Consider the following 141,043-nt stretch of genomic DNA (forward strand, 5'->3'; position numbering starts at 1 on the left):
ATATTCTCCAAAACAAAATCAAGTGAAGTCTGTGTATCTACTCTACTTCCTAAACACATCCCAGAGTATTTTCAAGTATTATTAGACTATTCACCTGTTCTATAGAAATTTACATACAGCACCTCCTAGCCTCTAAGGCTGAGATCAGAGACAACTTTTCTTCTTCCGGTTCTCTAATCATACTTATACAAGGCATTGAGTACCCCAGTCGTTCCATCTATAAAATAGGTTTGTTGATCACCACAGACCAATCTAGATGATGTTTTCATTAAACCAGGGAGGCTGTCTTTTAGGACTAGGCTATTAGTAATATGGACAGTGGCATAAGTTTCTGGGTAATGGAGGAAAAATACACTCTGGGCAAAGTATCTGGAACCTCTAAAAATCTTACTCTGTACCTAATAGTTGCTTGAGAATAGTGTTATCGATAGACTGTAAACAAGAAAATATGCTGCTTTAATCAACTGTGGCTCACCTAAACTATGATTTATCTCTGGTCTTATGAAAGGAGAATGTTTATTTAACAAGAGCAGTTGCCATAGTTTGTCAAAATCACATCTTTTTTTTCTTTCCTGAAATTATTTCTGTGCTCACAACATTTTTGCATCCCCCTGGTAGCGGTGTTTATGAAACGAGTTTATTTTTATTTCTCTGTTAGCTGGATCAGTAATCAGAAAACTTGCTTTGAGGGGATTATTTCAAGATCTTGTCAAATAACACAAGGATCCTGTGGGAGGCATTTGCATAAGCTTCCTGAAACCTAACTTGTAAACAGCAGCAACAGCTCATCACGGCAGAGGCAGGGGGACCCTTCTCGTTACAGCCACTCGAATGGGTTGTCTACGGGAAGTTCAGTTCTCCCTGCTTTCACTGAGACATGTCCTGGTGAAGACTTGTACCCAGCCACTCTGCAAAACAGATGTGTCCTAAGCATGATTTAAATATGACCTTCTAGGGGCACCTGGGCGGCTCAGTCAGTTAAGCGTCCAACTTTGGCTCAGGTCATGATCTCGTGGTTCATAAGTTCAAGCCCCGCATCGGGCTCTGTGCTGACAGCCCAGAGCCTGGAGCCTGCTTCGGATTCTGTGTCTCCCTCTCTCTCTGCCCCTCCCCTGCTTTCGCTGTCTCTCTCTCTCTCTCTGTCTCTCTCTCTCAAAAATAAATTAACATTAAAAAATGTTTAAAAATAAAATAAATATAACCTTCTAAACACACTATAGTCATTATCTTCAATTTGTGAGAGAATTGAAGTTGTTCCCACTCTTCGGAAGTGAGAGCAACCTGAAAACATGGCAGCTATTAGAACAGCTGGACGCTGAGCTTCCTGGGCATGATGGCTCTCTCTCAACAGCTGAGGATTTCCCACCCTTAGAGAAGCGGGGCCTTAAGTGTGCGCAACCCAGCATCTCAGCTGCCTCACCTTAGCCCTCCCTCAGACCCTTCCTTTCCAAGAATGACTCCTCTCACCCGACTCTAGCCTCCATCTCCTCCTTTGCGGCCCACCCTGGTCCCGAAGCCCACCCCTCTGGGCTCATCACCTTTCCATTTCCATCAACACTTGGTGAAGGCTTTGTGTCGAGTTATGTGACATTCATCCAATGAACCTAGGAGCACCCAAATTTGTCTGCCACTTAGCCAACCTTTCCTTGTGGTGTCCTGAGAAATACAGTCAGCAGAAAATATGTACTGGACACGTTTTCTTACTATTTCAGCATTGTCCGCAACTAGGGTGACCAATTGTCACCAGGTTTGTCCCGGACTGAGGACGCTTCTGGGACAAGGAACTTTCAGCTTTGAAACCAGGAGAGTCTCCGACAAATTGAGGCAAATTGGTGATTGTTATCGATTCAGTTGCACCCCACCCCCCAAAAAAATGTTGGAGCCCTAACTCTCAGTACCTGAGAAAGTGACTTTATTTGGAAACAGGGCCATTGCAACCGTAATTAATTAATAATTAGATGACATCATTCTGGAGTATGTTGAGCCCCGAACCCAATGTGACTGATGTCCTTATAAAAGGGGGAAATTTGGACAGGAATGCACACCAGAAGAGTACCATGTAAAGATGAAAGCAGAGACCAGGGTGATAACAGCAGAAGCCAAGGACCTAAACATCACCAGCAATCCACCAGAAGCAAGAAGAGAGTCCTGGAAGATTCTCCCTCACAGACCTCAGAAGGAACTGACACTGCCAGCATGTTGCTCTTTTACAAAAGTCTGGGCTCACAGAGAAATCATGCTAGATGGTTGCAGGCAAGGGAAGGGGTGGGTGAAATTTAAGCAGTTGGGGGACGGTGAAGCCACAGAGGGAATGAAGTCACTTAGAGCTTCACCGGGCTCTACGAGGAGCTGGGGGCTTTTGAGGATTGCATGGGTAAGAGCAACCCAAGTCCTGTTCCCAGCTGGAGCACTGGGATTGGGGCTGTGGGTGGGGCTTTGGCAGAACTTCCCATGGGATTGAGTCAGGAATGAGCCTCCACACCCCAGCAAATGTTTACATGCGATGTCTGTCGAGGAAGCTACCAATTTCAAGAGCATCCCATTGCACTCTTTGAATGAGGAATATGAGCCAAAGACCAGAGGAGCGTTTGCTGAATGTTCTGGACTCTGCCGTATCTTCAAGGCCTGGGTACAACTCAGAGGAAGGGAAAAGGGGTTCCTATTCCATAACCAAGACTGAATTTCCTGCCACTTTGGCTGGGGGGAACTCAGAGCCGATTAAAGTTGATTTAGAAAAATAAGAACACTGTGACATTTCTTATGTGCACAGATGTAGAGGAATATTCATATCGAACGCACATTCATGGTGCCTGTGATAGGATGTGCTTTCAATTTCTGCTAGCTGAGGCCCGACTGGCTGATGTCCCAGGGCCCGTTCCTTCTCTCAGCTTCCTTGCCTCAGCTGAGCAGCGGGTCCTGTGGAGACAGACACTTCTCCCCATAAACCCCAAACAGAAGTCAGTTTAGAGGGACTCCTGCAGTGCTACAGCTGCGCTCTGAACTTGAAGGAGAGGGTAGCCTGCGATGAGGGAGAGGGGCGGCGGGTAAAAAGGAGACAAGAGTCGCCTGGGGAATGGGAGGCTAGAGGAAGAAGACTGATTTGCAAGCCCGCCCTCCAGAATCCTCCGGGGCCTCTCTAGCGCCCCTAGAGGCCACCTCAACTCCAAGGTTCTCATTTCCGCCCCAGCTATTTCTGGCCTCCACTCACAGACCAGGGTGCCCATCAGATTGGATTACAGCCCACAGCTCACTGCACTGTCACATCTGCCATCTGCAAACAGAAGGGAGTGTATTTCGTTGGCGGGGGCGGGGCGGGGGTGGGTGGGAAGGAAGGACTTAGGGTCTGTGGCAAGGAAAAATGGAACGGGGTGAAGGAGAAAACTCTGTTACAAACTCTCCAAGGAGCCAGGATCATCCACCTTCCTCTTCTGGTTGTCTTTAATCTCTTATTTTTGGGGGAGAGCTCACGTCTTTTCATAAGACCTCACCCCCAAGTTGTAGCCTCTGTATGTTTCACTAGTATGTTCTGTCTGCCAGGCCACCCTGCCGGCATTAGTCTCTGCACGGCCAGACGCCTTAGACCTCTCTACTGTCCGAGTATCTCCTAAAACCCATGAGCTTTAGCCAGGGATTTAATTTTGAGTTCGGAAGAGAAATCAAGAAAAACCATCCTAAGAACAAAACTAGTGATGGTGTTTTGGTGTCTCTGTTCATTTCCCCAGAGACGGGGCACTGTGGACGGGAGCCCCTCTCTCAGGCAGGATGCCCAGCACACGGTGAGTCGTGGTGGACTGTGAGATGGCTCACAGGCTACTACCGCTACTAACTAACGTCTCAGGATGCACGTCTTTCTAAGAGAATAGGGCGTATCCAAGGTTATTCGTATAATGAAATTACTTTCACTCACTCACACTCTGATAAAGTCTCGTGAGTGCAAGAAAGGGGGGTAAAGTGCAGACGGCACACCCAGAAGATTTTGACCACCTTGGATTCTTCCGCGGCTCAGGATGCACCTTTATTGATATCCCGTTAACAATTATGGTGGCTTGACAGGGGTGAAGTCTAGTTATACCCATGGGGGTATATTAAGAATGTGACATCACGTGACTCCTGTCTTATGACAGAAACAGTCCCTGGGCTTGAATGCCTTAGAAACACAGACCCTAGATCTACCAACCTGCTTTGCTCCCCAGAGGCACCAGCTTCTCCATGTCTCGGTTGATACTTCTTAACGATGAGGGGCAACCGGGTGGCTCAGTTGGTTAAGTGTCCGACGTCTGCTCAGGTCACGATTTTACAGTTCTTGAGTTCGAGCCCCACATCGGGCTCTGTGCTGACAGCTCAGAGCCTGGAGCCTGCTTCGGATTCTGTGTCTCCCTCTCTCTCTGCCCCTCCCCCCCTTGCACCCTGTGTGTGTCTCTCTCTCTCAAAAATAAATAAATAAATAAATAAATAAACATTAAAAATTTTTAAAAAAGTAAAGAGAAAAACTGACCATGACACATGACCTCCCTCACGGGTTGCTTGCCAAGGTAAAATGAACTACAGGAGATCCTCAACTTGCCAAAGTTCCAATGATGAGCTCTTAGAAATAGCATGAAAACTAGCTGTCGAGAGAGTCTTTTCAGCTCTGCCTGATACCAACAGATGGAGCTAGCTAGGTATCACTCGCGTGGAGGACAGAGGAACCCAGGAACAGCCTTTGGGAATTGAAGGTGTCCATATGGCTCTCGCAAGAAAAACGTGCCTTGAAGTTGGAAGGGTTTGAAGTCATTGCCAAGATTTACATGGCAGGCTTTCATCTTTACCACTGCACTAGCCTCTGCCCTGAGCATGTGTTTGCCAGTGAACTCAACAGCACCGGGGTTGTTCATCCAGGTTTAGGCTTGTTCTCGTGGAATCATGTCTCCGTTTGCAGTCAGCGTCTGGTTTGTATGATAAAATATCTGGTCTCCCTACCCAGTGGGACCCTTGAGAAGCCATTCATTTCAGAGTTGGCATCCAGGGGCTGGTACTAAGACTGTACTTTGCATCCCTGGCAAATAACACACTGCATCAAGAGGGAGAAAATGGTATGATTTTTTTTCCCGTTTTGACTTAGAATCCAGTGGTAGCTTATGTAGCACAGGGGTTCTCAGCCTCGGCACTGTTGATATTTGGGGCTGGATAATTCTTTGTTGTGGGGCTGTCCTGTGTGCCGTGAGATGTTTAGCAGCATCCCTGGCCTCTACCTGATAGATGTGATAGATGCTGGTAGACTTCCTCCTCTTCCCCGCCCCCGTTTGTGACAGCCAAACGTATCTCTGGACATTGTTGGATATCTTCTGGAAGGTAAAACCGACCCTCTTTGAGGAGCACCAAGGTAGTACGTCTTACAGTAAAATTTGATGTACAAATCTGAGTGGGTTCAGCCTCAGACAGGCATGGTACCTGAAATAGCACCTGAAGTCAGGAAATTTGAAGCCTTTCCCTATGGGTCTGGAAGAATATACTGGTGGTCATGAGCTCCAGATTTACAGTCAGACTGATCTGAATGTGGCTTTGCCACATACTAACTATGTAGCCTTATAAGTTATTCAACCTTTCTGAGCTTGTGTTCTCATGTGTAAGTGGGTAAAAAATATCCCTCTCTCCCAAGGCAGTTACAAAGACTAGAAGGGACATGACATGTAAAGCATTTAATGCATTTGAGGCATGCAATAAACGGCAGTAATAGGGCATCAATAATGATGAGCGATGCTATTGTTACTAAACCTTGGACAGAGGCATGTGATGATTGAATAGGCGGCTGTATTTGGAAGGCACTGAAGGCAAGTCAGGTTTCTTGGGAATGGACCCTTTAAAAGAAAAATACATAGACTTTGCCTATAAATATTTAGAGGTGCCGTGTAGTTCTACTAGAAGCTTTCCTCTTTGGTACCTGATTTGATAATCAAAAAGGTACATGTTGATCATATTAAAAGATTCTTGAAACTCATGACATAGGGAGTTTCCAAATTAACACATAGCTTGACCTCTCTGGCACAACCCCAACTCTCCCCAAATCTAACCTAAGCCCCAACCGGGGACATGGGTACTGCATAGCCCATGAGCCCAGGACTAGAATGTGTGAACCCTTAGTCAGACGTGATGGCCCATGCTCCAGCTGATGGCCCCTCTGTGTCAAAATCTTCTCCAGACAGTGATATGCTAAGAGAACATGAGCCATTCCTGGTCCTGGAATGTTCCCTGAGACTCAGTCCTGGGCTTTGCCTCTACCCCTGACTGTGCTTATAAATCTTTACTTCACTCTTTCTGAACGTCAACATCCTCACCTGTAAGATAGAAACAAAAATAATGCCTACTTCTTATTGACTACAAATATTGAATAAGCTAATTGGTGTGCTCAGTATAGTTCCAGGGCACCGTGAAAGGCCCTACACATATTTATGTCTGACCACCTTTCAGACACTCATGCAAATTAATTGAAGCCATGCTTGGCGGCTTGCCCGCCACGTCCCAATAAGCTCACACACCCCCTCCCGCGCCTTCCCACTTCTGCCGTAATTTGGTCCTCCTTCCTCTGATAACCTCAGCGAGGACTTTGCTGGGGAGTGCAGGGTGCCTGCACTGAGCTTTCTAATGGTTTCCTCCATCAGCACAGGGGAGCCAGACCCTGTACTGTCTCCTTGCTGGGAACAGAAGAGGCACGGCAGACGGAGACTCCCCATGGCCCCAGCCTGCATGTATGCGGGCACTGGGCACCAAGAAGTCACTTTGTGAGGGAGGTCTCAGTATTGGGAGCCCCTCTTCACTGATGGGAGATCCGACCTCACTCGGACACGAAGCAGGATGAAAAGAACATATTGTTTTAACAGCAGGGTCAACTTAGGCAGCAGGAACCACAGGACTGGCACCCAGGGCCCAGGATACTTTTTAGGGACCCATGAACAAGTTTTATTTCTCTTCAGATCAGATTTTTTTTTAATTAATAGAACCCAGCTGGAATTATATTTTTCTTATACCAATGCGGTCATAAATATAACCTTTTATATATTTATATTTATATTTATATTTATATTTATATTTATATTTATATTTATATTTATGGAGGAAGTGGCCCAGGAAGATAAAGTGCACGGGGCCCACCAAAGTCATGATGTGACCCTGCCCAACAGCTATGCGGTGTGTGGGTCTTTGGAAGGGAACTGCTGTTGGGGCAAACAGGAAGATGCTCTTCGGGGAAGAACATGGGACCCTGAGGTCAGGTGCCTGAGGAACAAAATGGGAGGTAAGCTTTTCTTCAAGAGCAGCTGAATTAGTCTCTTTGGGCTCTGTGGGGAGGGGGAGGGGATGCCGAGGAAGGCGGAGAGAGAGACAGGGAGAGGAGTGTGCATAGGGAGAGTAGTCAGCGGGTGGCATGGGGCTGCCCCAAGTGAAAGGAAAACCTGAGGAGTCTCTGAGAATGGTGGCTGTGGTGAGAGCAGGGAAGGTTGTTGTTCATTTTGGAGCTGTGTGTATCTTCCCTCCCTTATCTCCCCCAACTCAGCTTCTCAGTCAAGTCGATTCTACTAGTAAATTTTGTGCAAATGGAGTTTAAGCAGAAACAAAAGTCAAAGAGGAGGCAAGTTCTATGTCGATGCAAACGGTATGCAATCTGTACGCCCAGAAGCAGGAGCCTCGTCACAGGGGTGGCAACCGGGGGACGCTGAGCCCATCAGTGATTTCCCTTTTTGTGGGAAAGGCTTTGAATTGGGGGGATTCAATGACAATCTTGCATAGACCACAGGGGGTGGCAATGTCCCAGTCATCGGGGGAGCCCACAGGTCACAGCCACTCAGTCGCCTTCCACCTCTTGGAAAGTGTCACTTCTGTTTTAAACCTGGGGCAGCCAGGGCCCCAATGCCGGCTGCAGAGTCTGGTGGGCACAGAGCACAGGGAGTGACGGCTAGTGAGTTTCTTTTCGGGACGGCGAACACTTTCTGGAATTGGTGGCAATGGTTATGCAACCTTGCAATGATCTTTGAAAACAAAAGTGAAGTAAAAAACAAAAACAAGAGTGAGAAGAATCCAGCACAGGCCTTGGGAGTGGCTGGATGCAGGGCCTCACAGATCATCTGGCCCATCTCTCTCCACCTGCAGTTCTGCTTGGCTTTGGGTGGCCCCAGCCTCCAGTCGCCTCCTGCGGCTCCCCGCTTACCTCCTCCCGGCTTTGGGGAGTGCAGAGGGAAGTTCTCCTTTCTTAACATTGCATGGAAGTTTCCAGTTGGACTGTCCGTGGTCATCCCTGAACCGGACATTGTGGTCAGGGGCGTGGAATGTGCTGATTGGCCTAGGCCCGAGTCCCTTGGTGGGGGGATGGGGCACAGGGAGTTAGCAAACCTCGAGCAAATTGTGGGCTCGAGAGTGGGGGGACGGGGAGGTGGCTCCCCAAGGATAAATGGAGTCCTGTGGCCAGAAGCAGGTGTGGGTATTGACTGGGCAAAAATAACAGAGGTTGAGTAACTGACTCTGTTTTGTTTTTTTTTTAAGTCTCTGTGCCTTAGTTTCCTCATCTGTAAAAATGAGAATGATGGTAATACCTGTCTACCCAGGTGGTTGTAAGGATTAAATGAGTTAATCATTTCTATCGTTTCAACTTCTTTTTCATCTAATCATTTCAACTTCTACAATCAGGTTGTGTACTTCCTCCATAGACTGGGTCTTTCTTTAGTTATCAGCGATTTTTGAATGTGCTTTAGCAATACTCAGTCTGCTCTTGTTTTTCTGCATAAAATAACTATAAACAGTTGGCAAATTTCTACCGAAGATTACAGTAATAATAATAACAGCCCCAGGAATCGCAGTAAGATTGGTAGGGGAGAGCTCTAATCCTGGCCAGCCTTTCTCCTAAATCTCCATTCCAGACATTCTTCGTTTTCAAGCGGCCCTACAATCAGAATCCGGAACCACACCGAAGAGAATGTTCTAGATCAGGAATCTAAGTGCCTTGACAAAGAGAATGCACAGCCTGGCCATTCCTGCAGTTCCCTGGAGAGTCACGCAGTCTGTCTGAGAAAAGTGGCCCTTCGTGATTCTCAGTGATACCAGAGCCTCTCTCCCCCACTGGGTGCTCATGCCCGAGGGACGAGGCAGAGCTCCAGGGCTGTACGTGTCACATCGCATTACTGCTTATTTCTGGAGACAAACGGCTCCCTTAAAGACTAGGAAAGCCTTCTTATACTTGGACAACCAGCTGAAAACATAGAAATTGAATTCCACACTCACAGCACTAACCCATCTTTATAATGCAGTCCCCGAAAGTACTTCAAATGACTTTGTGCGAAGAGTTCCTGAGATATGATTATAAGATATGATTGCTTTGGGGGAGGGGGAAGGACGGAGGATAATTTCATTAGCTTTGTCAGCTTTGGCACAAGGTGACGTTATGAAGGGAATTAGCAACCCTGGAGACTATTCAGGGAATAAATAAATATTTTAATATAATTTGTAAGCCACTGCAATGAGGCCCAGCATGGACAACCCACTACTGTCATTGTGATGTGCTTGTGGTTGAAAGTCAAATATCTAAAAAAATAATAATAGTCCCAGGGCGCCTGGGTGGCTCAGTTGGTTAAGCATCCGACTTTGGCTCAGGTCATGATCTCGCAGTCTGTAAGTTCGAGCCCCGCGTGGGCTCTGTGCTGCCAGCTCAGAGCCTGGAGCCTGCTTCACATTCTGTGTCTCCCTCTCTGTCTCTGCCCCTCCCTCGGCCATGCTCTGTCTCTGTCTCTCTCTGTGTGTCTCTCTCTGTCTCTCTCTCTGAAAAAATATGTCCTGGTTATTATCAAAGAGAAAAAAAATACATATAACTTTCCAAACTATGGTTTGTATAGGTACTGCTGACCTCAAGGCCCAGGCAATGTGGTGGGCTTGGTTAGAGTCGTCTCAGGCCGATTCCGTGGTCTAGGGCTGATGGTAGCTTCCAGATTCCTGGGCAAGGGATGAGGAAATCTGAGTTTTTATCTCCTGGACAAGCCTGCTGTCTTTCCTGGTGGGGCAGGTAGGAAAGACGGGGGGCAATTACTCCTAATCTGTAAACATCCCCCAGAGATAAAGTAGGAATCTATCCCAGGGGTGGCAGAAAGGAGTCTGTTTTCGCCACATCGGGGCCGAGACGATTCTCAGTCAGCTCCATCCATTCCCACACTTTACACACAGCGGGGTCCACAGAGAGGGTCTCTAACCTGGTGTCTGCCAGCGAGCACTATCCCTTCCCCGCTGGGAGACCTTAGGCAAGTTACCTTGTTTTACCGATCCTCACTTTCCGCATCTGTAAAACGGGGAGGCCTAGGCATGGTGTGTGTGCTCTGAAGATCCAATGACACGAGGCACCTGAAGCACGGAGAACAGTGCATGCCTCCTGACAGTTGTCCCCCGGCCCTCTCCTGCCTTCTAACATAGACGAAGGAGGGAATTCTCAATTCCTTTTTAAACAGCACCAACAATCTACCGCACACTGTTGCGGGTTTATGAGAAGCTGACAAGTATGATTCTTTTGAAGAGAACCACACTCAATGCTTCTTGCCTCTGATTTTCTCTGTGACTTTTGAGAAGGCTCCTGGTTGGTCTGACCCCTGGTTACCCGGACGACTTCGTCCTCACAGTGACTTCCAGCTCTGTTGTTGGAAGATTCCGATCCTCTTAGGTGGCTGGGGCCCTATAGAGTGGTGGACCTTTCAGGGATTTTTGACGGAATGCCTTCTATTTCCAGAAATGCGTCCCAGGGGTGCCTGGGTGGCTCAGTAGGTTGAGTGTCCAACTCTCGGTTCCGGCTCAAGTCATGATCTCGCGGTCGCGGGATCGAGCCCCGTGTTGGGCTCGGCACTGAGCATGGAGCCCGCTTGATTCTCGTTCTCCCTCTCCTTCTCCCTCTGCCCTTTCCCTGCTTGCTCTCTTTATTTCAAAATAAATAAACTTTTTTAAAAAAATGTGCCCTCCTCTACACAGCTATACAGCATTTTTTGTTATTACGCGGCCTAGCTTCCCTGGGCCCGAAGTAGCTCTAACAGGCACCTGACCAAAGTGGGTGAATCAGTGTTCTTCTCCATGAGTTGTTCTGGAATTGGGGAAGAGCAATGAGAAGCAATGAAATACAGCTCAAAATCTGTTGACAGCCATCTTGTCAGCCATTTGGTGGAAAACAGGCCACAATGAGAGAAAAAAGCCAACACACAGAGAGAAGCAGAGTACAAAGACCCAGGGAGAGTCCAGTCTAGTCAGTACCTGACTTTCTTATTCCAATGTCGTAGATGCCCCCTGCACCCCTCTCCTTCCTACCATTTGGATATTTCCTTCCTTGGATCCTTTCAGCCAAAGAATTCTCTTGTTGTCACTTACAACTAAAAACCCTCACTTGGAGCATTTTTTTAATTTGATCCAAATACTCTTCATGCTTATTTGGGATGGCATGGTCGTCTTTATTTTGTTTAATTATTGTAAGAACATCTAACATGAGATCTACCTTGTTAGAAAATCTTCACGCATGCAGTACAGTATTGTTAACTACGGGCACAGTGTTGTACAGGAGAACTTTTGAACTATTCATCTTGTACAACTAAAATGTATGCCCATTGACTGGCAGCTCCCCATTTCCCCATACCGAGGCCCCAGCAACCACCATTTTATTCTTTGACTACTTTGGTTTGACTGCTTTAGATACTTCGTATAAGTGGACTCATGAAGGATTTGTCCTCCTGTGGATTCTATAGTTGCAGGATACAAAAGCAGCACATAAAAATTACTTCTGTTTCTCTATAGTAACAATGAACAACCTGAAAAGGAAATTAGGAAAATATTTCTGTTTAAAATAGCACCAAAAAGAATACAATACTCAGGAATAAATTTAACTGAAGACATGAAAGGTGTGTATACTGCAGACTACAAAACATTGCTGAAAGAAATTAAAGACACAAACGAAGGGAAAGGCATCCTCTGTTCGTGGATGGGGAGAATTAATATCGTTGAAATGTCCATACCACTCAAAGTGATTTATAGACTCAGTGCAATCCCTTTTAAAATCCCTATGGCTTTTTTTTTTTCAGAAATAGAAATTCTAAAATCCATATGAAACCACAAGACCCCGAAAAGCCAAATCTGTCTCGAGAAAGAAGAACAAAGTTGGAGGTATCACCTTTCCTGATTTCAAAGTATATTACAAATCTACAGTAAGTAAAAACAGTATGATGCTGGCATAAAGACAGACACATCTGCCAGTGGAACAGAACAAAGAGCCCAGAAATCAATCCATGCATGAATGACCAACCGATCTTTGACGAGGGTGCTAAGAATACACAACGGGGAAAAGAGTCTCTTCAATAAATAGTTTCGGGAAAACTGGATATTCTCTTGCAAAGAATGAAGCTGGACACTTATCCTACACCATACATAAAACTCAATTCAAAATTGGTTAAAGACTTGAGACAACAGGAAGGGGCTAAGATGACAGAACAGCATGGAAGTTTTTTTGCGTCTCTCGTCCCTAAAATGCAGCCAGATCAACACCAAACCATCTTGCACACCAAAATTCATTAAAGACTTAAACATAAGGCCTGAAACTATAAAATTCCTAGAAGAAAACAGGGTATAATCTTCATGACACTGGTCTTGTCAACGATCTCATGGATATGACACCAAAGCAAAAATAGTCTCACTTGGGACTACATTGAACTAAAAAGCTTCTGCACAGCAAAGGAAACAACCAACAGAGTGGAAAGTCTACCAACAGGATGGTAGGAAATATTTGTAAACCAACCATCTGGTAAGTGTTTAGTTCCCAAAATATGAGGAACTCCTACAACTCAGTAACAACAACAACAACAACAACAACAAAAAAAACCCTAATAACTCAATTTTTAAAATGGGCTAAGGACTTGAACAGACATTTCTCCAAACAGGACTTAGAAATGGCCAGCAAGTACATGAAAAGATGCTCAGTGTCACTAATCATCAGGGAATTGCAAATCAAAACCACAATGAGTTATCATTCTCACACTTGTTACGATGGCTATTCTCAAAAGAAAAAAAAGACAGCAAATATTGGTGAAAAGGTAGAGAATTAGAATCCTTGTACACTGTTGGGTGGCATGGTTTTTAGCATTTTATTAAACCTACTGTTATGTTACCCTTGGAATTCACTTTTGTTGCAATATGCGGTTACCCTCAGAAAAAACTGGGAGTCCCTCAGGGGTACATAATCCTAACATCTCTGGGTGAAAAGACACCCTCTCTGTGCGGGTCTGAAAAAGAAGAATATTAGAGAGAAAGTCACCAACAGCCCAGCAGGCGGAGAGTCCCAACTGTCTGGAATTTCTCAGAATTTGCTGCTTTCAGTTATTGTCTGTAAGTGCAGAATTTATTACAAAGTGGACCTAACTTTGTAAGAAAAGAGTATGAATTTCTCCTTCAGCTAGTTTGAAAACATTTGGGCAGAGTTCAAAGTCAACAATGACTCTTGGCTCTGGAGTTCTGCATTCTAGCATGGGTGGGCAGGGTTTCCCTGGTTGCTCAGCTCTTAGATTAGATTGAGTGTTTTGTGAAGCATCAAAGACCCAACGTTTCTCAAAAAATGCCAAGAAGACTCTTGTTTCCCAGGCAACAGCTATTGCTGTCCTTTAGCTGGTTCCCCACAAATTAATCATGAATATAAATGAAAGTGTTTCTCAAGGTAAGTGACTGCCACCCCGCTCTGCCTGTTGAGATAGCACTGGAAAAAGAAAAAAATAGAACAAGGTCTTAAAAAATATCAATGGTGCAACTCAAAGCTAAGTGTCCACAGTATAGCTGAGTGGCTATAACACTGGTCAGAAGAGGGTCTGCCAAACCCAAATACTATAGAAGCACACACTGCCTTCACAGGAGCCGGATGCTTCCAGGTAGGAGGCAGTGTGCTTTCTGCATTTCATGCCATTCTAGCAGAGAGTGTGGACTGCTCATTGGCTCTTTTCAAAGAATGCTTTCAGGAGCTGCTTGTACCAGTATTTTATGCTATAGTTTAACTTTTGAAGTGTGTCTTCTTTCCAAGGTCAAAACATGTCAATTTGAGTGCATTAGGCTGCAGTAACAGAAAATCAACTCAAACTGGATTAAACTAGAGATCTATTGTTTACGTGAGAGGAAATCCAAAGACGGGTGGGCTTTGGGTGGGTTGACGTAATCAGGCTCATAATATAATTGAGACCCAGGCTCTCTCTGTGATTCTGCTCTGTTGTTTATAGTCAACTGCATCCTAAAGCTGGCTTTCCTCCTCATGATAAGGTGGCTTCTAGCAACAACCAGGCTATGTTCTCCCTGTTCATATCCACAGGACAAAGAGAGAGCAGCTTCTGGAAGCCTTTCAGAGGAGCTCCTTTCAGAGGAGCAAGGAAGAATGTTACCAGAAATTTCCAGCAAAAAAATTATCATATTTTGTTAACCAGAAGCATATCACATGCTCCTTCCTAACTACCTCCTGGTGAGGAGGAAGGAACCCCACTTGGACCAATCAGGCACATGCCTAGACCCAAAGGTGGTAAAGGCAGTTTATCCTGACTTATTAGGATTATTTGGGAAGGGGTAGATAACTGAATCAAGTCTGAGTGCTATTAGAAAAGAACACAGGAAAAATACATAGCTAGGCATTCATATATTTAGCTAATGATAACCAGCCAGAAGTTCGAATAACTCATTTTCCTTTCTAGGTTGGCATTTCATTACAAATATCTTTCTTTTTCAATTCTTCAAGTCCCACCTCTCTATCTGTTGTGGATGGAATGTTTGTGCTTCTCCAAAATTCTTATATTGAAATCTTAACCTCCAGTGTGATGGTATTAGGGGGCGGAACCTTTGGGAGGTGCTTAGGTCATGAGGGTGGAATGCTCTAGAAGACACATGGGAGAGTTTGCCCTTTCTCTCTCTTATTACTTCTAAAGATTTTTTTTTCATACAGGTATCAGAAAGTATGCAGGATAATACAACAAGCACTCACATACCACCATTTAGAATTTTCTAAGTACTAGTTCAGATCTTTTCCTTTGATCAGAAAAATAGATGGTGATGCATAACATTGAGGCTTCCTTTCCCATTCCTTCTTCCCAGACTGAGTACGACTGTGAATTTGGTGAGTATAATTCCAGTCCATTGTTTGGGATCCATATACAGAGTTGGGTTTTTTTTTTTTTTTTAAATCATTTTTTGAAGCCCACTTAAGTTTGTGTCTTGTTTCCTCAGCCAGGCTTTAAGGCCTTTGAGCAGTGGGAAAACAACATTTATTGAAAGCTTACAACATGCCCGACACCATCCTAAATACTTCACATACATCATCCCCTTTAATCTTCATGGTAGCCCTATTCTTTGGGTACTCTCATTATTTCATTTCTATAGATGAGGAATCAGAGGCGCAGATGGGCCCAAGGTCACGTACCTAATCAGTGACTGAGGAAGCCCATGCGCATGCTCACTGTGTGGACTGCCTCCCCTCCCTTTTACTTCCTGCCTGTTGACACAGCTGTAACAAAATACCAGAGACCAGGTGGCTTATAAACAACAGGATTTATTCCTCCAGTTCTGGGTGGGAACTCTGAGGTCAGGGTGCCAGCTTGGTGGGGTGAGTTGAAGGCCTTCTTCTGAGTTGTAGATTTCTTGCTGTGTGTTCAACATGGCAGAGGGGGGAGCTAGCTCTCTGAGGTCTTTTTTATAAGGTACAATCCCATTGATGAAGCGTCCACCCTCATGACCAGATCACCTCCCAAGGGACCCACCTACTACTAATACCATCACATTGGGGGTTAAGTTTCCAACATATGAATGAGGGGGGCACATAAGCAAACAGACCATAGCACTGCCCCTCACCTTGAGCCCTTGCACCAGTATCCTGTCATGCTAACCTCAGGCTGTAATGTTATCCCGGCTCATCCTCTCGGCCTCAGAGGTCTTGACACACTAGGTTGATTCTTTTTTCCTCAGACGGAGTGAACTAGAAAAGAAAATCTGAAGGGGATGCTTGTTACTTAGAGCGTCCTTTGTGGAATCTTCCTCATCAACAAGGACCACACAGTGGGGATCCCATGCTAGGCTTTGAGGGTGAGGGGTCCTAGAGGCCCTATAGGTCCTCCTGACTCCTGGCTCCACACCAGGCTGGCCGTCATTGGGTGCTTCTATCTACGTGTCAAAATGCGCAAGGCAGAAAATGGATTAATTTTAGGTATATCCCATGAGAGTAACATCAATTAACATGTCATTTTGATAATGTTGAAACCGTATTATAATTAATATATACAGTATGTGTAATAAGTAGAACATCTAACACTTTTATGGAGCTTTCCATATGCCACATGTTCTAAGCAGGTATGAACCCATTCAGTCTTCACAACAATCTTAAGAGGAAGCTGATCCCTATTTACAGATAAGAGAACGGAAGTGCAGGGCAATTAAGAAATATATGTTTATAAAGGTACTCACGTAATGAGTTCAACAAATCATGGGTGCCCACTGGAGGCTGAAGATCGAAAGATGCATGAGGCTGGTTTCTGTCCTTACAATTTTATTCATTCATCCACCCGCAAAGACTTATGCATTATGTCTGTCACTGATCTAGTCCTTGAATAAATTAAGAGATAGATTCCCTTACAACTGGGTGGGAAGGCACTCGGTAAAGATAGGAACAATAAAAATGATGAACATGCGCTATGGTGTCAGTAGTGATGGGAGCTCTGGAGGGAACATGGCAGGTAGGGGAGTCAAACATGAAGGGCTCATCTTCTCGGTGCTGGGAGGGGCCTCTGAGGAGCAGAACTTTCTAGGTAGCTAGAGCAGACTGTCAAACCTAGGTCTTCCAGGCTCTAAAACCCACATCCTTAACCGCTCCACCGTACTCCTGTTTACAGCAAAGTATAAAGCATATTGCATTAAATCTTCCACATCTCATATTCTCTCTCGCCACCCCCCTCCTCTCCCTCTCCTACACTACTGTGGAAGTGTTTAGTTATGCCCTATGCCCAGGCTTTGTTGGTCAGCATTATTAAGGGCCAGAGTGATTTACTAGGCACAGCCTTTACGTAAAAAATGCTCAGAAGTTATCTCTGAGGGACTGCGAGTTGGTGTCAGTGCAGGTAGAGGGGGGTTGAATTGTGTCGAATTTTCTGAAAGCTGACTTGAATTTTGTGGGCTGTGCCTACCATATGCTGCAAATGAGCACCATGAGGTCGGCAGTGTCCTCCAACCAGGCTGGTAGAGACAATTCTATTTTAGATTCAGAGTGACCGAGAGCAAACTTGACAGGTGCCCTCCGCCTTATATTCCTAGTTGTTCTGAACTGTGCAAAGATTAGTCAAGAAATAACTGAGTGGTACACATTTGAACAACTTTGTGTGTCTGCCACTTGCTGGTTTGGGTTGAGGTTTTAGGGTAGAGATTATACACATCTCTTTGGGAAGGAAGGCTTTTTTCAAAAACTAGGGATCATGTTCATAAAACCCTAGTATCACGGCCTCCGCCTGTGACTGCAGCTCAGCAGAAACCCTGTGTGCTTTCTCTTCCTGAGCCCCAGGCTTTGCAACTTGCTACTCTGTTTTGCCCTGTGGAATCTCCGAAACCTGGGGACAGCCCACATCTCCTCCCTCTGGGAAGAAACTGTCTTTTCTTGGAGTCGGGCTACTTCTTAAACGTCTGTTCAGCCCTGGAAGGGATCTGAGATGTTGGGCAACCTATGGGCCTCGGACTAGGTCACTGTTGGGTCTCCAGCACAGCTCAACATCGGCCTCATCCTGCTTCTGCTCACCCCTTTACACAGGTGTTGATCTCTGATAAATATCTCGTTGGCCAAACTCTGTCACGGTGTCTGCTTTAGGAAGACCCGATGTGCAGCAGACATCAATGAAGGCTTCCAGGAGAAGTGTCTCTTCTGGTTAAGTGCGGAAGGACTGATAGAACTAGGCAGAAGAATGAGGGAAGGAGGCAACAGCATGTGAGAGTTCATACAAGTTCAGTTCTGGTATCATCTAGGCCTCCTCTTGCTCTGTGTTGAAGGCTGTATTGCTAGCATATGGGAGAAAATGCAGTTGATTCAATCAGTTAATGAATATTGAGATGGCGTCACAGGAGTATTGGGGAGAGATATATGGGTAGACATCTATGACTGGACCCGGAATATGAGAATATTTGTGCCTCATCAAAAGTTACCCTCTGTGACAGAGGCTCTTGGAGGTAGAGGGAGGTAATGGGGAAAGGGCCCTAAGGATGTCAGCTGACTTCCTTCCTCAGCCAGCCCAGAGCCTGCTCGTGAAGCAGAGGCTCTGTTTGGGCTCAATAACGTGAACTTCCTCTCTCTGGTGTTGACCGTGACACCGCTGGTGCCGCCGGCACAATCTGATATCAGCAGTAACCAAACCTAAAAAGCCACTAGGGGATAACAAGCCGGCAGTAGGTTAACTATGCCAGGTTCGTTCCATCATGGAAGAGCAGAGCTTTTCCCTCCCTAGAACAGGCCTCTTGCTGAACTTGGAGTTGCTCTCCTGGCCCAGCAGGCTTCTGCCAGGGCCAAACTCCATGTCTTACCAGATGCATTTTGGCAGCCCACGCGGCATAACTTGTGTTCAAGGAGCTTCCTTCTTGGTGAGAGAAGTGCCCTTGGGAGATACCAGTCTTAGGGGCCATTGTCCCATCTGCAACCCAGGGTTCTGCTAGTTTGGAGAAACGGGAGCTGAGTATAATGTCAGTGTGAACCACAAGAAAATGATCAGATGCGACCATTTGTTGATCAAGAAGAATGGCACTTTCATATGATTCAGTCCAGAAACTGGTGGGATTTGGATGAACCCTCCCTGTGGGTGGGCACTGTTCTACTTGGAGTTATGACAGGGAGTGGACCTACTTGCCAGCAGCCATTATTCGTAAGCATAAGTAGAAGAGGAAGTGTGCATGGGCACCCAGCATAACCAAGCAGGGTGCGTCAGTCAGAGAATGTTCTTCGTGGTGGTTGCTGTGGACCAGAGTCCACCGTGCGGAGGGAGTCTTGTGGCAGAGAGAGAGATGTCTAGAGCTGGTGGCACCAGCAGTGGCGTGGGGCCAGCTGGGGAGCAGTGCAGTCCTGGGCAGGTTGCTGGCATGCTTTGGGGTAAGCTGCTCCTCCTTCACATTCCTAGTCAAACCTGGTTTTCCTGTTTTCTAGCGAGTGTACTAGTTTTCCGATACTCTTGGAACAGTCTCTTTTCTGGTAAGCCACGCGGTTGGTTTTGTTCCTTGCAAGTCACCATGTTAACAAATCTACGTCTTGGGCCATATGTTTTACAAATGGCTTCTAGATAATGGATTTTATCAATGTCTTGACAGTATAAGAACTCACCTGTCAAGTAGCCCAGGTCAGCAGTGAGCTCTAAAGAAGAGGCCTCACTTCTTTGATTCATTTCTTCTTATTTATCTTTTCTGATCTAGAAAAGAAATTTACTATGGTATCAATGTGTGTTTTTCAGAACTATCCATTTAATTTAGCCTTTCAAGTTATATATACATATATATATATATGGTACTTAAATTTTTTTTAATATTTCCATACCTACAATTCAGTCCTGTTCTTCTATTATTTGTATTTTTTCTTCACTGTTTTGTCTTCAAGATTTGCTAAAGAGTAATCCATATACTTTTTTTTCAAAAGAATATTGTTTTGATTTATTAATTATACGCTTTTTCTACTCTATTTCTCTTTTGTCTTTATCATATCCTTCTGTTTGGTGGAAAGAATTTATGTTTCTTTCCTAATGCCCCAAATAGGATGCTTAATGTGCTCATTTCTCTCTCTCTCTCTCTCTCTCTCTCTCTCTCTCTCTCTCTCTCTGTAGCAATAAGAGGTGAATGAATTTGGATCCACTCAATAAGCATGTATTGAGAGCTGCTATGTGACGGGCAGAGAGCTAGGTAGAAAAAGGCATAATATGAATAAGACATGAATATGTGTCCCCAAGAGGTCAGGGGAAGGGAACAGGCATATTAAAAGAAACTTTTAAAATGATATGAATATTATCATTAGATGCGATTAATAGAAACTTTTGTCTCTTGTATACGTGTTTGTATTTACCAGTATTTCAATGATACATTTTAAAAATTTACCAATATTTCACTCATGAACACATGCTACTTATATAATGAGAAGAACATAGGAAGTACCCTTTTTTAAAAGAAAAAATACGACAGTGTGAAAATGGTGAATCTGGAGATTCCAGAAAGACCTCCCCGAGAGGAAGATACCAGATCTGATTTTTCAAGAGAGGAGGAAGAGCCAGTCAAAGAAAGACGACTCGGTGTCTCAGACAGAAGGAACAGGGTAAGCGAAGACCCAGCAGTGGGAGACAAGAGACATGACCTTGGTTGACAGTGAGGTCCACGAAGCACCTCACTGCTGTAGCCCCAGCAATGATGGACAAGTAAGATGGCCACCAGCTGGCCCCGTAGCACCAGCCCTGGCAAATGCTTTGCGAACACGTGTGACATTGAATGAGGATGGATGAGGGAGGGAAGGGGGAGAAGGGCAGTGGTCAAGGGAGAGCATTGCCCTGGAGGACAGACTTGATGGAGGTGAGCATCGGGATACAGTTTTCAGAGCATAAGGGAAATGTTTTACACTACCTGAAACACTGTTTTAGAAGAAAAGGTACTGTTCCGGGATGGAGAATTTCCCCTACAGTTTAAAAACTGATGTTGTGTTATTATCACTTCCTTGAATCATTAAATTTCATAGTAAAGCACCTACTACCTCCTGTTGTAGATTAATGAGCCCTAATGCAAATTCTGCAATGGCAGTATAACCCCGACACGAACATATTACCATGTAAAGACTGTTCTTATGGGCTAACTAAAGCAGGGAAGCGATGGATTCCTCAATCATAGACACCATAAACGTCTTCGATAACGGTTGCTCTATTCACCCTCTCTGTTCGGGCTCTCAGCAGTAACTCACATCCCCCACTTCCAGAGCCCCCAGAGAGCGCTCAGCTAGGAAAGGCAAGACTTAAAATGAGAACATTTTAATATCACTGCCATTTACCACATGGCAAGTTATGGTCGGAGCTAAAACATTTTATATATATTTTTTATATTTGTGATTTTATACATATATATATATATATATATATATATATATATATATAACATATCTAATCAGAAGCACGAATTTCCATTTACCAAACTGCTTCTCAATAAACTGCATTATTTAGCTCATCAAGCTTTATAGAATGCTCCTTTCTACAATTATCCAAGAATCCTAGTGGTTCTCCCTTTTAAAAATGTTTTAAGTGAAATTTCAGCCTGATCCTGCAGACAATTGACTTTTATAACTGCTACATTCTGCCATGAGAAGATTAATGACCGTCTTCCTTCTCTACTGTCTGTTGAAACCCTTCATGCAAATGAGACAGATGTGACACATAGCGAAGTCAGATGTGACTTTCCTTGGCTGGAAACCCCTGAGCATTAACTTGGCCCTCAAGAGAGCATCCTTCAGAGGAAGGCGCCAAGTTGTCATTAATTGGCTTGTTTGGCAAGCACCCAGCTAGGTGCGTCTTGAGGCAGATGCGTGGGTCTGGTGGCCGTCCCTGGCTACCTGAACCAGTCTCCCAGCTGTGGGGCTGAATGACTGACATCTAGGTGAGGCTGTGAAGCCCAGGCTCCCTGCAGGGTCCGTGTAGACAGTGAGTGCAGACTCTGGGATTCAGCTCCTACTATACCAAAGCCCTCTTGGGAACTTGAGCAGACCACTGAGAGAAGCAGGGTGAGAGGGGAGGAGGGCTGGCACCTCCCAGGGCTGGCACCTGGCTCATCACCTGAGGACTTCAAAAATGGCTCCTTTTCATTAGCTTCTGTGACTGACATCAGGCCTAGACGCAGCGATGCCGCGACCGATCTAGAACACCACGTTGTCAAATGGAAATGGGGCGGTCGAGCAATGAAAGACATGCTTTTATCATATGAAAAGGGCATACAGTGGGCAGCGCGTTCTATTCCATTAAAAACTGTTAAATTTCTGTATTACAAAAAAAAATCACAAAATAAAGGGCAGATTAAATTAGGAAAATATTTGCAAATGATCATATCTGGTTATTGAGTGGGAAAGAGAAGAGTAAAAATATCACCTATAGTATGATCTCAATTTTCTGAAAAATAAAACGTATGCATTTTAAAAGGAAGACATAGTCACGAGAGGCCAATCCTACCAGTGACCATATACTTAATTTTTTTTGTCTTTATGCTTTTCTGAAACTTCCATACTTTCTACAATAAGCATTTATTTGTTTTATGATTTAGAAATTTTTAGTAAAATGAAGATAGTTATACTCACTCCTGCGAATAATAGAATTAAAACCAACTATAAGCATAAAGATATTTACTGTAGTTTTTTTATCTTCGTTATTTAAAAAATTGGAAATAGGGGGCTCAGTCAGTTGAACATCCGACTTCGGCTCAGGTCATGATCTTGCAGTTCGTGAGTTCGAGCTCCGCGTTGGGCTCTGTGCTGTCGGTGCAGAGCCTGCTTCAGATTCTCTGTCCCCCTCTCTCTCTGCCCCTCCCTCCTCTCAAAAACATTTAACAAAATGGAAATAACTTATGTATCAGGCAAAGAAGGGTAGACTAGCTAAATAAATCCACTCTACCAAATATTGTGAAATCATTCAAATGATAATGATGACTACATAAATATTATAAATATAATTTTGATAGAATATTCAAAGGAAAAGATTGACAAGATGTATGTGTATTACACAACTATGTAAAATACATCTTCATTTGAACAACCGGGAGAAAATATGTAAATAAAAATAAAAACATTAGCAAATGAAAGTTACAGATACATTTCTAAAAATTATATTGTTCTTCATATTTCAAAAGAGTAAAACAAGATAGTTCTGAACAAACACTTTTAGTACAGGTCTGAGTGCTGTGAGCCCCCTTGGTAGATTTGAATTATAAGTCGTTCATCTGCCCTGGGCAGAAACACAAGTATAACACTCAGATTCAAAGTTCACAGAAGAAAACTGGCATTTATTTTTAATTGCAACAATTAGTGGATTCTGTGAAAGACCAGACGACATCAAAAAGTCCTTAAACCTGTCAGAGCATCTCACACTCCACTTCCGCCAAAGTTCAAGCTCGTTAAGAGAAGAAATCAATAGAATCATTTCTCCCCCCAGAAATCATGGTCGTATACCAGATACAATCTTGTTAGGTTAATCTAGTTTATGAAATGCTGTTCTATGACCACATTGTTAAAGGCACTGTTTACTTGGACTAATAAAATTGATGAAGAAATCAAGTAAGAAAGCCCTCTCTACTTTATTCTTCCTTTCAAAAAACAGCCAATAACTGGATGAACACACACTGACAGAACCCAAGCAGCCTCAGAATGAGATATGCTGGCAGGTCAATTACGGAGACCAGCTGGAAAGAGATAAAGGGCCAGAACGGGCCACTGAGAGGCAAAGGGCGACAAGGGTCCTCATCCTTAATAGCCAGGACAGCCATTATTACATTGGAGAATCTTACATGCAGTATTTTTATGCCCTAAAATCACCCACAGTCACAGGGCTCAGGGTGGCAGGGCCAGACCAGAGCTCTTGCCTGCCTGACTGTCTAACTGTAAAGCACTCCTGATCTGAGCATCCAACCACCCCTCCTGTGCTAATGGTATGAGAGAAGCACATCCCTCACATGACCTACCTGGAAGAAATCCATTTCATCAGGACTGCGCTTCTCAGAAACATCCTTTAGTCAAGTAAACCTCAAATACACTGTCAGCGTGGAGCCCGGCGTGGGGCTTGAACTCAGGAACCATGAGATCATGACCTGAGCTGAAACCAAGAGTCAGAAGCTTAACCAACTGAGCCACCCAAGCTCCCCATACCTGTAGTATGTATACATGAAAGGAGATCAGTAAGGACAGTAGCCAAATAATAAATCAGGTTGATGATCCTTCTCAACAAAGTAAGGGGTGGGCAGAAGGTGTTTAAGGAAAAATCCGAGGAAAGTTGAATAGATACCAAGTCTAGGCTATCAGCCCGGAATTCCCTCCCATTTGGCCAGTCACCCACTCCCCTTCTGACTTTGCCCACATAACTGGGTGCCTTTCTTTTAGAATGTTTTGACTGTGCTAAGTGTGCACTCCCAGGCCTCATTTCATCCCCTGGAGAATTTCACAACCATCCCTACATTTGATGTGGAGCAGCTCTGTATCCTGGAAGATCCCGGGGTTTGGAGTGAGAAAACCTAGTGGAGGTTCCCCTATGCCACTGGCTGGAAGTGTGATCTTGGGTAGGTCACTGATCCTGTTTGAGGCCAAGTTCCTTCGTCTAGAACATGGGTTTGGTGATACCCACCACTAACAAAACAGGTTTAGTTTGGAATTCAAGTGCTTTTGTTTAAATAATAAAGAAATGATCAAGTTAGAATATCAATGTTCTAGGGGCACCTGGTTGGCTCTGTTGGTTAAGCATCCAACTTTGGCTCAGGTAATGATCTCATGGTTCATGAGTTTGAGCCCCACATCGAGCTTCGTGTTGACAGTGTGGAACCTGCTTGGAATTCTCTCTCTCTCTCTCTCTCTCTCTCTCTCTCTCTCGCTCTCTCTTGCTTTCTGTCTCGCTCTTGCTCTCTGCCCCTCCCCCAACTCTCTGTCTCTCAAAATAAATACACTTTAAAATACCAATGTTATAAGGAAAATAACAAGTGCAGTAAAAGTCATGGCACATATTGGTGCCATGGTTGGTGGGGGGCTGAGCCACCAATGTCCAGAGAAGGTTTTGAGTGAGGACACAGCCTGAGAACGGCACTCAAGGGATCTAGGCCTGGAAGAGACACTAGGTAACATCATTCTGAAAGGCATTCAGGCTGTAGACCCCCCTCATTTAGAAGCCAATCCCTGGTGGGGCGGGGGGCTGGGTGGTTCAGTGGGCTAAGTGTCTGACTCTTGATTTTGGCTCAGGTCATGATCTCACGGTTCATGGATCCAAGTCCTTCATCAGGCTCTGCACTGACAGCTCAGAGCCTGCTTGGGATTCTGTCTCCCTCTCTCTCTGCCCCTCCCCTGCTCTCTCTCTCTCAAAATAAGTAAATAGGTGTTAAGAAAAAATAAATAATAAAGCCAATACCTGTGACCACCAGAGGTGAGACCCAAGCAGCATTTGGTGCAGTAGGCAGGATGTGGTTTACAGGACTGCTGTCCCTACCTATGGCTCCTGGTGGGGAGCACAGGTCGGGGCTTGCCTGACAGCTCCAACAGCCTATGTCTTTGGCTGTGTCAGGACACCCTCACCTTTTAGAAAGTGTTGATTTGGCCCCTCTAGCCAACTTCAGTATGGTCTGCCCAGAGCTGTGATTTCCAAACACTGTCTGATGTATTCACTGTGGGGACCCGGTAAAGCTTTGTTTAAAGCTGGCCACTGTGGTTTTGGTGTCCTGATGACTGACAGCAAATTCAACTCCACTTTCATCCAAATTCTTATTGCTACTTCTCTTGCCAGGTGCGCCTTAAAGAGGGAAGAGCTTTCTTCAAATGCAAGGTGTTACAGCTTCGATGGGCCAGTGCCGTCAATGAAAACAGGAGGCCTAGATTTATTCCTCAAACTCTGTGAGGTGCTTAGGAATCTAAGTGTTATGTTGGGCTTTTAAAATATGTTGTCTAAGGTAATGCTTTTAATCATCTAAGAACAGTTACTCCTCTCCCTGTAAATAATAGAAGAAAAAAAAAGGAAGTTTAATGAGTTCAAGTAATCTGTCCAGGGTCACAACAAAGGCCCTTCTATTACTGATGATAACTGTCCATGACTCTCCCAGGAGAGGAGGGCCAGGAGAAGAAAATCCAGCATGAGAATTAAAGAATGGAAAAGGCTTAGCTAACATGGAAAGTCCTTAGCTCACTGTCTAACACGTGGTCCAAACCTCAACAAATGGGACCCGGTATTAGTAATAGAAAGGCATTAAAAAAGATCTGCAAAGGATTACATACAGGGCATGGTTTCCACAGACTTGTGCACACAGAAGTGCTAGAAGACATTTGGTCAAGTGTGAAGGTCAGGAATTGAGCAGGACTGCCAACAGTGTTCCTGAAGTTGTCCATTGTCCTGCCATTTTGAGTGGAATAAGTAAAAACAAAAACACAAGTTAAAGCTGCACAAATGGTGAAATATAAAAGGAAAAAAAAAGGAAATAAAAAACGATCCACAAATTTTCCCTTCAGTAAATTTCATTATTCCTGGAAGTGTATCGTGTTCTTATACACATTGTCTTAGCACCAGAATTATGTTCCTTTCCCTTTCCACAATTACGCCAGAACCAGGCCACCACTATCTTTCTTAGTTTTGAAAATAAGATCTTGGCGACAGTCCTTAAACTTATTGGCAATATTTGCTCAACCAAGTGGCTCAGAGTCTTTGTTGTCACCTACAGAACAGGGGAATTTTTTTCAAGTCTAATAAGAGACTGTGTCTAGTGTATATAAGAACTTTTATAACTCAGTAGTAAAAAGACAAATAACCAAATTTAAAACTGAGCAAAGGATGGGAATAGGCATTTCTCCAAAGACCATGCATAAACAGCCAATAAGCACATAAGAAGATGCTCAACAGCATTAACCATTAGGGAAATACAAATCAAAACCACTTCACATCTACTAGAATGACTATAATAATTAAAAAAAAAAAAGACAGAGATAACTAACGTTGGTAAAGATGATGAGAAATTGGAATTTTTATACTGCTGATGAGAATGTTTCCTCTTTGGGAAACAGTCATTCAGTTCCTCAAGAAGTTAAACATAGAGTTACGACATGAGTCAGCAACTCCACTCCTCAGTATACACACGAGAGAAATGAAGACACGTTCACACAAAAAAGCGTACAGGAATGTTCACAGCAGCTGGAAAGTGGAAACAACACAACTGGTCATCAACAGATGAATGGATAAATAAAAAGTGGTACATTGGAACTATGAAATGTTTTTCGACAATGCAAAGGAATAAAGTACTGACACATGCTTCAACCTAAACAAATCCTGGAAACATGATGCCAAGAGGAAGAAGTCAGGTACAAATGGCCACGTGGTATATGATCCCATTTATATGAAATGTCCAGAAGAGACATGTTTATGGAGACATGTGGTGGCCTAGGGATGGGAAGGGGGGCAGGCAGGTTGGGGAAATATGGGGAGTGACTGTTAGTGGGTACAAGTTTCCTTTATGAGGCGATGAAAACATCCTGAAACTAATTGTGGTGATGGTTGCAAAGCTCTGGGAACATCGGCAAATTGTGCAAGTTAAAGAAATGAATTGTAGGGTATATGCATTCTATCTGTATAAATCTGTGTTGTTGTTGCTTAATCCGGTGCTTCCCAAGCAGCTAGAATTCGTTGCACCTGTGCTGTGGAGTGGGTTGTGGCATGGGGGCGGGGGGGGGGGGCAGCATGGTACCACCAGTAGTCAGAAGCATGAGTTTTGGAATCAGACTCACCTGGGTTCCAATGCTGGCTCTGCTTTCTGTTGGCCGTGTAACTTCAAATAACTCTGTGAGTCTTAATTTTGTCATCCATAGGACGCTGGTGATCATAATCTTGTGACTTTGAGATGCTTAAGTGAGATGATACAGGTAAAAGGTAGATCATCATATCTGACACGTTATGAGTGTCAGCAGTAAGGTATTGGCTTCAACTTCATTGTCAACATCTCCATCCGTGCTCAGATCTATTTACCCAGTGCTCTTTCTTTTTCTTTTTCTTTTTTTCAAAAAAGTTACTTTAAAAGTTTATTTATTTATTTTGAAAGGGGGGCAGAGGGAGGAGAGAGAGAGAGAGAATCCCAAGCAGGCCCCTCACTGTTAGCGTGGAGCCCAATGCGGGGCTTGAACTCGCGAACCGTGAGATCATGACCTGAGCCCAAGTCACAAGTTGGATGCTTACCTGACTGAGGCACCCAGGTGCCACCGCAGTGCTCTTTCTGATGTGACTTTGGAAAGTTTATGAGGTAAGTGTTCAGTTATGTATGATTTCCATCTTCATCACTTTTCTCTGCTTCCCCCGACCTGAGGGGAATAGCTATCAGAGATATCAGCAATATACACTTGACCCTTGAACAATGAGGGGCTTGGGGGCCAACCCCCTGTGCAGTTGAAAAGCTGCATATAAGTTTTGGATCCCCCAAACTTCACTGCTAATTGCCCACTGTTGACCAGAAGCCTTACCAATAACATAAACAGTTGATTAATACAAATGTGTGTATTTGTATGAATTCTATACTGTATTCTTACAATAAAGTAAGCCAGAGAAAAGAAAATAATTAAAAAATAATAGTTATTATTATTATTATTATTATTGTTATTATTTTGAGAGCAAGAGAGCATGAGTAGGGGAGGGGGGCAGAGGGAGAGAGAGACAATCTTTTTTTTAATTTTTTTTGACATTTCATGTATTTTTGAGAGAGAGACACACACACACACAGAGCACAAGTGGGGGAGGGGCAGAAAAAGAGGGAGACACAGAATCCGAAGCAGGCTCCAGGCTCTGAGCTGTCAGCACAGAGCCCGATGCAGGGCTTGAACCCACGAACCATGAGATCATGACCTGAGCCGAAGTCAGTTGCTTAACCGACTGAGCCACTTAGGTGCCCTGAGAGAGACAATCTTAAGCAGGCTCCATGCTCAGCCTGGAGCCTGACATGGGGCTCGATCCCAGGACCCTTGGATCATGACCTGAGCTGAAATCAAGAGTAGGACACTCAACCGACTGAACCACTCAGGTGCCCCAAGAAAAGAAAATATTAAGAAAATCATGAGGAAGAGAAAATACATTTATAGTACTATATCTGCTGGAAAAAAAAATCTGCATCAAACTTGTGTTGTTCAAGGGTCATCTGTACTCTTATCTCCACCAGCTTTAAAAGAAAGAGAGAAAAATTGTTCTAGTTCAGGGATGCAAATGATATAGCAGTGGAAGGATGCTCTGGGCCCTATTACCACGCTTTGGAGCTGATGTCTTCTGGCATGGGCATGGGGTGAAATAAGTAGTTTTTCAGGCATGGGAGAGGAGCACAGGTTCTGTCCTATTGAAGAGATCAATAGTCCAGTGTGTCCAATATTCTGTCGCCACACTGGCCAAGACAGATGCTTCAGAGAAGGCCGTAGAAACCCATTAACATATTTAATTCACACTTTGTACCATGGGAGACGTATTGCTATCCCAGCCCCGGCTGGTCATCCATCCTTGCCCTGAATATTCAACATTCATGTCCTCAAGGTAGCTTACAGATTTAAACTAGTGAATCCCTCTTCCTCCAAGAGGGTCACTTGCTGCACCTCTCTGTCTGTGAGTGCCATCACTGACTCCTCATTGTCACCTGAAACCTGATTGGCCTTATGCTTATGGCCATTTAAAGCTCCTGCTCCCTTAGTCATTTATTGAGGACCAACTGCATGCCTGAGAAGTGTTTGGCATTGGAGAGAAAGAAAGATTGGAATTTGGTCCCTTTCTCAAAGGAGTTCTAAGTCTGCGAGGACGAATTTATTCCCCTGTATTACAGTTGCCTAAAAACGTGTTACTTTCCCTGCTAGACAGAAGTGTACAGGGATAAAAATCACGTGGAGTATATATATTGAAATAACACAGAAGAGTGGTTTCTCAGAGGTCACTACACAATACGTCGACTTCCATCACATTGGCCAGAATTTAGCCTCATGGCTGGATCTAGTTGTCAGGGAAGCTGGGATATATATTCATTGAATGGAGTGAAAATGTGCTCAGATGCAAATTGTGGTTCTGCTTCTATGAAAGAACAGGAGAATGAATTTTGGGAGCCAAGTAGCAATCTCTGTCATAGGAAACATCAAAGATGTGCAATAAGGGGGTGATAAATGTAGACCTCTGGGTATTGGCACCTCTGGATGCCCCCAAAAGCATCAGTAGGGAAGGATGTGGGGCGGGAAGGGAAGCAGCAACACTTGCCAGAGAGCAACTAGAAGGAAAAAGGAGTTCATTGGCTTTAACAGCTGAGATGGCATTGGAGGTGATCTTTGAGAACATTGTTTTCTAAGAGCGATAAGATGGACACAAAAATTACCAATGGTTTTGTACCTTGTGTTGAATGCATTGGGGAAAAAAGAGACATCTACAAAAATTATTCCTGGAAAGAAATCATGTCGAATCTTACAGTAAAGGGCATGGCAAAGACTCAAAATAAAATCAGGGCTGTTAAGAGAGTCGCTCTGAACAGAGTGGAAAAGGTCATGGAATGGAAGTGGTAAGACCTGGGCACCTCTCCTGTTTGAATCCTCAGAATACCAGGAAATTTTGACTTTTGTCAGTTGCAACTTCACCACCTCCGGGAATACATCCTTCTATTTTGAGCCAAAATAAAAAGAATGCAACACTTGTTAGCTACATAGCCGATCGTGTATCAGATGATCAGCGTAAACTCTGCCAGCACCAAGTTTAATTCTTTCAAAACAAGCTATGGAACCTTGCTGTTTTCCCCTTTATAAGAGTGCACTCCGGCTCCCTGGCAATTTAGAGCATATTTTTGATTTGAGTGGATCCTATGTCCCATGGATTACAATCCCTAAAACCCCAAATAAATGCTTTAGTTGCTTTACAAACCTCTTCTTACTGATGACCAGTGCAGATGATGTGCTGAGCACAGAGGAGAGAGAGAGAGAGAGATGGAGTTTGATTTAAAGGAGAGCCGCAGAGGAAAAACTGCACAATGAAAGCCACCCCAACAAGCCCGCAAATTGACAGGTGGCCTCAGGGGTAATGTATTGTTTCAAATATTTTCAAGACCAGACACGCGGTGTTCTCCATATTTAGAAATTGTGTATATTAGAGCCATTCATCTCATCCATTCTTTTTTTATTTTTATTAAAAAAAAAATTTTTTTAACGTTTATTCATTTTTGAGAGAGAGAGTCAGAGCATGACTAGGGAAGGGGCAGAGAGAGAAGGAGACACAGAATCCGAAGCAGGCTCCAGGCTCTGTCAGGACAGAGCCGGACGCAGAGCTCGAACTCACAAACCGCGAGGTCATGACCTGAGCCGACTGAGCCACCCAGGCGCCCCTCATCTCTTCCATTCTATCCATTTTATATTCCTGTATCCCAGTCCTATTCCTATGTTTGTCCTATAAATTTCTTGAGAGCGGGGACGGTTTTTTCTTGGCTACACTGCAGATGCCTAGGACAGGGCTTGGCATTTGGTAGCTGTCCTAAATCAACAGATCAAAGTCAGAAAGGCTAAGTGGGGCTTTCAGCCCTTGCTTTTCACGATTTCCAGCAGGGCACAGAGGCCAATGCTGCCCCCACGGTAAAGCAAATCGACGTGATGGAAAGCAGCCCCGCCCCCACAGGGATAGGCAGCCCGGACCTGGGCGGCCGGACCCTGAAGGAGGCTGAACCGCGGAATCCAAGGTGGTGGGACCTTGCATCCGACGGAACCAAACGGCCGCGCTCAAGGAGCCACCCGGACTCTGCTTGGAACGGAAGCGCAGCGGCCGCCGCTTCCGGGTTGCCGGTGGGCGCCGAGGGCCAGGGTTTAGCCGAGGCGATGTTGCCCTTCACGGTGAACTTCAAGGTGTCTGCCCGCACCCTCACCGGGGCCCTCAATGCTCACAACAAGGCGGCGGTGGACTGGTGAGGGCGCCGCGCTCCGAGGCGGCCGGGCTCGGCCAGGAGTGTGTAGGGGAAGGGGAAAGAACGAGAGATTTCACCCCCCTGGTTAATTTGGCCTCGCCAAGCCGGGGGGGCTGCCTTCACGCTAGAGACTTTCTTTTCATGCTGGGTTTTTGTTGTTCCTATAAAAGGAGTAAATGCCCCACGGGCGAAGCCTCCCTGTGCAAACAGAGTTGCCCCGTTTCTCCCAAATTCTTGCTTTTTGCTCTTTCGCCCCGCACCTTCGCCCCCATTCCCTTCTCGTTTCTTTCCCTCCCGCCGAACTCCAGCTGGTCTCCCTCCGCCATCAAGTCCCCTGCCCATTTTCTCTTCCCCAATTTGTGCCTTCCTTCTGTGTCTTACACCTTTTTCTTACCTGTAGCTATTCAACAGCTTTGCCAGACGAGGCGCCTGTTTCCTTACCTGTCATCTCACCTTTACCTTTTCACTGTAAACCACCGCAACTCCGACCGTGAACCCTGAGGCATAAAGCAAAATTCTGTACGGCACGTTAGCCAGAGGACTGAAACCTCCTGTCTGTCCAGTGTTGCCTTATACATGCTTACGGCTGTATACGCATGTCTCTTAGAAACTTTTTTTTATCCAAGTGAAAAACAAATGTCAACATTTTCAAGTTAGCTAGACGTTTTATTTAAATGAGATAAGGTAAAATACTGACCTTTATGCTTAAATAATAATTTTGTTAATGGTAGTATATTTGCGATTTATTTTAGCATGTCTCTTGGCAAGAGAGAACTTAAGTCTTTGTTTTGTACTTAAGTTTTCATGTCACTGTTTTGTTAGGGGCTGGCAAGGTTTAATTGCTTATGGATGTCACTCGCTTGTAGTAGTGATCGATTCCAATACTGCTCAAACTCTTCAAGTTTTAGAAAAACATAAAGCTGATGTGGTCAAGGTAAGTCAAATTCCGCTTTCACCCTATAATGTATTGTCTATTCAGAAGTTTTAAATACCACTAGATTCTCATCAAGTCATGTGTAAATGTTGAATAGCTTTTAAATATGATAATTTATCGGGGTATAAATGGCAATCCTAGATGAGCTTTTAGATACTAGCTCTTAGGTGATTTTGAAGCTAATAGTCAACACTAATTCTACCATTTACCAGAATACTTAGTGTATGCCAAGATTTGAGCACTTAGCATATGCTAAGCATTTACAGATGAAAGCCCTCAAGCAATTCATTGTCTAATGAGAAACAACGAAAACACAAATACAGTTTGATAAGTGAACTCTGGAAAGACAAAGGAGCTACCTATCACCTAGTTTTGGGATCTGGGGAGAGTCACAGAAGTCTTTCCAGTTTAGGGACTGGTCAGCCATGGTTAGCAAGTGAGGAATTGGGGAAGAGGCACCCCAGGAAAAAGGAAGGATAGGCACAAAGGTAAGTAGGTGTGTAAAGATGGCTAAAAGTGGGGATATGCTTAAAGGGGTGATCGAAGAGGAAGCAGCCAGAGAAATTCATCCTTCCTGCAAGTGTTTCAAGGTTCTCAAGGAATTAGGATTTTTAAGTAGGCAGTTGATAAGGTCCTATTGGCATCTTGGGAAAACTTACTCTGGCAGCAGTGCAGGATTTCTTGGAGAAAAGGCAAGATGGGGCAGGGAGATCGTTTAGGAGAGTTCTGCCATAATTTTAGCAGGAAATTCGAAGGGCCTAAAATTAAGCCAAGGCATGAAGGAGTCCTATTCAGGAGCTGCTTAAGAAGTAAACTTGATAGGGGTGCCTGGGTGGCTCAGTCGGTTTAAGTGTCTGACTCTTGATTTCAGCTCAGGTTATGATCTCAGGGTTGTGGGATTGAGCCCCGCGTGGGACTCTGCATGAACGTGGAGCCTGCTTGGGATTTTCTTTCTCAAAAAAAAAAAAACAAAAACAAAACAAAACAAAACTTGATAGCCTTTATAGTAGTCAGTTTAAGGAGAGTCAAAGCTATAGAGTGATTCCAAGTTCTCTTTGAATAAGTGAATGATGTTGCTATGACAAGGTGAGTAGGTATGAAATCAGTGAGTTAAATTTTCAACATGCAAAGTCTCAGATGCCTGGTGCACTTGACTTTTGAATTCTAGTGACCTGAAATTTTGGGGGAGAGGATTAGAGCTAGAGGTTTGGGGGTTTTGGTTTGTTTGTTTTTGGTAATAGCTTTATTGAGATACTCCTACCATAAAATTCACCCACTTATGGTGTACAATATCCATGGTCTTTAATATGTTCATAGAATTGTGTAGCCATCGCTGCAGTTTCATCACTGAATAGAAGCCCAGTACCTATTAGTAGCTGCCTCTAATCTTTCCTTTCCTCATCCCTAGGCATCCAGTAAAATAGTTTCTGTAGATTTGCCTATTCTAGACATTTCATGTAAATGAAGTAATAACAATATGTGGACTTTTGTGCCTAGCTTCTTTCACCTCTCACTCAAGGTTCATCCATGTTTTAGCACGTTTCAGTACTCCGTTCCTTTTTATTGCTAAAGAATATTCCACTCTGAGTATACCACATGTATTGATGGACATATGGGTATTTCCACTTTTTAGGTATTAGGAATAAGGCTGCTATGAACATGTATGTACAAGTTTTCATGTAAACATGTGTTTTCATTTCTCTTGGGTGCATTCTGGGGAGTGGAATTGCTGACTCATATGGTAGCTCTGTGTTTAACTTGTTTAGGAACTTCCAGACTATTTCCAAAGAGGCTGCACCATTTTACATTCCTATTAGCAGTATATGAGGATTCCAGTTTCTCTACATCCTCAGCGATGTTGGTTTTTCTCTGTCCTTTTGATTGTAGCCATCCTCCTGGGTATGAAATGGTTCTCATTGTGGTTTTGGCGTGCATTTCCCTAGTGACTAATGATGTTGGACAACTTTTCATCTTTTCGTGTGTTAATTGGCCATTTGTATATCTTCTTTGAGAAGTGTCTATTTTAGTCCTTTGCCCATTTTAAAATTGTATTATCTTCTTATGGAGTTATTAGAATTCTTTATATATTCTACAGGTGTGTTCATCAACTGATGTCTCTTAGGAGACATATGGTTAGTAAATATTTTCTCTCGTTCTGTAAGTTGTCATTCACTCTCTTGATGGTGTCCCATAAAACATGAAAGTTTTTTTTTTATTATTATTTTAACGTTTATTCATTTTTGAGAGACAGAGAATGAGCAGGGAAGGGGCAGAGAGAGGAAGACACAGAATCTGAAGCAGGCTCTAGGCTCTAAGCTGTCAGCACAGAGCCCAGTGCAGGGCTTGAACTCACGAACAAACTGGATCATGACCTGAACCGAAGTTGGACACTCAACCGATTGAGCCACCCAGGTGCCCCAAACATGAAAGTTTTTAATTTTGATGTCCAATATGTCCATTTTTTCTTGTTTTTTCTGTTATTAAAATTTACACCTTTGTTTTCCTCTAAGAAATTCTAAAGTTTTAGCTCTTAGATTTAGATTCATAATCCATTTTGAATTAATTTTTATATATAATGTGAAGTAGGGAAAATTCAGATGCCTTGTATCCTGCGATCTTGTTATTAAACTCATTAGACCTAGTAGCTCTGGGGACACTTTTTACATCGTCATGTTATCTGCAGATAACAGTTTAGTTTTTTCATTGATAATCTATTATGTCTTCTATTTTTTTTCTCGTCATATTCATATTGCATTGGCTAGGACCTCTACTATAATGAATAGGAATGGTGAGAAAATACTCTTGTTCCTGAGCCCAGGGGGAGGGCATTCAGTCTTTCACTGTTAAGTCTGAGGTTAGGTACAGGGTTTTATTTTGAGAAAAATAGGTTCTCTCTCTCACCTACTCCCCAGTCTTTTTGGCATTTCTGGAGTTTTCACTTCTTTGTGTGGATCCGTGTTTCAGTCTGGTATTATACTCCCTTTGCTTGAAGAAATTCCTTCAAGTTCTTGAGGTATATGTCTAATATAGGATGATTCTCTTGGCTTTTATTTGTCTATAAAGGTATTTCATCAGTTTTTTTCTCTTATAATGCTTTAAAGATATTCCACTGTATGTGCAAACTCAAACACACAGCATTGCATAACTTCTGAGAGAAATTCTTATCTTTATTTCTCTACATGCAATGTATGTTTTCTCATTTGGCTGCCTTCAAGATTTTCTCCTTATCCTTAGTTTTAGCAGTTAGATTAGGATATATCTAGGTGATTTTAAACACACACACACACACACACTGCTTGGCATTTACATAAATGGAATTCAAATACTTAAATACATGCATACAGTCAATTCTTATCAACGTTTATTTATTATTGGGACAGAGAGAGACAGAGCATGAACGGGGGAGGGGCAGAGAGAGAGGGAGACACAGAATCGGAAACAGGCTCCAGGCTCTGAGCCATCAGCCCAGAGCCCGACGCGGGGCTTGAACCCCCGGACCGCGAGATCGTGACCTGGCTGAAGTCGGAAGCTTAACCGACTGTGCCACCCTGGCGCCCCTAGTCAATTCTTATCTATGATAGTTTTATTCTGTAAAGTTGATGCAAACGCTGAAATTGGTGAATACTGAAATGTTGATTACTTCTAGAGGAAATACAGGTTAGGTTCCTGTGAGCCTCCTGTCATAACATTTTCATCAACTGATCAGGATATAACCTTGTTTCATATGTGTTTTTGTTGATTCATTAACATTGAGCTCACAGCCAGCAGCACTAAAGCTCATGCCTGAACAGAGCTTATCTCGTGTTTTTTCCAGAAGGCACATCACAGCTTCTTGGGCTTGGGACCACTAGATAGCACTTGGGCACTGTGCTTGGGGACCATTTTGCATTTGAACAATGAAATCCTCAAGAAAAAGCACAAAACGTAAAAGACTCTTACCTATAGAGAACAAACAGAGGGTTGAAGGAGGGGTGGTGGGAGGGGGGATGGGCTAAATGGGTAAGGGGCATTAGGGAAGACACTTGTTGGGATGAGCACTGGGTGTTATACAGAGGGGATGAATCCCTGGAATCTACTCCTGAAATCATTATATCACATATGCTAACTAACTTGGATGTAAATTAAAAAGTAAATAAATTAAAAAAAAAAATGCTTGTTTGCGTTATGAGAGCTGAGACAAGCACATTTTGTTTTATGTGGGAATTTTCACCCCTGTGCATGTGTCTGTGAATGACAGTGAAAGCCCTGTAAATACTGATTTTTTTAAATAAAAGCATCAATTTCAGTGAGGAGGCAAACTCACACAGCATCTGCAAATAATGAGTCCTGACTGTATACACACAAAAATATACACATAAATGCACATTCAAACTTGTATGCTCGTACACATTTATACAGATATGTTTTATTAAAAAAAATTCTGGCCTGAGGAAAAGATGTGTTACAATAGAATTTTAAGCCTTCTCAACAGTAAAGTTCAGGAAATGTTTTGTTGCTATCTTTTTCGTGAATGCTGTAGGAATTGGTTTCATACTTCCCTGCCTTAGCATTAGGCGTAAACGTGTGTTTACGTATATATACGCACAAGTATCTATATGCATATGTTTATGTATGTATATATTGGAAGATTCTGTGGCATTTGGGTTCATTTATTAAACACATACTTGCTGAGCACTAGCTTTGGCACTGTGTTAAGGTCTGGGGATAGCAATATGACTGAGCCCTGTGTGATCCTGCCCCGTGGAGCTTACAATTCATGGGTTGGTGATATAGGTCAGAACAGGGTAAATAAAGCAATTACCAATTGTTGTTTGGAAAATCCTTTGAAGAAAACAAGCTGGATGCTGAGCTAGGACAGTGGAGAGATTGTGGCCTTGGAAGGCCATGGCTTCGGGCAAAATGAAGACCATATGTTTTATTCCTGTCTCTAACCATCGGTATTTAATGCTCAGGATTAACCTGATTTGTGCCAGAACTCTTGTGGTTTTTATTTTAAAAATTCCTCTCTTAAGATGTTGCTTGAGGTATGAAGCATTTCTTTTTTTTTTTTTTTAAAGAGGAAAAATTAACATTTTTTTCCCCAATTTTAGGAAAAGGACAGTTAGAGGTTTTTTGCTTGCTTTTATTTTTTCCTATTTTTTTCTCTGCAAGGCTTTGGTCTTTCTAAGTTTTCTCCTTTTAATTAGGAGAGGAGAATATGGAAAACCATTCTGCTTAGCAGTTTAGGATTTTAGATGTCTTGTCATGATTAGATCTTATGATTGCAGTGCAACTTAAAAAACATCACAAATAATAAGTCTGATTTTTGAGACAGAAACCAGTTTCCTGTTTATTCTTTCTAAATATTTTTGTAACCTAAGTGCAGACTGTAGTTGGGGTTCTGGTTGATGTTCTATGAAAATTGTGTTTAGTTTCATCCAGTACAAGTATTTACTTGATTTGATTTCTTCTTGATACTAGGTTAAATGGGCCAGGGAAAACTATCACCATAACATTGGCTCACCATATTCCTTGCGCTTAGCTTCTGCTGATGTCAATGGAAAGATCATCGTTTGGGATGTAGCAGCGGGAGTAGCTCAGTGTGAGATCCAAGAGCATGCCAAACCTATTCAGGGTGAGGAAAGTCTGTGCTCTGCTAAGTGTTTGTGTTAATACACTTACTCTTAGAATGGTTTTTCCCCCTTTAATTTCATCACTTCCCAGTTAACGCTTGATTGTGTTTAGCCTGTTCTATTGACCTGAATCTAGCTTTCTTTTCCTTATCAGTGTATTTCTGTACGTTTCCTCAAATCTCAGCTGATCTGTGCTTCTGTAAATTGTGCTGATTTTAACATTGACTTCAGTCAAGCATGATGAGAAAAATGAAGCTGCTATAAACAATATTGTAATCTAAGCTATAACAGACGTAAACTTGGCTGAACTGCTATTTTGAATTAGCCCTCAGTGCTTACTTTCTATTAATAGAGATGATCCACATTTTATTTTCATTTGCCTATAGATCATTTGTTTGTTTATGTTACTGACTTAAAACCAATATGGTATTCTTTAGATTCCAGGCTTTGACTGAGTGGCTTTCCTGACTGAATGAATTTTTTAAAAATTCATTTAAAAATGTTTTGTCGAGTGTTTTGTACTAGGTGCTGAACTAGATGTTTATTGTTTATTATTGTGAGAATAAACCTGAAACTCTGCAAAGTTCTATTAAGTAATTCCACAAAAATGTTAGAATATGACCTTGATCATGGCCAGCACAGTCTAAGACACAAAGTTTTAAGTAATGACTAGTGAAAACCGTCTTGTATTTTCTTTGAAGTAATTTGAAAATGTTGACCTTGAGGTTCTACTGTCCAGACAGCTCATTTTTATAGAAAATTGCACTTTTTCTGTTCATTCTTCGCATAAATACCCATATATGCAACATAGGGAGAAGGGAAGTTGGGATTTTAAGGATTATGAAAAACAAAACAAAACAAAGTAAATGTCAAGAATACATTAGCCAAGAGTTCTGAAGTGATTTCTGAATTTTGCCTTTATCTGGTCTTTACAGATGTTCAGTGGTTGTGGAATCAAGATGCTTCCCGAGATTTACTACTTGCTATCCATCCACCAAATTATATTGTGCTTTGGAACGCAGATACTGGCACCAAACTGTGGAAGAAGAGCTATGCAGATAACATTCTTTCTTTTTCTTTTGACCCTTTTGATCCCTCACATTTAACTTGTGAGTAGTAGTCTCTGGTGGAAAATGAGTTCTTCATAATATAGTTAATACTATATACATAAAATATGCACAACCCGCATCATACATCTATAAAGTGAAAACAAGTGAGCAAAGCGGAGAAGTCCATATATCTGCAGCTCCTAATACAGACACTAAATCATAATCCCGTATCATTTGCAAGTATTTTGATGGTTAGAAATTTAAATCAGCAAGCTGTACCTTCACTGTGTTGAATTCGTAAATAGAATTAGATTAGCCAGGGAGAGGGAGTTGCTGGGCTGTGCTAATTCGGGCTTAATTAAATTTGTTTTTCTAGGAACATTTAAAGAACCTGAGTCAAGAGTTTCATTTAGTATGTGGCCAAATTCAGTTCCTCTTTTAAAAAAACCGTTTAAATTCATGCCATGTGTCTTGAGTGCCGTAAATAGACGCATGTGAGGAACAGAATAAGCCCAAGGGGATTTTTTCTTGCAGAGGTGGTTTTTGCCAGTGCGCTTTTGATAATTCACTGAGCTGCTGATCTAAAAACTAGAGTTGTTGTCAGACATGTATTTTTGTAACTAAATGATTTAGGAGAGATTCCTTATTCAGTATCTGACAGGTATTTCTTGAGCTATCACTACATGCCAGGCATAAAGGAAATGAAGGGGAAGGGGGGTGGGATGGGCAGGTTGTCAGATTAGACAAAGTGGTCAGAATAGACTTCATTTTGATATTTGATCAAAAACTGGAGAGGTAAGGGAATTAGCTGCGGTAAAGAATGTTTTCCCTGAATTTGAATGACTCGGAGTTCTGACTTTTATCTACCGGCGTGTGTTCTTACTGAGTGTATATTTGTGTGTTGGAGAAGGAAGAGAAGGGTGTACAAACAGAAACTAAAATGGGCAGTGTGGCCATGGAGCTCCAGTAGTGTGTGGTTAGGCTTTGCGTGTTTCTATCTGTGTATACGATCATGTGCCTACACGAACACTCTGCCTAGTTTGTGTGGTGCCGTGGGGACGCAGGGGAGGGCTGCATTAGCTGGTCGACTCGGGGAGGGAGGGCATCATAAAAATGGGGAATGAATGAGACCTTGGAAAGTGAGTTCTGTCATCTGAAAAGGAGATAAGGCCTCAGGCTAACTTACTGCATCTCTGTAATTTGGTTGATAAAAGCAGTGTATATTTCAAAGCTTCAGTTCACCCAACATCTTTGATTTACTCCTATTGAATGTGCTAAGGCTGTCATAACTCTTGAATACTTCTTTGCTCTCTGTGCTTAAGGCAGCCTCACTGTCTGCAGGAAGCCAGGGTAGACAAGATTTCTCTGTTCAGATATCCTTGTAACGGCCCCAGTTTTGGAGGCAGATTATTTTTCAGTCATAAAAAGGCATAATTTGTGTTGGTAAATGTGGTGCTGCCTTCTTGAATACTTCTGTTTCCTGTACATTCATTTAGTAAGCCATTGTTGGCACTCTATTTTTACTCTAGATATGAAGAGAAAAAGAATACTCTTTCATATTTCCTGAGGTTCAGTCCGATGCTCCAGAAGAAAAAGGAAATATATTTAGATTGAGTAGCTCATGATAATCATAAAAAATTAATAACACATCAAATATTTGAACTTAGCTACGTGTGATATGTAGAGTCTCTTATATATGGGATTTTTTTTTTCGTCTGTGAATTTTATATTCTGAAAAGTCTTTGGATTTTGAAGTTAACGGATATAATGAAGAAAGGTTTTTAATGAAAGTCCGTGCACTGAATTTATTTGGAAGAACAAACATTTGTTCTTTCTGCCGGCAACCGTCTGGTATCGTTTTAATATAAAACATTAATTTAAAACACTGAGCTTGGAGGCCTCCGATGAATTGTAATGGACCACCTGTTTGACTTCAACTTGGAGAACATTCCAGTTATGTTATGACTACATTACACTGCCAGTTCTATATTACTAAAATTATCATTACCTTGCTTTCAGGCTTGTATTGGAATAAAACTCTGCGCTAAACTTGATTAAACTTTAATCAGAGTTTTGCTTCTCTCAATATAGTACTCACCAGCGAGGGTATTGTATTCATCTCAGACTTCTCTCCAGCCAAGCCTCCCTCGGGCCCTGGGAAAAAAGTTTACATATCCAGCCCACACTCCAGTCCAGCTCATAACAAGCTGGCTGCGGCCACAGGGGCCAAGAAGGCTCTTAATAAAGTAAAAATCTTAATTACTCAAGAGAAACCTAGGTAAGTTACAAGTGTAAAACTAATAACCTTCATGTATTCACCGTTTATCTGCCGTCCATTCATGCAGCATCATTTTTGAAGATGTACTTATACTGGTTTTCTTCTTTACCTCCCCCTTTCTTATTTCTGGTTTTGAATTTACAGGAGGAGAATGTTCTGTCTCTTCCCCAAAGAGGAGATTCTGCACTAAACACGGTTCCTTCCTTTCTATTCATTGTGCTAACCTCTCCCCCGCTAATTTTTACAGATCACAGTTTTTGACTTCAGGTTTTTTTATCTCTGAAAGTATAAGATGAAGATTTTAAAGTTGGCTGTTGAGTACATTAAAAATTTGGGGGGAAAAGCTGGATTTTCATTTTAAATATATTTTCCTGACTTAAATGCCATGCAGTCTCATTAGCTGCTAAAATACGTGTGTTTCTCTTACACATGTGAAGATGTTTCCTATACTGGTAAAGGGCCAGGATTCTAGGGAACAGTATAGCTGTGTGACTCAGAAAATTCTTTAATGTTGCTCAGATTTCAGTCTCCCAATCTCTAAAACAGTGTTCTAAAAGATTTTAGATGGTCGTTGTAAGGATTAATAGATACGGTAACTTAAGTACTTAATGTAGTGGCTGATACTTAGCAAGCATTTATTTGGTAAATGCTACCTGTTGTTTATCTCAGAAATTGGAACGGAGTAAAATTTTATTTTAAGTAGCTAATTTTATGCATTAGAAATAGATTTTAGTCCTTTTTTTCCCTAGAGAGCTATGATTGTTCTTATATTTTTATTGCTTTGGCAGTTTTTTGGCATTCATTTTAAAAAGGCTCTTATTTTTAATGTGCTAAAATTATTCTCTCTAGATTTTATGGTTAATTACCTGAAAAATATATGCTAGAATACAAATAGCTCTACAAATATATTCTGAATTTATATATAAGTATCATTTTTTATGTATTCAGCCATAGGCTGATTACGTTCACTAATTTATCCCCCACCCTGTGCCTAAATAATTTAAGATTGTTCCTTAAGTGCCTTAAGAGAATTTTCTATTTTTTTTTGTTTGATTCTGTGTTATAAATACATCTTTTGAAGTCTGAATTATTTTATGTTATGATTTGGGGAAATGAATTCCTAGTCCCTTCGAATAGAACCACTTCAGGTGCATTCACATCCATCATTACATATCCAACTACAGTTCTGGGCAGCATTACGGTGCCTATTTTATAAGTGAGGAAATTGAGTTCCACATTGTTTGAAATATGTTCCTCAAGCTTGCCCAACTAGGAAATGGCAGAGCCAGGATTTTAATGCAAGCTGTGTCCCTCTTCTAGTCCTCTAGTCTAACTTTATTTTAATTTGAAACGTTTTAATCATTATAGAAAAGGAAAAAAGCACATAATTATATGTTTATTCCTATTTAAATATGTTTAATATGAAAAGTTGTGATTAAATATATGCAAGTCACAAACGACTAAAATGATTCTTAAGTCTCTTGAACAGTCTTCTGCAATCGTTATATAGTTTTATTAATTTTATTTACACAGAAGAAAATGCTGTGATAAGTGAATATGATGCCCTACTTTGTTTCAAAAAAGATTTAAGACCACTTAAAAGTGAATGAAGGCAGAGGGGAAGTGACTTGCCCAAGGCCAAACAGATAGTTCATTGACTCCTGATCCAGGGGCCCTAATTGGCCGAATTATTTTTGTTTTGATGCTGAGTCTTGATTTCAGCAGTCTGTCTGGTACCTTTTTTTTTTTTTTTTTTTTTAATATTTGAGAGAGAGCACACGAGCTGGGGAGAGAGGAGAGAATCCCAAGCGGGCTTCACTCTCAGCATGGGGCCCGACGTTGGGCCCTAGCCCACGGACCGTGAGATCATGACCTGAACCAAAGCCAAGAGTCGGATGCTTAACTGACTGAGCCACCCAGGTGCCCCTGTTTGGTGCTTCTAATTGCAAAATAAAAATAAAACTACTGGGGCGGCTGGGTGGCTCAGTCGGTTGAGCATCTGACTCGGTTTCGGCTCAGGTTGTGATCCCAGAGTCGTGGGATCGAGCCCTGCGTTGTGCTCCACACTGAGCATGGAGCCTGCTTGGGATTCTCTTCCCCTTCTCTGCCCCTCTCCCCTCACTCATGCTCTCTTTCTCTCTAAAGTAAACAAAATTTAAAACTTTTAAATAAGTGAATAAAACTCTCTTATGAATGCCAGTACAGTTTTGTCACCTACCGTCTTACAGACTTCGTACTTTAAATTTCTCAGAAATTTAGAAATGTCTCTAATCTATGCAATATTGTTGTCATAAATTTGGATTTTGGCACGTAGTAGAGAAATAATTTTAGATGCTAGTCCATGTTGGTCGTTTCAGGAAACAATTGTACATTCACATTGACAGTTCTGTGGAAAGGACAAAATTCAGTATTTTATTAGCTTTTTCTGATATGAATAAAGTCTTTGACTCATTTCTTGATGCCTAAAATACATTTACTTTTTTCAGTGCTGAATTTATAACTCTCAATGACTGCCTTCAGTTGGCATATCTGCCTTCCAAAAGAAATCACATGTTGTTACTCTATCCTCGAGAGATTTTAATCCTTGACCTTGAGGTGAATCAAACAGTGGGTGTGATTGCAATAGAACGAACGGGAGTTCCATTTCTGCAGGTATCTGTGATTTATAAATTACATCCCCAAAAGTTGATTATGAATGTTATAGAAAGAAAAAACATGATCGTAGAAATGTCCTTAGTTCCACCTTCTCTTTTCTGTTTATTTAGAAATTAACAATGTTGTCGTATATTCCGATTTTTCTACACTTTCAATTGGTTTGATTTACCCTAGAAATTCTTCTGACTGGTCTGGAGATAAGTATTGAACTATTTAAGTTACCTAGACAAAGACAAATTTTTTATGTATGTAAGTGGAGTTTTTGAATGTTCATTTAGTTTAAAGCTTGGAGATTATGTGTGTATTTTTGTTTTCCTTTTATTTTTCTTTTGCCCATATTCTCTAAATATGAGTTCTGAGCTTCCCAGTATATACTCTTTAATCTATTCTGTTTTTAAAAATGATTATATTGGGGCGCCTGGGTGGCGCAGTCGGTTAAGCGTCCGACTTCAGCCAGGTCACGATCTCGCGGTCCGTGAGTTCGAGCCCCGCGTCGGGCTCTGGGCTGATGGCTCAGAGCCTGGAGCCTGTTTCTGATTCTGTGTCTCCCTCTCTCTCTGCCCCTCCCCCGTTCATGCTCTGTCTCTCTCTGTCCCAAAAATAAATAAACGTTGAAAAAAAAAATTTTTTAAAAATAAAAATAAAAATGATTATATTGTCTTTTTAAAGGTAATACCCTGCTTTCAACGAGATGGTTTATTTTGCCTACATGAAAATGGTTGCATAACTTTACGTGTTCGAAGATCTTATAACAGCATTTTTACCACTTCAAATGAGGAGCCAGGTGAGTTTATATCTCAGAATAATATTAATGTATTTTTCTTTAGAATTTCATAAACCTTCATGTGGCAGATACCAGCCAAAGCATAGAGTTAATGGTAATCCTGGCCTTGAGAAGGTAGTATATGGTTGTGCCCTGGATCGGGCTCCACACTGACAACACAGAACCTGCTTGGGATTCTCTGTCTCTCTCTCTGTCTCTCTGTCTTTCTCTCTCTCTGTGCCCCTCTCCCATTCATGCTGTCTCTGTCTCGAAATAGATAAACTTAAAAAAAAAAAAAAAGTAGAATATGGTCATAATATGGGGCATAAAAAAGCACAAGCCCAAGATTCATCTCTTGGTGTTACAATAGTGTACGTCCTACACAGCAAAGAAAGTAATGATTTGTAATTCCTTCTCAGTTGTATCCATGAGCCAAGTAGGTATTATCTTTGTGAATTTTTCTTCAGCACAAGTAGACCCAGTAAAATACCTTTGTTATTACACTCCCTGACTTCACCTCTGCTTTAGGCATTTCCATTGTAAAATGACATGGGTTAATAAGTCACCAGGGTACTCAGTTGTCATTTTCAGTCTTCTCCTGGAGAATGAAAGCAGTGTTTTGTAAAGTGATGTACTACATAAAGGCAAAGGTGACTTTCACATCTTTTGTAGAGAGCCATTATTTTCGGGCTCATTATATAGACCACTGTAAATTATGATGCTCTATAGTGTACTGTACATTACTTAATCATATCACTGTTGATCCTTTTTCAAAGTTATTTTCTTTTTTAAAAATATTAAAAAACAAGCCATATTGATTATAGTTTTTATTTTGGAAATTAAACTTGGCGTAGACCGTAATTAAATGAATTATATTTGTATTCTGAAATTAGTAGTAATTGTAAAGAGAGAAGGCATGTGTGACAGACTCTGCACTAGTGAAGGAATGATGTTCTTTTTAGTTGAGGTTTGATTTGAACTAAATAGTAGTGATACTGCTGTGGTTGTTTTCTGCCATTTAAAAGAAAACAATACTGTGTTAAGATCCAGATCCTGTCCAGGAACTTACCTATGATTTACGAAGCCAATGCGATGCCATCAGGGTGACAAAAACCGTGCGTCCCTTCAGTATGGTGTGTTGTCCTGTCAATGAGAATGCAGCTGCCCTCGTTGTGAGTGACGGCAGGGTCATGATATGGGAGCTGAAGTCTGCTGTTTGTAACCGAAGCTCACGGAACAGGTAAATGAATCAACGGGATCATTTTCTGGTTTGTTTCCTCTTTTTAAAAGATTACCAGAATCATATGAAAATAGCAGGGACTTTTATTCCTACAGAAAATATTTTTAAAGTGACAATTCAGACTTTAGATTATCAGGGAATCGTGTAAATCTGCCAGGGAAATTTGCCTATGGGTAAGATTAATAAGTACTGTAAAAATGGGTAGAATGCCATGATCCGAAAATGGTAATTTGAGTTACTGAAATGTGACGTCGGTTTTAAATATGTGAAATCGTGTAATTGTTATGTCTTTGCAGTAGTTCTGGTGTGTCACCTTTATATTCACCAGTGTCTTTCTGTGGAATTCCTGTAGGAGTGCTACAGAATAAACTCCCAGACCTCTCCTTAGACAACATGATTGGTAAGCTATTTTCTTTCCTCTAACGTTTAGGTTAGGTATTCTTCTTGAAGGGCAAAATTAATAGTCTCTGGTTTGCAATTATTATAAAGTCAAAGTTAATACTTGAGAAAACTAAAATGTGGAATCATTCTTCCCTCAATAAATCCGAGAGTATGAAATATTTAAGCATAAAAGCCTAGATGAGCATTACAGTTATTAGAATTAGAAAATGTTCATTCATGAGAGATTCTGATTTAAATGAAGGGGATGACATTAGGCCTCCGAATACCAGATGTAGTCTGTGCTGAGTCCTGCCCTACCTCCCCAGGGCCTTCATGCTGGCTTGGCTGGTCCCTTCACTCTGAACACATACTTTCTTTCTCTCCCTTTCTGCTACTCCTAATTTAAGATTCAGCTCGAGTGTTGCTTTCTTTAGTCTCCCTAGCCTGACCTAAATGGTCTTCATTTGTGGTCCCTAACAGTGGTCGGTTGATTGTAGTGATTTTGTTTCCTCCAGTAAATTATAAACCCTGTAAGTTTGGGTCAGTGTTTGATTCCACTTTGTATCCTGAGCACTCAGCAAAGAGCCTTGTACATTCAAGATGTGCAGTATACATTTGTTGAAGGAACAAAGCGAGCAGTTTTAGAAAAAGGTTATTTTAAACATTTGATGTACATTTTAAAATTTTCATGTTGGGGATTCTTTCAATAAATATTTAATTACAGATAAAATACTGTTTCAGAGTTATTTAAGTATTATAGGGTCAGTATATACTAGAGGAAGAATGAGGATTTATGATTTCAAATATTGTACAACTAGAAATTATAAATATGCCAAGGAGTTTTGATGTCTAATTCTTTGAAAATTGTGGCTCTGGCTCATAAAGGATTTTCTGTGCCGTTATTTGTAAAATTCATATTATTTAGTAGGGTTTTTTTTTTTTAATGCTGATGATGATTATACTAGAAAGAACATTACCATATTAATCTTTAAAAAAAATTTTTTTTAACATTTATTTATTTTTGAGAGAGAGAGAGAGGGACAGAGCGCGAGCAGGGGAACCCACGGACCATCAGATCATGACCTGAGCTGGGTGTCAGATGCTTAACCAACTGAGCTACCCAGGCACTCCTCCTTTATTAATCTTTTTAATCAGAGATGACATTTGGGGCACCTGAGTGGCTCAGTTGGTTAAGCATCTGACACCCAGCTCAGGTCATGATCTCACGGTCTGTGGGTTCGAGCCCCACGTTGGGCTCTGTGCTGACAGCTGGGAGCCTAGAGCCTGCTTCGGATTTTTGTCTCACTCTCTCTCTGCCCCTCCCCCACTTGTGCTCTGTCTCTCAAAAATGAATAAAAGTTTAAAAAAAAAAATTTTTTTTTAAATCAGAGATGACATTTATTGGTGCTGTGCTAAATGCCCTGCATGTTACCTTAATAACCCTGCAAGGTGGGTAATACTATTATTATTTCTATTTTATGTAAGTGGGAACTGAGACCCAGAGAGATTTAAAAAACTTGTCCCAAACCACACAGCCAGTAAGTGGAAGAGCCCCCATGTGAGCCCAGTCACCCAGTCTGGAATCTGCTCCTTGGCCATGACCTCCAGTCCTGGCTGCTCTACTGTGATCTTAGGCAAGACCTGACTTCTCCAGGCCTTGCTTTTCTCACGATTCTTCCCACTTGCAAAATCCTTTTGCTCAATGACACTAACTTGTATATTTAAAATTCTTTCTCCTCATCTTCCAAACATAATCCATATGAGGAAGTTTAGACACATACTTGTTTTGCAGAATTCATTTTGTCAGTAACACAGTTTGCTGAGTTAATTGACCTTGTCTTCACTTAATATAAAATATTAAAGTGAAAAGAATTATAAACACTCATGCATAGAACTAATCAGTAATATGAAGCCCACAGGAGGCTGAAATTTCATGCTGTTTAGGTATCTAAGTGATATAAATTACATTTTTTTAAGAGACAAAAGGATACGGATTGTATACAATTCCTGACAATGTAGTTGATTTAAAAGCATTAAATAAATAAAGCTTTGTTACTTGAAAACATTTTAATTAAAACTTTTAATTAAACTTTTAATTTGAAATTCACTATGTCCTTAGTGATAATTGAAAGCAATTCATTTAAATACAGAGGCCTGATTTATATTCATTGGGTAAAGCCTGTTGCTTTTTAAGACCTAATCTGCCCTACCTTGTGAATTGCCTCTATGGGAGAAGTTTGAAGAAAAATATGGCCATTCTCAGAAGTCAACTCCAGGCTACAGAGAGTTGGTAAACATGGTATCTATATGTTGAACTTCACATTCCTTTAGACTCTGTTTTTTGTTACCAAAGGCTGATATCAATTGTATCACTGATCTTAAGGGATCATTTTATTTGGATTAAATTGATGGCCATTTTTCCTGTACGTCTTATGAATTTTAAAGTGTCACTTTATTAAAACGACTTTATAGCTTCAGAAAGTTATAGTTAACATTCAGAGTCCCATCATCCACTTACAGTAATTATTTACATTTTCCCCTTTCACAGTGTACGTGTGGTGTGTGCATACATATGTATATGTATGTGTCTACACACACCCACACTCATGTATCCTTTATTATGTGTTCTTGACGACTATGTCCCGGTATTCAGTAGTGGTTTATAGGAAGAAAATTTGTATATTATACTCTTTTTAGTGAGTGGTCTTGATTTTGTTGTACTCTTCATATTCACGTTTTGTTAAAATGGTTTTACCGAATCTTTTTAGTTTGAGACTTAATAACCTAAGTATAAATGCTATATCTGAAAATAATGCCCATCTAACTGTCAACCATGACAGTTTACACATTATTTATACCATATATTAACATATATTCTCATATTTGTATGTAACATATATAACTTATTTATATATGTTATTTTATATGTTTATATATGAAGTATTTAATTATAAAGCTTAAATTTTATAATTACATTGACACACTAAGATTTCTCATTAGAAATCTAGATGGGTTCTTTGAACCTGCAGTTGGCGATTACTATTTTATGTGTACTTGAGCAAGTGCATCAGTTTGAAAAGCAACCCTTTAAAAAGGCAGGAGGTAAGGTGGGAATGTACTGCAATATCCCACTCCGTAGAAGCTCCTTTCGAACCCAGGTCCCCTCATGGGCTTTGTTTGGTGTCCTCGTACCCGGCACTCAGGCTGAAATCATGCTTCTTAGATGACAGGTCCCTGAAGTCCGGACAACAGTACTCCGGAGTGGTCTGTCCTCTGAGATGGTAGACGGTGCGGTTTAAGTCCCGTAGCCAAGTACAGAGCCACTGTTCAGCTGTAGCCCCTCGGGTGCTGCGTGATACCCTGTAGGTCTGAAGAGTATTTCCACTGAAAAGTTTCTTTACCTTTCAGCATACGTTATAATGAATATGTTTGTATTTTTGATTACCCATCAGGACAAAGCGCCATCGCCGGGGAGGAGCATCCTAAAAGCCCCGTTCTGCAGGAAGTGCACCTCAGGTTCCTGCTGACGGGACTGCTTTCAGGGCTGCCCTCACCTCAGTTCGCCATCCGCATGTGCCCGCCGCTGACCACAAAAAACATCAAGGTGTATCAGCCACTGCTTGCTGTTGGTGCGTATTGGACCTGTTCTTTTTTTAGTCCTTCATGCCTCCTTTCGTTTATAAGACATTTAAGTTTGCTGGTTACTGGAAAATCCTTTCTTTGAGGATAAGGAGGAAGAGGCCCAGTGAATCACGTATATACACACACATCTTAAAGTATTTTGCTTCTTGGGGCGCCTGGGTGGCTCGGTCGTTAAGAGTCCAACTCTTGACTTCGACTCAGGTCATGATCTCTCACTGTGTGAGTCTGAGCCCCGCATCAGGCTCTGCTGACAGCGTGGGGTCTGCTTGGGATTCTGTCTCCCTCTCTCTGTGCCCCTTCCTTGCTTGCTCTCTATCTCTTCTCAAAATAAAAGTAAACTTAACATTTTTTTTCTTTTTTCTGTCCTTTTAAGCCACCCTTTTTAGTCATTTAATTTAATTTAAAAATTTGTTAGGTTTATTTATTTTGAGAGACAGAGTGTGAGCACAGGGTAGGGGCAGAGAGAGAGAATCCCGAGAAGGCCCTGCGCTGTTAGTGTGGAGCCCAGTGTAGGGCTAGAACTCATGAATTGTAAGATCATGACCTGAGCCCAAACCAAGAACCTACCAAGCCATCCAGGCGCCCCTATTCATTCATTTTTGATCGCAATGTTCACTCCTCCACCTGACCCTGGGTGATAGAGCCCCTGACACAATGGGTATCTTTCTGAAATGTTAAGAGGATAATCCCTGTGTGATGCTGAATCCAGATTCCTTGTCTTCTTTTGGACTACCCAAGGCTTATTCTGTGCATGTCATTTTGTTTTGGGTTTTTGTTAATGAATAACATAATCACAGCTAGTACTTTAATGATAGCAGTGCTCTTCATCTGGTATGAATTGTGTATGAAATGTTGTTTAAAGTGACTGTGGTCTCTCTAAAATAAGATTTGCCTTTTGGGTTGAAATTGCAAAGTTTTGTAGTATATATAGATAGAAAATTGGTCTGGGTTTCAACTTGCTGTCACATTAACTTATAGTAATATGAGTAACCTAACTTCCTTTATAGAGGAAAGCAAATTTTAATTTGCTATTAAGTATATAAGGTTAAAGTCCATTTCTCTATAATTTCAAAAAGTATATTCATTTGAAATTGTCAACATTTTTTCTTAAGAGGCTGTTGGTTGGCTTCTGGCTTTCACTCTGGGCCTGTAACACGATTTGTGATTTTTTTTTTTTTTTATACTAAAATGAAAACCTGACCCACAGTTATTTTGTTGCTAGGATGTCTCAGCTTCTCAGCTAACAGTTGACTTGTGAGTACTGAAGGCTCACTGGAGTAATTCTATTTGTCAGTGTTCTGATTTTCCCATTTTTCCTATCACTGTCTTCCAAAAGTGGTTTGCGTTTTAAGGTTTGGTAGTCTGTGTGTACATGTGTCCACATTTATGTAAATCAAATATTTAGTTTTTGCTTCAGAAACTATTAAGCCTCTTATAGAAATTTTAATTGGAATTTGTCAGTGTACACTATATGGACGTGCATGTACAGTGTCAGTATACCTAATTTGTGAAATAGGATTTGGTCAATTTGTTGGAGAAAATTACTTCTTGGCACAGCTAAATAATAAGAGCTGAGTCGGGATCTGAGATTTCTCTCTTTTTTAAAATTTTTTTTTACAACTTCTTTTAAGTTTATTTCTATTTATTTTGGGAGAGCGAGTGAGCAAGGGGGTGGGGGGGAGAGGGCGAGGGCAGAGAGAGAGGGAGACAGAATCTCAAGCAGACGCTACACTGTCACCACAGAGCCTGATGTGGGGCTCGAACTCACAAACCCGTGAGATCATGACCTGGGCTGAAATCAAGATTTGGATGCTTAACCGACTGAGACACCCAGGCGCCCCAGCATCTCAGATTTCTGTTGTAGAAGAAGCTCTATTGTACTGGTATGTCGTGACAGCCAAGTCATTTATTGAGTTAATACACACAAAGTAAAAGGAAAAAACATAAATAAGTGCCTAAGCTTTTGTAGAGTCACTAGGGGAAAAGAGGCAGAGTTCCACTGTGGAATTCTTCCTCCTATAGCACCCCTAGAAGATTAGATCATAGGTTCAGCATCATCAAAACTTGCAGAATATAGAAATCATTTGATTATTATGAAGATCTGTTAATTGAAAGATTTTAGTAATTTTTTAGATATTGTCTCAGCGCTAGAAGTGACTAATTATTGTGGAATAGATGATAAATGCACCCAAGTATGATAGTGTCTTTTCCTAAAATAGTTTTATAAAATATTTAATGAAGCTTTATTCAGCAGGTGAGCTAAAATTGGAGCTTACCTAGCATTTTTACTTCTTTTATTATTATTATTCTGTTATTTCTACATTCGATTACTTTGCATGAATCCATTCATTTTTTTAAGTCATGTGCAGTGAGAAAGTGATTGGCCAACAAGTTATACTGTTGACTTTTCTGGCTTCATTTATAAAAACATTTTAAGGACTGAAACTTTACTTTTTTAAGTATGGCCATGTCCCTTCAAATTAAATTTTAGACACACACACTACCTGAGACCATGAAAAGCATTAGGCATAATAATAACTATAAACCAAAATTACACTGATAACAGAAATAGTACTTAGTTTGTGCTAGGTACTATCCTAAGTGTTTAAAATATGTCTTCTAATTTACTCTCCAGCACATAGATTTTCTATGGGAATAAGAACACAGATTAGTATAGGTAGGTGATTTGTAAGACTGTAAGACAGAGCCAGAGCTTGGCCTCAGGCTTGTAATCCACAGTGAACCGCCATACTTGACCATCTCTATGATTTCTGTAATGTAAAAGACGAAACAAAAAAATCTTTGTAAAGAAGAATGCAAAAGTCCTGCTTAATGAGTTCTGCTAGGTTGCCTTTTTGAGGACCAGCTATATAGTAAACACTCCAAATCTCAGAAAGTATGAGTTCTCATGTATAAAAAAGCTCAGCAAAATGCTTCTTCAAATCGTGTGTGTATTGAGTTAGAGTTTTGAAGTCTTTCTGTAAAAACCTATCCCTGGATTTAGCTAAGATTCAGAGCACGTAAGATTTTTTGAGAAGAGAGAAGACAGAGAAGTTAACTCTTTCTTCACTCATCGCTTGGGTTCCTTTTAGAAAAGGTAAATTTATAAAATGATGAAAATCTTGAGAAAAGACTTGTTGGAAAGATCTGGAACTCCCATTAGATTAATACCCTTCTTTTACATCATTTCGATAGGTACAAGTAATGGTTCTGTCCTGGTGTACCATCTCACCAGTGGGCTGCTGCACAAAGAGTTAAGCGTCCACTCATGTGAAGTCAAGTGAGTATGTCGTTGTGACATTGACATCACAAATATAAGAATACTGGAAAAAAGTTCTGGTAGAATTTTCTACATTGAATCCTCTGCAGAGGTGATTATTTGCCTGGAAACTTTGAACAGTGATTATTCAGGTTTAGAGTAATGGTTATGTTAATCAAGGCTGAGCACTAATTGTTTGCTTTGTGAAAGGGTATTATGCAGTGGGAAATTTTCTTTCTACCTTTTATGGCTGCATCTTATTTCTACAGTCTAGGATATTTTCTCACTAGATATCACTGCGTTTCCTTGTTCATATTTCTGTTACTTGTTTTTCATGTCTATAGAGATCCATCAGTAACACTATTCCTGAAAAATTTGAATCAAGTTGTTTTAACTGTTAACAAATCTGATTTGTTTTTTGTATCAACACCATGAGGAAAGGACCAAACTGTATGGCATTTCTTCTTTCATTTTGAGAGGTGATGTGTTTTATGAGTTCTGTGCATTCAGAGATGTCTGAGGGAAGAAGGTTGCTTCCTGTTTTAATGTGCGCGCATTATCTGCTCCGTAGCTTTTTTTTTTTTTTTAATTTTTTTGGAAATGTTTATTTCTGAGAGACAGAGCATGAGTGAGGGAGGGGCAGAGAGAGAGGAAGACACAGAATCTGAAGCAGGCTTCAGGCTCTGAGCTGTCAGCACAGACCCCGATGCAGGGCTCGAACTCACGAACCGTGAGATTGTCACTCAACCGACTGAGCCACCCAGGCGCCCAGATAGCTTCTTTTGTTGATGGCATGACTGCTTTTCTTTGCCCCAGCAAAGATGGATTGTGAAGTTATGCATGTATAATATAAATTTATCACATTTCTACCATTTTTGATCTTTTAACAAACATAAGAAAGGCTATTTTCTGTCCTTTGTACTTTATATAATTATAGGTCTCACGCATATGTTAAAATTCATATGATCCCTTAGTGAACACGTTATTCTGACTAATTGTGTTTTCCGAATGGGGAAGGGTTAACCCTTTAAGTATCACAACTTCTGATTGTGATGGAAGTTCCAGAAAAGCTTACATTGCCTTCAAGTGTTGTTTGTGGTGCAGCCCAAATGACTGTTGGTTGCCACCTTATGCTGTGCCCTCCACCAGCCCCTTAAATACCTTTCCGTGGAGTCGTAATGTCTTTAGAAATCACTAGGGTGTCGGGTGCAGTGACACAGGTCTGAGTTTGGCCCATTTCAGGCTCTTGTTCGTCTTTTCTTCCGGTAGACCTTTCTGCCACTGCTAATACCTGCTCTCTCCCTTTCTTGTCTGCATTTCTTCTCTTGACATTCCCTTTCACCCTTGCCTTTGTGTAGTGTTTCCTTCTGTGGGTGACACCAGCCAGTCAGACTCTCCATATAATCACAACGTGTTCTGAGGATTGTGTTAAGTGCTAATATTTTGCATGACCATTTCATTGTATCCCCACTACAACTTTATGTGGTAGGCACTATTTTTATTCCCATTTTACAGAAAAAACTCAGTATTGTAATGTGTGAAACAGTAGATGGAATTTAACCTGGGCGTTTCAGGCTTCAGAACTGACCTTTATTTATAGTACATGGGCTACATCTCCAGCTAAAAAAATGCATGTAGCATACATTTTGGCAACAAGATAAAAATGTTGACTTATCTGGGATTCATATACCTGCTTCTGGAAAATCAGGTCATTTTCATTTTTTTCTGAACACTGAAATCTTTAATAAAGAGTCAATAGCTAGTTTATCAGCAAGCTATTAGTTTTTTTTTTTTTATAAAGCCATGGCAAACTAATTTTATCTCATTTTATTTATTTATTTATTTATTTTAATGTTTATTTATTTTCTTTTTTTTTAATATGAAATTTATTGTCAAATTGGTTTCCATACAACACCCAGTGCTCATCCCAACAGGTGCCCTCCTCAATACCCATCACCCACCCTCCCCTCCCTCCCACCCCCCATCAACCCTCAGTTCATTCTCAGTTTTTAAGAGTCTCTTATGGTTTGGCTCCCTCCCTCTCTAACATTATTTTCCCTTCCCCGCCCCCATGGTCTTCTGTTAAGTTTCTCAGGATCCACATAAGAGTGAAAACATATGGTATGTCTTTCTCTGTATGACTTATTTCACTGAGCATAACACTCTCCAGTTCCATCCGCGTTGCTACAAAAGGCCATATTTCATTCTTTCTCATTGCCACGTAGTATTCCATTGTGTATATAAACCACAATTTCTTTATCCATTCATCAGTTGATGGACATTTAGGCTCTTTCCATAATTTGGCTATTGTTGAGAGTGCTGCTATAAACATTGGGGTACAAGTGCCCCTATGCATCAGCACTCCTGTATCCCTTGGGTAAATTCCTAGCAGTGCTACTGCTGGGTCATAGAGCAGGTCTATTTTTAATTTTTTGAGGAACCTCCACTGTTTTCCAGAGTGGCTACGCCAGTTTGCATTCCCACCAACAGTGCAAGAGGGTTCCCGTTTCTCCACATCCTTCCAGCATCTATAGTCTCCTGATTTGTTCATTTTAGCCACTCTGACTGGCGTGAGGTGGTATTGCAGTGTGGTTTTGATTTGTATTTCCCTGATGAGCGATGTTGAGCATCTTTTCATGTGCCTGTTGGCCATCCAGATGTCTTCTTTAGAGAAGTGTCTATTCATGTTTTCTGCCCATTTCTTCACTGGATTATTTGTTTTTCAGGTGTGGAGTTTGGTGGGCTCTTTGTAGATTTTGGATACTAGCCCTTTGTCCAATAACTCATTTGCAAATATCTTTTCCCATTCCACTGGCTGCCTTTTAGTTTTGTTGATTGTTTCCTTTGCTGTGCAGAAGCTTTTTATCTTCATGAGGTCCCAATAGTTCATTTTTGCTTTTAATTCCCTTGCTTTTGGGGATGTGTCAAGTAAGAAATTGCTGTGGCTGAGGTCAGAGAGGTTTTTTCCTGCTTTCTCCTCTAGGGTTTTGATGGTTTCCTGTCTCACATTCAGGTCCTTTATCCATTTTGAGTTTGTTTTGTGAATGGTGTAAGAAAGTGGTCTCGTTTCATCCTTCTGCATGTTGCTGTCCATTTCTCCCAGCACAATTTGTTAAAGAGACTGTCTTTTTTCCATTGGATATTCTTTCCTGCTTTGTCAAAGATTAGTCGGCCATACTTTTGTGGGTCTAGTTCTGGGGTTTCTATTCTATTCCATTGGTCTATGTGTCTGTTTTTTGTGCTAATACCATGCTGTCTTGATGATTCCAGCTTTGTAGTAGAGGCTAAAGTCTGGGATTGTGATGCCTCCTGCTTTGGTCTTCTTCAAAATTACTTTGGCTATTTGGGGCCTTTTGTGGTTCCATACAAATTTTAGGATTGCTTGTTCTAGCTTGGAGAAAAATGCTGGTGGAAGTTTGATTGGGATTGCATTGAATGTGTAGATAGCTTTGGGTATTATTGACATTTTAGCAATATTTATTCTTCCAATCCATGAGCACGGAATGTTTTTCCATTTCTTTATATCTTCTTCAATTTCCTTCATGAGCTTTCTATAGTTTTCAGCATACAGATCTTTTACATCTTTGGTTAGGTTTATTCCTAGGTATTTTATGCTTCTTGGTGCAATTGTGAATGGGATCAGTTTCTTTATTTGTCTTTCTGTTGCTTCATTATTAGTGTATGAGAATGCAACTGATTTCTTTACATTGATTTTGTATCCTGCGACTTTGCTGAATTCATGTATCAGTTCTAGCAGACTTTTGGTGGAGTCTGTCGGATTTTCCATGTATAATATCATGTCATCTGCAAAAAGTGACAGCTTAACTTCATCTTTGCCAATTTTGATGCCTTTGATTTCCTTTTGTTGTCTGATTGCTGATGTTAGAACTTCCAACACTGTGTTAAACAACAGCAGTGAGAGTGGACATCCCTGTCGTGTTCCTGATCTCAGGGAGAAAGCTCTCAGTTTTTCCCTATTGAGGATGATATTAGTTGTGGACTTTTCTTAAATGACTTTTATGATGTTTAAGTATGTTCCTTCTACCCCGACTTTCTCGAGCGTTTTTATTAAGAAAGGATGCTGAATTTTGTCAAATGCTTTTTCTGCATCGATTGACAGGATCATATGGTTCTTATATTTTCTTTTATTAATGTGATGTATCGCACTGATTGATTTGCGAATGTTGAACCAGCCCTGCAGCGCAGGAATGAATCCCACTTGATCATGGTGAATAATTCTTTCTATATGCTGTTGAATTCGATTTGCTAGTATCTTGAGAATTTTTGCATCCGTATTCATCAGGGATATTGGCCTGTAGTTCTCTTTTTTTTGCTGGGTCTCTATCTGGTTTAGGAATTAGAATAATACTGGCTTCATAGAATGAGTCTGGAAGTTTTCCTTCCCTTTCTATTTTTTGGAACAGCTTGAGAAGGATAGGTATTATCTCTGCTTTAAATGTCTGGTAGAATTCTCCTGGGAAGCCATCTGGTCCGGGACTCTTACTTGTTGGGAGATTTTTGATAACTGATTCAATTTCTTCGCTGGTTATGGATCTGTTTAAGCTTTCTATTTCTTCCTGTGTGAGTTTTGGAAGTGTGTGGGTGTTTAGGAATTTGTCCATTTCTTCCAGATTGTCTAGTTTGTTGGCATATAGTTTTTCATAGTATTCCCAGATAATTGCTTGTATTTCTGAGGGATTGGTTGTAATAATTCCATTTTCATTCATGATTTTATCTTTTTGGGTCATCTCCCTTTTCTTTTTGAGAAGTCTGGCTAGAGGTTTATCAATTTTATTTATTTTTTCAAAAAACCAACTCTTGGTTTCATTGATGTGTTCTACAGTTTTTTTAGATTCTATATTGTTTATTTCTGCTCTGATCTTTATTATTTCTCTTCTTCTGCTGGGTTTGGGGTGTCTCTGCCTTCTGCTTCTATTTCCTTTAGGTGTGCTGTTAGATTTTGTATTTGGGATTTTTCTTGTTTCTTGAGATAGGCCTGGATTGCAATGTATTTTCCTCTCAGGACTGCCTTTGCTGCCTCCCAAAGCGTTTGGATTGTTGTATTTTCATTTTCATTTGTTTCCATATATTTTTTAATTTCTTCTCTAATTGCCTGGTTGACCCATTCATTCTTTAGTAGGGTGTTCTTTAACCTCCATGCTTTTGGAGGTTTTCCAGACTTTTTCCCGTGGTTGATTTCAAGCTTCATAGCATTGTGGTTTGAAAGTATGCATGGTATGATCTCAATTCTTGTATACTTATGAAGGGCTGTTTTGTGACCCAGTATGTGATGTATCTTGGAGAATGTTCCATGTGCACTCGAGAATAAAGTATATTCTGTTGCTTTGGGATGCAGAGTTCTAAATAATCTGTCAAGTCCATCTGATCCAATGTATCATTCAGGGCCCTTGTTTCTTTATTGATCCTGTGTCTAGATGATCTATTCATTGTTGTAAGTGGAGTATTAAAGCCTCCTGCAATTACCACATTCTTATCAATAAGGTTGCTTATGTTTGTGATTAACTGTTTTATATATTTGGGGGCTCCCGTATTCGGCGCATAGACATTTGTAATTGTTAGCTCTTCCTGATGGATAGACCCTGTAATTATTATATAATGCCCTTCTTCATCTCTTGTTACAGCCTCTAATTGAAAGTCTACTTTGTCTGATATAAGTATCTGATATAAGCTACTTCAGCTTTCTTTTGACTTCCAGTAGCATGGTAGATAGTTCTCCATCCCCTCACTTTCGATCTTAAGGTGCCCTCAGGTCTAAAATGAGTCTCTTGTAGACAGCAAATAGATGGGTCTTGTTTTTTTATCCATTCTGATACCCTATGTCTTTTGGTTGGAGCATTTAGTCCATTTACATTCAGTGTCATTATAGAAAGATACGGATTTAGAGTCGTTGTGATGTCTGTAGGTTTCATGCTTGTAGTGATGTCTCTGGTACTTTGTCTCACAGGAACCCCCTTAGGATCTCTTATAGGGCTGGTTTAGTGGTGATGAATTCCTTCAGTTTTTGTTTGTTTGGGAAGACCTTTATCTCTCTTTCTATTCTAAATGACAGACTTGCTGGATAAAGGATTCTTGGCTGCATATTTTTTCTGTTCATCACATTGAAGATTTCTTGCCATTCCTTTCTGGCATGCCAAGTTTCAGTAGATAGATCCATCACTAGTCTCATTGGTCTCCCTTTATATGTTAGAGCATGTTTATCCCTAGCTGCTTTCAGAATTTTCTCTTTATCCTTGTATTTTGCCATTTTCACTATGATATGTCGTGCAGAAGATCGATTCAAGTCACGTCTGAAGGGAGTTCTCTGTGCCTCTTGAATTTCAGTGCCTTTTTCCTTCCCAGATTAGGGAAGTTCTCAGCTATGATTTCTTCAAGTACACCTTCAGCACCTTTCTCTCTCTCTTCCTCCTCTGGAATCCCAATTGTGCGTATATTATCGCATTTTATCACATCATTTAGTTCTCTCATTCTCTCCTCATACTCCTGGATTTTTTTATCTCTCTTTTTCTCACCTTCCTCTTTTTCCATAATTTTATCTTCTAATTCACCTATTCTCTCCTCTGCCTCTTCAATCCGAGCTGTGGTCGCCTCCATTTTATTTTGCAGCTCATTTATAGCATTTTTAGCTCCTCCTTTCTGTTTCTTAGTCCCTTGATCTCTGTAGCAATAGATTCTCTGCTGTCCTCTATACTTTTTTCAAGCCCAGCGATTAATTTTATGACTATTATTTTAAATTCATTTTCTGTTATATTGCTTAAATCCTTTTTGATCAGTTCGTTAGCTGTCGCTACTTCCTGGAGTTTCTTTTGAGGAGAATTCTTCTGTTTCGTCATTTTGGATAGTCCCTGGAGTGGCGCGGAACTGCAGGGCTCTTCCTCTATGCTGTCTGGAGTTACTTGCGTTGGTGGGCGGGGCCGCAATCAGACCTGATGTCTGTCCCCAGCCCACTGCTGGGGCCACGGTCCGACTGGTGTGTACCTTAGCTTCCCTTCTCCCAGAGACAGGACTCACTGTGGAGTGGTGTGGCCCCTGTCTGGGCTACTTGCACACTGCCAGGCTTGTGGTGCTGCTTGGATGGGATCTTGCCTATTAGCCGGGGTGGATCTGCAAGGTGCACAGGGGCAGGAGGGGCAGACTCAGCTCACTTTGCCTTTGGTGGTCCGCTGCGGGAGGAGCCCTGCGGCACCAGGAGGGAGGCAGACCCGTCGGAGGGATCAAGCTATTCGTTTTAAACGAGATTTGTTATCCTGGATTAGTCATGTGGTCTATGTCACTAAGTACATGACTTACACATGCTGTGATAATGTTTGTTATTGAGTGATGCTGAATTATAAAGTGTTACTTGGAATACCAAATAATGGATGTGCTACTCAGGCTGATTTGTGAATGATCACACAAATGTGCTCCATTTTTTTTAAGTTTATTTATTTTGAGAGAGAGAGCGCGAGCATGGGAGGGGCAGAGAGAGAGGGAAAGAGAAAATCCCGAGTAGGCTCCATGCTGTCAGTGCAGAGCCCCCATGTGGGGCTCTGTCCCACAAACCGTAAGATCATAATCTCAGCCGAAATCAAGAGTCGGTCGCTTAACTGACTGAGCCACCCAGACACCCCTCCATTTTTTAATATGAATTTTCCTTTTTAATTGCCATGTTGAAAATAACTCACATTTTATATCCGGAGATCACGTGCAGGAGGATGCTAAAATCCTTCCATCTTTGTGTTTCTACTAATGCAATTATAGTATTACAGTTAAAAACCATTATGAAAATTTCACACATGTGTTATAAAAATTGCTGAACTTATTAGCAATAAACCTAATAATTCTAGATATTCATATGCACATTTAGGCCAACTTTTAGAAAGTTGTTTTTACTTTGTACTAAATGTGTTTTAAAAACCACTTGCTCTTACAAAACTTGAATCTTATGCACACACATGGGCAGGGAGGGACTGCCTAACTGCAGGTAGTTGTTTGTGTGCTGTTTTAAAGCCATGTTGTTTGGGACGCCTGAGTGGCTCAGTCGGTTAAGCATCCGACTTCAGCTCAGGTCATGATCTCACGGTTCGTGAGTTCAAACCCCGCATCAGGCTCTGTGTTGACAGCTTGGAGCCTGGAGCCTGCTTCAGATTCTGTGTCCCCCTCTCTCTCTGCCCCACCCCTGCTTGTGTTCTCTCTCTGTCTTTCAAAAATGAATAAACATAAAAAAAAAAATTAAAGCCATGATGTTTTAGCCAGTTATGCTTTACTGATAGGTACTGAGCATCTTCTGTATTCCTGTAAACAAAACCTTGATGCTTATGTCCAGGGGAGGAAACCTAGGAGTAAATAAGTAGTACATGCAGGTTTTTTAGATTACTGGTTTGTGCCTTTGTCCAGTAGGCTACATTTATAATAATAAAGCACAATACCATTTTCAGTGTCAAAACTTACTACAACAGCAGTTTATATGACTTTCAGAACGTTGACTGACTATTACTTTGAGCAAATTGAGTGATTTTTGGAAAGTAAAATAATAATCTCTGTTTTGTCTGTAATTTTGCACAAGTTAGTTTCTTGGCATTGTAGAAGTTCAAGGCCTTCCCGAGGTGGGTGTCCCCCACCCCCATGACTGCCAGTCACCTAAGTGTCAAGAAGTAGCCTCTGCAGCAGGCCCGGGAGAACCCCAGATACCTAGTGACAGAGTCTACGGTTACAGTTGTTCGCTGGTTAGTCCCAGCAGAACCATCCTAGATTGAGTCAGAAAGTGAACTGCTCTTCTTAGGAGTTTTTAATAGAGCTCAGTGTGTAATTAAACCCAGACAGCAACTTTCTAATCCTGAGAGCAGTGTGGTGCTTGCTATTGTTTGACAAGAGTTTTCATTCTTTTCTGTTGAGAAATAATCCCGCCCTTATCTAGTTTTCTTTGAAGTCCAACTTGATTTTTATTTTCTTCAGTTGATCAGTAGGAATCAGATAGAAAAGCTGCTGCTGGACTCTGCTCAACGGCAACAAGCTCACAGTGCTTGATTACGAGTAAGCAGCCACTCCGTGTTCTCTTCTATGCTCAGCACTGGGGTGTCTTGTAAACAGTGGGGAAAACAGGCCGAATGCGTGTGGTACAGTCATAAGGAGGAACGCTGGCTTTCCTCGGATATCCTTCATTTAATCCGACAGAACGGACTGAGTGCCTGTCACATGGAGAGGCATGGTGTGGTGCCTCCCTTCAAAGAGTACAACCCAGGGCAGTGTCTCTCAGCCAGTGGCACTATTTCCTCTAGTTGTTTAGACTTTCAGGCAGCACCCTGTTTGCCCTCTGGGTCTCGGCAGGCCCCAGAGACCAGATTCCGTGTGATTCTTACAAGCTTCTGTGGAACTCCGTCCCACTGTCTTTTGTAATAAGGAATCGAGAACACACTTATGTAATGTCTTTTTTTCTGCTAGATCATAAGCTCCAGAAGGCCCGACTCATGTCACAGCGGTACTCTCGGCACCTAGCACAGTCACGGGTACACACTGGGTACTTCACAGGTACCTCTGTAAAAATAATGAATGAAGAAGGGGGACCGGGATTCTTGGTATCCAGAGGTCGTGGCATCACCGCTGGAGCATAGGTGTTCAGATAGCCAGCAACGAGCCTTGGAGAGTGTGTCTTAGGTTTGTCGGTGAACAGATCTGCTCAGAGCTGCCAGACTTACAAAGCACCGCAAGTCCAAGATGATTTCTCACTTCTTTTGTTCACTCTAAGTAGAAACTTAATGAGTACTGTGACATGTTAGAGAAGGGAGAGAGAAGCATGAGACAATGAGGCTTTTCAGTGAATGATTAACCAGATTTATATTGTATTCAGTGTAGGTGTGGTTTGAGTTTAGTAAATGAGGAGGATTCACGAAGAAAATAGGGCTTGACTTAGATCTGGAAATAAGAATAGTAATGATAATAATGGTAATTGCTAATACATGCAGCGCTTACTGTGTGCCAGGCATTCTTTATGTACACAGTGTTATTATTCCTGCAGTAATAACAGGTAAGGTGTAGAGAGAGCACAGAGCTGGAAGTGCTGAAGCCAGGATTTGAACTCAAGTAGTATTTGAAGAGAGAAGGAGAGAGGTCTTTTCAGGCCAAGCATGGACATTTTTTTAATTTTAATTTTAATTTTTTTTAACATTTACTTATTTTTGAGAGACAGAAATAAGAGAGACAGCATGAATGGGAGAGGGTCAGGGAGAGGAAGATACAGAATCCAAAGCAAGCTCCAGTCTCCGAGCTGTCAGCACAGAGCCCGATGTAGGGCTCGAATTCACGAACTGTGAGATCATGACCTGAGCCGAAATCGGACGCTTAACCGACTGAGCCACCCAAGTGCCCCATTTTTTTTTTTTAATGTTTATTTTTGAGAGAGAGGGAGAAGCGTGTGCATGAGAGGGGGAGGAGCAGAGAGAGAAGGGGACAGAGGATCCAAAGCAGACTTTGTGCTGACAGCCTGACTGGGGCTCGAACTCAGAAATCATTGAAATGACCTGAGCCGAAGTTGGACTTTTAACCGACTGAGCCACCCAGGCGCCCTCAAGGCACGGAAGTTCTTAAGGGCACTCAGTTTTAAGCGCCTGATTTGAGTGTTTCAGCACAATTGTACACTTAAAGAGTTATAATCTTTGATAACTATGGCAGTTCCTTGGTTTAACAAATATTGTTTTCAGCTCCTTTGGGACCATCTTTGCCCCTCTGAGGAGGGCAGATCGGTGGATACACAGGGGTCAGTGAGGAAAGTTACTGTAGTTAAAGTAGCAGACAAGATTCAGAGGATTGAGAGATAAATTTGGTAGGATGAGCAAATGGCTGGATGGCCTCGGAAGTTACATAGGAGTTTGGATATGATGCAGGAAGCCATCATGTCTTCATGCGCAAATGAGAGACCTGTTCGAAACAGCATGTAATGCTAAATCTAACAAGAGCTTTCGAATTGGAGTAGATATGGATAAACTTGATCGGGGTTAGCATGCATTTTTTCTAAAGGACCAGATAGTAAATATTTTAGGCTTTGCAGGCCATAAAATTTCTATCACAGCTAGTCAATTCTGTCATTATATGAGGAAAGCAGTCATAGATGACATGTTGTTAAACAACAATTGTCCCATAAATGCTGATGAGCAGTTGCATATAGGACAAAGGTTAGACGTCCCTCCCAGCCAGCCTCTATGACCTTGTAACCAAGGTAGGGCAGTAGTGCAAAATTTCTCCTTCTCCTTCTTATGATTCTGACCGTGCACTTGTCCTGTGGCTCCCCACCTGCCCCCACCTCCATTCTCTATAAGCCATGGTGGTAACACTCTGCAGATGATGTCAGTGGGAGAAACTGTGGATTCACCTCCTGTCAGTCCCCAGAAAGGAGACTTCCAGGCCTCTGGTTGACAGGTTGCTGTCTTCTCGTTTCTTTGAGATTTTTCTTTTGTGCTTTTCTCTAATTAATAAACCATTTGGAACTGCAAGCCGCTTCCAAATCTAACAGCTAAGTTCAAATTGTTTGCTTCAGGAATTTCTGCCTCCTAGCCAACTAGGAGATTTGATGAAATTCTTCAGTGTACCCAACTTTAAAAGCAGTCTGGCTCAGAATATTTGTTTTTTTTACAATTTTTTACAATTTTTTAAAATTTAAATCCCAAGTTAGTTGACATATAGTGTAGTAATGATTTTAGGAATAGAATTTAGTGATTCATCACTTACATATAACACCCAGTGCTTGTCCCAACAAGTGTTCTCCTTAATGCCCCCTGCCCATTTAGCCCATCCCCCCACCCATAACCCCGCCAGCAACCTTCAGTTTGTTCTCTGTATTTAAGAGTCTCTTATGGTTTGTCTCCCTCTCTGTTTTTATATTATTTTTGCTTCCCTTTCCTTATGCTCATCTGTTTTGTATCTTAAACTCCACATATGAGTGAAATCATAACGATCTTTTTATTTATTTTATTTTATTTTATTTTAATTTTATTTTATTGTCTTATTTTATTTAGCATAATACACGCTGTTCCATCCACATAGTTGCAAATGGCAAGGTTTCATTCTCTTTGATCGCCGAGTAATATTCCATTGTGTATATATACCACATCTTTTTTATCCATTCATCAGTTGATGGACATTTGGGCTCTTTCCATACTTTGGCTATTGTCGATAGTGCTGCTATAAACATGGGGGTGCATGTGCCCCTTTGAATCAGCACACCTGTATCCTTTGGATAAATACCTAGTAGTGCAATTGCTGGGTCGTAGGGTAGTTCTATTTTTAATTTTTTGAGGAACCTCCATACTGTTTTCCAGAGTGCCTGCACCAGTTTGCATTCCCACCAGTAGTGCAAAAGGGTTCCTTTTTCTCTGCATCCTTGCCAACACCTGTTTTTTCCTGAATTGTTAATTTTAGCCATTCTGACGGGTGTGAGGTGGTATCTCATTGTGGTTTTGATTTGTATTTCCCTGATGGTGAGTGATGTTGAGCATTTTTTCATGTGTCTGTTAGCCATCTGGATGTCTTCTTTGGAAAACTGTCTATTCATGTGTTTTGCCCATTTCTTCACTGGATTATTTGTTTTTTAGGTGTTGAGTTTGATAAGTTCTTTATAGATTTTTAGATACTAACCCATTTGCAAATATATTCTCCCCTTCTGTCAATTGCCTCTTAGCTTCGCTGATTGTTTCCTTTACTGTGCAGAAGCTTTTTATCTTGGGGTCCCAGTAGTTCATTTTTGCTTTTATTTCTCTTACCTCTGGAGACATGCCAAGCAAGAAATTGCTGCAGCCGAGGTCAGAGAGGTTGTTGCCTGTTTTCTCCTCTAGGATGTTGATGGCTTCCTGTCTTATGTTTAGGTCTTTCATCCATTTTGAGTTTATTTTTGTGTATGGTGTAAAAAAGTGGTCCAGTTTCATTCTTCTGCATGTCGCTGTCCAGTTTTTGCAACACCATTTACGGAAGACGCTGTCCTTTTTTCCATTGGATATTCTTCCCTGCTTTGTCAGAGATTAATTGGTCATATGTTTGTGGATCCATTTCTGGGTTCTCTGTTCTGTTCCATTGATCTATGTGTCTGTTTTTGTACCAGTACCATGCTGTCTTGATGATTACAGTGTTGTAATACAGCTTGAAGTCCGAAGTTGTGATGCCTTAGGCTTTGGTTTTCTTTTTCAGGATTGCTTTGGCTATTTGGGGTCTTTCTGATTCCATACAAATTTTAGGATTGTTTGTTCTAGCCCTGTGAAAGAATGCTGGTGTTAACTTTGATAGAGATTGCTCAGAATATTTCCGTACCACTCTTTCTTAAGCAGTGGAATTCTTGCAAATTACTGTTCTAAGTGACTCTCTCCTTTGCCACATTTTAATAGTCATTTTAATGCTGCTATGAATCCTGGTAACTGAACTACCTTATCATTTCATTTGGAGATAAAGTTTTAATTGGAAATAATTTCACATATATTGGAAATGTATGGTAATTAGGCTCAAATGAAAGGTCATGTTAATATTCCTTTTTATTTTTTTAACGTTTATTTATTTTTGAGAGAGAGAGCGAAAGCAGGGCAGGGGGCTGGGGGAACAGGCAGAGAGAGAGGGAGACACAAAATCCGAAGCAGGCTCCAGGCTCTGAGCTGTTAGCACAGACAGAGCCTGACCTGGGGCTCAGGCTCACGAACTGTGAGGTGAACCAACTGACCTGAGATGAATCAAGTGACCCACCCAGGCGCCCCTAATATTATTATTTTTTAATTAACTTGAAAATTTAGGTCTTAGGAACAAAAAAGGTTATTTCACTAAACTTTATTTAATTTCTCACTTTAGGGGTATCGAATGGACAAGTTTGACTGGTTTTCTTTCCTTTGCTACGTCAACACCGAACAATATGGGATTAGTGAGAAATGAACTTCAGCTGGTTGATCTTCCAACAGGTTTGTGTATTTAGTCTATTAAAAGATTGAAAATGGTTTTTCATACTGATCAAAGATGTTGCTATTTATAAAACATGTTCCAAAAAAGTTTCTTTCAACTTGGAGTTTTTTTCTTGTATTCTGTATTTGTATATTCATTTTGTTGTTGTTTTGTCTGTAGTAATTGCCCTAGAAAGACTTGTTTGTATGCAAATTATGTTAACATAAATGCATGGTAAATGGCATACCATTAGCCTGAACAGACAAATTCATAATTAAATACGGTATCAGTTATACTTTTAAGTACATTATTATAGATAACCAGAAATACAGTTTTATTTTTTTTTTAATTTTTTTAATGTTTTATTTATTTTTGAAGGAGAGAGAGACAGAGTATGAGTGGGGGAGGGGCAGAGAGAGAGACAGAGAGACAGAGACAGAGATAGACAGACAGACAGAATCTGAAACAGGCTCCAGGCTCTGAGCTGTCAGCACAGAGCCCGACGTGGGGCTTGAACTCACAGACTGCAAGATCGTGACCTGAGCCAAAGTCGGACGCTCAACCGACTGAGCCACCCACGCGCCCCAGAAGTACAGTTTTAAAATAAATCTTTGTATTAGGCTTTATTAGATTCTCTTTTATAACTTTTGGCCTTTGTAGGAAAACCTTTATAAATTTGTAGGTAAGGATTGTTGTTAAGTGCTCATATTTAAAACTTTTGGTAGTCTCTGGCTGACTGAATAGGGAAATTTGGGAGTTTAAAGACTACAATAGGAAACATTCCAGTAAAGTAACTTGTTCAGAATTGTTTAAAAACCTACAACCCAGTGAATCTCAAAATGAAGAACTTGAAGAAAGAATAAGGTGAGAGTTTCAAATTATGTTATGGCACATGCATGATTTCAAATAGAATTCTTAACAAAATAGTCCTGAGTTTCTTTAAAATGGTGTGGCAATGAGAATATATATGTAGATGGTTTAACCCTAAGATACGTATGTGTGTACATGTGTGTGCGGTAAATCAAGTATATGGTTGTTTCCTTGTATTCTCCGTATGTATCTCCAGGGTATGGTTGTTCTTACTTATCAGAGTATGTTACTAAACCTCAGGGAATTAGCCCCACTGGAATCAGTTCAGTGTTCTGGTCTCATTGGAAGTGGCCTGCCTAGTAAACCCTGCCCCCAGATTGGGGTTTCTCTAATTACATGGTAGCCTAGGGGTGAAATGCTGTTTTCTAGTGTCATCATTTTTTCCCATTTTTTCCCCCCGGTCAGCTCAAGTTCAAGACTATTAGTTAACTTAAAATCTTTCTTTCACGTATTTATTTTTCACAAACAAATTTCTAAGTCATAGTTACTGACTTGCTTAAGTGGGATATTTGACTTCATAGATGATTGACTTTTTTAGTCTTGTCTTCTAAAGGAGGGCAGCAGACCAGCAGAGTCAGGAAAGGATGTGGGGTGTTTGGCAAATAAGAAGAGGGAGATCTCATTTGATGGCACTGGGGAGGAGGGAGGCATGCAGGCGTTCACTTGTCTTTGATTTCTTTCTCTCTTTTGTTTAATGTAAATACAAATGTGAGAAAGTTATTAAAATATATTTGTTCCAACATAAAGTAGAATTTGCATTTTTTAATTACAGAAAACCACTTAGCTTCTTTGGCAGTTAACTAATTCTTATCATTCCCCAATTTCAGTGCGTAGAGAGCTTTTGACAGGAACATGTCAAAGTCTTTCAGTTGAGCTTTGTTCATGGGACAAGGAATCTTAAGTACCAATTTAGAGAGTGTTTTCCCCACTAGTTAGTTTTGTGAGCATGAAAATATTTATATTACTTTAAATATACCAGTAGTTTTTATAGTAGACAATTCCTTTACCATAAATGCGTTGAAGCTTTAGAAATTGATTTCTTAATTTCCAAATATAACTGTAAGAAACCACCGAAGGTATTCAAAAAACTCTACAACAAAGGAAAATATATTTGTATAAAATAGATATTTGAATACAAGTAATATATTAATTTGTCTTTAACTTGTAATACTTCTAAGAATATGTTTTAAATTTAGAGTAATTGAAACAACTTAGAAGCAAGTGGAAGAACGAATGGGAGAGTAGAGGCAGCCCAGATCAGATTCATTGGTGTGGATAAGTTCTTGTGTCTTACATGTTTTATCTGGTTTTTTACATTTTCTTTAATATTTGCAATAAAGGTAGGAGCATTGCTTTTCGCGGTGAACGAGGCAATGATGAGTCACCCATCGAAATGATTAAAGTATCTCATTTGAAGTAAGTATGAACCAAAAAAAATCTAGTGTTATCACAATGGAATCTTAAAAATTTCTTTTAATCTTGAAGAAAGTGTACGTATAGAATTTCTTAATGATAATAAATGGTGCTATGCAGCTCTATCCAAGAAAATATTTTGATCACAAAATTAAATTGCTATTTCTTTTAATTTCTTTTTTTTTTTTTTTTTAATGTTTACTTATTTATTTTGAGAGACTGATAGAGAATCCTAAGCAGGCTCTGTGCTGTCAATGTAGAGCCCGACGCGTGTCTCTATCCCATGAACTGTGAGATCATGACCTGTGCTGAAATCAAGAGTTGGACACTCAACCAACTGAGCCACTCAGGCACCCCTATTGCTTTTAATTTCTACTTAAAAAGATGAGATAATATTTCATTAGATTGGTAAAACCAGTAATCTGTTTGTTCTGCTATAGCTCTATTGTAAATACCTATCACCCACTAAGAAAATGTTATTTGTTACCTAATGAAATTCTTTTGCATTTCTATCTCAGCATGGGTTTGTTGAGTGAAAGAACTGATTTTCTTTCCTTATAATTTTAATTTTAGTAAGTTTTGAGTTTTTCATTCCAAGAGAAAATACATGTTAAGCAAGATTATTAAACATAGAGACTGAATGAAAACCAATCAGAAGAACAAAAAAAGAAAGAGTAAGCTGTCCACAATAGTTTTCAAAATTGCTTTAGCTTGGGGCGCCTGGGTGGCTCAGTTGGTTGGGCATCCGACTTCAGCTCAGGTCACGATCTCGCGGTCCGTGAGTTCGAGCCCCGCGTCGGGCTCTGGGCTGATGGCTCAGAGCCTGGAGCCTGCTTCCGATTCTGTGTCTCCCTCTCTCTCTGCCCCTCCCCCATTCATGCTCTGTCTCTCTCTGTCTCAAAAATAAATAAACGTTAAAAAAAAAATTAAAAAATAAAACAAAAAAAAAAAACCAAATTGCTTTAGCTTTATGAGGATCTTTGCATTTCCATATAAATTTTAGAATTAGCTTATCAATTTTACCCAAAAAAGCTTCCTGGGATTTTGATTGGGATTGCATTGAATCCATAGATCAATGTGGGGAAGAATCGACATCTTAACAGGTTTTGGGATTCATGAACATGGTGTCTCTCTCCACTTATTTACAGCTTTAATATCTTTCAGTAATATTTCTAGTAGCATTTTTGTTGATTCCGTACTATTTTCTATATAGACATACTTCACTGTCGTTTGCCAGTAAGGACACTTCTATATCTCTATTTTCTGGAGTATGGGCCTTCCCCGCCCCCCCCCCGCCCCCCGCCTCCCCTTGCTTTGCTGTACTGAGTAGGACCTCCAGTACAATGTTGAATAGAAATGATGAGAACTGACATCTTTGTTCTGTTTCTGGATTTTACGGAGAAAGTGTTCAGTCTTTCAACATTAAGTAAAATGTTAGTTGTAGATGTTTTGTAGGTGCCCTTTATTAGATTGAGGAAGTTTTCTGTTCCTAGTCTGCTGAAACTTTGTATTGAGTAGGTGATGGATTTTATCAGATGCTTTTTCTGCATTTATGGACATCACCATGATGGTGGTTTTTGTTTTAGGTCAGCTAATATGATGAATTACATGGACCTCTATTTCATGTTAAACCAACTTTACATCCCTAGGATAAATTTTTCTTGGTCATGATATATTATCGCATTTGATTTGCTAATATTCTGGTATATTCCTGGGTTTGATTTGCTAATGTTTTATTAAGGATTTTTTGCATCTGTGCTCATGAAAGATACTGACCTAGTTTTCATGTAATATCCTTGTCTGGTTTTAGAATCAGGGTTGACCTTGTAAAACAAGTTGTGAAATATTTCCTCCTCTTCTTTTTTTCTGGATGAATTTGTGTAGAATTGGTATTATTCCTTACTTAAATAGGAAGATTTCACCAGGGAACCCACCTGGGCCTAGAACTTTCTTTGTGGAAAAGCTTTTAAATACATATTCAGTTCTTTCATCAATATATAACTATTTAGGGTTTGTTTTTTTTGTTTTTCCCCAATGAACTCTGGTAGTGGCTTTCAAGAAATCTGTCCATTTCAATGAAATTGTTGAATTGATTGATTAAAACTTGTTCATGATATTCTTTTAATGTCTGTTTCACCTGAATGATGGCTCTTTCATTTCTGATATTATTGAATTACAGTGATCAGTTTTGTTGATATTTTCAAAAAAACTCGTTTAGTTTCTTTAATTTTTCTCTATGGTTTTCTAGTTTTTGTTTCATCGAATGCCATAGGTATCTTTTTTTTGCCGGCTTACTTTGGGCTTAGTATGTTCTTTCTCTAGTTTCTTAGGATAGAACTGTATACTCTGGTTTCTCTTCAGATCGTATAAATCTTTCGCCCTTTTAAGATAGAACTGTAGATGATTGAATTAAGGTTTTTCTTTAAAATTTAATATAAGCATTTAATGTTACATAAGCACTACTTTTTCTGTACCTTACACTTTTTAATGTGATGAGTTTTCTTTTAATTCACTGTATAATAATTTTTTTAATGTCTATTTTTGAGAGACAGATTGAGCGGGGGGAGGGGCAGAGAGAGAAGGAGACACAGAATCTGAAGCAGGCCCTGAGCTGTCATGTCAGCACAGAGCCCGATGCAGGGCTGCAACTCACAAACTGCGAGATCATGATCTGAGCCGAAGTTGGATGCTTAACCGACTGAGCCACCCAGGCGCCCTTATACTTTAACATTTCTGTGGGTATTTAGAGATACATTGTTTAATTTCAAAATATTTAGGGGTTTGCCAGATATCTTTCTGTTAATTTATGATTTTGATTAGAGTCAGAGAGCATATTTTGTATTATTTTAGTCCTTATAAATTTAATGTGATTATTATGTGGCCCAGAATGTGGTCTGTCTTAGTGAATGTTCCATATGCACTTGAAAAGATTGGTTTGTAGTTATTCAAGACTCACATTCATACAGATTTTCTGCCAGCTTTTCTCTCTATTACTGAGAGATGAGTGTTGAAATGAACTTTGTTCTGGATGTATTCTTTTGAAGAACTTGAGTTCTTGCTTTAGATATTTTAAAGCTCTGCTCTTGGGTACATGCATATTTGGTATTACTATTATGTCCTTTTGATTAATTGACTTCTTTATCATTATGAAATATCCTCTTTATTTTGGTCCTATTCTTTATTCAGAATCGGATTTGTCTGATTAGTATAGCCACTCCTGCTTTCTTTTGACTAAAGTTTGCATGGTGTATCTTTTTCTTCCTTTTACTTGTGTCTTACCTGTCTTTACATTTAAAGTTGATTTCTTCTAGAAAGCATGTAGTCCGGGCTTGTTTTTCTATTTGGTAATTTGTGTTTCAAATGACAGTGTTTAAATTATTCCTATTTAATGTAATCATCAATGTGACTTATATTGAAATCTACCACCTTGCTATTTTCTATTTTTTTACTTTAAAATGAGTTAATAAGGATAGTTTTTAATTTCTTAGATTTCATTTCTAATATGCAAAATGTCAATTGTTATAAACCACATAAAAGTTCTTTGTGGGAGGTCCTCAATAACTTTTAAAAATGTAAAGGAGTCCTGAGACTGAAAGTTTTCAGAATTGTTCAAACTATTTAGACTCCAGTCTCTCCTGTTTCCAGCCAGTCTTGACTCTATATACACCTGCTAAGTTAATACACCTAAAACAACTGATCACTTTATCCCTCCTATCCTAAAGCCTTCAGTGATCAACTATTCTCTGCAAGATAAATCTCTTTATAACCTAGTCTGACATATTCAAGTGTTTTAAGTCTTTTGTAATGTGATCCAAAATTCACACTTTAGTCTTTCTCACCATGATTGCTGTCGCACGTTCTGCATCTCAGGTAGCATGTTCCCCCGCTCTGTGTCCTTTCTTGTCTTGGCCATTTGTCACATTTGTAACTCTGCCTGGAATGCCATTTCCTGATTGTCAAAGTAAATCTCTTCTTTCGTAGTGAATCTTTATAGCATTCACCAGATTTTGTCTTATATTAGTTATTTACATACAAGCCATTAGATGCCTTTATGTTAGACATAGTAAAAAGTGTAACATATTTCATTTGTATAGTCCATCATGGTTTATAAAATTAATTCATGTGCGCTCTCCCCTCCCCTCCCCCTTTTTATTCTTAGAGCATTCAGTGAGGGAGGTAAGACAGGTGTTATTAACACCATTACAAAGATAAGTAGACTAAAACTCCAAAAGATTACATGGTTTGTCTGAGGCCACATAATTATCAAGTGGCAAACTTTGTCCTGAGCAAGAGAACATAAGTCTTTGGATGCACTGAATGTAGGGATCTTTCTACTCTCACATTTCCTCAGTGTCAGCATGATAGAAACTTTATGAAAACCTTTACTTTTTCATTTAATTTTTACCATAATCCTCATACCAATTCATTGGGTTAGGTAGGGGTATTCTCATGTCACGTGCCAGAAAATTAAATCTTGGGAGGGTTACCATATTACTATAAACTGTTTCACCAGGATATGAACTTGTGCCTTTTTTTATTCTGTCTTCTGAGCTGGGCTCCTTACGTAAGTTTGGCTGTATGGCTCTCAAAGGTCATCTGAGGGTTTTACCTTCTTATGACTATTAACCATGAGAACTAAATGTTAATTTATATTGTCTGTATTTAGAATGTGTCATGTGAGTTTTCTGATTTACTCAACTTTTTATATGTATTATGGTGAAAATCTTGCAATAAGGGGCTTATTTAGTAATTTTGTTTATTTTAGGCAGTATTTGGCAGTTGTATTCAAAGATAAACCCCTGGAGTTATGGGATGTTAGGACTTGTACCATTCTGAGAGAGATGTCCAAAAACTTCCCTGCAGTGACTGCTTTGGTAAGTTCCAGCTGAAGAACTAAATGTTCTTCATGCGTGAAGGACATAAGCGTGTGTGTGTGTGTGGTGGGTATTTTTCTTTAGCTCGAATTGAAGTCATTACTGCCATGTATTTTCTTGTTAAAAATGTGTGTTCAAGAGAAGATGATCTAAAAACCTGGAGATAACTCTTATTTTCTTGGTTCGGTTAAGATAATATTACGTTGGTGGAATTCCAATTACAATTTTACTTAGATGTTTTGAGGAACATGATAAACATACTCCAAAAGATTTATGAGAGGATAAAAATCATAACAGCTAACTCAGCCTTGAAAAAAGTGGAGGACAGTATTGGGAAAGTGGTCTCACTTTATGGAGAAAAATACTGGATCTCTACCTAATACTCTATTCAGAAGTGGGCTCTCCAGGATTAAAGACCTAAATGTAAAAATGTAAAGCTGTAAGATTAAAATAGTCAAACAAAGAAGAATATTGTTGTGTCCTGGAAGCAGGAAAGGACAATAGAAGCTCAAACCAAAAGGCAAAAAAAGAAAAATTCATGCATTTAATTATGTCAAGATTGATGCTTTCTATTCAATGAAGGACACTAATGTCAAAGTTAAATATAGAAGACCAGTTGGAAAAAGAAATTTACCGGTGTCTGCAACCAACAAAGGACCAACTAATCCCTGTAGGGGGTTGGGATCGTGAGAAGTCCTGCACTTATACAGTGACAGGACAGGAACCCCGTGGAAAGATGGCCGCAGGACGGGAGCGGTTGGTGGAGAAACCTAAAAGGCCAAGAAGCATATGAAGAAAGATTCAAACTCATCTGTTTTTAAAGATGGGCAAAATAAAATAACCATGGTATAACTCTTAGACTAGCAAAAACTGGGAAACCAGATGCGGGTGTGGTATGGGACACAGGAATCCTTATGCAACTATTGGTGGGAAAGCAGATCAGTGAGGCGCTCTGCAGAGCAGACCGACTGCGCCTGGGCAGGCAGACATCCCCTGTGTGCCAGCTCTTCAGCCCCTGATCACAAAGGAGCTTCTGTGAGGGTACTGACTGCAGTGTTATTTGTCGTGAGAGTTTGGAGGCAGTCTGGGTATCCTTTGCTGAGAGAACAGAGAGACTAAAAATCGGCGGATGCACTCGTGGAGTATTGTATAGCATGCAGAAGACACAGAGGTGGGACTTAGATTGCGCTAAATGAGAAGAGTTAGGAACAGGGCAGGATAGGACGCGGTCCTATTTATCTAAGGTACAAATACATGCATGGAAAATGACTACCATGAAGAATCTGTGCACATGAGAGGATATTAGATTGAATGCACTAGAATAGGTGGGAATGCAAAAGAATAAGTAAATAAAATCAGAGATTTGAGGTAGATCTGTGGATGACAGTGGGCCATGATTGGAGGAACACGAATCTCACCCTGTGCACCTGCAGGGGAGAGGTAGAAGTAGGGAAGAGGAAATCCCATAATTATATTTATTATTTTCATTTTGTAAGAAAAAGAAAGCACCAAAAAGTTAGACCTTTTGGAAGTTTGCCATTAAACTCTTCAACCTTAAGCTCTCATTAAAGATTAGAGGTAGAAGGAGGTAAGAGGTAGACTATTAAAATCTGCCTTAAGCACTAATTAAAATGCATTCATTCAACCTTTGTGTAAACAGATAAAACCTCAGAACAAATTGTGAATTCATGTGCAGTAATAAGAAGTGATGCCAGGCAGTGGCGAGCATGCCTGGCTGTTCTGGAAGGATTCTTTGACTGAAGTAAACTGAGCGTTTCTAGGTGTGCCTGTCTTTGCTTCCCAGGAGTGGTCACCATCTCACAACTTGAAGAGCCTGAGAAAGAAACAGTTGGCCACCCGAGAGGCCATGGCCCGCCAGACTGTGGTCTCAGATACAGAGCTGAGTGTCGTGGAATCATCCGTGATCAGGTGCGGTGTGCTGTTTCCTGCCTTGGTCATTTGGGATACCAGTGTCATGCTCGGGAACTTGACAAGTGTCACCCAAAGGCATCTCTAGCAGCAAGGTGCAGTCTGCTTTTGAACATACTTTGTTGTGCTTCAGTGCATACCTGGAAGACTGAAGTGAATTCTATTATTTCATTTCTTAGTGCGGTCAATAACGTACCCAGTAATATCCGCGTGTCAGCATCCATTAGCGAATGTGTTCCATAAACTTCAGCTGCTGAAATTCAAATGAGTGTAGCATGAACATCTAGATACATCATATTTTCATTTTATGTACACCAAAGAAAATACAGAGAGAATTCTAGATTTATGGACTGTCCCCATCCCCATTCCCATCAATTTTACAAATAAAAAACTTCAGAAAGAATGATGGGTCGAGGTAAGGCCTCTCTTCTGCTGAGGAGTGTTCTGCAGCAGAAATGGTGAAGAAGTTCCTTGTGTGAGGTCTGGATGACCGCATGCCTCTGGGGGGGGGGGGGTAAGTGTTCTCTCATAGTGTGACCAGTTGGGAGTCATTTGTGTTTTGTTGTTGTTCTGGGTTTGTTTGTTGTTTTTTTTTTTCTTTTTTTTTTTTAAGAGAGAGTAAGCCTGTGAGTGTGGGGGAGGGGCAGAGGGAGAGGGAGAGAGAGAATCTTAAGCAGAAATCCCAAAGCAGGGCTCAGTCCCACAACCCTGGGATCATGACCTGAGCTGAAATCAGGAGCTACCCAGGCGCCCCTAATTTGTGTTTTCTATATTACTAGCTGGGCAAAGATCCGTTTCAGCCTTTTGTTTTGTTTTTTTGTTTCTTGTGGTTTGTTGGTTTGTTTGTTTCTTTGACATCATTTTGGACCTCTTGTTAATGCATCTATATTTTGGGCAAGTTAATTAACTGTCACTCTAGGGAAAAGAAATACCTTTATCTTACTTCTCTGTATTCCAAAGCTTGTTGCAGGAGGCAGAAAGTAAATCTGAACTCAGCCAGAACATCTCTGCCCGAGAACATTTTGTGTTTACTGATAATGACGGCCAAGTTTATCATCTCACGGTTGAAGGAAACTCCGTGAAAGATAGTGCTCGGATTCCACCGGATGTGAGTCCAACTCCTGGTTAAATCTTCATTGAGAGTTCTGATCAAAGATTCTGTTGATTCCATATCCAGGGAAGCCATAGTTAAGTTGTGAAACTATTTCAGAAAAGTTTAATGTAAATAATAAACTTCACTATTGAAGGAGATAGTGTCATTGATAATAAACTTGTCCCATACTGCTAGAGAATAACATTGTAACTACTTGGCATAAATACTTACTACGTGTTACTTACTTTTTATCCTTTTAATAATCCATGACGAATTATTTCCATTTTATCTGTGACAAAACTGAGGGAGAATAAGTAACTTTCCCAACACTACCCAGCTTAGCGACATGGCAGTTCTAAACTCAGGTCTGTCGTCTGACTCCAGTATCCCTCCTCTTTCCATTTCAGGCATTACCCTGAAAGATTTGACTGACAGTCTAGCATTATTTTGGGGTAATAGTAATCGGGTTGTAAGTGCAATAGTAGTATTAATATTTACTAATTTATGTATATCCTTCTATGACCTTGTGAGATCCTCAGAGGTTCTGTAGTTCACAGTTTATGTCCGCATGCATCTCATAGGTTGTTCTTAATGAATAGATTAAGAAAATGTTTTTGTTAACTAATACTATTATAATGGTTAAGTGGAGGGATGAGATGATGGCATAAAATACATCTATTCATTTAAAGTTGTTGTCTAAAAATGTAATGTTTTAGTTGAATGCCAACCCTCATATTTTGCAGGTGACTCAGAGTCTCATGGGTTGTAGTCAGAATGACGGCCAGGGTGGAAGGTCCATTTCCAGATGGCTAACTCACAGGGCCATTGCAAAATAATGCAGGCTGTTGACGAGTGGCCTCTGTTCTTCCTCATGTGGACCTCTCCATAGGGTTGAGTGCCTTCCTCCAGAGCGAGTGATCCAAGAGAGAACACAGAGAAAGCTGCAGTGTTTAGGACCTTGGACAATCACACTCCATCATTTCCTCAGTGTGCTGTTGGTTCACGGGTCAGTCCTGTTCATCATGGGAGGTGACTGCCAAGGGACATGAGTCCTCAAGGCAGGGTTAGTGGGACCTCTTAGAGGCTGCTGCCACATCTTCCTTGTAAACAACAGAAGAGTTGAGGCCAAACAACCTTTTCAAACCAGTTTCATTTTTACTGTTATATAGAACAGGTCCTACCTGAGACTTAGTAATGCCTATTTTGAACTTTTTCCAATTGTCACTAGTTTGAAAGGATGGAAGTGGTAATGAGAGTGTGAGAGATTGATATTTGGTAGTCATAACAGAAAGGTAACTTACTTCAAGCGTATAGAATGAAAGACCACTAAGGAGTGCAGACGGAAGACTTGCAGTGTCATGTAGCTGTCCTGTGGAATCTGTTTGCTGTCTTAGGAAATAGGAGGTTCCTCCTCCAGAAGCCCAGATAAGGCCCCCTCTCAGCGCTTCTAGTGCTGCTCGCAGGCAGTTCCTTCTGCTGCTAATCTGCTCCACGCTTGCGATGAGGATGTAGAAACGATCCAGTAGTTCAGATGCCAGTTCCTCCTTACCCCAGAAAAAGTTTAAAACTTTTGGACATTAGACCCAAGTTTCCCTCTTAAAAGTATTCCTTTCAGGATGATCATTGTGCCTCAGGACTTGGAAGATTCTGTCTCCTTTTGCGGAGGTCTAAAGTAAGGGTATAGCAAGTCTCCATCTGCCTGCCAGAGCCTTCCATTCCATGGCTAGAAGCCACTTTCTCATGGAATGACCAGCCTCCGGTGAAATGAGTATGTAGTTTAGAGCAGTTTAGAGCAGTTAGGGAGAGGGATTTGAGCATCTTCTCAATAATACATGAGGAATTGGCTCATCATTTTTATTCTCTGGAATTTAAATATTTTCTAGGGACTAATATAGAATTTAGGCAGGGTTTTGTTTGCTTGTCTTAATCCAATATTTATTACCTTCCTCCCAAATGTGAAGTATTAAACATTTGCTTTGAGTTGGCCCCAGAACTATAGTGTATATACAGACGGTAAAAAGAAAAGGGAAGTTTGGCGTATTTTAAATTCTGGAGTGTCTGTAGTTGATTGCCTTTATTCACAAAACTGGAACAGTGGGAGAGAATGAGTGTCCCTGCTTTGTGGCCAGCCTTACTTCTGATCTTTGGAACATCATATTTTATATACAGGAACGTAACAGTGTCAGCTAATAATACTCTATTGAGTTTTAATCTTACATTTAGTTCTCTCAGGATTATTTGGAGCCACAAAGCAGCTTTATGCCACATCCTCTGAAAGCACCTTGGTATTCCATATGGCTTGTATCCCACCAACAAACTCTTAGGTAGAAAGATCTGGATTGTTTAGTTATATGGTTGTATTAATATCTTCACTTATAATTCTAATTTGATTTCTGAGCTTAAATTTTAAACTTTTACGTTTTAATTTTTAGAGTTTAGGAACTAAAGTTATAAAATGTGAAAGTTTTTAAAACTAAATAGTAAAGGCAAATTCTTTTTTTTTTTTTTTTTTAAGTTATTTATTTTTGAGAGACAGCATGGGCGAGAGGCAGAGAGAGAGAGAGAGAGAGAGAGAGAGAGAGAGAGAGAAATATCCCAAGCAGGCTCTACACTGCTAGCGTGGAGCCCGATGTGGGGTTCAGACTCATGAACCGTGAGATCACGACCTGAGCTGAAATCAGGAGTTAGACACTTAATCAACTAAGACACCCAGGTGCCCCTAAAGGCAAATTCTTAATTAAAAATTGTTTAATAAGACCTTGGAGTGTTGCTTCATACTATATAGAATTCTGTTTATTTAACATAACTTTCTAAGTTTTTTATTATTGAATTCTTTGAAATACTTTTTTTTTTTTTTTTAAAGTACGCTCCATGCCCAGTATGGAGCCTAATGCAGGACTTGAACTCACGACCCTGAGATCAAGACCTGAGCTGAGATCAAGAGCTGGACGCCTAACCGACTGATTCACCCAGGCACCCCTAAAATAATTCATTTTTAATCCAGTCTTTTTCTTTTATTTCTTGACTACCACTAGGATTTATGCAGTATTTGACGTGTGGGCCAGTCTGTTAATAGTCAACTTGGCAAACCTTGAGCTTTCTACTTCCTACTATGGATAGCATGAGAACTAAGCATGTGGGTTTTTGTTTTTATTTTTATTTTGTTTTATAGCTGTAAAATCAGATTTAATAAGTGGCGAAATAAATAAGCAATAATATGGTTTAATAGTAGCATGTATTGACTGCTGTGTAGCGGGCATTGTTTTGAGCCCTTTCCTGTAGAAATTCATTAATAGTAATAGGAACTCCTCAAGTTTCATGAGCTTAACCTACTTGATCCATAATAAATCCAAGAGGCAGGAAGATTAAGTGAATGCGCCCCAAAGCACACAACAGATTTGAGTGATAAAGCTCAGATCCAAGCCCAGGCAGCTAGGACTCCTAGGGTCTCTGTCACACTGCCTCTGTGCGTCTGTTAGAGCAGTAGGCTCCTTTCTCCCCCGCCTGGGAGTTACTACAATAGTGTTACCTTCTTATATTTGAATTTCCATGTGTACCTTCTTTGCAAAGCTTTCTGTGAATTCAGATTGTGCAGACGCCTTTAATCTACAGTGTCTTTTTACCTTCATTATTCCTGAAGGTATCCGTGAAGCTCTGGGTCCCCTTTTCCGTAGAGAAACTGCACTATCCGTTATGAAACAGCTTTGAGTAGTTTCCTCTGGAAACTACTGGTTTATCCTTTTGCAGTGAATGATAAGTTGGAGACAGGAGCTCTCTGGAAAAGGTTTTCTTCTTTCTCTTTATGTCTTTTAATTTGCTTTCTATGAGGTATTTCTTCCTTAAAAGATACCTTTTCTCTATAAATTTAGTTCGGATAACTTAATGTCTGTCAAATTGAAATCTCCTGTTTCTTCATAGTTGAAATTGATGAACTAGGTGGGTGGCACTTTTAGTGTCCGAAGTCTGTTAGTATTTGATGGCATTCATACTAAAGCAAAACCGTTTATAATGAAGTTTTAATTAAAATGCCTGTATTATTTTATCACATTAGGTAAAAACATTTCTCTGTTTTGATGGCTCATAAGTAGTGAAAACCATGTGTATTTGTTGCTGTTGTTTTCTAGGGAAGTATGGGTAGTATTACCTGCATCGCTTGGAAAGGTGACACATTAGTTCTTGGAGATATGGATGGAAATTTAAATTTTTGGGACTTGAAAGGCAGAGTATCCAGGTATGATTCAAGAATGCAATATTATTTGATTAAAAAAAAAAAGTAGCTTCTTGTTACGTTTCCTTCGGAGGCTTGTGACATGGTAAGTAGGATCATTAAACATGACCCAGTGTCGCTTGCACCCTTGGGTCTCTTGTCACTGAACCTGGGAGGAAGGGCCTTGAGCCAAGCTCTGGGTCATTCATTGGAGACATTTAGTATGCAGGCAGAAGTGCTTGCTGAGACATATTCGAGTTGTTGTGAAAAGGCAGACCCTTTCCGTCAGATGGGACCCCTGTCCCAGAAAGCAAAGTGGTTCTCGCGTCACCAGACCTTGTCAAAAACAGACCTAGAAAGAGTCATTGGACATAGTTTCTGGTGACGAGATCTTACCGTGCTTCATACTGGCATTTTGTTTTTGTGTGTCCTCAGAGGAATACCTACACACCGCAGCTGGGTGAGGAAGATTCGTTTTGCCCCTGGTAAAGGAAACCAAAAACTAATAGCAATGTACAGCGACGGTGCGGAAGTGTGGGACACGAAAGAGGTGGGCTCAGCCCCGGGAGGGGCCCTCCAACCAAGCTGCTGGCCACAGGAGCTGTATTCTTCTCCCTCCTTCCGATGTAGAAATGAAGCCTGTGTAACGGGTTTAGCAAGCTTCTCAAAACCATTGTCTCGCTTTTAATGGTATCACTGTCTTTGGAATCTTTAAAATGCAGCCTGCATGTGGAAAGGAGATTGCCAAAGACTGTTCGGTTTTAACTCGCGCTGGTCTTTGCCACAGGCACCGTCTGTGATAAACATCTTCCTTTTCTTTCTGAAAATGACAACCAAATTCACTCTTGTAGGTTCAGATGGTGAGCAGTTTAAGAAGCGGAAGAAACGTGACCTTTCGGATATTGGATGTGGACTGGTGTACTTCAGATAAAGTGATCTTGGCATCAGATGATGGATGTATCCGAGTCCTGGAGATGTCTATGAAGTCCACGTGTTTCAGAATGGATGAACAAGAGCTAACCGGTATGGAACGCCTTTATTTTGCCCAGGCTGCTCTCTTCCAAAGACAGAGCTGCCTGTGTTTCTTTTCGGTCTTGCTTTCTAACCATCTGAGTTTAAGGAAATATATTAACTTCAAGCTTGAGTGCGCTGGGCTCCGTAACTGCAGATGCCAGTCATTCTCCACCTCTGGTTTGGCAAGTGCCCCTTCTTTGACCCTTTGCAGAGTGCTTTGTCAAAAGATCAAAGATGTTTACATAAAAATGATACACTTAGAATTCAGGAGAACTCATCAGAGGAGGTGAATCTAGTAGTAAGCTGCTGCTGGCTTTTTCCTAATGAGCTTGATATCTTTTGCAAGCATATATCACTGGAGGTGCCTGGCTGGCTCAGTAGGTAGAACATGTGACTCTTAATCTCACAAGTTGGAGCCCATGTTGGGCAGAGAGAGACAGAGAGAGAGAGAGGGAGGGAGGGAGAGAGAGAGAGAGAAAGAGAAAGAGAAAGAGAAAGAGAAAGAGAAAAAGAAAGGAAGGGAGGGAGGGAGGAGGGAAGGAACAAAGAAGGAAGGAAGGAAGGAAGAAAGGAAGGGAGAAAACAAACCATGTTAGAAAAGAAAGGGGCGAGCATGTATCATAGAAAAGGTACTTTGGTAAGGACAGACAGTGTTCTGCCATGAATTTTGATACCTATCTTAAGATAGGTTAAATAGCCAGTCAAAATAAAATTAGATGATTGCTCTATCATACCTATTTTTAGATTGTTTTTATCAGAATGAAGAATATTTTAGTAACTATAACCTCTGTGACTTTGAAAAAAGAATGGGATTGTCGGTTTGAAAGGCAGCTTGTGTCCAATGAAATACAGCGTTCATCCTTGGAATGTGCTTTTGGAGGGAGACAGACCTTCTGATCCTAATTGGAGTGAAGCGGGAAACTTCCTGCATTAAGTATTCTCCAGGCATCCCTGCGGTGTGCACTCCAGGCTGCTGATCTGTAGAACATTTCCTAAGAGACTTGTTTGGTCACTTGCTGAGTTTCAGCCTAGAACTGGCAGCTCTGGGAACTGTCTGTACCTCTTGAAGGTCAGTCTTTGGCACATTCAGAGACAGTGTTTTGAAACCTGCCCTTGGACCTTGCGTTCCTGCTTGAGGTGCTCCCAGCGTGCTGCGGATGCTGGCCGGGCTCCCTCGAAGTTCTGTTACGTGTGCTTTGTTTTTGTCGCTTCCCCACCCCTGCCGGTGGATTCGGTACCACCGCTTCCTCCTGTGTGACTGTGATGGCCACCTGCTGAAGCCAGGGGTTGAGGACTGCATGCCCGCATCTGTCCCTGAGACGTTTGCCAGCTCCGCAGAGGGGCGGCCATCCCCTCCTTCCTTCCGTAACACACCTCAAGTTCTTGCGGAAATCGAGGGAACTTCGAGATGGTTTTCTTTCTAATTTAGTTACTAGTTGTAGGTTAAAGAGGTGCGCCAGTATAATCCAAATGTTTGAAAACTTTTCAGTCACAATTAATTTAAAATTCGAGTCTACCAAAGCCAAGGTAGCTCTTTCTTAAATTAAAGCGACTACAGAATCGGAGCCCATCGTTAAATCATTCCTATCCAATCTCTAGTGAGGTACCCTCAGCCAGAAAGGGAAAGTCTTTAAAATAGTAATGGGGAAAGGTCAATATTGACCTTTAAACAACATTCAATACACATTAAAGAATCAAAACTGGTGGCAGGGTAAATACGGAGTTAGCAAGAAGAGGTCTCTGTGTTTACCTCCAGATACATGCTGATATGGTCTGGGAAAATTATGTTTAATATATTCTTATTCTGGGGAATTAGAAAGACAGTTTGGGCTTCTTAATATGGGATGAAAAATCATTTTAGGTCATATGCAGTGATATACTTAATAAATGTTCTTTAATTCTCCTTAATAACAAGTAGAGAATATCCTACTGGTTCAGGTTTGTTGGTTTTCTTAGAACAGCTTAGAAAGTCCTCTCCCCTGTCCCCCCGTTTACATTTGTCTCAGCCCTCCCCACCTCAATAAGCGAGAAGGTCTGACAAACATAGAAGATGAGGGGCCCTGTTTTTGAGTTGGAGAACCTTTGCTGCCTTATTTATCAGGGTCATAAAATGGCATTAAAAAAAAATCGTAAGACTTTTTTTTAGCGGTGTCAAGAAGGAATCCAAGAGTGTGGGACTTGTTTAATGACATTCCAGTTGGATGCAGTTTCCGCACACCCTGAAAGGCGTCGGCGTGGTGTTAGAGACCGCAGTCTGGTTCCTCCCAGCTGCTCGGGCCACTGCTGGACGACACGCTTTTCTGCGAGGGAGCACACATAGAAGGAGGCTTTCTGCAGTCAGATTTATGCCCAAACCCTGCCTCTTCGTCTGCCTCTGCTTTCCAGTCATTTCCAGTGGTTTTCTTTTGGGGTATTTGGAAATGTGTCACGACTTGCGGGGGCAGGGGGGAGGTCTGGGGTTACCGAACAGTATGCAGTGCATGGAACAGTCTGGACGATGAAGAATGGTCCCACTCAAAATGTCAGTAGTGTTTCTTGTGTCCCTTCTTCCCCCCCTCATTGCGTCATAGTGAAAAAGTCACCAGGGCAGGGTCCTCTCCTTCCCAGACCGCCTGCGCGCCTTGCCATTTGCCACCTCCGCTTGGCGGGGGAGCGATCTTCCTCCTGCTTTTCTTCTCAGCTCTTCAGTGTTTTCTGCACCGCTGTCACACAGGCAGCCAAGAGTCTGGGCGTGCTTCTGTTTGACACCCCGATAGCTGTAGCCCAGACCAAGCAGAACGTGTGAGGGAGAGTATCCGTGCCGCGAGACGCCTTTTCATTCTACGCTGTCATTTCTAGACGTGAACGAGCTCTTGTAGCTGACTTTCTCCAGCTGCGAGATGGTCACCTGTTGTGTTCTCATGGCTGATCTTTGCCCTTGAGAAGAAAGGTAGGAGGGAATGGAGTTCACTTGCAATTTGTTCACCCCCATTGGGGTGCCATCAGCAATGTTTCGTTTCGGAAAAATGACACATTTGTTTTTAAAAATCAGACGTTTCCCTCCGTTTGCCCTGGCTTGGTAAAGGTTGTCTTGCTCGCGTTACGTAAAAACTGTGGAGTGCCGCTTTTTAAGAATATTCTCTTGTGTCTTTTCAATGTCCATTGATTAAGAAACTACCACTTAACCTGGAAACTTCCTCTGTTTCCAAGCTTAATTTGTACCGTTAAGTCTTTGTGTCCTCACATGGACTATTTCCAAACATTTTGTAACCTAATGCCAGCAGCCACTACCGTCTGAAAGTGACAGGGGCCGACTTGAGAGCTGGAGGATTACGTGGTTGTCTACTAAGGATGAGTAGAGAGAGAGTGTGCTAATAAGTAAACCCACGCTCGTCTCTTCCGGTGCTGGTTTTAATGGTTCTGTAGGTATGTAGGTGAGTCTCACTCTTACCAGGTACATTCCTCCCTTAATAACCTGGGTGTACAAGATAAATTTTACCGAATGGAAAAATTTTAAAAACTTCATAGCAACAGAAACCATCAGCAAAGCAAAATACAAATGATAACCTGGGAGAAGGTATTTCTAGAAGTTATTTCTAAGTCCTTAATAGACTATCCACAGAGAAGAAAAAATATATATACCAATGGCCCTTAAATATATGAAAACATGCTCAACTTTATTCCTAATAAGAAACATACAAATTAAAATTACACTAAGAATCTGCTTCTCAACTGTCCGATCAATAAAAATTGAGAGCTTGAAAACATGCTCTTACAGATCTGAGGAAACCAGTAACTCGTGCAGTACTCACGGAGCACTCCCTGGAGGAGGGGATTGGGCAGTAGTTCACAAAAGTGCACGTATATTTACCTTTTTACTCAGCAGTTCCACTACTAACGATTTACCTGGACGTGTCCATCCATACCTGTGACCATAGCAAAATTCTGGAGAGAATAAATTTGGGAATATGTGCACAATGGGATAGTCTAGCAGTAAACTAGAATGAGGGCTGTCTCTGTGAACGGATGTGGAGTGATAGGGGATGGGTAGGTGAACAATGCCAGTGTAAAGGTGTGTGCGGTCTGCTTCTGCACTTGCTTTTTTACAGAAACAACAGCAACGCAGAATAATCCAAGATCTAAAGAACATGATTAGTAAAAGGAGTCATAGGAGGTAGATGGAAAGATGGAGAGAATCGGGATGGGTGAGACTTCAGTGAATATACTAATATTATATAGTTTCAAGTTCGGAATCATGTAAATGTTGTGCGTAGTCAGAAAATACAAGTGACCCTTGAACAGCATGGGGCTTAGGGCTGTCGGCCCCTCATGCAGTTGAAAATCGAAGTATAATTTTTCACTCCCCAGAAACTTTCCTGATAGCCTGCTATTGCCAGAATCCTTACCAATGACCTAAATGGTCGATTAACACATACTTTGTATGTTATATGTATTATATGTGTATTCTTATAATAAAGTAAGCTAGAGAAAGGAAAATGTTATTAAGAAAATCATAGGAGATTTTCATGAAATCATAATTTTGTCAACTCATGAGAGAAAATACATTGGCAGTATGGTGCTGTATTTATTGAAAAAAATTCACCTGTAAGTGGACCCGTGTGGTTCAAACCCATGCTGTTCAAAGGTCAACCATAAAATGAAAACAAGGGTGAAAGAAAAAGCAAACTCTAGAATTGAACACAAACCATTCAACCAAACCATATGACAAATTGGTAAGAATAGTTCAAATAACTGAAAGCCAGAACTCTCCCGGTGCACCTTAGTGGTTCATGCTGGGGACAAAGAGCCGCAAAGGAATTTGCCCTGGGTGGTGGCACCAGTCCACTCGTTGACAGTGGCACTAGTCATTCTGAAACTGTTTTGTGCATATTATCAGCTGGAACAGGTCAGTAAATGCAATTTAGGGGAACCAGGGTTCCTATTGAGGGAAAAGGGAGATACAGACACGGAATGGGGGGTGCGGAGGAAGAACCCTCCAGGAGTGGATCTGCATTGGAGATACCAGTATAAATTCATGATTTTTTTCTTTTTTTAATGTGATTTCCTTAATTTAATGTTATTTCCTTATTTCCTCATATCCTGGTTCTGTATACTGATCTCACACCTAGAAGCAATGACATTTAGATGGCAGTGAGCGTTCCTGGCACCCAGATTTGGTTTATAAATTCCATTTCCCAACTAAAAAGAACCAGGGCTCCTTGGACAGTTTATTCCAGGACAGCGGCAAGAAAGTTACAAGATGAGTCTGGGACATTGTGTGTTGCCAGAAACTAAGGAAGGAATTGAAAGACTAATGAGAACCTGTCATAAAGATATAAAAACTAGCATTTAGGGGCTTCCACTACCAAATCTGGGGCCGTCTGAACATTGCAAAGAATAACAGCTGTATTGGTTTTTTTTTTAATCCGTTATTTCCTAGTAATATTCAAAGAGAAAGAGGAACGGGTGTGGGCAAGAAGAGAAGGCTTCTATTTGTAGAAGAATGCTGGTTGATAAATGTAAACAGAATGATGGAACTAGAAAATCACCAATTCCCCTTCCTAATGTATAGTTGGTTCAAGCCAGGGTCATCAGTGGGTGTCAGACCACTGGGTGGAAGGGAATGGGAAATTCGGTCTCACAGTATCTCCCCACGCTGCACCCCACCCGCCATGTTACCTACTAATTGTAAAGAGGAAACCGTGCCTTGACTACGACAGAGCCCATGAGTTCCCCTTAACTAGATGATCAGATTCATTGTTAACAGGAGGCCAGCCGACATGCTCCCTCCAATGGAATGTGGTGGGAAGTATACAACACCCCTTGTATCCTGTTCTTGCCGAAAATGTTTGACCAGAGTTTGAGGCTCAGGAAACACACAAATCACAATGGAGACCAGTTCCTAAGACAATGAATGGGCCAGGACTTTTCCAAAATGAAAACATTGTGTAAGACCAAAAACAAAAAGGTGAGAAGACTGTTCTAGATTAGGGGAGACTCAGGAGACATGAGAAGCCAGTGCAGGCAGGAGCCTTGGATGGATGCTGGGCTTCCGACAAGGAATATACCTGTCAGGATAAGGAAGTAACAGAGGTCCTCTGAATATGGACTGCGGTTTAAGTGATTTTAATGAGTCAATATTAAAACTCTTGGGTTTGAAAAAAAGTAGTATTACAAATATTTCTGACCAGAGGCTCCTGGGTGGCTCAGTTGGTTAAGTGTCCGACTCTTGACTTCGGCTCAGGTCGTGATCTCACAGTTGTGAATCTGAGCCCCACGTGGGGCTCTATGCTAACAGCATGGAGCCTGCTTGGGATTCTGTCTCCCTCTCCCGTTTGCTCTTTATCTCTCTCTCAAAAGAAATAAAAATAAACTTAAAAAAATTTTTATAAAGAAATATTTCTGACTATGTTCTGACTTTGAAAAGTCCACACAAGGTATTTTATCTTTGATTTAATTCTTAGCTAACAACATAGAATGAAGTTTTCTAAAGCAGTACTAGTAGAAATGTAAGGTGAGCCACATATGTTAGTTTACATTTTCTGGTACCCACTTTAACGAAAGTAAAAAGAAACAGATAAAATTAATTTTAATAATTTTATTTAACCTAGCATACCCAAAATTTTTTCAGCATATAGTCAGTATTAAAAATTACTGATGAGGCGTGCCTGGGTGGCTCAGTCGGTTAAGCGTCCGACTTCGGCTCAGGTCATGATCTCACGGTCTGTGAGTTCGAGCCCTGCGTTGGGCTCTGGGCTGACAGCCTGGAGCCTGTTTCAGATTCTGTGTCTCCCTCTCTCTCTGCCCCTCCCCTGTTCATGCTCTGTCTCTGTCTCAAAAATAAATAAATGTTAAAAAAAAAAATTAAAAAAAAATTACTGATGAGATATTTCACATTTTTGAGGGCTCAGTTTTCAAAATCCAGTATGTATTTTACATTAGAACTTACCTTAATTCAGAGGACAAATTTTCAGCAGAAATACTTAAGCTGATTTTAGATTCTATAAAATTTACAACTGAAAAAGTGGCCACGAAGCTATTCATCTTCTTCCTAATAGATTTAAAAGTTATCCGATGACCGAATCAAGTATTAGTTTTTAAATTTAAGTTAGTTGAAATTAATTAAGGTTAATTCATTAAAGTCGAAATGAAGTCCTGAAGAACTGTATTCGCTCGAGTGTCCGACCCGGCAGGCTGTGTAAGTTAGCTGCCGCACAGCTGCGTAGACACCGGGCCCTGGGGCTTCTGCTTCTTTAGGCTAGAATGTGCTGAACAACAGGCAAATCTCTGTTGTGTGCTAAGTAAGCCAGCTGTTGCCTGTAGGGGATGCTAGGGCCCGTGGTCTAGGAAGATGATCCTTCTGTTCAAGGACTGCTCTTACAAGTGAGACCTGAAAATGCCTTTGATCAGAGGTGGCTTTTAGTGACAGGCTCAAAGTTGATGGGCCATGTTGTCTAATAGTCTCAGAAGAGCAAAGATGGCAAATGGTATCAGATGACACAGGTAAGTACTGTTTTTAGTATTTCAAAATAACGAGCTTTCTTAATGTCGGTTGAGTTTTGTTACATTGAATCTTTGATTCACTTAAGATCAGTGTTTTCATACCATACAAGGACAGTTACGTTTTAAAAAGGGGAAAAAGAGATATTAATCATTTGAATGAAGAGAATCTCCCCACTCCTAGCCTGCTTGTCTTTAAGCAGTGATTACACTGAGTACCCTCTCTCAGCTGCCACCACATTTCTACTTTGTTCTCTGTTGACTTCTCTGTAAACTGCTGTAGCTGAAGCTTCGTAGCAGAACTACAAAATTTTATTGAAAGAAATTTTACTATTTTATTTATTAATTATTATTTATTTTTAATTTTAATTTTTTTGTTTGTTTTTTGTCTAGAGCCTGTGTGGTGCCCCTATCTCCTTATTCCAAGGGCCTCTCTTGCCTTGAAAGCTTTCTTATTACACCAGCCGTGGAACGGACAGTATTCTCTGGACATTTCTCATGTGTAAGTTTTTACCACTTGCTGTTTTCCTTTCTTAATTTCCTTGGGGTCGAAGGGCACCCTGAAAATCAGTACAGCGGGAGCCTGTAAAGACAAGCTGAGGCAGACACATTGGAACAGTCCCTGATGTGCCTCTCGTCCCCACCCTCGGGGGCGTGCGGGGGGCTGGGTACACGAGCAGCTCTCTGGTTGTGGTCCAAATGTGGAATGTGGTGTGTATGATGAGTGTGAAGATGGCCAATTAGGCCAAGAGGAATTTGAAGCCAGGCTTCAAATCCATTTTAAAAGCAGCAAGAATGGGCTTACTGCAGAGGTATTGTATGTTTTATGAATGTCCCCGCCTGCCTCACTGCAAAAACATACAGTAACTAATATTATGGTTATTAGTTAAATCTGTGAGTGTTATTGGACTTCTGCCATGTCGAGTGCACAGGTAGGCAGGGGTTAAGGGAGTAAAAAAAAAAAATAGTGTGATGGGTATCTCTTCTCCAAGAAGTATCTCCTTGGAGAAATGAATGTCCATTTTGCAGAGCAGAAAGAACAAATTCCTTTAGTCATTGCTAGATTCCTTATTAACATGAATCTAAAATGATTGTTTTTAGAGCCAACTGATAAATTTTCTGGTTTCTTGAAAGCCAATGAGACTTTCTTTACTCATTTTTGTTTGTTTGTTTTGTTTTGTTTTAACTAAAACTAGAGGCAGTCACGAAAGGTGGTTGATAGGTTCTTGAGTAGTTGCTGTTTGGTCTGAAACCAACTTTTTAAGCCAGCTATTGCAAAGGGTATTTATTGGCACAACTTTTTTTCTGGGGAAGAAATACATGGTTGTATTACATGTGTAACAGCATGAACTGACTCACAATCTTTTCTGTACAGTGATTATCCAGAAAATGAAGAAATAAAGAATCTCCTTCAAGAACAGCTGAATTCATTGTCAAAGTAAGCACTCCAGCTATGTTTTATGAAAAGATAAGACTAGGAGAAGGAAAATAGTATAATTTAGGCTTTTTGAAGCTAAAGTAAGTTGTGTTTAGAAAATAGTAGCCCCAAGGCGAGACTGTTCTGTTCACAGAGGTTTATCTCCCTTGAGGATCTTTGTTTTGCGGAAACATAGTCAATAGTTACAGGGACAACATCTACCTTCGCCAAGTCTGTAAGAGTCAGGTTGTTGTGGTCTCAGGTCAGGGCAGGGTGGAGGCTGCGGCTTGAGCACTTCTGTGGCTCCGCCCACCTCCACCTGCAGTGCCCTGCGAAGCCTCATGCTAGAGGCCACGCACAGGGTGGTTCTTGTGTGGCAGCTGCCTTTTCTAAAATAAGTTCTCTGTGTCCAGTGCTGCGCATGTACAGCTCTGAGAAACTAATGTGCTCCCTGGAGGGAGGGCATTTAGAAGTACCCTCTAATTGGCATTGGGAATAACATTGCAAAGGAAGTGGAAAAGTGTGGGTCCACCAGGAGTTCTTGGTAAAACATGATACATTTTTGCAATCTTAGAATCTATCACATGTAATAAATTTACCATGTTTTATTGACGCCAGATTCAAAGTAATTACTGTTTTCTGCATCCAAAAGTTAACATTTGTGTTTCAGTGGAAAAGAAAAGATTTAAAGAACCTCTTTTCCTCCCCTGATTTATGAATATTCTATATATGGCTATTTTAGAAAAACCAACTTACAAAAACCTGGCTTTTTTTCCTTATGTATTTTTTGGGAACAGTTTCTGAATGTATCTTTCCTAAAGTGTATACTGTTTCTGATGATTAGCAAACCATTTTATCAACAGTGACCTCGTTCCTATTGTTAGACATCTGTTCTTGTTTTCAAAACCATGAGTTGACCTGTTGCCAGGGTGTAAGCCAGAGTCAGAGATCACGCCCTTGTGGTTGACAGGTTCTAGTTCTCTAAGCCCAGACACACTCTGTGCCTTCTAAAGCATCTGTAACTTCAGTGTCATGGCAAAGCAACTTCCTTCTAGGCATACTACCTAGTTCAAAAAGAACAAAAAATTTAAGGAATAACAAAACTTTAAGTAGATTAACAATACTGAGTGTATTTCCCCTTTGAAGAGTATAGTGATTTATCTCCTTTATTGTTTGATTCAAAAATTTTACCTTGCCTTTGTCTGGATTTTTGTTTGCAGTGACATAAAGAAACTCTTGCTCGATCCGGAATTCACTCTATTGCAGAGGTGCCTGCTTGTTTCAAGGTAACACTGAAATGCTCTGTGTAGGAGACAAGAGTATTTCAGATTAACTCATTTCTCTTATTAAGGGTTTTTATTTCAGACCAAACCTTTTCAGACTATAAAACGGCATATCAGTTCATCCTTTAGATTTGATTTACAATTAACTTTGAAACAAGTAATACAAATAGGAAAAACAATTACATTTTTAACATGAGATCTAGGCCTTCTCTACTGAAAAGATTGCCTCCTATGGACAGCTTTTTAAAATACATGTTTTAGGGGCGCCTGGGTGGCCCACTCGGTTAAGTGTCCGGCTTTGGCTCAGGTCATGATCTCGTGGTTCACGAGTTCAAGCCCCGTGTCCGGCTCTGTGCTGACAGCTCGGAGCCTGGAGCCTGCTTTCAGATTCTGTGTCTCTCTCTCTGCCCCTCCCCTGCTCGCGCTCTGTCTCTCTTTCTCAAAAATAAATAAAAAACATTAAAAAATTTTTTAAAAATACATGTTTTAAAGTATCAGGCACAAAGGGTATGTCCTCAAATACGCTGATAAATTGTATTTAGAAGCAGTAACCTGTAACTTCCTCACTGTACGACAGAGTTGTCACTTGCACAAAAATACCCTTCTGTCCACTCCCCAGAGAATAAATTGCAACTATTTCCATACCTTATTTAGCCAATTTTCCCAGAGGAATTTCTTTAATTTCTTTAATGTGAAGCTCTGGTCCAGATTAAAACGTGTGCTAATGGCAAACCGGGTGAACCATTGCCCAGGCTTCGGAACCATGGCGCCGATCTTCCCATGGCACAGTGGGAGGTTGGGGCACGGAGGGGCCGTGTGCTCAGGCACCTGCGTTGTGGGAGGCCCAGTGACGGGGCTGGACACGGCGCTGCTCCCTCCTTCTCCCTACCCGGCCCAGGCCGGTGTCCCAGATCGTTTTCCACGTGACGGCGCCAGGCTCCTGGCTCCTCAGGCTACTGGGGGAGCCCCTGGCCACACCACGTCTGCCGTGTGGGCTCAGCGCGGCTTCGGTGTCCCCCTTCTCAGGCTGTACGGCGACGAGTCGGAGCTGCACTTCTGGACCGTCGCCGCACACTACCTGCACAGCTCGTCCCCGCGCAGCCCGGCCGTTGGAGAGGCCGCCCCTCGGGACAAAGTGAACAACCCGCTGGATATATGTTATGACATACTCTGTGAAAATGCCTATTTCCAGGTATTCTGTTTCATGTGTTAAACTCTGTGACGCTCTCATCTTGATCGCTTGTGTCTTTGCGAGTATCTTGAACTCGAGAAACGTGCCAGCTAAGTTGAAATCGTGTAACAGAAATGTGTCCGTTGGCACCCCTGCCTAAAAAAGGCCTGACTCCGGCCTGGAAAAGCTCATAAATGCTTACTGAGTCTTTAAATACACATTAGAATTTTATTATTAAGCCTTTGTTTTCTTAAAATTGTTCACTTAGAAGACTCTTTTTAATTTCTCTCATTTTATTTTCTATAAATAACAAATGTTTCTTTCGCTTGACTTGAATTTGCCGTGTTGTGTACAAAAAGGTGGTTTCATGATGTTTTCACTGCAGTGAGTACTTCGGTACTCAGTACTTCAGTACTCAGTACTTCAGAGGGCTTTCACCCAGCTCCACCCGACGCCCAGTTTCTGTAAATGGGCAAACTTGCACACAAATGAGAATTCATGTCAACAATTTTCCTAATCAAATTCTTATTAAATGGTTGGATTTCTATGAAGTTGATTATCTAATAACGTCAGAAGTCAAAATAGGGTTTATAAAATGATTTTTTTAAGTATGGTAAAATTTAATTCAAGTCTTATAATCCAGGCTCAATTTTCTTTCTTTTTTTTTTTTTTTTTTTTTCTCTAGAAATTTCAGCTGGAAAGGGTTAATCTCCAGGAAGTAAAGCGGTCAACTTATGATCATACAAGGAAATGTACAGACCAGCTACTTCTCTTGGGTCAGGTACGTCAACTTTTATAACTCTTCCGTGTTTCAAGGAGCTGCTCTTTGATTAGTATTTCAGAGTATTACGTTAGATCACACGCACACACACAAATGGGTAGATAGATCAGAGTATTTCTCTGAAAGTATACATGTAAATTTAGGCTGTCTTTCAAAATAAGACCAACAAAACCTGTGAGAAAGCAAAAATCTGTAGTTGACCAGCTTGGAATGTTGACTTCTATAAATGTCTGATGAGACCTAACTGTTTGGGTGTGGTCTGGTTTTGTGTCTCAGAATTGACAGATGCAAAGCTAAAGTAAGCAGTTTCTTGAGCATTTGCATAAGCCAGACTGTGGTTTTGCCTTTATTTCAAAGAAGCAGTGGGAGACTTTGTTGTTTTTGTGCATAAACACAGCATTGACCAGCCAGTTTTGAAAATAAAAGTCTTCTTTAAGCTGTAAACTTTAGTGTTCCAGATTATAAATTCGGTAAGATGATGTTGGAAGAAAACAGTCTCATAGTTACAAGAACGGTTTCTCTCATTAGACAGACAGAGCTGTGCAGTTGCTATTGGAGACAAGTGCAGATAACCAGCACTATTACTGTGACTCACTGAAAGCCTGTTTGGTCACAACTGTCACCTCGTCAGGCCCCTCCCAGAGCACCATTAAGCTGGTGGCGACCAACATGATTGCCAACGGCAAGTTGGCAGGTAAGGCACACCGTGGGGGTGTGGTGGTCAGTTCCCGAAAATCCAGCCTGTTCCCAGCAGAGCATTGGATTCTGAGGCAGTTCTTGCTTTTTGATATATGGTGGAGAAAAATAGGCAGTGATCGCTAGCTCTTTATACGATGATCGTGTCTCGTAATCATTTGAACCGGAACACGTCTTAGGTGGGGACGGGGCACCGCTAACGCTTCCCGGGACAGCGGTCCGGCCGCCACAGGGGAGGCGAGGGCGGGAGCCCCGCGCTTTCCCCGTTTGCTTCCTGCACTGTGTTGGCACTGGCCGCCCCCCCATCCTCGCGTGGTAATGTTGTAAAACTCTCCGTTAGCATTTTGCATTGAAATGTGAGCGAAGAACGTCTGCAGCGGGTATAAAATGCGTGAGACCAGATGAAGTCCAGTGGTGGCTTGTCGGGGACGGGCCGCCGACTCACCGGGGCTGCCGTTCTGTCTTCCAGAGGGCGTGCAGCTGCTCTGCCTGATCGACAAGGCCGCGGACGCCTGCCGCTACCTGCAGACGTACGGCGAGTGGAACCGGGCCGCCTGGCTTGCAAAAGTAGGTCACACCCGGAGGTGCGTTGAGCGTTTGGGATAGAAAGTTCGGCCTTGTCATTTAGAAGCGGTTTTTGGCTGCAGAGCTGCTGTGCAAATGTTTTCTTGCAACTCCCGTGCTCCTATTTAGGAGTATGAATTCCGTGGCTTCTTAATGAAAAATGGATCGCTGTGGTAGCAGTTAAGCGAAAGCAGCTGGCCCCTTTCCCCGCCGGGGTGCAAGCCCAGCCCCCAGCCCTGGGGCCTTGCCGGGCGCTCCGCTCCTCAGGCTGGGCTTCCACCGCTGTCGATGGCGAGCGGCAGCGTCAGGGCAGCGTGCTGGCAGAGCCGGGCCTCGAGTTTGCTTCCTAGGAACAGATCCCCTTTTGATCACGTGACAGTTTTCTCTACGTAGCGCAGGATGTCTTTGTTTTTCACGTGGGCCTCTTTCTCAGGTCCGTTTAAATTCCGAAGAGTGTGCCGATGTTTTAAAGAGGTGGGTGGACCACCTTTGCTCTCCACAAGTCAACCAGAAGTCAAAGGCCCTCCTGGTCCTCCTCTCCCTGGGCTGCTTCTCCAGCGTGGCCGAGACCCTTCACAGGTACACCCAGAGTGCTTTGTGGCGAGTCGGGGTGACTGATTGCTTTGTGCTCTTTTGAGGCTCTGCAGTGTGGGTGGAGCACTTGCCGTGCGGGGTGAAAGGAGAAGCTTACGGGTTAGGTTTATGAACCCCTGCAGGAATGGAACAGTCCATGCTTATCCGTCTTCACTGGGCCTGGGAGCTCTGGGCTCCCGCCAGTATAGTAGCCAGACCTAACAGGTACCGTGTATTTAAAAACAATATAAAAGGGGCACCTGGGTGGCTCAGTCCGTTAAGCGTCCAACTCCTGATTTCAGCTCAGGTCATGATCTCACGATTCGTGGGTTCGAGTCCCAAGTCGGGCTTTGTGCTGACAGAGCGGAGCCTGCTTGGGATTCAGTCTCTCCTTTCTCTCTGCCACCACCCACTCATGCATGCGCTTTCTCTCTCAAAATAAATAAATAAACCGAAAAAAAAAAAAGTAAAACAATATAAAAGAAGTCTTCAGAGAATTCAGCTTTGAATAGTGTAACTAAAATGAAGGCCAGAGAGCAGCAGGGAGGGTGTCAGTGTTGTGGGTGGGAGATGTCCCAAAATAATATCCGAAAATAATATGTATCCCTTCCAGGTCATTTAAAATTAAGGGAGGCTGAGGCAAATATGGCCAAAAATTCCTTGTTAAATCTGGTCAGTGGATATGTGGATGCTTGTCTTATCTCTGTAGATTCGTGTGTATTTCAACTATTTCACAGTTTTTGTAAATGTTAATTAAAAAGAGCCTGGGGGTGGGGACACGAGTATTGTCCCCTGCTTTCCTCTATGAGGCAGAGATTGGAAGGTGCTAGTATAACCTACTGGCACTTAGGTGTCCAGGGAGAACGGGCACAACAAGTCTTTGTACGGAAACACACCCTTGGGTGGGTCTGCCCCCAACTGCCGTAAATCCCAAAGCTTGAACTCACTTTGTTCTCTTGAGCAGCATGAGATACTTCGATAGAGCTGCCCTGTTTGTGGAAGCCTGTCTCAAGTATGGTGTGATCCAGGTCACCGAGGACACGGATATCCTTCACTGGGTGGATTATGCTGAGGGGAGGCAAGTGGCTGAGTGGGCTTCTCGAAGGTCCGTACTCAGATCCCCCGAAGTCAGGAAGGAGGGAGGATTGGAGGGAAGGGTTAAGAAGAAGGTGGCTGCATCGCTGGCATCAGCTGTCAGATGGACGGGGAGGCAGGAAGGACTGGAAAGGGACGGGACTCCACATTCTGTGAAGGCTTGTTAGAACTTAAAGGAAATACTTGAGGACAGGTCCAGGAGCCGTGGTGCTACTTTAAAGTAGTGCTGTTGAAAAGAGTGCACTCCATGGAATAAAACGTGTATATTTACCTGGGAATATATATTCTGGAATAGGTAAAAAAAAGATATTGTTACCCAAAGCGACAGTCTAATGGGAAACCATGATGGCACTTCAGAGATGTGCGTCATGCAGGCAAGTCACGGTGGCCCACGTATTAGCAGGAACTTTTACTAGTGACCTCACATGAGTCACTTGTTTTTCTTTGAAAAGATTGGGCTTGAGCTCGTGTTGGCTGAGCCCTGCTTGCTCTCATCACACCTCCTCTTGAGTTACTACATTGTGGCCTCATTTCTGCCAGTTACTTGGTCTTCTGTGTATATATATGTATATGGTTTTTTTTACAGACAATGAAACTGAACTTGAACTTATTCACTATCCTATCTCCAGGCACTGGTGAACTTGGCTCTAGTTGGAAGGGGCCATTTGGAATGTCAGAGCGCAATGAAACAGGGCTGTCTGAACGCCCCCCCTCCTCCCGCCCACCCCCCGCCCCAGGTAGCCAGAGCTCCTGCCTCAGGGCGGGCTTTATCATCAGAACCTCTCTCCTAAGCTGGATCTGCCCCCATACCACCCACCTCTGGGCCTTTCAGATGCCACAGGCTGTACACTTACATCTTACCTTTCTTTTTCTAGTCTTTGGCTGCGTTAGGCTTTGAGGGAGTCTAGGAGGATTTAGTTGGATCTTCCTCAGAAGGAATAGCTTTGTACTCAGACTTCGCCTCCCCCAGGCAGGTGTCTGCACTTGCGCCCTCCTGAGGGCACCCTAGTCCCTTCTGAGCAGCCCCCCGCGGAGCTGGTCTTTCTTTCCTGCCCATGGGAGCTTGGTGGAATATAATCACAGCCTTTTCTGCCCTTCTTTTCCTTGACTGTGGTTTACAGAAACTCATCTCTGCGATATATGCAGATTATGCCCGAAGTTTGAAGAACCTCGGTTTCAAACAGGGAGCGGTTCTTTTTGCTTCAAAAGCTGGAGCAGCTGGCAGCGATTTACTGAAGGAGCTGGAATCCCCCAAGCTAGAACGGACTGAAGAGTGACAAGTCCATCTGTGCTGGGGAACCTGACCTCATAAGCAGGGCGGGGCAGGAGGTTGGTCTGGCCGTGCTCACGGTCACGATCCAGACTGCGGAGGACCCCGTCCCTGCCAGGGTCCCCGGGAGCTGCTCACGTGCACAGCAGCAAATGAGCACGTGTGTTGTTAGGGGCCACTTCCACGTCCCGTGTTGATCTCAGAAAAAGATGCGAACGCTTCAGATTTTGAAAGGGTATATAACATTTTATACTTTTGGAGACAGCCTTAAGAGTCCCTGGAAAATACTTTTAATTTTTTTAAACTTAAAATTCAAGTGACTGAATTGCTTTTCTCATTGACTAAATGTAAAGATGTTTGGAAAATCTAATAGTGAAAGAAGTTTGTGAGACTTAATTCTCAAATATGTGCTGTGCCTGTGTTTATACACAGTCATTCAAGGGACAGAGCAGAAATATTTAAACAGTAAAGATGACTTTACCAAAGCATTCCTTGTTTCTTACCTTGAGAACATAGAACGGTTGATTCTCTGCTTTAGGCAGTTGCTAAATTTTGTAATTTTAGGCTAATAGGCTCACAGGGAAATTTTAAGCTTTATGTTTTATTCTAGGATGTGGAATCTTGGGTATTTTGAATTTTAACTCCTTCTCTGATGCATGACACTAACCTCCTTTTTGAAGTATCTGTGCTTGAATTTTCTGTCTTTGTGTTTGTCCAATAACTGACATACGTGAGATGTGACAATTATAAATTATTGCTGTCTGTGACTTAGAGAAATGATAAATAAAAAAGAGATTGCAGCCAGGCGTTTGTGTTCCCCGAGCTGCGGTGCACGAGGCCAGGGGCTGTGCTGGGTTCTCAGGAGTCAGTCCAGGTGCTTACCCTGCAGAGTCCAGGCTGCGGGCCGCGTCCAGAGAAACTGGAGTAGGAAATCTGGGAGTGTGGTGCACGGTTGGACCAAGCCCTTGCCCCCCGGGGCAGATCTGCTCTGATTTCCGGAGGGAGCAGGGCTCGGCGTGCAGCTCTCGGTGAGGTGAGGAGAGGGGGTGGCATTCCTGTCATCCCTCCTGGATGTCCACATATGGTTTTTAGATAGAATCATGGCCTCTGCCCTTAGAGGTCAATCTGAGCCCCTCCGACAAGGAACTGGAATCCATGGGGAGGACGGGCCTGTCAAAAGGAATGCTTGTTCCAAGACTGGCAGTTTGGCTGAAGGCTCTAGAGGAAATACAGGATCCATCCATTTGTCCTGTAGGCAGGTTACATCTGAATACCTAAAGGCCATGGGCAAACACCACTCTCTGTATATTATTAGTTAAATGATTGCCCCCATATATTGTGTTTATTCGGCCATCAGCTCGCTAAAGGGAAAAAGAATGCTGGCCTTACTAAGCCAAGAGGAAAAATAAGAAATCGTACTCCAGAGTGGGGCATTTTGAAAATTAAATATGCTTTGGATTCGAGGCCAGTGACTAAGTAATGGGGTGCTGCCGGCCTGTGGGGATGGAGGAGCGGGGAGAACCCGTTAATCAGGGACGGCCGAGGGCCCGAGGTCTGTCACAGTCCAGCTGGGTAGAATGGCAGTCGTTACTCCTCACAAGACGGAGACCAGGTCTGTCAAGATCCACCTGAAAGTCCCATTTCAGACAGAACCTGGGCTCCCCTTTCCCTGGTGACCCTGTGGGCTGGAAGCTGGCCCTTAGCTACACTCACCTCTGCTGTGCGTTCAGGGTCAAAAGCTGATGAGGAGGAATCACCTTCATAGTCAGCCTGCACTTCCGCTTATCTTTTCACGAAGGATCTTCAGGAGCATGGTGTTACCGGGGCCTTACGAGGGAGGCTTCCCAGGATGAAACCCGCAGCCGGAATTGGGACGAGAGCACAGTGGCTTCGGGGCTGCAGGCGCCTCCCTTTCCCGTGCCCACAGGAGCACTGTCTGGGCCTTGGCCCTTCCCTCGGCCGCCAGGCCAGCGGAGGCAGGAGGAAGGCCCCTGGGTGACCCCTGCCTCCCAGCTGGCCCCTGCAGGGCCCTTGCCTGCCGCTCACCCTTCCCTTCTTCCTGCTCCGTGGCTGATGTTCTGCCGACCGTGGCATGCTGTAGGCCTCCCCGCAGCCTTGCTGCAGGTACGTCCATTGCTTTGCAAGTGGTAGCAGGACATTTCGCTCTTCTGAAATCGACACCAGAGTGGCATCTGTACGAGCCTCCCGTCCCTCACTGCCGTTCCTGGTCAGAAATCCACAGAATAGACGCTGGTATGAAACCAGTTCCCCTCCCGGCTGGTTACTGCCCGGAAACGCCACCTCTCGTGAGGACAGTGTTCTGTTTTGGGGACTCCTGGGCTCTGTGGTCATCCATGATAGCTCGTTCTCCTCAGTGGCGGTACGTGACCCACGTCAGGCTGAGGCGCGAACTTGTCACCGTGCAGCAGAAGGGGTCCTGCAGGGTGGAGGCACGGCCGGGAGAGGCCTCCAGCCAGCAGGGCTTTGGGTCACGTTCTTGTAACTGATTTGATGGACTCCAGACGGCTTGTGAGTGAAAGAACTCAGTAAAATGAAACAGCACTTGAGATTGAGGACCCTTGAAGGTGTTACTGTTTGTTTGTTTGTTTTAATGTTTACTTTTGAGAGAGAGACAGAGACAGAACGTGAGCGGAGGAGAGGCAGAGAGAGAGGGAGACACAGAATCCGAACAAAGCAGGCTCCAGGCTCTGACCTGTCAACACAGAGCCTGACGCAGGGCTCGAACTCACGAGCCATGAGATCATGACCTGAGCTGAAGTCGGCCGCTTAACCGACTGAACCACCCGGACGCCCCAAGGTGTTGCTGTTTTAAAAGAAGGGGAGCGAAGAAGCTGAGTCTTGGGAACGCACTTCTGAGAGCTGCTGGCACCTAAGTAGCCAGGCAGGTCTGGAGGACACGCTGGGGAGCAGATTGTCTGCCGTCTTTCCTGTCCTTAGAGGGTCCTTTGGTTTGTTTGCTTTTCAGCCATGCAGGACCCACTGAAAATAACCCCATGAAAGCCTCACTTTTGTCTCACTCAGGATTTCCAGTGGTTCTGAAGCTCTCACAGGAGTCCCTTCTGGCACTTTGAAGCATTTACCTTCAGCATTTGGCTCTCTCGCCTGAAAAGGCCAAATAAACACCATCGCAGCCCCCTTCTTTTTTTTTAAGGGATATTGAGAAATAAAGACCTAGTCAGACAGGTAAGATAACAGTTCTAAATGTCAGGGAAGGAAAGACATTCTGCATTTTTCAGGTAATTTGGGTTGATTTTTAGCTTTCCTGGCTTCCATATCTATATTTAGCACAGCCAAGTGCAGTTAGGGAAGAGGGCTCTTCAAAACCCTGTGATGTACTGCTTCAGAAAGACGGGCTTCAACTGATAGTGGAGAATTAAGATCGGACAAAAAGACCTTCCTCAGTCACTACCTTCAAAATGTAGCTCAGGTCAGTTTTCTCTTTGCAGTTAACGGTATTCTTAACCCTGTAGGAAAGTGGGCTGATGGTGGAGGCTGGGGGAGGAGGCAGGGTCATCCGGAAGGAGCCTCTCCCTGGAACTGTTCCTCTAGGTTACGGGTCTGCAGACCAGCCTGCTCACTGCCTGCTTTGTAAATAAAGTTTTATCGGAACATAGTCCTGCCCCTCTGTTGTCTGTGGCTGTTTTCATTCAGTGGAGTTGGGTAGATGCTACAGAGACCATATGGCCTGAAAAGCCTAAAATATTTAAATATCTGGCACTTCATGGGCAGAAGTTTGCCCATGCCTACTCAAGAACCCAAGCACTTCCTTGTGATGAAATTTCAGGTGTCCCACTGCCTTGTTGGGCACGGATCAGTATGAAGCCCTTTGCGATTTTTCTGTGACCGGGTGCACGAGAACCAATCTCTTTACAGAAAGCTGTTTGGGCTCCCTCCCATCTGGCTCCTCTGCGGGCCCAGATCTCCATGGTGGTGGATCTGGGAAACTACATACGACATGTACCACCTGGGGTGACCTTAGTTTTACTCCTGACAATTCTGAGACTAAAGGCGTCCGTAGATATAAAAGTTTAAATCCAAGAACCTTTTCCTATCAGCATTTTATTTATATTTTTTTAATTTCTTTTAACGTCTATTTATTTTTGAGACAGAGACAGAGCATGAATGGGGGAGGGTCAGAGAGAAGGAGACACAGAATCTGAAACAGGCTCCAGGCTCCGAGCTATCAGCACAGAGCCCAATGCAGGGCTCGAACTCACGGACGGCGAGATCATGACCTGAGCCGAAGTAGGCCGCTTAACTGACTGAGCCACCCAGGCGCCCTGACCTATCAGCATTTCAAAGCAAATTGCAGTTTTACTCCAGATACCTCCCAACGTGTCCTTCCCTAGGAAGACCCTCACTTCACTCTAGTCTTTTGACATTCACCATCATTTTTTAGCCAGAATACTTGAGGCAGGGTAGAAGATGAAAAATACTTCTGTCCTAAGCCAGTGGTAGGTACTGCTGTTGCTGATGTGAATTCATAGGGTGCACACATTTATGAAGATCGGCCTGGGGAGAGAGTCCTGGGTCAGGGGAGTCGCAGTGATTGATGGCTAGGGATTGCCACCCACGTGGATGAACCGGGAAGTGGGACAGTAACCAGAAGTGGAAAATGGACGAGTCTGCAATATAATCAAGTGGAAAAGCTCAGGAGGGAATCGGCAAATCGGAATTTGCACAGACACGTTATGGAAGGGAGGGAGGCCCAAGAAATGAGATTTCTCAGGCTGATTTGTGGGGAATGACGGAGAGTTTTCTTGGTAACTACCTGTCCAACAACAACATTCAGTTCTACAGACCGTTTGCTTCCTAGCCGTCTTCCAGCGTGCATGTCAGTGGGGAATTTAATCGAACAACAGGCCCTTTCTCGTCTTAAGTGGCTGGTCTTTGCCAAGAGCAGGCCAAGGACAATGGACTGTCCTGTCAAGCAGCTCGGAAGCCGTCCCAGAGGGTAATGTTCTAGCAAGACTCCAAAGTAGGTTAGTTCAGGTGATGGTAAGAATCTAAGTTTGTGCTTTGAGAAATGCCGACACGTTTCAGAGGGCCTGCTGGAGCCACACTCTGGCCGGCAGAGGAACTCTGCCGAACCTCTTTACCTCCGAACCCACTCGGTGATCGTGCCCAGCACCTGAATGTGGGGGCAAAGCGGGCAGTGGAGCTTGGGACAGCGTGTTCTGCCGTGGAGCTGCCTGACCTCGCTGAGGATGGATGGCGTGGCTCGCTTTCCCTCACCGTCCGGAGCCCCGCTGCCTGGGTGGGAGTTGGGATTCAGACGGAAAGAAGGAAGGCGGGGTTCCTGACTTAGCTCTGCCTTTACCCACTCTGGCGTTGTGGAAAACTCGTGGAAAGAACTTCATGTGGAGCCCGCTGGGTTGCCTTCTGTCTCTTGAGGCATCTCTAGAAACCTCTGCCAGCTTCTAGAAGTTGTGAAAATCCACACGCAACAGGTCTGCCTGAGACTCCGAAGCCTCTTCCTACGTCCCCATCCTCTGTTGCTGCCCCTGCCCTGTCCCTCCCCGTGGGAACCACCACCCTCTGAGTACTGGCACAGCCACCACCAGGGTACTCCTGGGAAACTAGGTAGGCTGGGCTGGAGGGGGCAGAGAGGTGAAGGGCAGCACTGGGCAGCAGGGCAAGTTCACCCTCACCAGGGAGGGGCTGGACAGAATCCACGGGGAGTGACCATGAAAGGGCACGATGCCGCAACGGGAGACAGAGCAGGGGCGGTGCGCTGCGGGTGCAGAGGGCCCAGGGGTGACGGGGAGCAGGCTGGCTCCCTGGAAGCTCCCATGAGGTGGTATCAGCACGGCCCTGAACGGTGGGCAGAATTAGGACCAGCAAGCACGAGCCGGGAGTGCCCAGGCACATAGAACAGCACAGGAAAAGGTGTGGTCGTGAAAATGGCCCTGGAACCAGCACAAGCGGCTGGTTCCCCATTTTTCAGGAGTGCTGGAACAGGTCCCCCAGGCTGGGTGGGCGGAGTCGGGGCCCAGCGAACGCTGCGGGCATCACTAGCCAGGGACAGAGGGAAAGACGGGCCAGGAGGAAGGGGCAGGACCTCCTGAACCTGCTGGGGTCCTCAGACCGTGGTAGTGGGACCCAGCCAACTGCACGTGAGAAGGAAGTTCAGGTGTGGAGGCGGGAGGCTCAGCAGCCTTGCCGGCTCCCTGCTTCACCGGTAGCCCCACTTTCTGTTCACAAAGCATCTAGTGACCCTCTGGACACGTATTCTCAGCATATGCGGCCCTGGCCACATCTCTCCAGGGGCTTCCGCTACCCTTGGGGTGAAATCCAAAGTCCTTACCAGGGCCTGACTCTAAAAGGCGCTGCCTGATCTAGCCCCTGGCTTCCTACCTCTCTGTCCACATCTCTGACCTTGACCGTGCCAATCGGGAATCATGGCCCCGCCTCATCACTTTTGTGCCTTTGTGGTTGCTGTGCCCTTGGCCCAGAGCTGTCTTCCCCAGGCATTTGCATGGCTCTCTGTCTCCTCCTTCCTCTCTCTACTCAAATCACCTCATTATGAGAAAGGCCGACCCTGAGCCAGGTCCTGTAACTAGCACCCCATCTCTCTCTATTCCCTGACCTGCTTCATTTATCTCCAGAAACCCCAGCGTTGTGTGCGTTTGACCCGGCTTGCTCACTGGATTGCAGGCTCAATGAGGGCAAGGCTGGGTTACTCTTGTTCTTTCCTGAGTCCTCAGATCCCAGAAGAGGGTCTAGCACATAGCGAACCATCGATAAATAAATGTTGAATGAATGGATGCATGATACAGAGGGCCTGGCAGGGAGGTAGAGGAAAAGGAGGTGCTCCTTCGTCCTAGCAGGAGCTGACAGCGCGTGTCTTCTCCTCCCTGTCTAAGGTGCTCTTTGGATGCCTGCCCTCTGTCCCCTACTCAGGATCCTGTGCTTAGTGGCACCGCATGCCGGGGTCGTAGGGCCTCAGACCAGGAGGGGCCATGTGAGGTCCGCGATCTGCCTCCGCCCATCTGAGTGGGAGCCCTGCCCCCCTTCCTGGGCACGAGGCACTCAGGACCGGGACTGGCCTGCCCTGTCCTGCTCCAGACGAAACCAGGCAGAGGAGCAGGGCCCAGGAGTGGGGGACTGCCGCCCCTTGTCGGGATTCTGCCCCTTCTCCAAGCGCTCACTCCGACACTCTTTCTCAGGTGAGTGAGCCTTTAATGAGCATGACAGTATGCTGGGGCCCCACATCCGTCATCCCAGAGAGGACAGATGCAGAGGCTTCCTGGCCCAAGTGCCCAGCGAGCCCGCAAGGGGGACAGGAAGTTCCGAACACCTGAGGGGATGAGCCCAGGAGCTGCTCTTCCATCACGGCAGCAACAGGAAGTTGGTCTGCAGGGCTCATTTCCAGCAGCCCCTGCCTCGGGGCAGGGCCAAGCCATGGGCTGCTGACAGATGTCACTCCATATCGCTCTCACGTGCTGCTGGGCACCGCAGGCCCACTCACCCTGCCTTTGTCTAGTGACCGCAGGCCCACGTCACCCTGCCTGTGACGTCATCCAGCTGCCCTGGGAGAAGACACATGAAACAGAGATTTTTCTCAGAAATGCCACAGCCTGTGCAATCGGCCCTGACCCCATGACCTCACGAATCTAAAATTAGGAAATCCACTGTATGCTCCATGTGACTGGCTTTTTGGGAAAAGCCAGAGAGGGGACTGCATTGAAGTCCAAGCTGGTGCCAGGCGGAGACAGCCCATGTGATGGGGGGACAGACACACACTTAGGTACCCAAGGAAGGTTCTGGCCCAGGGAGGACGCAGCCCTACCCAGCTATGGAGCTCAGGGCAGCCTTCCAGAGCCTCCCCACCTGACCGTGTCCTCGGGCAGCCCCCTAGACTCTGCAGAGTGTTCTAGAAGGGTTACCGGCAGGTGTGGAGTAATCACATTCCGGAACTTTCCATGTTTCCCGGCACATGCAGCAGGGCTCCTTTTTCTCATCACATTTCATGTCCTTTAGCAAATGCACATGGTGTTTTAATTAAATGCAATTCCCTGAAAACTGACTGCCTGGAGTGTTTAGTCTGACGACATCCTCTGGTCAATGAATACAAAACAGAAGCGCTTTCGAGAAAGGAAAATGATGTGTCATTGTTTTGTATTTTCTGAAATCTGTAGGTACCAAGAGGCCACCTCTGTCCTGAAAAGCCAATATTTCAGTTTCTACGGGAGTGGGGGGACGGCCTGAACTCTGTCACCCGCCACCTGGGTCTGCCCTGCCCCCTCTCGGCAGCACCCGCCCCACTCGCCCCCAAGCCCACCCCAGCTCTGAATCCCAGCTCTGCCATTAGCCAGTCGTGGGACCCCTAAACACGTTAATCTAGCCTTCCCGTGCCTCAGTTTCGTCATCAGCGCAGTGAGCACCGTGACAGCACTTCCCTTCTTGGCACAGAGCTCGGCACAGCGAATGTTGGGTCTCGTTACTGGGTCACGTGGGTCGGGGATGGTAAATGTCTGGGCAGCCCTGGTGGGTCTGCTTTGGAGAATGAGCGCCTTCCCCGGAGCCCCTGCCTCTCAGCTTCCGGAAGCCAAGTTCCCACCTGCACGCGCGAGCCGAGCCATGCTCCGTCCGAGTCTACGGCTTCACGGTAGACAGTCTCGTCCCATTTCACGGGAGGGCAAACGACGAATCAGAGATGTTGAGGACAACTGGGGTGGCCCTCTGTCTTGGACTGTTCCCCCGTGGGGAATTTTCTGAGACACTGGATTTTGGATGCTAAAGCCAGCATGGTGCAGAATGGGACAGTTTGGTGACCCGACTAGTGAGCGACAGAGCTGGGACGTAAGACACAGGCCTGTCTGCTGCCTCAGGCTGCGCTGCGTGCACTGGGCCAGCCGAGTGAATGAGGGGATCTTAGAGGGTTCCATCCGCAGCTGAGCTGGAATCCTGTACGCTCTCCTCATCCGGGGTCAGGCTGGGTTCAGTTAGCAAACCCGGCAGAGACAGTGCGAGCCAGGGAGGGGCAGAGAGAGAGAGGGAGGGAGAGAGAATCCCAAGCAGTCCCCACACCGTTAGCACAGAGCCCCACGCGGGACTCGATCACACGATCTGTAAGATACGACCTGAGCCGAAACCAAGAGTCAGACGCTTAACCGACTGAGCCCCCCAGGCGCCCCTGTGCTAACTCGATTGTAATACAGTGGTTGGGATGGAGGGAAATGGAGGGGCCACGTTTGGGAGGTGAGCAACCTGTGGCTCTTTGCAAAGTAGTTGCCATGCCTGGAGCATGGGAAGCTGGCCCCTGGACTCCCGGACCTTCAGACTGTGATTGAACCCAATGGATCCCAGCAGAGAGAGAGCCTGCGGCCATCCTCCTGCACCCGAGCCACACACACAGCCTGCTGGTGGGACCGCCAGCCCTCCTGCAGAGGCTCAATGGTGTCTCCCAAAATTCATGCCTACCTGGAACCTCAGAATGTATCCTTTTTTGGGAACAGGGTCTTTGTAGTCCTTGGTGATTAGATCATCACTCCATGACTGGTGTCTCTGGGAGGGGAGGGGAGGGGAGGAGAGGAGAGGACACAGAAACACAGAGAGAGACAGAGACGATGGCCCTGGGAAGAGACTGGACAGACGCAGCTGCCAGTGGAGGGACACCAAGGAGTGCTGGAAGCCACCAGAAGCCAGGGAGCCTCCAGAACTGTGAGAAAACACAATTCTGCTGCTTTCAGCCACCAAGAGTGTGGTGACTTGTGACGGTGGCCCTAGGACACGACTACACTGCCTTCGACCAAGACCGAGGACCCAGAATTCCTCAGGGACTTCAGGTCACAGGGCCAGCACACCCTCCTCCCTAGAAAAGTAGGAATTCTGACTCGAGTCTCCTGGCGGAGGGCCTGGAGCTTGCGTGTTTCTCTCGGCGTCTGCTTTCTAAAAAGAAAAGCAATGGCTTTCAGTTGCACCTCTGGACCTAGAAATTTGGTTTTCAACCAGATCTGCACGGCCAGGCTCTCTGCCTTCTGCGCCCGCCCCCTTGTTTGCAGCAGCTCCCGCCACATGTTGCTGGCTTTTTCTGCTGCCCGCTGCTGATCACAAGGATATGGGCACCAGCGATTCCAAAACCCACAGCCCAGGAAAGTCTGCTTGGCAGTCAAAGCCATCCAGACCCGCGATTGTGGCTTGGGGAAGATTCCAGAGGTAGGAATCTCTGTGGTTTTAGCTTTCCAGGCTTCTGGAGTCAAGATTATTATTATTATTATTATTATTTTTGGTCAATATGTCCCAGTCTGTGTTTTTTTGGAACTGTAATGTCCTGCAAAATATTAATAAACATTTTTAAAAGCATCAGAATGAAATAAGTTTGGGAGATGCCAAAATGAATATGGTTAAGTAAGTTCTTTTTATTGCAGACCTTCTCAGGATCTTCAATATGCCAGCTACAAGTTGTGCTCCTCTAGGCGAAGGATATGGACTTTGGGATTCCGAATCCTGTTTGATCACAGGTTCTTTCCGTGTTCTGCCTGCTGCTAGCTGATTGTGCTCTCCTGCATTTCAGTAGTGAGGACGTCACTCCCTTCCTGCTTTCCTGCCAGGGCTTTCTCTTCCAAGTTTTAAAAAAAAAACACTCTGCCCCTCTCGTCTTCCCCTTAAATCAGTGTTCTATGCTGATTTCCAGCCCAGAACCCTTCACCAGGTCTCTCTCCATAGACTGGTCACTTTCAGATGACATGAAAGGTCCTCCCTAACCCAGGGCCAGGCCACCTCTCCTCTCCAGGGCAGGGCCACTCGGCACCTGCCACCTACACCCGATGACACATTCAACCAGCCTGACGTACTGGTGGCTTCTGACCGTGTGACGCCATCATGGCGTCGCTCTTGCTGTCTCACACGCCTTTCCTGCCTCGCCCGTCTACCTGTCCTGACAGCCGAGGGCCCCCCGCCCCATCTCAGACCTCTGAGCTCACCACAAGACCTGCCACTCTCCCCCGTAACACCGCATTCCTCAGTCTGTCTCCTCCACTGGGCCGTAGGCCCTGGGAGGGTGGGACGGGTCTCCCCCATTCCAGCATCTCCGGCATTTTCTTCAGCGCTCAGGCATGTCCAGGTTTCCATACGCCTGCTTCTTCATGATGAGTCAGGGTCTGGGACAGGCACAAACCACGTTTCACTAGAAGGTGAGGTTACCGCCATGACAGGTTGTCGGGTGCATAGCCACTGGGTCTTTGCTCACCGCTTCTTGCCTCACGGTCCTCCGGGCTTGCTGTTGGCACAACTACGTTGTTTTTCCTTCCCTGGGCCTGTACTGTTTGATGTTTAGCCTTCTGTGCCTCTACATACACCGGGCATCCCTTCTAAGTACCATGGGGTTGGGATTTGTTTTCTTTTTTTAAATGTTTATTTATTCTTGAGAGAGAGAGAGAGAGAGAGAGGGAGAGAGAGAGCATGTGTGTGCACATGAGCGGAGGAGGGGCAGAGAGAGAGGGAGACACAGAATCCGAAGGAGGCTCCAGGCTCTGAGCTGTCAGCACAGAGCCCGACGCAGGGCTCGAACTCGAGAACTGCGAGATCATGACCTGAGCCGAAGTCAATGCTTAACTAACGGAGACACCCAGGCGCCCTGGGCTTTGGTTTTTATTTACTCCTTCAGTTGGAGTGTTAGACCCCTTACATATCACCCGTTCCTTAATGCAATGCAGTTTAAATCTGTTATCTTGACTCTTTGTTGTCTCCTTTCCCCTACTTGTTTTATATCCTTTCCCCCTCCTCCCTGCTCTTTCGGATTAGTATTTTTTTAATAATCCATTTCCCCACTTGTTACTTATATATTCTCTTCTTCTCATTTCATTATTATCCGGGGGATTACAGCATTCATCGTGACTCATTATTAAAGTCTAACATAAATGAATGCTTTTACCACCTTCCGGACAGTGAAAAGGACCTTAGAACATTCTAATTCCGTTTATCCCTCTTCCGGCTCGTGAGCTATTGTTATCATGTAGTTTAATTCTATGTATGTTTCAAACCTCCTCACGACATAATTATTATTTTATGTGGTCAATATCCATTCAGACTTGCCCACATCGTTATTGCTGCTTCTGTATTGCTAGCTGCCATCTGGGATCCTTTTCCCTCTGCCTGAAGAACACTTTCCACTCTATTCTTTAGTATGTGTCTAATGGTAAGGCAGTCTCTCAGCTTTTGTTTATCTTCATTGTCTTTCATTTTGCTTCCATTTCTTTTCTGGAGAATGTCAAGCCTCCAGAAGTAGAGAAAACAATGAAATAAACCTCTGTGTGCCCATAACCCAGCTTAAACAATCATTGCTCAGCTCCATCATTTTAAGGATATTTTGCCGCGGAGTCTAGCCTGGCGATGATTTTCTGTCAACACTTTGAACATACTCCATCGTCTTCTGGCATCCACTATTTCTACAGAGGAACCAGTCGTCAGTCTTACTGATGCTCCTTTGAATATGCCTGATCATTTTTGGATAGTTTTTTTTTTTAAGTTTATTTACTTATTTTGAGAGAGAGAGAGAGCAGGGGAGGGTCAGATGGACAGAGAGAGATAGAGAGAGAGAGAGAATCCCAACCAGGCTCTGCAATGACAGCGCAGAGCCTGACGCGGGGCTCAAACTCACGAACCGTGAGATCATGACGTGAGCCAAAATCAAGAGTTGGACGCTTAACCCACTGAGCCATCCAGGCGCCCCTGCCTGATAATTTTTGATTGTCAGACATTGTATATAAAAAAAACTTTGGTATAACTTGGAGCTGTGGATGGGGCTGTCTTCCTCCGGGGGTTGGTTACTTTTTGCTTTTTTGCAGGCAGTCAGATGAGATGTGCCAACCAGATTACCTGAACTTAATCCAGTTGGGAAATGAGGTGATCCCAAACTGGGCTTTGAACCTTGGGAGGGCAAGTCTACTTCCGGTTGACTCTTATTTTTAGAGTGTAGTGAGCCTCTCAGGACCCCCAGTCTGTCCACTGAAACCTCCACTTGGGTTCACAGCCTCTCTGTCGCCCCTTTTAAACACAGAAAAAAATTCATTTTGGCCACTTCTTGGAAAAGACGGTAAGACTCCAGTGGCCCTGGCGCCTCCAAGGACTGGGCTGCAGGCCACCACGAGCTTGGGCGTTACTGCCAGATAAGGTGCCTTCCTCCTCATTCAGCAAAGAAGCCACGTCCTGGTCAGATCTCCCCTCCGTTCCGTCAATGCTCACCTTCTGCTCCTGAGCAAAGGGACACGTACGGTGTCTAACGGGGTGCTTGGAAATGACCAATAGTGTTGCAATCCACAACTTTCTCCCTAGAGTTGCTTGTGGTTATCATATTTGCAAGATGAAAACATATAGCATCGCTGACTCAGGGGCTAGAATCAGATGCACAAAGAGCCCCTGAACAACTTGATTTATATTGCTTGATTTTAATACGGAGGAAGTCCAGAGGCACCAAAGCATTTTTATGTTTTGGGACCCACAGGCTCTAGAACAAGTCAGAAAATCAAACGCTGCCCAGGCAGCGTGGTCATGAGTGCGAGGGAGACAGACGGGGTGCAGCGCTCGAGCCCACCCTGTGTGCGGGGGGTGCCGGGGCCGCAGGCTCCGGAAAGCAAATCAGTAGCAGCCACTGAGCGCCAGCTGACTGTTGGTGCAAAAGAACCCCAGCCCTGAGCGTCAGATCTGATCTTTCAGAAGAAGTTGAAAGGCCAAACACTTCATAGAATATCCAGATTTTTAAGTGTTGGCTTGATTAAAAAAAAAAAAAAAAAAATCCAAGCCAGACAAAATATGACCCCGGGCCAAAATCAACTCTTGTGCTGACAGTTTTTGACTTTTGTAATCATAAAACCGAGAAAGAACCAGCACCATGCTTTATTTTGTAGTTTCGCTATGTTCATAAGCAAAGACGCTCAACTCTTAGGACCACCTTGGTCTCACTGCACGACCTGTGGCCCCACCTGGGCACACGTGGGCCGCCAGCATGCACCCCAGGTGTTTCTGCCTCATTCCTGGTCGCCTGAAGTGTACGAGCAAATTGAAAACTAGGCACGAACACACAGCGTCGTGCAGCTGGAGGACCGAGGGGGCGCCTGAGCACGTGAGCTGTGCCTAGAGCCCCCAGCCATTTCCCTGTGCGGTCGGGATCGAGCTTACTTTCCTTATCCGTCTCCTATCCCTCCGTTGGAGTGACGGTGGCTGAGAGCCGATGCGCCTGTGACGGCCCCTCCGTACCCCAGCAGTCCTGATGGCCGAGAACGGGCCATCTTGCCACCGTAGGGGTGCATCCGTCCCTCCATGGCCTTCTCGGCTCGTTCCCCAGACCCATCACAGGGACAGGGCAAGAGCATGAGATGTGGCATCAGGCGCCCCGAGCGCTGTCCTTCTTGCCCCGCGTTGCCCGGATCCTGCAATTTGCCCCGAGATCTGCATCTCCCCGCGTTCACCAGGCCGGGGAGGCTGCTGCTGGCGACATGCGAATTTCCACAAGCAGCTGGTAGGCCGCAGAGTGAGGTGCACACCCCCAGGCGGGCTTTCTGAGTTTCCTCCTGCCCCCAGGCCTGTGTGTCCTCGCTCTGGCTCCCCAGCAAATGCTCCCGTGCGGCTTCCAACAGGCCCTTCCTCGCTCCTGCCCTGCTGTCACCAGAGCCTTGGGGGGAGGCCGTGTCTGGGCCAGGGCGCAGGGCTGGCACATGGCTTCACTGATGACGGGCACAGCCTGCAGAAAGGAGGTTTTGGTCCTTATTACCAATGACGCCTTAAATGCCCCTCACGGAGGCGACTGGGCCTTGAACGCCGAAACCACCTCTCGGCTCCCCTCCCAGCCTCCAGGCAGCTCTGGTTCTCCCAGTGTGACCCCGTCTCCCTGTCCCTCCTCGCCTGGTCTCTGCCCTCCTAGGTCCCAAGTCTGCGCTCTCCTGGCCCTCGGGGCATCGTTATCTCTGAAAGTTAAGGATCGCGTTCACACAAAAGCCCCAGAACAGGGCCACCGTCTTCTTAAAGTGACTTTTCAGTAAGAAAAGTCCCTTCAGTTCAGGGTATGCTTGGGAGCCACGGGAGGACGACCTGACAGGTGTCACAGTGAAATGAGCCTTGGAGGCACCTTGCCTGGCCACGTGCTACAGCGTGGTAGTCACAGGTGGACGGAGGGCAGAAAGGAAGAACACCAGGCCACACTGGCCATTTGAAAAGCGAATTACTGGGGCGCCTGGGTGGCTCAGCTGGTTACGCGTCCGACTTCGGCCCAGGTCATGATCTCACGGTTCGTGGGGTTCGAGCCCCAAGTTGGGCTCTGAGCTAACAGTGCGGAGCCTGCTTGGGGTTTTCTCTCTCTCCCTCTCTCTCTCTGCCCCTCCCCCCTCACACTTCCCTCCTCCCTCAAAAAATTAAAAAAAAAAAAAGTGAAGTACCAAACAATATATAGCATGATGGCTAGTATAATTAATATAATGCAATGTAATATCACATATGTTTACATAAATAAAGTCAAGCTGGGGCACATGGGTGGCTCAGTGGGTTAAGCATCCAACTCCACCTTGGCTCAGGTCATGATTCCAGTTTGTGGGATCGAGCCCCGCAATGGGCTCTGCACTGACAGTGTGGAGCCTGCTTAGGATTCTCTTGTCTTTCTGGCCCTCCTCCACTGGCTCTCTCTCTCTCTCTAACTCTCTCTCTCTCTCAAAATAAATAAATAAACTTAAAAAAAAAGCCTCTACAACAAACTCTTATCAGTGGTTATGTCTGCGTGGTGGGATCATTGGTGGTTTAAAATGTTCACCTTCTCAGGGTGCCTGGGTGGCTCAGTCCGTTGAGCGACCGACTTTGGCTCAGGTCATGATCTCACGGTCCATGAGTTTGGGCCCCACGTCGGGCTCTGTGCTGACAGATCGGAGCCTGGAGCCTGCTTCAGATTCTGTGTCTCCCCCTCTCTGACCCTCCCCCGTTCATGCTCTGTCTCTGTCTCAAAAATAAACATTGAAAAAAAAATAAAATGTTCACCTTCTCTGTATGATCCACATTTTCTAAAGTTTTTAAACAATACAAATTGTCCCATAATGACTAATAATTAATTCTGATGGGGTAGAAAGATTCAGGCCACCAACCCCCAGCCTCTGCGACGTCTTTTCTCGGGGCACCCCCTGCAGCCCACAGAGGGAAAGGTGGAGGCTGAGGTGTCCTGGGTTCCCTCACAGCGCTGGGGCCACCTCCCTCTGAAAATCCCACTGCCTTATAATTCTCCCTGTCACTAGGTGGCGCCCTCGGACCGTCTCCATCACAGTGCTTCGTATAGCTGTGACCAATTAATTTCAGCAACTTCATTCTGTGCTAGTTCTGGTCTTCCCCATGGGACTGCGTCAACAAGGGCAAGAACCAATGCCACACGGCTGGCTCGGTCTTTAGAATCCATGGTTAGTGCTCAATAAGCAGTCACTAAACGAGGGAATGAATGCATTCAAATCAGGACTGTCTCTGAAAGTCCATATCCCTGTCGCTGATGATGTTGGCCATCAGATGGGTCTTGCTGAGACCCAGAAATCCTGCTGGACAGCAGAGGCTCTCTGTCACTCACTGCAGTGGCACATGCATCACCCAGATTAGAGAAAACTTCCTACATTCTTGTCCCCCAGGAGTCTCATTCTCTGCAAAAGCTCAGACTGAGCCCGCCTGTGTGATGTGGGGATCCTAATGTTCTCACGGCACTGACCTACCCAAATACGAAATAAAAAACTAGTCAAACTACATTTTCATGTCTCATTTTAATTTTGAAGATGCACCATATGAGTACAAAATACACGTAAATATAAATAAATTCATATATACATATACACCCATTTCTCCTTTGGGCTTCTGTTTCCAAAGAGAAGGGAAGCTTCTCCTTTAAGGAGAAGTGCAACAGAATCACCTGGAGGAATTTACCAGAATGCTGAGTGCTGAGTCCCGTCCGCAGTTTCTGATACACAGGGTCTCGGGGGACACCTGACAAGCATTTCTAGCCAGTTCCCAGGTGGTGCTGCAGCCACCGCTGGTCCCGGCACCACCTGCGAAGCCTCCGTGAGCCAGAGGACTCTGCCCGGCTGATGGGGAGGCAGCAGCCCTGGGGGACACCGCTGTCCCTTCCGAGAACCCCTTGGAATGTGGCTCCGGGCTGCCTTGTCAGCATGTCCTCGCCAGCACTGGACAGCAGAGGGCGGCAGAGATCCGGAAATGGCGTTATTTGGGCGGCTCAACCCCTCCACGGAACTCTGAAGTGCCTTCTGATCAGATCTGTCTGGCCCCTCAGCCCTCCAAAAGCCATTGGCCAAAGAAACCAAAAATGTCCCAATCTATGTGTGCTCTCTTTCGTGACTAGGACCGGTAAATTGATGCCTTACATGGCAGTTTATTTATTCAAGTCAGATGATATCAAACTGCCTTTATAGTCCTGCACGCAGGGAAACTGAGGCCTGGAGAGGGAGAAAGGGCCATACATTGTGGCAGGCTCAGGATAACGCACAGGCCTATCACTCCATCCCATTGTGAGTTTTACATTCCCTCCTAGAAAAGAACCAGGCCAGGTGGCCTGAGGGCCGGCTTCCTGTCACGGGTCTCTGGGGGGTCCCCAAACATCTATTCGAGACAGCAGATGATCCCAGTCTGGGATCAGACCCCCTCCGGCTGGTCTTCAGAGAGCCCCATGCTCCTTTTCCAAGCGTGCATCTGCCGGTGTGGGCCCATGAGGGGCGGTGGCTCTCCCATCCCCAGAGACTTTGAGTCACCAGACCCCATTCATTCATCAGGTCTGGGCGTGTGGGGGGGGGGGGGGTGGGGGGCCGGGGGGCAGGTGGCCCTGGCATCTGCATGTTAAACAGGCCCCCACGAGACTCAGGCTGGTCTTCCCCAGCCACACCGGGAGAATCGCTGCGGTGAAACCAGGGTGCAGAGAAGAAAAGAGGCCTGACCAACACTGGCAGTTTCCTGTCTCTGTTCTCAGAAACACCCAGCCTCCATGAGGAGCATTCCTTAGTTCTGGCAACTTCCTCCAACTGTCTCTGAGCTCCCTGACGTTTGAGACAAGAGCAAAAGTGGAGGCCCTGTGCCCTGTGCCTATTACTGATGGGTTATTAAAATAAGCTGTTAGGTAAGACGTGTTATTCTTCTACCTTGATAAATGAATCTTCTTCCTCATCTGGAAGGCCAGGTTTGACTTTAGGAATCTAAGGGCCCCCAGGTGGCTCAGTCGGTTAAGCTTCCAACTTCGGCTCAGGTCATGGTCTCGTGGTTCGTGAGTTCAAGCCCCACGTCGGGCTCTGTGCTGACAGCTCGGAGCCTGGAGCCTGCTTCGGATTCTCCCTCTCTCTGCCCCTCCCCCACTCATGCTCTGTGTCTCTCTGTCAAAAATAAATAAATGTGAAAAAAAATTTTAAAAAAAGAATAAACATTAAAAAAATTAAAAAAAAATAGAAATCTCAAGAGTTGCCTATCAGAACATGCAGGGCAGAGAGCTGGGCTTCAGCCCAGCCCCAGCTCTTTGTCTCGTGTGTGAGATGCACATCCCACATGTCCGAGCCCTGTCTGTGCCCACATCCCCACCACCCACACATCCTGGCTCTGTTACCCACGGGAGAACGAACCCAGGGAGAGAGGGCCACACAGACCCGGGGTTGGCTCAGGGCGCCAGGTACCCAAGATGAACTCTGGAAGGTCAGGACGAAGGTCCCATCTTGGCCCCGGGGCTCCTTGTCCAGTAGACAGGGGCCTGGCTCCAGAGCAGGTCCCAGCCGCAGCCCCCCCACCCCACCCTGGGGCCTCAGGCCAAGACAGCCTCAGGGGTGGCAATGCGGGCTCCTCCTCCCTGGACGACCCAGTGCTCGGCGCTGATCATGCCCCACTCCTCAAAGGCCCGGCCTCTCTCCTGCACTCCCAGGGGCCCCTCAGCGTGGCCGTGTCCTCATCAGGCCCTGGGCTGCTGTCTGGTACCGAAGCTCATTCCCACAGGTGGGATCCTCAGCTCTTTCTGAGAAAAAAATGGATGTGGGGCCCAGGAGGCTCTGGGGACCCTCTGGGGGCTTTAGGGCGTCTCTAGGAGGGGTGACAGTTGGGCAGGACAGTTGAGTGGCCATCCAGCTCTGCCCCCCACCCTAGGAGGCTTTCAGAGGCCCCTTAAAGAGGCCAGATCTGCTATGAGCCTTGGGTGTGCTCCCGGGACAGGCCTGCTGAAGCTACACTGGTTGGTTTGGGGCACCCACAGCCGTGCAAGGGCTTTCTCGAATCTCAGGGAGCCTGACGGGACAGAGATGGCAGCAATCCAGGGCTGAGCAGGGGAGGGGGCCGAGGAGGGACTGCAGCTCAGGCTGAAGGCGTGGGCTGTGCCATGGCCACCGGCTGGGCGGGGAGCAGAGCCTCTGGGCAGGCCGGGACCTGCGGCAGCCCGCATCCATCTCCCCGGCCGGGGTGCACAGGAGGGGAGGGCCGTTGAGGTGCAGCTTCCTGGGCCCCACACCACCGTTTCTGAATCGGTGGGGCTGGAAATCTGAATTTTAACAAGTCTTCCAGAAGATTCAAATGTATGCTAAAAGTGTGAGAAGCACAACTTGGAAATATTTTTTCATTCATCCAACCGTCAGGTATTGATTGACAAAGCGTAAATAGGAGACTCTTGTCTCCTGTGGCTGAAAAACAACCAGCTCTCCCCAGGCAGATTTCCTCCCTCCTGGAGCCTCCACTGCAATTTCACCTCCTCATGGTGCCCTTCCCAAAATGGCTGCCATCTCCAAGCCCTCTCCACCGCATCCCGTCATTTAGCTCCTTCTTGGCCTTTACCACAGGCACCAAGTAGCTCACTTGTGTATTTCACTCATTGCTGTATCTCCCTCTCAGGAATATGAGGCCCCCACCCCCAAGGCGAGGGCCTGATGTATCAAGATCACCCCTCTCTCCCCAGCGACGCTGGCATTTAACGGGTTCGATGAATATTTGTGGAATGATGAATGAGGCCACCACGACTCGGTGATTCATTGTCGCTTCCCGTAACGAGACAATGGGACGGGTGCCCGCTGGAGAAAGACGGCATTTGAAACGAGGAGAGGTGGAGGTGGCAGAAGCCTCGCGTCCTCCGGACCCAGCATGGCTGGCTGCCAGAGCCGCTCTCTGGGGACACGCGGTCATGAAAGGCGGAGAGGAAGAGAGACCGGGAGAGCTCACAAACAGGGCGTCCCCCCTCGTGAGGAAGGATTCAGGGCTCAACACGCTTCCTGGGGTCGGGTCTGTACAGGTAGGAGGAAGAGGCCCCAGTCGGCTCCCAGGCTCGCCAGCCCAAGGCCTGGCAGGAACCTTCCCTTCAGAGCCTGCCTGTATGTGCTTGCTCCTCTGGCACGCCTTGAATTATTTTTTGGCTGCCTTGTTAGAAGATTAAGCTTCCTTTTAAAAAGACGGAAAACAAGAGAGAGAGAGAGACAGAAGAAAAAACCTCCAGCAAAGGCTTGACTAGAGCTGACCTCTGAGGAGGGGGCGGCAGTAACTGATGGGCGCTACATTTGTCTAATTAATCTTCTTGTCAACAAAGTTGTTCTTTGCTGGTGCCAGCCCCTGACATCACCCCGCAAGCCTGCCACACTGGTTCGTAACCAACTACAAAGGCCGCCTCTGACCCGGCCCCAAGCTCACCAACCACTCCCCAAGACACCGTCTGGCCTGGACCCCGAGGATGAGAACAGAGGTTCCGTACCCGCGAGCTGAGGGGGTTTAGGAATCACAAACCCGGAAGGCTCGGGGGACCTCCAGGCCTTAAGGAGCCTGGTTCCCAAATACAACTCAGATCCTGAGCTTTTTCTTCAGGGTTCAGTTCTGAGGGGTTCAATTCCACAGGGCAGATCACTGTTGTCTCACGGCTGGGTTGCCCCGGGGGGCAAAGTTGCAAAATCAAGTGCCTTCAGGGCCCAGGCAGGGGTGCGAGTATGACCAGGCTTTAGGAACTGGGGGGCGGGGGTGCAGTGCACCGTGGGCAAAGGTTGGAGACCAGCGCTGCAGGCAAGAGTCAAGTTTGCGGACTGTGCGGGTTATGGGTTAAAGTGCGCCCCCTGGTGGCCATCTCCTGCCTCTATAAGAGCCTCTTTACAGATGTCTTCTCATCCGGGCCTCCCGGGACCATTGCATGTGACATGCACCCACTCCCCCAACCTCAGTTTTATGGCCAGAATCCCCCTCTTGATTTCCTGCAAAGCATTCAGCACCATCCACACTCACTCTGTTTATTTACCTATTATCTGCTCACCCGCCAGCTTCTTAACCAAGCCGCACATGGGTAAAATCCAGGGGCTCCGGGAACTCGGATGAGGAAGCATTTACATCTTTGTTTTCAACTTAACATTTCTTCAATTATGAATACAGGCAATACGTCCCAGCGTATTAGCAGTGCTGGTGACTTTGTCACTAACGGGAATCACAGCTATTTTCCCATCACGTTACAGTTGGTGCAATTGACTTGAAATGTCACTTGTGCTCCTCACTATATGAAATGACGGCCGTTAGCACTCTGGTCTGTAGACCTTGTTACATCATATATTAACAAAGAACACGACTATTTCACAATTAAAAAAAAATACTTTGGTGACTGTGTTTTAGGATAATTGGTTGCTTTGTGATTCTGTGTATCTTTCCTTATGTGTTCTCAAATGTTTTGAGAAGGAGCCCAGGGGCCTCCGCTGGCCGGTAAAGGGCCCGCCACATTCTGAGCCAACCATGGGGTCCTCTTTTGTACCATCGGCATGCACCTTGGGTCCTGGCACATGGGAAGTGCTCACTACATTTTTGCTGGCTGACTTAATGAACCGTAAAAGGAAGGAATGAGTAGTGGTGTGGGCCTTAATACGACCTTGCCTGTTTCGAAGAGCCACATATCCTTGAAAGAGCAGAAGGTTCTCGGGAGCCGTTGCTATCCATGCTCCTTTCTTCAGGAGGAAGAAATCCATTGCCCCACTAGGAGAGGTGGGGGTGCCTTGCTCTCCCCACTGAAGGCTTTGGGACCGACCAGAGCGTCTCCGCTGAGCAAGACCGCACAGGGCCGTTCCCCCTGCTGTTACAGCCACACAAGCCGCCAGAGCCCACAGCTCCAGACTAGGGGAGGTTCCCAAAAGGATGAAGTGGTCCTTCCCCATCCTGAATCGCCCGACTAACTCATCCTGGTCCTGGTCCTGGAGGTTTGAGCGGGAGATTCTAGCTGCGCTACCCACTCTGGCCACGCGATGGCGCTGTGCGCCCGGCCGCGGAACATCCGCGCTTCAAGGTCCCTGAGCGTGCTTGCTGCGGACTCCGACCAAGGATTCCAGGGTAGGGCCTCACGGTTAGGTGTCCGCCTCTGAGCAGCCAAGCCCGTAGACCTCCGGGTCTGGAAAGGGTGCTCGCCGAAACCCCTGCTGACGTTAATCAGCAGCCGGTCAGTTATGCATCAGTTACCCATCAGTTGCTCATCAGATCAGTTACCATCAGTTCCGTGGGGCTGGAGGTCATCCCCAGGGTAGGAGGCGTGGGAACTCGGGGCAGCACGCACTGGCCTGGCAGGAGGGGCGAGAGGGCCCTGGTTCTCACTGCCCTCGGGGGTGAAGCCCCAGGAGCTGGGCTTAGAGAGCCTCTAAGTTGCTGTGCACACCCCGGGTCCTCAGAGAGGACTGTCTCGTAGAGGCCTTGGCCGGGTCGTGGGAGCCGGGTGGACTTGAGTTCCAGTTCAGTCCCCCCTTCCCTTTGTCTCCCCTTTCTCTTTTGCAAAGTGAGGGTAATAAGGTCCCCACCAGTTGGCAGGATGTGGGAGGCGATGCTAGGAAAGGCTTACTGGGCAGAGTGCCCTGTACTCGAGTACAAGGGGGACTGATACCATCATCCCTTTGTGGCCTCGGTGTCATCATTCCAATGAGGTAGAGCCTCTCTGGGTTGTTAAAATCAGTGAAATGCGTGCGGAGAGCTCGCACAGTGGTAATAGGACAGTTAACGCTTACGTTGTTCAAGAAAGAGTACCGTGCGCGGATATGCAGATGTCAAGGCTGCCAAGATGCCCCCTCTGATGAGACAGTCCCCAGGGGCTTAGAAGTCTATGCCAGGGGGTTGGGTCCCAGACTGCACCAGGCTCTCCGACTTCTAGCGAGTGCTGGGGCAGTGAGAAAGGAAAACTCAAGAGGGTGGTGACCGTGCATTCCCCAGATCTTTATCAACAGGGAGATTTGTTCTTGGAAAACTGGTTTCTAGCGAGAGGCTCAGCGCAAACCCGAGGTGTTTCAGGAAAGTAGTGAGACAGCCTTGCCCCTGCGGCCGGGACCGGTCCTGAGGCCCGTTTCCCTGGGCCGTGTCCCCGGCACACAAGTCCTCTGGGTCTGTCCCTGTGTGTGTAGTCACTGGGGCGTGCAGGCTTGAGCCCAGCCCTCTCTGAGTCAGCCGGGGCCCAGGGTGTCCATAATTAAGAGACACACGTCAAGAATGTAAATTCCTGTGGTTCCCAGCCTCGAAAGGGTTCATTTGGTGCCTCAGGACAATTACAGGCTGAAAGGCTCTGGAAGAGCCAGTGTTACTGTTTAAAGTGTTATCAGTTTAATGAACTGCTTATGAAGTGTTAATGCACGCAAGCGTAAACACAGCATCTGGGCTTGTATTTTATTTGTAGACTTCAAACCTGGTGCTTGGTGTTTTGAAAATGCCAATTAATGGCGTAGACTCGGAATTTCTAACAGGGAGGAAGGCGATTCTTTTGTGGTATCTCCCGAAACGATCTCAAAATCTATGTCACACACAACACACACTCAGCCACTCACACCCAAGCGGTATGGACACAAAGAACAAAAAGGTTCCTTTTTTTGTGTAACTGAAGAAGCGGGCATTTGCCGCTCTGTCGCATGTTGTTGCAGGATTTGGTGTAGTCTTGCTGGAGGAAAGAGCGAAGCATTTTAAAATCAGAAGTACCAGCGGGGGCGCCTGGGTGGCTTAGGCGGTGAAGCGTCGACTTCGGCTCAGGTCACGATCTCACGGTCTGCGAGTTCGAGCCCTGCGTTAGGCTCTGTGCCGACAGCTCGGAGCCTGTTTCGGGTTCTGTGTCTCCCTCCCTCTCTGGCCCTCCCCCGTTCGCGTCTGTCTCTCTCTTGTCTCGAAAAAACAAATAAACGTTCAAAAAAGTTTTTTAAATCAGAAGTGCCATCAACACAAATTTCCCAGAAGTTGTTCTAGGAAATCTGTCATTTCTACCCCTTTCTTCCGGGCCAGAAAATAGGAGAGTCTGCAGTAATCTTTACTGCACTTTCATGAGAAGAATTTCCAAACTACCCCTTGAAGCAATGAAGCTGGATTCGGAGCAAATGGAAACATTTTGAAATTGCTTATTTTCTTCCAAAATTTGTATTTCGCTTCCTTATTTCCTGTGAAATCAGTGCCACTCATTAGCCACCATATTTTTACATTCTGCACCGAGCAGAATTTTCTCTCCATGACTGTATTCCAAATTAAACTTGTACGTTTCCAGGAAAAGTGTAACAAATGTTTGAGGCGGTCAGAAGTTACCCTAATGAGAGCGAGAGGGAGAAAACATACGCGCGACTTTCTTCTTCTCCGGCATAGCTGTTGCTTTTTATCTGCTTCCTGCTTTGGGGGCGCTTTTAGTCCTTGGGTCTTGAAAGGGCCTGTTCACAAAGTCAGAAGGCTCAGGAAAAATGTGAAGTTGTCCGAACTCAGAGCTTGCGGAACGTTCTGACGGATGCGGGCTTCAGGGAAACAAAGGCGGCGAGATTTGGATGCAGTCGCCTCCAACCGGTTGCACGGCGTTAGAGCTGGAAGGGAGTCCAGTTTGGAACCCTCGTGTTACAGATGGTGTGGCAGAATTCCAGAGCGTGGCAGCGGCGTGCCCAAGATAATTTAGTGACAAAGATGCAGGTGGAACCCGTGCTTCAAAGTATTATATTGCTGAGGGGAAAGAAGAAAACCAGAGATATTCTAAAGCTTCAATGGCCAAATCAAACCATCGGCAGGTGGATGGGGATAACAGAGCGTCTCGCACGCAGACCTGAGCAGAGACATTTGTAGATAGAAAATCAGCACATGCTTAAGATCCGTGGGGAAAGGCAGGTTCGCCACAAATGATGTTCGGACCAACCACGTGGAAAAAATGAGAGATGATCCCTAGCTCTCCCCATATTTCATTAAAGTAATCTTTTTCATGTTTGTTTTTTTTTTTTTTTTTTTAATTTTTTTTTTCAACGTTTATTTATTTTTGGGACAGAGAGAGACAGAGCATGAACGGGGGAGGGGCAGAGAGAGAGGGAGACACAGAATCGGAAACAGGCTCCAGGCTCTGAGCCGTCAGCCCAGAGCCCGACGCGGGGCTCGAACTCACGGACCGCGAGATCGTGACCTGGCTGAAGTCGGACGCTTCACCGACTGCGCCACCCAGGCGCCCCTTCATGTTTGTTTTTGAGAGAGAGAGAGAGAGAGAGAGAGAGAGAGACAGCATGAGCAGGGGAGGGGCAGAGAGAGAGGGAGACACAGAATGCGAAGCAGGCTCCGGGCTCCCAGTTTTCAGCACGGAGCCTGATGCGGGGCTCGAACCCACGAACCGTGAGATCATGACCTGAGCCAAAGTCGGACGCCCAACCGACTGAGCCACTCAGGTGCCCCTCTCCCTATATTTCAAAATAAAGTCCACATGCATTCAAGAGTTATATGCAAGGACAACGTAAGCCTGGGAGACGTAAGTACACTTTGGACCTTGAGGGAGGGACTTTGGAGATACAGAAGCTGAGATGGAAGTTAAAAAGTAGGAGACGATTGTGTTTGACCACAGAAGCACGAACTCATGTGGCTCTCAGTAACCCAGTGAAAAGGTGCGTGCTAAATATCACACCGGATTGTACTTTTACGTGAAAGGCTATTGCAAAACATGACCCAAGCGTTAAGAGGAAAAAGAACACCCGTAAATGGCAAAAATACACACGGTCGACAATCATGCCAAGTGTCTCCAAGCGGTCATCAAAAATGGAAATGAAGCCAATAATGCAAATTCATGCAAACAATGCCACGTGTTCAGCGGGGAGAGTGGGGGACCGGGCACCATGTTAATGTTCTCCTTTCATGTGTTTTTTCCCCCAAAATACAAGAGATTAATTTAAGATCGAAAACAAGTTGTTGAAAATAGCAAGACCTTCCCTGTCTGACCCCCTCACGCAGACTCTGGTGTTGGCTGGGGGGGTGGGTATTTTCCCAGGTAGGGGTGGGGGGCCGTGTTCTCACAAAGCAGACCCAGCCCCCTCACAGCTTGTTCCTCGCTAGCCACATCCTTCAGGGTGGATTTTCCCAGCCCCCTTAGGGGGGCAGGGCCTTCAAAACCCCAAACAGCGGGTGGCCTAACCCCCCACCGCCATCTGCGTATCTACCCTGGGATCTGATCATCACCACATTCTTCTGTCTCATGGGAAAGATACAGTCACATTAGGGGTCCATTTGGGGTGCTCAGAGGTTTCCTTTCTGTTTGTCCACCGTGAACCCAGAGGCTCTCATTCTCTAGCTTGGCCAGAGGCAAGGGCAGACAAAGCTCCACAAATGTCAGTCTTCCTGGTTCTGGCTCCCATCCCATAAACGGGAAGGAACCTTAAACACCTTTGGGGCGTCTGCGTGGCTCAGTCCGTTAAGCGTCGGACTCTTGATTTCCGCTCAGGTCGTGATCTCACGGTGTGTGGGTTCGAGCCCTGCGTCCAGCTCTGCACTGAAAACATGAAGCCTGCTTGGGATTCTCTCTCTCTCTCTCTCTCTCCCTTTCTCTCTGCCCCTCTCTCACTCGCACTCTCTCTCGAAATAAATACACTTGGCAAAAATTTTAAAAATCAATAAAAATGGAACCCATTCAGCAGCACCCGTTGGTCCTGCAGAGCTGACCTGATTCAGGGTCTGCTCCGGCTCTATGGCCAGCACGCCCGCGGTGGGCATCTCTTTTCAACTCTGTATTCACCACTTTGGTAGCTTAAGGTTGGCCATTCTGGGACTACTGACACCACAGAAACGGTCGAGCGCTTCCATGGCGGTTCAGGGCTCCCGCGAGGGTGTTCGACTCAACGTGGCAGAGCCGAAGTGCCTTCTATGGCCTCACGCTGACGTCAGGGAGTATCACGTGTCTGCATTCTGTTGGTTACAAGGGAGTCAAAAACTCATCTGGTTTTTAGGGGGACGGAGAGTAGACGCCACCTCCTGGTGGGTGAGTAAATCTCTTGAAAGGTATACAGAATGAGAAATGGGAGGAGAGATATTGCTTTCGGGAAAATGTAACTCGCCATAGAGTTTTAAAACATTAATTTTTTAATGTCTAATTATTTTTGAGAGAGAAGGAGAGAGAGCGCGCGAGAGCGAGCAAGCATGAGCAGGGGAGGGGCAGAGAGAGAGGGAGACACAGAATCCAAAGCAGGCTCCGGGCTCTGAGCCGTCGGCACAGAGCCCGATGTGGGACTCGAACTCACGAACTGTGAGATCGTGACCTGAGCCGAAGTCAGATGCTTAACTGACTGAGCCACCCAGGCGCCCCTGCCATGGAGTTTTAAAATGTGATTAGGGATTTGCCTGCAGAGGCTACGGCACATTTTTCTAGACATTCTATTGGCACGGTTACCCTTCCTCTGTCGAGCCACGTATTTGATTTCTGAGGATACACAAAAGGTATTGAAAGCCGACTCTTGTAAACTACCTAGTAGATAACTCTGCTGGATAACAATAGTACCAGAAAAGGAGACGTTACAGGGGCAATGGGGTCAGCTTTCATATGCGTCCTTCCCCGGGGCCTGAAGACAGTTCCGAAAGAGGGGCACCGTGACCTGCTCTCAGTCGTAGGCGTGCAAACTTCTAAACGGACTCGTGTGAAGGGCGAGTTCTTCTGGGCTATTTGTACACATTACAAAAGTGGCATGTTTTACTACAAAACCCGTCTTATTGCCTTGTAGCACACCCTACTTTCCTTTTGCAACCATCAAAATATTAGTAGGCATTGTACCAGACCCATGGTAGGGTCAAAGTAAATATCTGGTTGGTTCGTGAGCCAGAGCCAAAACAAGCCCGCCCCTGGTTCAGCGAGGGCCTCAGGTACCAGCTGTAGTGAGCCCACCGTAAAAAAGAGAAGCTGCCCATTCCTCTTCAGACCTCTAAATATCATTTAATGTGTTTGGGGCGCCTGGGTGGCTCAGTCAGTGAAGCATCTGACTTTGGCTCATGTCATGACCTCCTGATTCATGGGTTCGAGCCCCGCGTCGGGTTCTGTGCCGAAAGCTCAGAGCCTGGAACCTGCTTTGGATTCTGGGTCTCCCTCTCTGCCCCTCCCCTGCTCACGCTCTGTCTGTCTCTCTCTCTCTCTCTCTCAAAAATAAATAAAACTTAAAAAAAAAAAATCTAATGTGTTTAGTCCTGGAGGACTCAGGATATAAATGATAACGTACGTTTCTCTTGCTCCGTATTCTTGATTTATCTCTTTCCGAAGTCCATAAATCTGTGTCTGTATTTCTTCCCATCCTTACTGGAGGACCATAGTGGGTAGAAGAGTGGGTGAGCACCACAGGCAGTGCTCCAGGTTTCCTCACGGCCTGTAAGACAGAGCCAGATGGACCAATTGACTTATCTCTCCTCGGGCCACGAAGTGTCCTGTTTTAATTCTCAGGCGCCACTTGTCAATTGCTCTTTAAGCATCAGATATTAAAATCCTAACGTACTCTGTCACTAGGGCAGAGAAGCCCGTGGAAGTCCTTACGCGTCCGCGCTTTCTCGTTATTTGGAGCTGAGCATGTTTCACCTGTGCCCACCAAAGACGAAGGAAAGAACTCAGAATATGTTTTTTGTAGACATGTTGATGCTTACGTGGGATGGCAGAGACCTCTCCAGCGCCTCATGTATCTGTCGTGTTCCCTCCTCCAGCCCCGTTGTACAGAGGTCAGGTCACGTGACTAGTTCTGCCCAATGGGTTGTGAGAGGAAGTGGCCTGTTACTTCTGGATTGGAGCATGAAACTGAGGGGGCCAGATATCATATCAACTGGTCTCTTCCCCCTCCACGGTAATCGTGGAGGTCAGATGTTCCAGAGAGTATAGCTGTAGGATGCAGGGGGCCACCATCAGCCTGGGTCTTTACATGGCTATGTGGAGTACTACCACCCTTGAATGTTTCCTGGTCTCTGGCCACCCCACACTGGGAACAGACTAAACCTTTGTTACGTTAAGGCGCTCAACTTTTAGGGTTAATTAATTGTCGTAGTATAGCCTAACCTAATGAATAGGACTGGGAGCTAGCCACGTTCTCATGAAAGGTTAGCTGAGGGGTCCTTTCTAAGCAGAGCACCCCATGGCGTGGGGACAGGGGTACAAGACTGCTCTGCTGGTGGGAAGAATGCCACCTAACTTTTGATTTAGGGAAAATCAGCATGGGACTGCCAGTGGCCTCTAAAGGATGTTTCCTTTGGACACAATAGAAGTACGGCAAATATACTTGACCAGGATATATTTCTGGGCTCAGGATCATGATAAGTGTGTAGAGAGTCTAAAAGCCAATGTCTGATGAGCTAGGTGGACACCTGGCTTTTCGCCCTGCAATGGGTATGTATCCTCAGTAGTGCTTGCATGTGCGTGTGTGTGTGTGTGTGTGTGTGTGCACGTGTGCCTATACACCTGTAAGTTCACAGGAGAGTTGAGAATATAATCGTTAGAGGTATCATTTCTTCATGTTGTAGCTGGCAACCCAGCGGCTCTACTCCAGAAGCTAGTATCAAACAGTAACAGATATTTGTAAACAGTAAATGAGGGAAGTCGGAAAACCAACCCCAAAAGGAAGAAGGCCAGTCATTGATTGAACTATTGGGGAGCCAAGTAGAGTTGCTAAAGCACCAGATTTGAACTCTGACTGCCTGGGCTCGGATTTTCATTTCCTCCCTCATCCAGCATATGGCCTGGGGTTAGTTATACAATCTCTATCTGCCTCAATTGGAAAATGGTGATGTCGTACTGTTGTCATAAGGATTACAAGCAATGGCTCTTAGATGTCTGTATTAGGATTGTGTTGAGCTGTAACAGAAAATGGTGGCTTAAAACAAAAGAAAGATCGTTATTTCTTTCCATAGGGGCTGGTGCAGGGGGCGGCATGGGTGCCCTGGGAAGCGAGGCAGACCAGCCTGGCATATTGCCCAGTGTCAGGGACACAAGTCCTTCTAACTTGTCGCTCTACCTTCTTCAAAAAGTGGCTTCCGCTCCACAACCCGAGATGGTCCACTGGTGCTTCAGAGCCTCACTGCAGCTAGCAGGAAGGAGGAAGAGAGGCAAAGGGCACACTCTGTGCATCTCATGAACCAAAACTTAGTCCTGTGGCCACACCCAGATGCAAGGGAGGCTTGCAGATGTTGTCTCTAAACTGGGAAGCCTTGTGCCTCAAAACCATGGCTTCTATAATTAAAGGAAAGGGGAAGAGCAGTGTCAAGGTGTACAGCCTGTGGTCTCGAGTGTCTCCGGGGCTCCAACCAGTTCCATGGTGCTTTGTGAGTGGACAGGAAATGCAGACTAATACTCTTACCAGAGTGCCGCCATATTGGAAGAAGCTGGTCATGCTTCAAGCACGTGATAGATCGCACCTTCGTGCTCAGAACTCTTTTGTGCTCAGGTTCAGTATAGGGACTATTCTGTTTTCACAGAGGAGTGACAACAGTTTAAAAGAGAGAAAAGCAAAAGCAAGCACGGGAAAAGACCGAATCTCGTGTTCCTCGTGAGAGGAAATAGCTGCACCCAAAGGGTGTCAAAGGCGCTGGCACAGTGGGTGGTGTGGGTGCCCTGGGAAGTGATTTGAGGTGCAGGCTCCAGGGAAGTGATTCCTCCAGCTAACAGAAGGGTCCCAGACAGACATGTCTGTGGGAAATGCAAATGAGAACTGTCCCGGTCCTTCCCAATGCCACCCAGGGTGACACTGCACCTCACTTCTCTTCCTGCAGCTCCTGGAGAGGGTAGAGGAAGGAGAGGGAATGGGAAGGAAGACAGAGGAGGCTCGTGGAAGGCGGGGGCCACGGGAGGAGGAACTGCCATCTCTGAAGCCACCCCTCCTTCTCCCATGGCTTTGGCTGCTGGACTGCAAGTAAGCGGCTGGTCGTCTCCCAGCTTTGCAGGATGGAAAGAGGATGGGTTGTCCTAACCTTTTCCGTGTCTGAGACTCTGGTTATCTTTCTGGAAGCGGGGGCAAAGGGGTCCTTTTTGCTCCAGGTCGGTCAGTCCTCTCCTAGAGGCTTCACCCTGCGACTATTATCATATATAGGCCCTTGTGTTTTTAAACCAGCAGTTCTCAAAGTGTGGCCTGGGAACCCCTGGGGTTCCCCAAGAAACATTCCGAGGATCCACTATGTCAAAACTATTTTCATAGTAATGCTAAGATGTTATTTGTCTTTTTCGCCCTCATGGTGGAGTTTTCCAGAGGCTATGTGTAATATTGCAGTGGAGTGAACACAGAAGCAATGATGAGACTCTACCTGTCTTCTCTTAACCCAGATTTTATTTATTTATTTATTTTTATTTTTTTTTTCAACGTTTATTTATTTTTGGGACAGAGAGAGAGCATGAACGGGGGAGGGGCAGAGAGAGAGGGAGACACAGAAGCGGAAACAGGCTCCAGGCTCTGAGCCATCAGCCCAGAGCCTGACGCGGGGCTCGAACTCACGGACCGCGAGATCGTGACCTGGCTGAAGTCGGACGCTTAACCGACTGCGCCACCCAGGCGCCCCATTAACCCAGATTTTAAAGAGATTTGCCAATACGTAAAAACTCTGCCACTCTTCTCAGCAGACATTTTTGTTTTGAAAAACATAGTTGTTTGTTCATAAAAATGTTAGGCGTGTTAATATGTAATGGGGTTATGGTGTTATTGTAAGTGAGTTAATGAATTTTTTTAATGTTTCATAGGCTTACTTACAAATATGGCAAATATTCACACATACAACCCACATTCATCCAAACTTCTTTTAGGTCTTCAGTGATTTTCAAGATTAAAAAGGGTTCTGAGGCCAAGTAATTGGAGAGCAAATCAACCAAAGAGTTTTTGCACCACTGGTGACTGGGTGCACACACATATAGACTTCAAAGTACGTTGTGACCAAATATCCTTTCCTACCTGCAGGCCAGGAGTTGGAAAACTTTCCTGTAAGGGCCAGAGAGTAAATATTTTAGGCTTTGTGGGCTGCCCCTTCTCTGTAGCAACTACTCCACTCTGCCGTAATATACCGGAATCTGCCATAGATGATGGGTAACAAATGGGCGTGGCTACGTTCCAATAAAATTATTTATGGACACTGAAATTTGAACTCTGTATAGTCTTCATGTGTCACAAAATATTATTCTTCTGCAAATGTTTTTCTTCTTCCACATAAATAGATTTATAAATCAGAAAACATCCTCGTTTCCTACTCTTTCGTTGGGAAAATATGATTATCCATGCTACATCACCACTTTTTTCAAGGCCATTGGTGGCCTTCAAATTTAATGAGTGGTGAAAGATCAAGGGTGAGATCTGGAGTTTGCTTTTCTGTGAGGGATGCTTGTGCCTCAGAGAAGTGCCTGTTAAGAACCAGCTAAAGGCAGGACAGGGAGAGATACTGGTTAAAAAAAGAAGAAATAGAAAATACAGTGTCCTGGGGCACCTGGGTGACTCAGTCAGTTAAGCGTCCAACTTTGGCTTCGGTCATGATCTCACAGTTTGTGAGTTCGAGCCCTACGTCAAGCTCTGTGCTGACAGCTCAGAGCCTAGAGACTGCTTCAGACTCTGTGTCTCCCTCTCTCTGCCCCTACCCTACTCACACTCTGTCCCTCTATCTCTCAAAAATAAATACATGTTAAAAGAGAAGAAAGAATAAAGAAAGAAAAGAAAAAGAAAGAAAGAAAGAAAGAAAGAAAGAAAGAAAGAAAGAAAGAAAGAAAATACAGTATCCTGACCTGGGGTCCAAATTGTATAACAACCTCTGACTTTTTTCCCAATCATTCAACACGCACTGTCTTTAGAGAGTGCTGGCAATGTATGAGGGCTATTGCAAGTTAAAAGATAAAAAACAGTTGAATTGTATTTTCTGTAGAGACTTTCTGGAACGATTCTTGTGAAGTCGCAAACATGGAATCCATGAATAGTGAGGATGGACGCGTGTCGATGTATTGGTGACGCCTGAAAAGATGTTAGGAAGAAAACTGGTGTCTCATTCTGGAGGGGAGCCCCACGTGTCCCTAAAATCTTTAACTCTGAGAGTTCATCTTCTGGGAATTATCTAGAGAAAATCATCAGGCAGGTGGGGGAAGGATGCAAGGATGCTTATCAGAGAGCTGTTATGGTGTAACAGAATACCCTGCAGATGTGAAGAATAATGAATTAGGCGACTACTGTTACTATGAAAAGAAGTTCATGAAATGCCGTAAAGTGAAAACACAGTCAAACAACCCATAGGCCACGGCCCCACTGGTGTGAATAGATATATCCCATTTATGATGTGTGAGATCGACATAACCAGTTTATATTATAGACATACTGAGTTTATGGGTAGAAAAAATTCTGGAAGGATATAGATATATATCTACCAGGTGCCATGTCTGAGAGTTTGGGTTATAGATGCATTTAATTATGTTCTTTGTTCTTCTCGGTGTTTTACAAATTTGTTTATTTGCTAATTCAGAGCTACCCTTATAACCAGAAAGGTATTATTTTTATAATGACTATTTTGGGGGTGCTTACTCTATGCCAGGCACCGGGCTGAGTTCCTCAACTCTTAAATTTTTATTAAAATTTTATGAAGAAAGCAGTTGTTTGTATTTTATGATTTGTAATAAAAATAGAAAAAAAGTCTCAAGATTCCCTAGCTTCGTTCCACACGTTTGGAAGGCTCTGGAGGCCCGGCTCCCGCCGATATGCCTTGCTGCCACTCTGGGAACCAGAATCATGGGAGGAGACTCTGGGCCAAGTCCCCACCGCTCGGAAAAGTGCTGAGGCCTGAGTCTTCCCGGCCAGGGCAGAATTCCTGGGGCTTGGCCGCAGGGGCAGGGTGAACGGATTCAAGCAGGCATTTTGCCTGTCTCCCTCTTTGTTTTTCAAAGAAATGGCCACGGCCTAAACTGGGTTGAGCCCAGTATTATCTGGTTTTCTTCAAAGGCTGAGCACGGACGAGCTGCTGCTAGTTCGTTATGTGGGACTGTCTGGGGAACGGGGTTTCTGGGAGAGGGTGTGCTCAGCCCAGACCCAAGTCCATTGTCAGCCGGGCCCATCGACCCACGGGGATGTGCTTAACAGATGCAAGCTCGTTGGGCGTGAGCGTTTCTGCTTGTAATTTATCCTTTGGAGCGAGGCTACGTCCCCAGCCTGGATTTTTCCAACAGTCAACAAATCAAGAAATGACCAAAGGTGATAATGCGAACCGAGTTCGGGCTCCAGTTTTGTGCGTGCAACCCTGCTCAGTACCGGCCTCTGGAATAGGACGCCTGACGAGTCCTCAGCTTCTTTTTCTTTTTCCTCCATTTCTTTTTTTTTTAATTTTTTTTTTCCAACGTTTATTTATTTTTGGGACAGAGAGAGACAAAGCATGAACGGGGGAGGGGCAGAGAGAGAGGGAGACACAGAATCGGAAACAGGCTCCAGGCTCTGAGCCATCAGCCCAGAGCCCGACGCGGGGCTTGAACTCACGGACCGCGAGATCGTGACCTGGCTGAAGTCGGACGCTTAACCGACTGCGCCACCCAGGCGCTCCTTCCTCCATTTCTTATGAACTGCAGCATCTGTTAGATCCGAAGCGACTTAGATGCAAGTCCTACTCTGCCACATTCTGCCTATGTGACCTACAGTGAAGTCCCCGGTTCTTTCTGGCCCTCAGTTTGCCCACTTGAAAAATTAGATCTAAATATTAGGTCATGTTTTGGTCTGTTGACTGTTTTAAAAAAGTATAGGTTGGGGATATAGCGATGAGGTCCCGTCTTCCCTTCCTATTGAGGTACAGCCTCCAATAAGGCAAGCACAATGTTTGGATTTTTTTTTTTTTTTTTTTTTAGCCATGTTGAAAGCACCAGAATTAAAGAGCTATGCGATTTTCAGCACCAGTGCATTTAGCTGGGGTATTTCCGCAGGCAGGAGCAAGGGAGGGGGGCTTCCGAAATCATATGACACAGGGGTCCCCCGACCTACATAAAACAAGTCAGTACCCCCTGGGGCCAGCCGATTGGAACTCCTCAGATCACGTGGCAGAATTAGGCACGGTTTATGGTTCTTTTCAGGGAGCAGATTCTCCAAGAACGGTGTAAATGTCAGTTTCGTGAAAATCCATTCTAAAAGCCCCGAAGAACTTCTCAATCATCTGCTCCCCATTCCCCTCCCCACCCCCACAGCTCTCCCAGAGCGCCTGAGGCGCTTCTGAGATCAGAGAGCGTAATTACAAATGTACTGGGGCTCTGGGGATGGTTTACAGCTTAATTAGCTCCCGTCCCTGCACCATCTCTGATTCTCGGCCTCACGCTTGGTGCAGGAGTCCCGACTGCCAAAGAATTCAGAGCAGGAGCCTCCTGGCTGGTTAACACGCTCTCCCCGGTCCCTCCTGACGCTCACATCTAGGTTGCAATTAGGCCCAGCCTAGAGGAGAGGGAGAGGCCTCTGTCTGGGCATCCGGAGCTGAGGGTGGGGGGAGCGGCTTGTCTGAGCCAGCCCGGAGGTGAGGCACCATGGAATGTGGAGCGGCGCAGGCTGCAGGAACATGCACCTGCCCGGCCCAGCCCAGGTCAGGAGGCTGCAGGCTGCAGGTGTGTTTCCTGGGGCGCCTGGCAGGGGCCGGGCATTGAAGACACCTGGGGTTAGAGGGGCTCCTACCCTTGGGGCGAGGTGGGGGAGGGGCGGCCCCTGAGCGTGAGCACCCTGGACAGCACAGGCCTCTGGAGAGGGCTTCGGGCTTTGGGACACCAAGAAGCCTCTGTACCATCACCTCCGGAGAGCCCCTCTCAAAGCAAAGTGCACACCGTAAGTTGAATTTCTTGGTCCTCATGGTAGCCGTCACCGAATTCCTGGCTTCAACTACATTACTCTACCTTAAAGAGACCTTCTCTTCCCTCCTGGAGAGGAGGGAGCTTGGAGGAAGAATCCAGCTTGGAGGCAGAAAAGACATTAGCTGGGCCCTGATGCCTGTCCAAGACAACAGAAGAAAATAGTGTTGCCTCCCTGCCCACCCCCCCCCCCCCTCACCCCCGGGCCCCTCAGCCGGGCGTGTCTGCAGAGGCTCTCTTGGCATGGGGCTTACTTAGGACCCAGACCCTCTGAAAGGGTTTAAGCCACACCCCTCCTTCAAAGAGAGGGAGTGAAATACAAAACTGAAATGAATACATCTTGAATTTAATGCCTACGAAGCATCCTGTCATGTCTAGAATTCACCATCCCTCTACTTCGGTATTTATGTACATACATGTTCGAGTATCGGCAGAGATGTGTTTAACCTGTTTGATATTACAGGTGAGGGTCTGACCTCGCCTCTGGGGATACACCTCATGGTCAAGGGATCCTCTGAGCTCACAGGTGTCCGCACACCTGCCAGGTATGCCGGGCCTGTGCCGCAGACTTGGGACTTTCTCTTTCAGGAAAAGGGGACTTAGGGGGAGTGTTGGGGTGACCGAAAGAGCTCTATACCCATTTCCTCTCCTCTCAGGACAGTGAATGCTCCGCCCTGCTTGCTCCCCTGGACTGAGAATGCCCTTTGTGTGTCCTCCAGCGCTGAGCCGGGCCACACTTCCCTATCTGGTGAGGGAAAGAGGTCTCCGCACAGCCAGAAGCCAGAGTGACTAGATGCTCGCGCTATTTATAAACAGGCATTGACTGCATGCCGGCCATATGCCTGGCGGGTGCTACTTCTGAGGTGCTCAGAGGCTGGCAGGGGAGACAGCTGCAGCACCCCAAGGAAAGCTCCAGAGCGGGCGGGTGTACGAAGTGTCCCAGAGCCTGGAGAACGTGAGAATGATTCCGGCCGAAAGTGGGGAGACCACACAGGGGAGGTGACTGCCGCTGGGGCTCGAGGATGACGGCGTGTCCCTGGGCTCGGGCCTGAGAGAGAGTGGACTGCGGGCCAGGGGCTGAGGCCGGAGAGGTGGACTGTGACCTCAGGGTGGGGGGGCGGGGAGCCCTGCGTGTCGCTCCAGCAACTGGGAGGGGATCGTCTGTGCACAGGAGCTACAGACGGAGCCAACAAGGGAACGGTGTTTGGTGACCAGGCTGCAGAGTGGAGGCTGGAAGGGAGGGGAGGGTGAAGGGAGGGTCACCTCCACTGACCACTTGGCAGCAACATCATGGCGACCTGTCGGCCACAGCTGTGAATGGTCACACCGCTGTGCATCCTTCCACCGAGCCCTTGGGCTCCCTTTCTTTGTACCTTTCTGCCTATAAAATAGAGATCTTCCCACAGAAGCTCTAGCTGGGTTTGGACCTAGACCCAGAGCCAGCTGGAACCCAGCCCCCCCCAGAACTTGCTACCCAAGGCGTGGTCCAGGAGTCAGCAGTATCAGCATCCCCAGAGAGCTTGTTAGAAACGCAGAACCTCGGGCCTGCCCCACACCCACTGCATCGGATTTCTCTGGCTCACTGGAGCCATGTGACTTCCCGAGGGGTTTCTGGGCCAACAGTGGCCACTGCCTGGGGGCAACGTGACCTCGAGGACGGACCCTCCCACTCCCAAGCTCAGGCCACGCAGGGCAGGGCAGGGGCCAAACCCCGCATTTCTCTCCAGGTGCTAAGCAAGGCTGCAGCTTAGGTTTTCCAATACTCCAGGCAGGAGGCCAGCCGGAAAAAGGGGGCTCGGTCACTCCCAGGCACACGGCGTCAGGCGCCCAGTCAAGACACACAACACCCTGGGAATGCAGGTGAGCTCATGCCGCCGTAGAGCAGCAGAACTTCGTGCTGTAACAAGTTATGTGCGTTTCACCAGGGAGGCGGCCTGTACAGGTGGAGTCATGCACCCGTACCTGTCAGCGCTCACATTATCCACGATTATCTGGATTTTCTTTCCATTTGGCCCCAGAGGAGGAGCCGCCACACAACGAGTTTAGCAGAGTGAAGTCACTGACTTCGCACTGGATAGAACAGTATCCACGGATGCAAAGAATAAGCAGTCGAGTGTGTATGTGCACGGGGGCTTGTGCGTGTGTGCAAGGGGGCGGGGCTGCCGACACAGGACGCACCTTGTTGCAGAGGAACGCTGCTTTTCTGCAGGTCACAGCACGAGAGAAGCTTCTCACCACTTTAAGGGCCTTGGGCACTTGAAAATAAGAAAAAGGAAAAGTTTTGAATTAAAATTTATGGTTGAGCCTGCCTGTCTGGGAGGAGCAGGCTGCAGAGGCTGGGAGAAATTGGAGCCCAGCGTCCCTGTGAATGAGAGAGACGACTCTCCCGCAGACCGTGAGGTGGCCCCTCTTGGCCAGCCGCTCCCAGCTCTAGCTGCGGATTGGACGCTCCTGGGGGAGTGTTTCAAAAATGCTGATGGCCGGGCCACACCACAGACCAAGCTCTGAGTTACAGCTTCGCCAGGTGATTTTCATGTGGCAACAGGGTTGAGAACCACTGGCTGAGGCCAAGGTCCCCAGAGCGGGAGGAGAGGGGACAGGCTCCTTGTTTCTGACCCGTGACCTTCCCCTCTGCCAGGGGCAATGGCACATACCTCCGTGGGTACAGGAAGGGAGATTTTGAACACCTAGGTCTTTGAGAGTTTTATCCACCCATTGAGGGACCCAAATAGGTCGGGTGGGTGGGTCTGACAGATTCCCCTGCAGGGATGTGCTATCAAGTCGGCCGCCGTCCACACCCCTCCTGACCTCTGAGCACTTCCGATTTCCATCTAGAGAGCATTTCCCAAAGGACTCGGACATCCATGATCTTTTAACCCGTGTATTAGTTTTCTATTCATGATGCAGCAAATCACCACAAATGTCATGGCCTGACCCAACACCAACCCATCTTACAGTTCTGTGGGTGAGAAGTCCAACACGGCCATCTCAGGCTAAACTCAAGGTGTTGCAGGGTGGCACTCCTTCTGGAAGCTCCAGGGGAGAACGCTTGGAGGCCTCAGTTCTTCCTTCCGCCCGCCACACCCCTGAAAAGGAGAGGTCTGTTTTGTTATGAATGGAGCCCTCACCCAGGGCTCAGAAAATTCTACCTTCCCGTCACTTCCCAGGAGAACGTAGGTCCCTCCCTCGTCCGTCTTCATCCGTAGGTCCGAAGATGCCCAATTCAATCATTAGGCTATCCCAGCAAAACGAAAACAAGCAATTACTCTCTTTCCTGCTTTTGCTCGTGTATTTTTGGATTTTAAGATCAAATAATAGCGTGCCAAGCCAAATCTTTGGATGTGTGTTGGAATGGTCTGAGCCCCGTTGGCTGCTACTACGGGCCAACTGGAGCCAACGGACAGGAAGAAGCCCACACATGGAGGGGTTCCGGCTCTTCCGGAGGCCGTCACCACCATCACTGGTGTTGGGGGGAGGTTTCCTGGCTGGTCTCTGTTTACCTCTGAGGCGGTGGGTAGGGGTAGGATCGCCACCGTCTGCAGAGAGTTTGAAATACAGGAACAAGACTTGCTTCTTTCCTCAGAACTTTAGAAATTTATTTACAAAGCCCTCCAGTTCCTGGGTCAAAGGCACTCACCGCAAGACCTAAGGTGTCCTCAAAACGATCCAGGCCCCAGTCAACATTTATAACCCGGGGCTTTGGCACAAGTGGCTTCACGAGTCTGCTTGAGCTCCACTTAACTTCTGGACGTTGATCATCCGCGGGAGACCTTTTGCCCGCTGGCCCCTCTCTCTTTATTATACTGTGCAATGGGGAATACACTTGACTTTCAAAGGCTCAACCTGTGCCATTCAAAGGAAAAATGCCCACCTCATTTTTAAGCCCTATCTTGTTCCTCGTCAGTCTGAATAAACATTACTCAACAGCCCAAGTTACTTAAGCATCAATCATTTCCACTTCAAGGAGAAGGTAAAGGGAACAAAGATGTGACAGCACAAAAAAGATTGAAATTTAACCACCGCTGGGTGCTTTCCAAGCTTGTTCAGATTAGTTCTTCAAAAAGAAGGCCCAGAGAACGGGCTACCTCAAGTTCACTGAAATTCTCTTTCAAGGTTTACGCGTGGGTTCACATCCCGGAAGCCCCAGGCAGGTGGCAAACTCGACCAGGGTGTATTTGTGCTCTCTCTCCTCCGGAGAAATTGCCACACGCCTTTGACATCCCTTTGCCCTTTGCCGTGCCCTCCCTTGGATGCATCTCTGACGTGCCTTCCACTGCCTCTCCCTCCAACACGTGACCCAGTCCATGAGCTTCTATGTCTCTTTCTCCTTCCCCTCTACCCAACCACTCGCTCAGACATCGTTGACTAATGCCCACGTTTAGCTCTGGGACGCAGAAGTCCGACCAGTAGTGCCCAATGGTAGCAGGATTGCTGACGTCACAACCTTTACACAATCCAGGAAGTGGGCCCGGGAATCCATATGCTTTAACAAGCTCTCCATGTGATCCTTCCACCCGATGAAGCTGGGGATCCTCTTTGACTGAGGGGGAGTGTGGCTGTGAAGTCAGAAAAACCCTGGCTGGCTTCTGTGCTCTGCCCTTGACCGGTGGCATGATTTTTTTTTTTTAACAGCTTTCTTGAGATATAATATGCATATCATGCAATTAATTTGCCCGTATACTTTGTACCTACAATTCACTGGATTTCAGTATATTCACAGAGTTGTGCAATCACCATAACAATCAATCTGAGATCATTTTTCTTACCCCAAGTAAAAAAAAAACAAACCTGTGTCCATTGGCAGTCATTTTCCATTTCCTGACCCTTAACCCCCGAGCCCTAAGCAGCCGCTAATCTGCCTTCTGTCTCTATGGATTTGTCTGTGCTAGGTATCTCCTATCGGAGGGCCATTCGTGTCTGGGTTCTTTCACTTAGCATAACGTTTTCAAGGTTTATCTGTGCTGTAGTGTGTCAGGACCTCATTCTTTTTCATGGCCGAGTAATATTCCATCGTGTGGACATACTATCTTTTATTTATCCATTTATTTGTTGATGGGCATTTGGGTGGTTTCCATTTTTTTGGCTGTTATGAATAAGGGTGCTGAAGACATTTGTGCACCACGTTTTTGCATGGATGCGTGCTTACGTATCTCTTGGCTACGCACCTGGGAGTAGACTCGCTGGGGCGGGTGGTAACTCTCCACATACACCATTCGGAGAAACTGCCAGCTTGTGGCAGCCCCCCGTTCACATTCCCAGCAATCGCGCAGTTTCTCTACATCTCTCCCAGTACACGTTTTGTCCATCTTTTTTTTTTTTAATTGTTATGAAAACCATCCTACTCGGTGTGAAGAGTCCTCTCACTGGCTTCGATTTGCCTGTCTCTAAAGGACAATGACACTGAGCATCTTCTCAGGCACTTGTCGGCCATTTGTGTGTCTTCTTTGCAGTAGCTGCGTGATCTGGAAAGGTAGGTAATCCCGAGGTTTGGTTTCCTTGCCGGCAAAACAGACACAGTCACAAGGTGACTAAATGAGGTCACGGAGATGGGGTCCATGACATACATATTAACCTAGCTAGGCTGACCCGTGCTTCCCAGAATTCCCTTCCCTGTACAGCCCTAGGTTCAGACTGACCGCAGGAGACCTCTGTGGGAAATCTGGAAGGCATAAGCAGTGCGTGGCCATTTTATCCTCTTCAAGGTCAGTACGGGGCACTTTGTTGGCCTGGGACAGCTTCTTCAGTGCCCCCTGGATCTCCTCCTTCGCTGTCTCCGTGTCCTGGCCTAGGTGCCTGTGACTTCTGTGGCTCAGGGCACAGTCCCTGTGGTAGGTCACTCATGCTGTCAAAGTTGCATGGGGGACAGGTTTGGGGACCCCTGCTGTCCCGCACTTCACGTCAGCTTTCCTTCCTCACTGCCGGCCTGGCGTTCTAATCAGCGTCAGACTCAACACTAGAGGCAACAGGCTTCCAGCGAATTTTCC

At 44.4% G+C, this 141,043-nt stretch overlaps 1 protein-coding gene across 2 annotated transcripts; it reads left to right on the top strand.

The window, feature by feature from the left end:
* Window positions 1-31,489: 31,489 nt before the first annotated feature.
* Window positions 31,490-99,882, top strand: WDR11 (WD repeat domain 11). 2 transcript variants are annotated; one of them, XM_045439145.1, is made up of 29 exons: window positions 31,490-31,638; window positions 32,461-32,572; window positions 38,033-38,186; window positions 39,120-39,293; window positions 41,325-41,511; window positions 43,998-44,163; window positions 44,836-44,950; window positions 45,974-46,169; window positions 46,466-46,569; window positions 50,003-50,179; window positions 53,388-53,472; window positions 67,267-67,373; window positions 69,564-69,639; window positions 74,402-74,510; window positions 76,315-76,439; window positions 77,400-77,547; window positions 81,657-81,763; window positions 82,175-82,289; window positions 82,591-82,762; window positions 90,626-90,734; window positions 91,608-91,670; window positions 92,870-92,935; window positions 93,959-94,124; window positions 94,789-94,884; window positions 95,413-95,578; window positions 96,050-96,147; window positions 96,578-96,723; window positions 97,682-97,761; window positions 98,932-99,882. In XM_045439145.1, exons 1-29 carry the CDS (start codon window positions 31,553-31,555, stop codon window positions 99,087-99,089), a joined length of 3,663 nt encoding a protein of 1,220 aa, XP_045295101.1. In that variant the 5' UTR covers window positions 31,490-31,552; the 3' UTR covers window positions 99,090-99,882. The 2 variants fall into 2 exon arrangements, with proteins under 2 accessions (XP_045295101.1, XP_045295102.1); XM_045439146.1 differs by lacking the exons at window positions 96,050-96,147; window positions 96,578-96,723; window positions 97,682-97,761; window positions 98,932-99,882 and having other exon boundaries at window positions 95,417-95,546.
* The last annotated feature ends 41,161 nt before the right edge of the window (window positions 99,883-141,043 follow it).

Source organism: Leopardus geoffroyi, chromosome D2, assembly GCF_018350155.1.
Source record: "Leopardus geoffroyi isolate Oge1 chromosome D2, O.geoffroyi_Oge1_pat1.0, whole genome shotgun sequence".
In the NCBI taxonomy this organism is placed as follows: domain Eukaryota; kingdom Metazoa; phylum Chordata; class Mammalia; order Carnivora; family Felidae; genus Leopardus; species Leopardus geoffroyi.

Coding starts and splice junctions, on each gene's coding strand:
- WDR11 (XM_045439145.1), top strand. CDS start 31,553: ATGTTGCCCTTCACGGTGAACTTCAAGGTGTCTGCCCGCACCCTCACC. Junction 50,180..53,387: donor TCAGCCACTGCTTGCTGTTG/GTGCGTATTGGA, acceptor TCATTTCGATAG/GTACAAGTAATGGTTCTGTC. Junction 95,579..96,049: donor TGCCAACGGCAAGTTGGCAG/GTAAGGCACACC, acceptor TCTGTCTTCCAG/AGGGCGTGCAGCTGCTCTGC.